Source organism: Polypterus senegalus, chromosome 9, assembly GCF_016835505.1.
Source record: "Polypterus senegalus isolate Bchr_013 chromosome 9, ASM1683550v1, whole genome shotgun sequence".
Taxonomy (NCBI): Eukaryota; Metazoa; Chordata; class Cladistia; order Polypteriformes; family Polypteridae; genus Polypterus; species Polypterus senegalus.
The window spans coordinates 102,112,950-102,257,128 of record NC_053162.1 but is presented as its reverse complement, the minus strand read 5'-3'; the positions used below and the strand labels follow the sequence as shown (position 1 = coordinate 102,257,128).

The following is a 144,179-nucleotide window of genomic DNA, read 5'->3' as shown; positions in this document are numbered from 1 at the left end:
ATTGAAAAATCTTCGTAATATGTGTTTAATTATTCCATCCGCCTATCCATCCAGTGTCTTGCCAGCCCCAACAAGCATACAGTGCGAGGCAGGAACAATCCCTTGACAGGGCACTAGCTCATTGCTACTGCTGCGCCACCTTGCCCACATATGTTTAATTATTAACAGTATACATTATTTAAATGAATTTTAAAATGTACAGTATATGTATAATGGTATATACTTTAATGCATTTCATCTTAAAATGGTATCAAAGTATACATTCAAGTATTCTAACAGCTCAGAGCTCCTAGAGGATAGCCCTTGGAAATCTAAATTGACTTAGAAGCCGGGATCATCATCTATAAATATGCACTTTCTTCTATTGAATTGAATTGAATTCTTTTATTTTTATTGTATGGTGCAATATGAAATTCAATATGTAACTCCTCCATAAAGTTATTTTCCTATAAAATGGTAAAATAATAATAATAATATGATAAAAAACAGTGAAAAATATACAATATGAAAGTATAAGTACAATATACATGCACAGATTGTGCAACTGGTTAATGTGTGGCTCAGGTTGTGCAATATTACAGCTGTAGTGTAAGTTTACAGTGAGGCAGAGGTGTAGCTAGGGTTTTCAGCGCCTGGGGACAACTGAAGTTTTCACGCCCCCGCCTGTTTGCCAACATGCAATGGGGAAGGGAAAGAAAATTTTAAAAAATGTATTTAAAATAATAGTATTTTAAGAAAAAAAATTCATATAAGTCTCCGAAAATGATAACGCTGCCTCGTGTTCTTTAAAATCTAAATCCGTCATTAGTTTTTGTAAGAAAAAATTTGTTTTCCGCATTTAAAAATGATTTTAAAGAAAGTATATAGCAAATTATAAAGCAAAATAATTATATATTTAAAAAAAACTGCATTACTTACAATTTATTCGTACTAAAATATGATGGGGAAACGTCTAGATTTTTGCAGTCATCTACTAGAATACTTCACCACAGCCCATTTAATTTTCTATCAAATACATAAACACAAATCACTTGGCACACAGAAATGGCATTTGCAACAACTTAGACAATGATACACTAATGCCTCATGTCAGTCGCACAACCTGTTTAATAACGCCAAAAATGTCTCTGGGTGGGAGTCAAGCATGTTAGAGTAGTGGAGGGGATAAATTATTGTCTGTTGGGTATATAGAACTAATACGTGCTTCGAAATCATAAAGAGACAAAAAACATAGGAAAAAGATATCCTCAAACTGATGGAGTGATGGACTGAGTAAGCGAATGTTTTTTATTTACATTTTAGTGCATTTAAGAATGGAAAACATTTCATTCTAAAATTTCGCAACATCAATTTGGCTCGGACAGGTGTCCCCCCTTGCAACCCCCCCCCCTAACCCCCCAGCTATGCCATTACAGTGAGGTAATTGTATTTGTAAGTACAAGCAGTTCTACCGGGAGAACTTGATGGACTGATTGAGTACATTTATAGTTCTTGGAATGAAACTGTTTCTGAACCTCAAGGTCCGCGCAGAAAATGCTCTGAAGGATTTGCCAGATGGGAAAAGTTCAAATAAACGGTGTGCCTGGCTGAGGCAGCATTTGTTATAAATGGCCTCCAGAGCTGGAAGCTGTATTCCGATAATCCTCTGTACTTTTGACACAACCCACCGTAGAGCTTTCCAATCAGCTGCTTTACAGGTGTGATTCCACACTCAGATACAATTGGTTAAAATACTCTGAGTGGTGCAATGAGAGTAACAATGCTGAAGCAGCTATGGTAGTTGGAATAGTCTGGCCATTCCATGCACTGTTATATTATTGCAGAATGATTACAATCAAGTGAATTAAATTTGTAAACGATATGCAGTTAACTTTGGTGTATTTGATAAATTCTGCGTCATTGATGCGAATATGAAAAAGAAAAGTAAATGACACAGAAACAGTAGCAGTGCTTTGACGCTTGGAGCTGCCAATATGCAAAACTGAGCAGAAATGTGCATATGGATGGAAGGGGCTACCATGAAACTGTTTGTGGCTTTAGGTCAAGTTTAGTTTTTATACATCTCATACATACTGTGCAAAGAAATGGGCATACACAACATGATACATTATACATGTGGCCGCTGGTTTGTAGAGGAAGGAAAAGAAGAGGTGTTAGAATACCGTGCCACTCTGTGGATAGGCAAGGAATTACCACCACCAGAGCCTATAAGCAATGCCCAAGGGTTGCAAGTGTGTGACAATGCACACCACATAAAGCTGCCCTATGTCTTGTCATAGGCCTGATATGGGAAGCAGCAATGAGACTATCTCAGAAAATGGTTTGAATATGATAATAATAATTATCATTGATTTGGCAGGCCAGGTTGTCTGAAAGTTTCTTTTTAATAAGCTATTAGGATTTTTTTGGAGACATTATTCTGAATTAATGAATTCTGTTTCAAAGCCTCTACCAGCAGCTTCCACTCCATGCAGCACACACACTGACTTTCTTAATCTCACTGTGGTATATGTCAGGTATTTGGACTATAGGAGAAAAACAGGCTGTTTCGTGGATGTCAATGTGAATATTATCCATCTATCCATTTTCTAACTCTTCTAAGGGCCAGAACATATTTCTTCAACATTAGTTGCAAGGTTGTAACCAATCTTGAGCATAACCCAAGTTCAGCGCAGAATATATTGAAGTGCAGTCATACTAGGAGTTTCAAGTTAACCTAAAACACATCTTTAGGATATGAAAAGAAAACGAGTGTACACTCATGGGGAGAGCATAATGTTTCCACACAGACTTGGCCAGGTGACGAACCCAGTAGATGTGAAAGAACAGTGCTAAATACACTCATACTGTGTCAACGTATTACCTGTATAAATTTAATTTTGTTATTATTTTGCTTCTCATATGAGATTTTTACTTTTGACATTGTAATTGTTTTTTATCATTTATTTTTCATGTTATCAATAAGCAATACTAAGAAGAATTCTTATAGCAGCCATCATTATTTTTCAGTTTTGTTTTTTTGTGGTTGCTGCAATATTGTTGTGGGCTTTTGAAAATTTTAGACCTATTTCTAATTTACCTTTCTTAAATAAAATTCTAGAGAAGGCAGTCATTATACAGCTTAATGATCACCTCAATAAACATGCCATTCTTGATAAGTTTCAGTCGGGTTTCAGAACAAATCACAGTACAGAAACTGCACTTGTTAAAGTAGTAAATGACTTGCAGGTAAATGCAGACAGAGGCTGTTTATCTGTTCTCATCCTCTTAGATCTGAGTGCCACATTTGATACCACAATATTCTTAGAAATCGCCTTAGTCAATGGGTGGGCCTCTCTGGCAGTGTCTTAAATTGGTTTGAATCCTACCTGGCAGGTACAAAATTCTTTTCTAGTTCTGGTAATTATACTTCAAAGATGCATGATATTCAATATGGTGTTCCACAAGGCTCTATCTTGGATCCACTGCTCTTTTCAATTTACATTCTCCCGTTAGGTCAGATTATCTCGGAGCATAACGTGAGCTACCACAGCTATGCCGATGACACACAGCTGTATTTATCAATAGCAACCGATGGCCCGACACTCTTGATTCACTGACACAATGTCTCCTTTGTGTTTTCGAATGGATGAGTAGTGATTTTCTAAACTAAATTAAGAGAAAACAGAAATTTTAGTGATTGGCAATAATGGATATAATGAGGTTATTAGAAATAAACTTGATGCATTAGGATTAAAGTCAAGACAAAGGTAAAGAATTTAGGGGTAACTATTGACTCTGACCTGAATTTTAAATCACATATTAATCAGATTACTAGGACAGCAGTTTTTCATTTAAGAAATATAGCAAAAGTTAGACCTCTTATAACATTGCAAGATGCTGAAAAATTAGTTCACGCTTTTGTTTTCAGTCGGCTAGATTACTGTAACACACTCCTCTCAGGACAACCCAAAAAAGACATCAATCAATTGCAACTAATACAGAATGCAGCTGCTAGAATCTTAACTCGGAAATGAAAATCCGAGCACATCACCCCAGTTTTGATGTCACTACACTGGCTACCTGTGTAATTTAGAATTGACTTTAAAATACTGCTTATGGTTTACAAAGCCTTAAATAATCTCGCTCCATCATGTCTTACACCCTTATACTCCAAATCATAACCTTAGATCTTCAAATGAGTGTCTGCTTAGAATTCCAAGAGCTAAACTTAAAAGAGGTGGTGAGCAGCCTTCTGCTGTTATGCACCTAAAATCTGGAATAGCTTGCCAATAGGAATTCGCCAGGCTAACACATTGGAGCACTTTAAAACACTGCTGAATAAACATTATTTTAACATGGATTTTTAATAGCTTCATTTTAGTTTAATCCTGATGCTCTGTATATTCAATTAATTATTATCATCATTCATGGTGGCTCCAAAATCCGTACTAACCCCTTATTTCTCTTCTGTTCTTTTTCCGGTTTTCTGTGGTGACGTTCTGCACCACCACCACCTAATCAAAGGATCGTCATGTCCCTACATTGTAAGATTAAAGCCCAGAAGTCCACATGATTATCATCATCAAATTCTTCCATGAGAACCCTGAATACAATGAGGACTGATTGTGAGGTCATTTATGTTAGGTAGAATGCCTAGAGGGGGCTGGGCAGTCTTGTGGCCTCGGAACCCCTGCAGATTTGATTTTTTTTTTCTCCAGCTGTCTGGAGTTTTTTATTTTTTTTTTTTTCTGTCCTCCTTGGCCATCGGATCTTACTTTTAGTCTATGTTAATTAGTGTTCCCTAATTTTAATTATTTGTTTTGTCTTTTTTTCTCTTTCTTCATCATGTAAAGCACTTTGACCTACATTGTTTGTATGAAAATGTGCTATATAAATAAATGCTGTTGTTGTTGTTGTTGTAGAACCAGTTGTTACCACTTAACTATTCGCACTTGTTCAGATTGGGGTAAAAACTTTCAGACTCATTTTAGATAGTTTAATGAAGAAAAAAACATACTCTAGAGAGTTATTTTTATCTTTTTCAGCTTTAATTCTTCGTTAGCATTGCATTATTAATAATCACTTATTTTGTCTTTCTGACATCTGACCTCACTGACTTCTCTCTTCTTATCATTTACTTTCCTCACCCATCTTTAAGAATTATTTTATGCCTTTTTGGTCAACCTCTTTCAACATTATCCATCTTAATAAAAGGATAAGTGTCTGTGTTTCTGTCTGTCTGTCAATCTAGTTGCTGTCTCGGTCATTCCAATAGATGGTGCATCTCAAACATTAGCACTGCTTTTACAAATTGCCTGCCAAATGGCATATAACAGAGACATATGCATTGCATGATGCACTGCAGACTTTAACAGTGAGGTCTGTACTGTGTGAAGGACAGCCGGGTCCCATTCCCGGCAGGGACGCCCCTGCTGCTTATGTTCCGGGAAAGCCGCCATGGGCAGTCCAATACCTTCCCAGGGACGCTTGGTGGCAGCCTTCCTGGCCGACGGTGATTCCCCAACCACCCACAAAGCTCCATGGGAGATGGAATCCTCCATAGCTTGTTTGGGGCCCGGGGTGGCTGCTGGGGGGGCTGTCTGCTTCCAACAGCCCGGCTGGACGAGTCTTCAGCCCAACCCAGAAGTGCAATCAGGATCAGGTGGTCAATCACCTGGAATGCTTCCAGGTGGGCTATAAAAGGGCCCAGCCACCACCACTCGAGGAGCCAGAGTTGGGAGGAAGGAAACGAAGCTTGAGGAGGAGTGGTGGTAAAGAAAGGGAGGAGAATTGTTTTGTGCTTGTGCTTTGGGACTGTGTTTGGGCTGTGTGGCACGGGGAAGACGTGTCCCACAGCTGGAAAGAAAAATAGTCTTTGTGCTTTTTATACATGCCACCGTGTCCATCTGTGTCGGGTCAGGCGCCTATATAGCGCCTTTGTTACAACTGATTATTTAGATTTCAACCCACCTTGGACGGGTTGCACAGTTAGTATACTGTATTATAATTCTTTTGCTTTGTTGATTCCTTTACTCAAGGAATTGATACATTCTCAGAAAGAACCAACTGAAATAGGCTTTGACACCAACAACCATTCTAGTATGTCACCCAGAAAATGATAGTTTATGTAAATAGTGTACTTTCTTTGCTTACTTGTTTCCTTGCATTTAAGCAAAATTCTTCACATATCCAACTACATCAGTAAAAGTCCTAAGTGTTTCTTTAATAAAAAGTAATGTATACTTTAGCTTTAAAGTACATTGTGTGGTAATCCATGGTTTCAAAATCACCAGAAAAGCAAGAGTACTTTTTGTGTTCAGTTAGCTGCTGAAATTATGAAGTATAAGTGGCAGGGTAATAATAAGGAATAATTAGGGTCTGGCTTTCGTCTGGTACAAAAGCTGCTCTTTAAAGCAGTATGTCATAGAAAAGCTTGCCAGATCTTAGTAATGTGTTAGGTTGATTAATTACAGAGTAATGTAAATGGGGTGTCATAAAAGGGCATTGAACATACATGTTTAGATCAATGGCTACAGTAGCCCTGAACATACAGCTGAGATCACACTGCAAGGGCTCCCTGTGTCTTGATTTTCTACTTGTAAGTCTATAGAAAAACAATTTGGACAAATTTCTGATCTTCTAATCTCAGGGGAGAAACATGTCTGTTATATTTTCTATTTAGTGACAACAATTTGAAAACATGGTCTAAGTAAACAGTAATGGAACACTGAGTAGTAATAAACCCAAATTTGTATATTTTAGTCTTTTTTCAAACAGTATCTAAGAAAGTAAGAATAAAGATTATATGATACTGGGCAGCTCTTCTTTCTTCTCACAACCACTGAGAAGCGATTGTACTAAATGTACAGTTACACTAGGCTTTTTTGTCTTCAGGGATGGATGGCTATATTAAGTTCACTCTCTGCATGAGATTAAAGACATGTGACATGAATGCAGAGTGAAGTCGGAAGGCATGTGATTATAGTCTGATAACTACAGATTTACCACAAATGTAGGAGGACCCAGAAGAGTCACAGCAGCCTCAGAATTTCTTTTCAACCAGTTTCTTAGTTGAACTAGAGGAAAATAATTAGAGTGAAATTAAAGAGCAGTAATGAAGGAAGAAGTACAGCTCTGCTTCAGTCCTCATTAACTTTGATGACATTCTCAGGAAAAATAAATTAACAAGTTTAGAAACACTTGACATGACATAGGAGGTAAACAAATCATTGAATTAAGTCATCAGCAAGAACTGATTAATAAACTGATTAGAGCAAAAACCTTCACCCACTACAGTCTCCCAGGGATTACATCTGGTAAAAAGGTTTCAAAATCGATGTATGACATGTTTCCAAAAGAAAAAGAGGCTGTAAGCCAAAAAGCAGAGTTATTACTAACTCTTTTATACACAAAAATAATGCATGATGTGGTGAAAAGAATAAAATATCTGCCCCATAGCAAAGTGGCCCCAATCGTCAAGTTTCTGCAGGTGATGTAAAGTCTGAGTAAGTGTGTTCTGTCCTCAGGTCATCTCCCTGGTCAAAAGACGCCTCCATTTGGGTTGTCATCCCTTTTATCGCCCCGGGAGCAAAAGGGACAGGGTTAATTACTCTCACCGGGTGTTTTCTCCAGACTGTGGAGTAATAACATGACAAGGCTGTTAGCGGCAGTGTCCCCTTTCAGCCTTTCAGCCCAAGGTAGTATTGCATACCGGGGCAGAGGTTGGATGGTGAACGTCTTATGCACATGCGTGACAACACAATACAACTTTGGGACAGAACAATTGCTGAGCAGATGTCAGATTATATGTCAAAGAGCCACAGGGATGAGAAATTACAGAACACACTCTCAACTTCTCAGCTCTTTCAGGTTTCCTCTTGTGAGATGAAAGTATCACGAAGTTGACACATTTTAGCAGCCACTCAAAGTGGAGCATCTTTTCCTCTTTCTCCACTCTTTGGCTACAACAAAGGCAGAATATTAATAGAGATTGTGACAATAAAAAAAGACCTTGACCTTGATTTGTTCTGGCTTCAATATTCCACTCATTTGTTTGCACATTCCAGAACATCCACTTTTTTTCATTTCTTGAGGCCATCTGATGGTAGTAGAGCCAGCACCGGGACCTTTGCGGGCTCTGGTGAGCCAGAAGAACCAGTAGTGGATACTATTTAACCAAATACAGTATAATATACGGTGGAGTTGAAAGGTGCAGTACTGAAAAATAAAAGTAACTTTTAAATGAATTCTCACAAGATGCTTACTGTAATACGTTATCTAACAAAAATCAGATTTTTAAATTGCATAAAATGCCTTCTTGCTGGCCTTTTCTTTAGTGGACTTGCTGCTCTTGCGGTTAGTTGACGGGCAGTTTCCATCTTGTGCACGAGTGACTACTTATCCACTTTATACTGCTAAATGTCGACAAGCAGCTGGTTTCGCAACAGGCAAGTGCAGCTAAACTGGAAAGGGGAGAGCAGTCACAGTGCTGGAGTGATAGAAGTTTTAACTAAGTTGTTCGTGGATTTTATATTTTTTGCTGTTTAAGGGTTTAGAAGTAATGCCCGGGGATGTGTGAATTGTATGCAAGTTAGTTTATAGGTAGGAGTGAAGTGGTTATAAGGGAATGGATCCCACTTTTTTCGGAATGGTATTAGTCTATTGCCTTTAGGCAAGTGTGGAGGAAATGGTTAAAAAGCCCCTGTACCATTAGATCGGGGTCAGTGATGAGGGTTGGTGTCGTTATTGTGCACATTGAAAAGTTTTATTTCCGTGCTTATGGCTGTTTTAAAGGTATATTTCAACCTTCTTAAGCCAAGGTTAGTGAGGGCTTTATTACTGGGGTGAGAGGTAGATTTTGACTGCTACAGAGCCATTGGATCATTTATCAGACCTTTTTCTTTCTATTATTATGTTTTTCTTATTTTTTAGCAGCTTTGGACTGTATGCATTTTCAGAGCCCTTGCCTGTAACTACACTGAATAAAATTAGTCTTTAATTATTAAAGTGGATTTGTCCTTTTTGTTTTTGCTTGATTGCTACATATTTTGATATCTTACATATCTTATTGAATTTGTTTCTTTTTCTCACCAACAAATACCAAATTATGACGCTTCCTACAATAAATATTTATGACTGTGGCTTTTAAGTACTTTGGGTTTTATCTGCTTTTTGGGGCATCTTCAATGCCTGTCTGGCTATGAACTACTAGCGGACACTGACATATGCCTCCTTTCTATTCTTCTTTATCTTAAAGACTTCACTGGGATCTTCTTGTTTGTGTCCATTGTACTTCAGACTTATTAGCTGTCAACTCTCACACACACATGAGCCCGCTATTACAGCTAGTGACAGAAATAACTATTCACAGTGTCACTGAGGATGTCACACCACACAACTGGCAGTCACAGGAAAGGCTGTGACTACACACGACTCCCTAGGATGATGCAAATGAAGCCTGTGACTGAAAATTGTTGAAATATTGTGATGGGGCTTAACAGTTTCTTCAATGGTGTATTCATCCTAGTAGTTAATGGTATGACACAAGTCAGCTCAACATTGTTTTAAATGCTGGATGCATGCTTGACCAACACACAATTAGCATAATAAATCAAAAATCCATAATAATAAGAAAAAATAAATAAATAATAAGATAAATAAATGTATATAGTACATTTCACAGATTTTATGCAGCTCAAAGGCTTTGTAATAAATATATAAAACTAGCAAAATACCCGTGCTTCGCAGCAGCGAAGTACTGCCTTAAAATTTTTATTAAGAAGAAAAATAAACCTTTTTAGACTGAGGGAAAATATACCAAGAATTATTTGTTAAGGATCTCTTTGTATGCCACGTTGTCAGTTCGGCCCTCCGGTGGTAATATGATCAAGCTGTGCGCTGAACTTACTCTTGAGCTTGCAACTTACAGTTGGCCATGTGAAAAGCAATCTTGCCTCAAATCTCACAGCTTGGATTACTGCTGTCATAATCGGTTTGAGTTTCATGGTTTGTTTCAATTATGTTAGTATTTACAGGACTTTTTGTGTTGAAGTGACATTCGGCATCTGTCAAGTGTTGTACGCATCCAGCTTTTGAGAGTTTAAACATTCATAAACATCAAAGTGTCCACTCATCAAATTGTCACCTGTGAATCTAAGATGTTTAAGACGCATTGGCGGTTGTCCAAAGGTGTAAAATATTTGGCCATTTTGGTACACTTGAAAGCGACAACTGAACAATTCAGCGGCAGCCATCAACTCACATGCAGAACCATAGGTGAAGGGCTTAAGCATTTCATTCTTATAGTGCTCCTGTGTAGTATAATTATCTCCTGTACTGTCATCAGTCCACACCTTGAACCTGTCCCAGTCATTCAATACATAAGACACAATGTTCCTCCGGATATCAAGAGTGAGCCTGATATGGCCGTGCAATATGTAACACAGAGAATGGAAAAGGCAGGCGCCATCTCTGGGCATGGAAACCACTCGGTAAGTGACAGTTCTTTGATCGATGGTGATCACATCGATAGACATGTTAATGGGTGTATATTTGGAACGATAAAGGAAATGGGTACCTGAACAATGTAAACTAAGTCTAAAATATCTATACAATAACTATAATCGTAATAAACAAACAATAAAACAGCGGCGAAGCCGTGGATTAAATAAAAAGGCTGTAGTTATCAGCATGGAGACATGAATACCGTGGCGGAGCAAGGAAGGGAATGAAGAGACCAGAGCGACGGACGGCCTTATATAGGCAGGCAGCCAACTACGCGGGAGGCGTTGGGATGGGGGACCCAACGCCGCCTCACATGGCGACCAAGCTGCAGGCTATGGAAATATATATGTACATAAGTAGTGTTAGGAGCCCTTGTACCAAATTTCTTGAAGATGGGCCCATAGGTAACAAAAACCATTGGAAAGTTCAATATGGCAGCCGACAGTGGCATCATACCACCAAAATAAGTGCGTACATCGGTTTCGGTTAGCGCAGGGAAGCCGCCTACCAAATTTCCAAATTTCGTGGGGCCATAAATAAGAAAGTTTAACATGGCGGACGTTGTCGACTGTTATGACCGTTACGCGTAGAATATCAAAATGAAATCTGCTTAACTTTTGCAAGTAAGCTGTAAGGAATGAGCCTGCCAAATTTCAGCCTTCTACCTACATGGGAAATTGGAGAATTAGTGATGAGTGAGTCAGTCAGTCAGTCAGTCAGTGAGGACTTTGCCTTTTATTAGTATAGATTATAATGCCAAAAACAGATAACCCAACCACAGGGGATGCACAAACCACTGTGTTTCTTCGTGCCGGAGCCAAGCCTGGTTAAATAGGGAGGGTTACATTAGGAAGGGCATCCGGTGTAAAATTTTGCCAAATCAATATGCGGACAACAAATTTCCATACCAGATCGATCGAGCCTCAGGTTAACAATGACCGCCACCAGTACTGTTAGTCAACAGGGTGCTGGCGGAAATTGGGCTACTGTGGGCCAAAGAAGGAGAAGAAGAGGGGGCAGATGTGTCCGGAGGCAGGAGGAGAGAAGGAAGGTAAAGGGAGTGGAACTGGGGGAAGGAATTTTGAAGGTTGGCAGTATGATTGGTAAGGGGAGAGAGTTAGCCGATATGATGGAGAGAAGGAAGGTTGATATATTGTGCAGGCAAGAGACTAAATGGAAGGGGAGTAAGACCAGGTGGATCAGAGGTGGATTCAAATTGTTCTATCATGGTGTGGATAGGAGAAGAAATGGAGTAGGTGTTATTCTGAAAGAACAGTATGTCAAGAGTGTTCTGGAGGTCAAAAGAGTGTCAGACAGAGTAATGATTATGAAGCTGGAAACTGGAGATGTGATGATGAATGTTGTTAGTGCATATGACCCACAAGTTGGGTGTGCAATGAATGAGAAAGAAGATTTTTGGAGTGAGTTGGATGAAGTGAACAGTGTACCCAAGGGACAAAAAGTGGTAATTGGAGCGGATTTCAATGGATACATTGGTGAAGGGAACAGAGGAGATGAGGAGGTGATGGGTAGGTATGGTGTCAAGGAGAAGAATGAAGAATGTCAGAGGATAGTGGATTTTGCCAAAAGGATGGACATGGCTGTGGTGAATATGTATTTTAAGAGGAGGGAGGAACATAGGGTGACATACAAGAGTGGAGGAAGATGCACACAGGTAGATTACATTCTATGCAAAGGGGTAAATTTAAAGGAGACTGAAGACTGCAAAGTAGTGGCAGGGGAAAGTGTAGTTAAGCAGCATAGGATGGTGGTCTTTAGGATGACATTGCAGATCAAGAAGAGGAAGAGAGTGAGGGCAGAGCCAAGGATCAAATGGTGGAAGTTGAAAAAGGAGGACTGCAAGGTTGAGTTTAGGGAGAAGGTGAGACAGGCACTGGGTGGTAGTGAAGAATTACCAGACAGTTGGGAAACTACATCAGATGTAGTAAGGGTGACAGCAAGAAGGGTGCTGGGTGTGACATCTGGACAGAGGAAGGAAAAGGAAACCTGGTGGTGGAATGGGAAAGTATAGGAGAGTATATAGAGAAAGAAGATGGCAAAGAAGAAGTGGGATAGTCAGAGAGATGCAAAAAGTAGACAAGAGTACAAAGAGATATGGCGCAAGGTGAAGAGATAGGTGGCGAAGGCTAAAGAAAAAGCGTATGATGAGTTGTATGAGAGGTTGGACACTAAGGAGTGAGAAAAGGACCTGTTCCGATTGGCTAGATGGAGGGACCGAGCTGGGAAAGATGTGCAGCAGGTTAGGCCAATAAAGGATAAAGATGGAAACGTACTCACAATCGAGGAGAGTGTGTTGATGGAAAGAGTACTTTGAGAGGCTTATGAATGAAGAGAACAACAGAGAGAAGAGGTTGGATGATGTGGAGATAGTGAATCAGGAAGTGCAATGGATTAGCAAGGAGGAAGTAAGGACAGCTATGAAGAGGATGAAGAATGGAAAAGCCATTTCTCCAGATGACATACCTGTGGAAGCATGGAGGTGCTTAGGAGAGATGGCATTGGAGTTTTTAACCAGATTGTTTAATGGAATATTGGAAAGTGAGACAATGCCTGAGGAGTGGAGAAGAAGTGTATTGGTGCCGATATTTAAGAATAAATGGGATGTGCAGGACTGTACAAACTACAAGGGGATAATATTGATGAGCCACAGCATGCAGTTATGGAAAGAGTAGTGGAAGCTAGCTTAAGAAGTCAGGTGATGATTAGTGAGCAGCAGTATGCTTTCATGTTGATAGAGAAGTATAGGGAAGGCCAGAAGGAGTTGCATTGTGTCTTTGTGGACCTGGAGAAATTGTACAGGATATGTACGAGGGAAGTATGACCGTGGTGAGGTCTGTAGTAGGAATGACGGATGCATTCAAGTTGGAGGTGGGATTACATCAGGGATCAGCTCTGAGCCCTTTCTTATTTGCAGTGGTGATGGACAGGTTGACAGATGAGATTAGACAGGAGTCCCCATGGACTATGATGTTTGCTGATGACATTGTGATCTGTAGCGATAGTAGGGAGCAGGTCAAGGAGACCCTGGAGAGGTGGAGATATGCTCTAGAGAAGAGAGGAATGAAGGTCAGTAGGAACAAGACAGAATACATGTGTGCAAATGAGAGGGAGGTCAGTGGAATGGTGAGGATGAAAGGAGTGGAGCAAAGGTGGATGAGTTTAAATACTTGGGATCAACAGTACAGAGTAATGGGGATTGTGAAAGAGAGGTTAAAAAGAGAGTGCAGGCAGGGTGGAATGGGTGGAGAAGAGTGTCAGGAGTGATTTGTGACAGACGGATATCAGCAAGAGTGGAAGGGAAGGTCTACAGGATGGTAGTGAGACGAGCTATGTTATATGGGTTGGAGACGGTGGCACTGACCAGAAAACAGAAGACAGAGCCGGAGGTGGCAGTGTTAAAGATGCTAAGGTTTGCATTGGGTGTGACGAAGATGGACAGGATTAGAAATGAGTACATTAGAGGGTCAGCTCAAGTTGGACGGTTGGGAGACAAAGTCAGAGAGGCGAGATTGCGTTGGTTTGGACATGTGCAGAGGAGAAATGCTGAGTATATTGGGAGAAGGATGCTAAGGATAGAGCTGCCAGGTAAGAGGAAAAGAGGAAGGCCTAAGAGAAGGTTTATGGATGTGGTGAGAGAGGACATGCAGGTGATGGGTGTAACAGAACAAGATGCAGAGGACAAAAAGATATGGAAGAAGATGATCCGCTGTGGCAACCCCTAATGGGAACAGCCGAAAGAAGAAGAAGAATAATGCTGAAAACAGATAGTGAAATATGTTATTGAAATTATTAATTACTAACCATGCTTCCTGTCAAAGACAGGTAATAGAATAATTTAAAAATATTTGCTATCTCTTGTCCTAAGTGCATTTTCCTCAGTATTTGCATGTGTGTGAACATTTCATCACAAGCCATTTCCTGTAAAGTCTGCTTCTCAGACATTGTTATTTTCAGGGTGGCTTTTTCGCTTCCTGTCCACTTTTATACTTGCCATCTTTGAAGGTGAATCTCTGCATGGCTCCCATGCTGTTTGTCCTTCCTCTTTCATTATGTCACCAAGGCCAAACTGACCAATCAGATTGCACAGAGGACCTGGACACACAGCCTTTAGTGTTTTATTATATAATAGATATAAGAGTAACATTAACATTGTCAAAGCAGCTTAATCCAGTTAAGGAATGTGAGTTTAATCCTCAATAAGCCTCACGAGGAAAAGCATTTTGAGAAGGTAAGCTGAGATATAATAATAAAATAATAAGGTTACACTTTATTAGGTATAGCAATAATACACTAGTCACATGCTGCTATGTAACAAGGCATTGATAAAGGTTTTTTTAGGTCTTAATAACACAAAGCATCACTAAAGTGGTTATTAACCTCTGTGCAATGTGGCATACTAACATAATTTAAGTAGGTGATAATTTGTCTCCCAATATTGCATACTTGTGACATATTAGACCAAAGATGGTCTCATATTCACAAGTAATTTATACTAGCATATCACAAACTCTTAATACTCCACACAGCAAAGAGATGAATGATCACATTACTTTCTACATGTTATTATGGCCAAACTAAGCATTTTTTGAGGTCTTATTACATAACATTTCGTAATATTAATGAATGGGATTCTACAGTACCTTAATATTTTTAGGTCAAAGTAATATTCAAGTAATGTTTTTAATACAATTTATTATAACAATGTAAATTTTGATTTACAGCCGAATGGACAATTAGCATGGTGTCAAAGTTGATAGCTGAGGCCGCCTTCCCGCTCCAAGGACCTGTTTTTGGCGAGTGCCCCAGTCACTGTCTTTGTAGGGCTGGCATGTTCTCCTTGTTTCTGTCTGGATATTCCCCAGATGCTGCAGTTTCTTCCTGCCTCCCAGACTTTATTTTGTGTTTTGGTGGCCTGGTATGTGTTTATCAAGGTCTGTGTGAGATTATAGGGGGAACTGAAGTGTTTATAGACAAAGCAATAAAAGAAAAGCAGAACAACTAAATACTGGGAGTAAAACTTCTGAAAGGCCAGTCTACAGACAGTTGTGTAAAAACCATTTAAGAAAATCTATCTAATCAGATTAGTAGGAGAGAACAAATGCGAAAAACAAAAATATTGGTATTGAAATAAGAGAGTGCAAGGAATTCATGATTGTACCATTAAAGAAAAGTCATGGACAGAAGCAACCATACAAAGTAGGCTGTTTTCCATCTTTAAACAGCATCCAGTCTTTGTAATTTTATTCTTGCCATTTATAAAAGCATCATGGTACAGCAGTAAGCACTATCTCAGGACACTAGGCTACATGGATCCCATGTACTCGGTTCGAAGCCTATGTCCAGTCATATTTAATGTGTTTGCACATTTGGTATATTTGGGTTTCTTGATACATACCAAAAACAAGCACTTTAGGTTAATTGCTGATTCTAAACTGGTCCGATACGGGTGACTGTAGATGTCCGGCACTCCATCAAGGGTGGGTTCTTGCCCTGTATCTGATGCAGTCAGTATAGGCTCTTTCCCCTTAACCCTAAACTGGATAAAGCTAGCCTAACAATGTTATTATACATTATTTATTTTTATATAGAATATATCTTTAACATTTATTGTAATATCTCATAAGATAAAACAAAGTGAATGAAAAGTAGACACTGCTTTGAAACGCAGATCTAGTTTTTGATGAACCACATGTTTTTTTGTATTTGAATTTTGTGATATCTTCAGTTTCACTTGGTTACATGACTGTGTTCATACCTGTTTTGATCTTTTGAGAAAATACTTTTTATTTGAATATAGAGCTTTAGAAATATTATGCATTTATGATCCATCATCCTGTATAAAGAAGGTTCTTTAAAGGAAAAACCCAGAAACAAGGTCTCTGATTGAAGTGACATTTACTGAAGTTTACTGAACTTCGTCCTTCTGGTTGTAACTTTTTAAATTCCCCCTGGCTCTCTGGTCATGGTGTAGGTATTGCTACTGTTTTTAAAAATAATTTTTCATCTCGGACTGTATCGTTTGATTTGTTGTCAAGCTTTAAACTACAGCTGTTCAAATTATCTGGACCTACACCTGTACGGTGCGCTGTAGTTCACAGACCACATAAACACAACACACATTTTATCATGGAGTTCTCTGCAGTTTTTACATCAAAATATGACATCTTGTTGTTATTAGGGAATTTAATATCTATGTCCGTTGTCCTGATAAGTTCAATGGTAAAGGATTTTTTAGATCTTATTTATTTTTTTCATCTTACACAAGCTCCCATGGTTTCCACACATGTACACAGTCACACATTGGACCTTGTTTTATTTTGGGGTTTTAATATTTGTAATCTTGAAATATATGATTTGCATTTCTCTGAGCACCTGCCTGTTCTAATGGACGTGTCTTTTACTTGTCACACAACTTCAAGAATTACTTCTCGTAGTCTTCGCATATTTAAACCTTCTACTGCCACACAATTTTCCAGTACATTTAGGCACATTGCACCCACATTAGAAAATTCATTCACCCTTCTAAGTGCAGATGTTAGTTACCGATTTTAATGCTTTTTGCGCTAAAATACTACATACAGTTGCCCCTGTCAAAATGTTTGATCCCAAACCTAAATCAAAGCTCTGGTTAAATGACACCAACCATGCTCTGAGACAGGTCTGTATTAGGGCTGGGCGAAAATGGAAGAAAGGCAACCTCCAGTTGTCTTTTGAAACTTTAATAAATAGTTTGTCCCATTACCAGAGGGCAGTTAAAGATCAAAATCAATGTACACTATTTCTCTGAGTTAATACCAAAACACCATCATAAACCATAAGTGCTATTTAATGCTATAAATGCTGCTATAAATCCTCCTACCCTTATTTGCTCTCAGTTGTCAGTCTCCATGTGTGAGAAGTTTTTAAATTTCTTTGTGGATAAAGTCAGTATTATCATATCTAGTTCTCCACCACTCTCTTATGATGAACTTAACTCCCCTAGCTGTTCTGTATTTTTGAATGCATTTGTACCTGACTCTGATCAGCTTTGTCCCAGTTGGACAGCCATCTCAAGTCCACAACCTGTCTCTCTGATATAATTCCTACATAATTGTTAAATTAGGTCTTTGAAACTCTTGGGCCTTTTATTATGAGTATTATTAATACCTCCCTCAAAACTGGTTCTGTCCTGGCCTATTTTAAACATGCTGTGGTGCATCCTCTCTTAAAAACACCAAACCTTGATCCAACTGACCAGTATCCCAGCTACCTTTTATATCTCTGATCCTGGAAAAGATTGTGCTTGATCAATTACAAATATCTTTAGAAGATAATTCCATGCATGACATTTTTCAAAGTGATTTTAAACATCACAGGACTGAATCGGCTCTTTTAAAAGTTCTTACCTGTTGTAGTTGCACTTTTAGATTTAACTGCAACTTTTGACACCATTGATCACAACATTTTACTGTATTGCCTAGAGAATGTTAATAACATTCGAGGTACTGCTCAAATTTGGTTTTGTTCGTATTTTTGTAAAAGTTCTTTTTCAGTTAGCTTGGGTGAATTGTCATTAATATATGAGAGCGCACAAGATTCTATACTTCAGCCATTTCTGTTTTCATTATACATACCACTACTTGGCTCTAATTTCCATAAGCGTAATGTATCTTTCCACTGTTTTGCAGATGACACCTAAATTTATCTACCGTTTAGAAACAACTCCCTGGTGTCTCTTTTGGCTTGCCTGGATGATGAAATTTGCTGGATGTCATTAAAATTTTCTTGACTTAAATCAAACTAAAACTGAGATTTAGCTGTTGAATCCATCCAGTGCATCTGGTACACCTGTCACTGACCTAGGTCCATTAGTGATACCTCACATGACATCTGTAAAACGCCTGGTTGATATCCTTGACATTAGTCTTAAATTGGATAAGCAGATGAACTCTGTTGTAAGAAGCTGCTTTTTCAAGTTACGAATCATTTCAAAAATCAAGCCTTTTCTTTGTTTTGCTGATTTGGAAAAAGTTCTTCATGCTCTTGTTTCATCCTGTCTTGTCTATTGTTACACATTTTATAGTGGTGTCAGTCAAACTCTTCTGTCTCGCCTGCAGTTGGTCCTAACGTCATCTGCGAGACTCTTAAGAGGAACACATAAGCGTGAGTACATCACTCCTATTATGGCTTTATTTCATTTGCTTCTCATTAGTCTTAGAATTAATTTTAAAATTTTATTGTATACTTTTAAACGTTTAAATGGTTTGGCCCCAGCTTAACTGTCTGACCTCATTGTCTCTTATGCTCCTTCTTGATCCCTAAGATCATCTGACCAGTTGCTACTAGCCTTACCATGATCAAGGCGAACATAAATGGCTAATCGTGTTTTTGTGATGAGTGCTCTTTATCTCTGAAACAGCCTGCTGCTTCAAATAACAGCAGCTACAAACCTGTTAATTTTTAAATCTTTGCTGATAACACATTTTCTCTTGCTGGATTTTAGTCACTCAGGCTGTGTTTTTATGTGTTACTAATTGTTATTTGTCAGTTGTTTGTTTTTATTTACTTCTTTTTTAACAATTTTTTATTTATCAGTTTTTAATTTTATTTCTCTGTTTTCATGTACAGCACTTTGGAAACCACTTTGGTGGCCTTAAATGTGCTCTATAAATAAATTTGGACTTGACTTGACTTTTATATACTATAGAAAACTCCAGGAATTTGAAGTTTCATGAAAAATATCTCATAATTGTAACATTGTGGAAAGGTGGACAATGATGCCGTATAACAATCATGTATACAAATCCCAGGCTGATCACCATTTGATTGCTATTTTTACATTCTCCATGGATCTGCATGAGATTTCTTAAGATGTATCAGTTTCCTGCCTCTTATGTTATTAAATTACCCTGTTTTAGTAAGTGGCCTTTACACCCCACCTAAGTTTGGTTTTTGCATTGCACCCCTGCTATGATGATTAGCTCTGGAACCCTGCGAGTGTGCAATAGAACACATGGGATCAGGAAATTAATAACTTAGTTGTTGAGTACCACTAGTATTGATAAGTAAATATGTGACCTGTACATCCAGTTCAAGTTTATTGTCATGTATATATAGTACAATGAAATTGTTACTGGCATTTCTAAGCTCTGTCTATCTATCTGTCTACTGGAGACATCTGACAATAGTACAATACTGTCAACATAATTACATACAGCCCCAGATGATCTGCATACAAGAAACATTCATGCAGTTGTCGGCTCTTCTTAATCTCTGTTTGCTTAAACTGTAAAGGTTCAACTCCTTCACTCACTCCTCATAACTTATACCTTTCAGTCCTGGAGTCAGCCTTGTTGCTCCTTCTTCTGCTCTAGACTTTCTCTAGTGCTGCTATGTCTTTTCTGGAATATGGAGACCAAAACTGAACACAGTTCTCCAGGTGATGCTTTACTAACGCATGATATACTTTAAGCATAACATCCCTTGATTTATATTCCACATATTGTGATGTATAACCTAACATACTAACACCTTTATTATCTCTTCTGTACATTGTCTTGATGTAGCTAGTGATGTGTCCACTATGACTAACAGGTCTTTCTCACAAGGTGTCAGGTTTCAGACTTCCCATTGTGTATTCACATCTAACAAGGAAGGAGAACACTGTCTGGGCACGATGGCTGAGATCTCCAATAACACTGCCTTTCTAAGGCAGTGTCTCTATATACGTACTAAACAGAAGGGTGTTGTCTACCAGTAGTACTTTGGACTGACTTCACTGCCCTTTTGAGTGCTTTGCAGTCCTGATCTGAGCAGTAGCTATACCAGGATATAAAGTAGTCAATGAAGATGGATTCCACTGTGCACATGCAGAAATTGGTGACCATAGATGGAGGCACCTTGGCTTTCCTGAAATAAGTGCTTTATGATATGAAAGCTTACCTCTCAGTTGATTCTGAGTCCAGATCAATGCAATGGTACACCTCACATTGTGGTCTTACAGCATTACAGCCTAAGTTTTTTCATGCTAGGGTGTCTTCTGGGGGTTCTGCATGGATGAACAAATGTGCTATTAAATCAATTGGCACTGTGTCTGTCTAGGAATGTTTTTTCTCCTTTGTTCTCATTATTGAGGTGTGGGCCCTGACATTACCTTGAACGGAAAAACGATACAAAAAATGTCTAGCTATTTGGAGCTGATTCTAATCTTAATGGTGCAGTAAGTCACTGGGGTTCGACAAAGAGGAAGAATTTATTAGTTCTTGGGCTGCATATCACTTATTAACTTGGACATCTCACATTGCACAAATTCAAAACACAATAGAAAGGAGCAAAATTACATAATACCATATAATCTATGCATACCACTTCTTTTCAGAAATTGTAATGGTATTTGTGCGGTTATTTTTGTGGTATATTTTTTAAAGCAATTACTAAAGGTGGCATGGTAACTGTTTCGAAAAACCTCTGGACAGGTAAGAACCAGCATGAAGAAGGGGAACAGGGAATCATAAATTTGCCAAGAGAAAAAACAGTTTCATTTATATGTCTTTTTGGTCTTCAATTTATTACTTGTTATGCGAACTCAATGATCTAAATTGTTTTCTGTGATTTATTTAAGAGAGAGGTGGCAGAGTGGCACACCGGCCTAGGATCCAATTTTCTGGATTCAAATGGAGCGCCCAGTCATTGTGTAGAGTTCACTCCATTTCCGTGTCTGTATACGTTTTCCTCCAGGTACTCTTATTTTTCCTACATCCCAAGAACATGTAAATTAAGTCAGTTGACTCCACATTAGGGGTACCAAAGTGTTGTTTTTGGCACTTTGTAGTGATCCTTGGTATATATCACTGGTCTGCACCAAAATCCTCCCATGTAAAAAAAAATCCACTGTATACATTTAGATGTGCTGAATCCATTCTGAAATTGGAATTTCTCTACTGCAAACTGTTTCCATGAGATATAGGAAGCAGTGAAAAATACCATTTGAAAAAGAATGGTTGATTTTTTTTCAAATAGGTTACATTTGTTTTATGACATAAGTATTTTTCATTCTCAGCATATTATTTGAAGTAAACTTAACGTTAGCTGTGGTAGAAAACAACCCAAAATCAAGTATTTTCTGTAAATGAGTATTTTTTTTTTCATCTTTACATATTCCTTCAAAACAGGCAGAAATGTATATGTATAAAGTTAGAAAGGTGCCCTTTTCTTGTCCAGAATAGAGGGAGTGTTTAAATGTTGTTTACAGAAATATGCAAGGTTTGGGTTGATCCATCCATTGTCTTGAACAGTGAGGGCATTATTGTGCCTGCGTTCCAAATACAAGTGCACCAAGAGAGTCCCAGGTTCAAAATATGTCTTCTTTTATTCATGGAAATTCCTTTTACAAGTTTCTCTCCAGTAAACACAATAATATACAGTTGAATTCTTGACACGTACTCTCTCCTCACCTCTGCCATGCAGTCTTCTTGTCCAACTCCTCCCGACTCAAACTCTCTTTCCTAGATGGAGCTGCTTCTTTTAAAGAGGACCCTGGAGTTCTTCTGGCATCATAGTATTGGACAACAGAAGCAATTCCGGGTCAGGTGGATGTCCCACAAAACAGAGAGATCTTTCCCTGACAGTGCCCCTAACAGAAATCCATTTATAATTATTGTTTTTACTCAGATATCTGGATTTGACTCCTGATATGACAAACTAGCTGTTTCTTTTTTCTCTTCCTTTTCTACTGTGCAGACCAATGAATGGAACAGCATTTCTGCAGTAGAAGCACATGGGTCAGAACACACCACCTTAGTTAAGTCCTTATTTCTACAAAGGAGAGGAAACAACATTATACATTAAGCAAAGACACTTTATTCCAAAAGCAATGCAGCATAAGTAGCCATTTGCTGACAACATAACCCCGTCTCTGCTTTATGAGTGCTCCAAAATAAGCACACCAGCACTCTTACATTAGAATTTACACATTTGTGTAAATTTGCATAGCAATTAACTTTCTGTTCTGACAATTAAAACTACCATTCCTGACATGGGCTGATGAAGAGGTTGTTAGAGATGTATGATGGGTGGATGTCCTTTTTATTATCTTCTAGGGATTTTGAGAAGGCTACCAATGCTTTTATCTTTTCTCACCTTGATTACTGCAACTTGTTGTATTCCTGGGATTAGCAAATCTCTGATACACAGGTTACAGTTGGACCAGAATGCTGCCACTCGCTTTCTGGTTGGGACAAGAAAGTATGATTCTGTTTCTCCAATATTAGCTTCCTTACACTGGCTGCCTGTCAGTTTTTGAATTGATTTTAAAATCTTGTTGCTAGTTTTTAAATCTTTGCATGGGCTTGCTCCTGTCTATTTATCTGAATTGTGTGCTTTACACCAGCCATCTAGAGTGCTTAAATCTTCTGGTCAGTTATCTCTTGTTGTCCCTCGTACCAAGTGTAAAACTAAGGGGGACAGGGCTTTTGCAGCTGCTGCTCCTCGCCTGTGGAATTCTGTACTTTATTATATAAAGGAGTCATCTACAATTGAACTGTTCAAAACAAGATTAAAGACTCATTTCCATTCACTTGCTTTCGGTGACCTTCAGTAATATTGATGGTTTCCTCATTGTGATTATGTAACATTACTTCTATTTATTATTTATTTTATTTATGTTCATTTATTTTATTTCTATTTATGTTATGTTAATTGTATGTTTTTTTCTTCTTTTATTGTAAAGCACTTTGGTCACAGCATTCCTATGTTGTTTTAAATGTGCTATATAAATAAATTGACGTTGTAAATGAAAAGGGAAAAAAACAGGCAGGAAATAGGGGTGGTCATCCAGGTAGGAACAGAGCACAGTGCCAACCAAACTCTTCTTCCCAAACAAACTAGTCGACATTAAAGCAAACCTACTGTCAGGAAGACATACAGTAAAAGCGTTTTTTCCTCGGTGTTACAGTATGTCCTATCAGCAGTAAAGTACAGCAGTTGTTGATGTCGCTTTACAGCAGGCATAGTCAGTGGGATGTTGAATAAAGTATAACACTGTAATGTATGCATCTCCTGCCCAAGTCTCCGTTGGTCCTTGCTTAACACTTCGAACATAAGAACGTATGAAATTTGACAAATGAGATGAGAGCATTCAGTCCATCAAGCCTGTTTGTTTAGCTAATAACTAAGCTGTCCCAATATCTCATCCAGATTCTTCTTAAAGGTGGTCCAGGATTGTGCTTCAACTACATGTCTTGTTAGCTTGTTTCAGATTCCCACAACTTTTTGACTAATGAAGTGCTTTGGTCTTAAATGCACTTCCTCTTCTTTCCACTGATGTCCTCAAGTGAACATGGTAAAACAAGATGTAACAATTGACAGAAAAGTAAACCAATTAAATTGCCACTAGGAAAAGAAACTCATTTGGAAAAAAATTAACAAACACAACAGTACAGGGCTGTCATTGCTTCTTTTTGTGTCGCAGAATCAAAATCGCAATAACTTCTGTTATGGATAGTATTTAAGTCTGTGGACTGGAAGAGGCATGGTTAGAGGCACGTTCATTGGCCTTCATCTGGGTTTTTGGCTTCGGACTCTCAGAGGGGAAGAGCACTATATATAAAATGGTCATCCATGCACCATTCAAATCAGTCCCTGGAAGAGACCCATCATTTCACCCATGTGTGAAAATTGGCTACTCTGCCATCCGTGTTGATGGTATCTCTACCTACCATATGGACCAGATTGAACCATCAGACAAAAGCAGATGAAGTGACATGTGTTTTATTATAAGCAACATGTGATGCACAGGTGTTAAAATTCTCACAAAAAAAGACAACACCATTGATCTGCAACATTTAATGATCTGGGGCCTCATGTATGAACGGTGTGTACGCACAGAAATGTTGCGTAAGAACTTTTTCATGTTCAAATTGCGATGTATAAAACTTACACTTGGCGTAAAACCACGCACTTTTCCAAGGTACCTCATACCTTGTCGTACGCAAGTTCGCCGCTCGGTTTTACAGACTGGCAGCACCCAGCGTCAAAGTAGTGCTACTGTTCCTGTGTGGTTACTCTTTTATTTTCCTGACGCGGCTTTATAAATACACTGAAACTAACCGCATATTGTTTATTAGTGTAATGCATCTGATTGTAATTAACTTGTAACAATATAATGGTCCAGGGAATAGCCATAGTATTCCAAATCACAGCAGCAGCTGATCGTAAAGAGAATTATCGGTATACAGTATCAAGCACATGCTGTCTCAGCCACAGCAAAACGTTTCAAAGCCTTTCCTGTACGGACCTCGCAGTTTAGAAACAGTTTCATCCCAAGAACTATAAACGCACTCAATCAATTGCTCCTTGTAGAACTGTTTGTACTTATAAGTACAATCACCCCACTGTAAACTTGCACTATAGTTATAATATTACACAACCTGAGCCACTTTATAAAGCGCTGTGACAGATAGGGGGTGCTATCGCTCCCTTGAACCCTTGTCCAAGAAGGCAGACACCAGATAAAAGTCCAATAATTTAATATGGAATATGGAGGTAAGAATTCCATCAGCATCCTGGGGTGGTTGGCAAACCATTGTCTGATTAGGTTGGAATGATGGAAACTCGCATTATCACAAATGATCACATACTGTGGCACATTTTCTTGACCAATCTCATCTTCAGGAATGAGATCCCTGTAAAGGGTGTTCAAGAAGGTCAGCAGATGTTGGGTGTTGTATGGCCCCACAAGAGGAATATGAGTGTGGACCCCATTGTCCGAAATAGCCGCACACATAGTGATGTTCCCACTCCGCTGGCCTGGCACGTCAGCAGTAGCTCTCTGTCCAATCAGATTACGCCCACGTCTTCTTCCTTTGGCCAAGCTGAAGCCAGCCTCATCCATGTATATGAAAATATGTGGTGGTTCACTTGATTCCAGGTCCATTATACGCTGTATCAAACAAGATACTACAGTAAGTTTGATGTAAAATGCATTTTCATTTTGGAGACAATATCGTCAAATCTAACATATTCATGTTGCTTTCACAGCGGTAGCAAATGTTTCAAGGTGAAATCAACTCTCCTGCATGTCGATATACAATGTTGGACTATTAGCTGTACAGTAGATTACAGTTACAGTATTACTGCTCATGTTCAGTCTTACCTGCACATACTGGTACCGACGTTCCTTCACTTCTTCACTATTCCTTTCAGATGTTACATAGTATAACTCCTTTATACTTGGTTTCTCCTCAGCACTCTGTCAATAGTTGAGATGCTGACAGACTGGACATTCTCAAACACATCGTTGTCAGCAATAATGGCAGTTTGTATTTCCTTGAGTCTTATGGCATTATTTGCTATGACCGTTGCACAAATAGCCTCTTCCTGTCGGAGTGCAAATAGGCCCCCTGCCACCTCTTCCAGGAAGTGTTGAAATCCTATGTGTCACAGTAAAAATACAACACTGAATGGACAACAGTAACATACATATTGTCTAGTGTGGACTATTGTAAATATATGACATACTGTAACATTATAAAGTGATACACACAAATACAGAGTAAAATCGTTGATTTACACACCTGTTCTCTCTGCGAAATGTCTGAACAATCGAGGATATGGTTGTTCTCCCCAAATTTGGCTGCAGCCTTTGACCTGCTTCAGCCATTGAAAGGCCATGATTTATAACATGGTCCACAATTGTGGCCCTTATTTAATCAGAAACTGACCTATGTGTTGAACCTCTTCTGTTTTGTCTCCTTACACCACACACCCCTTCTCTTCTTGGTCTGGGCTGTTGGCCCTGTTCATTTTCTTGCTGTTCTTCCATTTTCAGGTTGTCCTTCCTTGATGTGCTTCCACGCTGGATCGTGCCTTGTCTTTATATGCTTGCCAGCTGCAGGTTCAGGAGCAATTTTAGGGGACTGCTCAGTGATTAGTTGCTTGATTGATCTAAGATCTCACACCTGCCCCAAATAATGTGTCACCTGAGAGCAATTTAAGGTGGTGCAGGAATCATTAGTATTGTGAATACAAACCAAAAAAAGCTTTGTAGAAACCTATAAAATACACTTGACAGCCAATGATATCTTGTTGAACACTTTTGACTACAATGACTTACACAATGAACAAATGACAAGTTTGTCTGGAGTGTAAGACTATGCAAAAGAGGGCTACACAATGCATTTTGATCATCATGACATAAGCAACCGCTGATGCATGATATAGCTGAGAACTGCACATAAGCATCTGCCTGAGTGAGCTAAAGCAATTGCAAAATGACGAAAACACCCAGAAATTGCTGTTATGATGTGCACAACTGACTAAAGGTTGTGGGAATTGAATGAGCAGTTTTGAGAACTGCAATTCTGTTGTGAGAAATGCACCAAAGCAACTGAGAAAAACTGTAACAACAGTGCACAAAGCACCCTCCTCTCCACAATACTCATTAATCACTACAATAATTCTCAATAAACCAATCCTCCACTCACAGCTCAGCTCGCTGTCTGGGAGCTCCCACAATCCTTTTATTATCCCTGACCCAGAAGTGTTCCAATCCCCAGACCATGTGATCTCGTATCACTTCCAGGTCAGATCAAATGTCCTTTTCTTCACCCCGGAAGCACATCATTCCCCTTGTCCATGTGACGCGGACATACTTCTGGGGCGTAAGGCAAATAATCGTCTTTCCTCCCTGCAGCATCTCCTAGTGGCCCCCATGGTATACAGCAGGGCTGTGCATAAAGACTCCAATGTCCATGATGCCCTGCTGGTCTTCGGGGCACCTCCATACTGCAGGGAGGGCTCCAGCTGGCGGCCTGGGGTATTGGCCGGGATGAATGGCCGGCCATATTCCACAGCTCATATTTACATATGATGACGATATAATTTTTAAGATAAAATGCAGCAAAATATGTTTATTATATTATACAGATAAAACTTTAACTTCATTTAAATAATCTATATCTTCACTGGGACTGGCGTGAAGGATAAAATAATTAAACATGTACTATGAAGATATTTCAATGTTCCTTAAACGTTTTGAAAAATCAACGCTCTAAGCTTACAGATGGCTTAACTTCTATTACAGAGCTGATTGTGTGGCGATCGGTTACTTGGAGAAAGAAACGCAAGGACTGCAGGGGCGACCACACCAATATATATTGAATATAAAACAGAAAGAGAAAATAATGACACAGCTAAAACTGCAGCGGCAAATTTCGACAAAAGTTAAACGCTTGTGTCATGAGCACGAGGCAGCTATGCAGTGTCCGCAACAGACGTGGCCATCCACCGTGCATTAGATACCATATTGACACTGGCGGGCGAAGGGGCCACCGATTCTTTCTCTGCCCAGGGCCGCCACAAGCCTAGAGCTGCCCATGAGTACTGCTGCAATAAATAATTTCACCGAAGGTCGCGCACAATCACTTCGCCGTGAAACTAGGGGTGGGCGGTATGACCAAAATTCTATATCACGGTATTTTTCTAAATTATCCAGGTTTCGACGGTATTTTTTTCCCCATGCAAGAGTGGATGTTAACCACATTTTCCAGCAAATTACTGGCTAAGAATAATCTATTCCACTGTCAAGAGTATTGTACATTGTACAAAAAAAAAAACATTTTAATGTGCACACAAGTATTAATACAGTTTTGCATCGCCCCATAAAGTGATAGTTTTTACGGGATTGACACTAATGGAGAAGGTATCACATTGCATGACGGATGCAGTCAAAATATAGAACCTTTTTATTGAACAAATTTTGCAAAAACAAACTATAATTTTGACAACATATTTTCAACCATACAAAGAGGCATTTAGACTTAGTAAAATATCCAGAAGTGCTTGTCAAAAATTGTATTGCACCGAATATGTCTTATAAAAGGAATAAATAGTAAATATTTTTTGTAAATCAACTACACTTTCTGTTAATGTTAACAATCTTTGTCCACTGACACGTATAAGTGACTTCGTAAACAACTTTATCATCATTAAACTGCATAATATTTAAACTAATAAATAATAACAATAAAATAAATAATAGTATTATTACTGATAGTTGCACTATTACTTCAAGACTTCAAGCCCAGGTGCATTACACAGTATTCACCAAATTAAAATAAAATAAAACAAGTGCAACTTGGTGATGACATCTTTACCAACTGAACCATCATTTAGGCAAACTGCATTAATATGGACCTTGCTTCAAGCTAAGCTATACTGGGAAGAAAAAACAAACTATATGTCGAGAACAAAGTCAACATTTCCACTTTATTCTCGCCGTTTATGTTGAGATTAAAGTCGACATATCCACTTTATTCTCATAGTTTACTTCATAATTAAAGTAGAATGTCGTAACTAAACTTCTTCCTAAAATCAATGTTTAATCAATTACTTAATTTACCCCGTCATAAATTAATGCAGCACATCAAATGCTTTGTGTTACGTTCCCCGACCCAGTGGTTAATCACTACGCTTCTTAAACTGACTTCCTCCGCACTAAGAGAAGACAGCAATCACCATACAGAATCCATTCACTTCACGATATTCCTGCTTTCTGAAAATTTAGAATGCTAAGATAAACATTTGATATCATTTTCATGATGAAATTCATTAAAGCAGGTATTACACATGCACGGTAGTGAGGCGGTAGTGCTGCTCCCTCGCAGTAAGGGGTCCCCAGGTGTATGTTCAGTGTAGAGAACTTTATGGCAGGTGTGACAAGGCTCCAAAAAACTGGATGTATGAATAGCTATCACACAGGTTTAACTTAAATATTGTGACACAAACACAGAATTCAATGCATGTTCTTCTGAGCGGGCTATCTTTATTGCATGCATGCTGTCTCTATCTAATGTACCAAAACTCCAGTTCCTTTTTCCTTCCTTCCTTTTTCTTTCACCACATAACCAATCACCACACGATAAACGTCTTTGTGAAATTAAAACTAGTTATAAACTTAGCCCACGGAGTGTTCAGAACTTTAAAAATATCTTCGTTATACATGTTTAATTATGCCATCCATTCAGAGTTGCGCCCATCTCTGAACGAGTCGCCAGCACATCACAGGGTGAATACAAGCAAAACATACACTAGCAGGGTCAATATAGCACAAGAAAACCCCACATCCTACATGACTTTGAAAGGAAACTGAAGCACGCTGAGTAAACCCACCAGAAAAACATGCAAATGCAAGGCAGGCACGCTGTCGTGCCCCCATATGATTAATGCATGCCTTAATGCATTTCACCATAAAAATTATTTTAAGTATTTATCTTAGCATTCTAAATGTTCAGAGAGCAGGAAGATCATGAAGTGAATGTATTCTGTGCGGCAATCGCTGCCGGCGCCTCCTCTTAGTGCAAGAAGAAGTCAGTTTAAGAATCACTTAACACAAAGCATTTAATGTGCTATATAATTTATGACAGGGTTTGAGAAAATCTAGTAAATTAAATATTCATTTTACGATGAAGTTTAGTTTACGATGGTCTACTTTAATGACAAATTACGAGAATAAAGTCAACATGTTGTCACACTATTACACAGTACCCAGGTACATTACACTGTATTGGAAACAAATAAAACAAGTACAACTTGGCTTGCAGTATTATCCAGTAGTATAGAAACAGTATTTACACATCTGACCTTTTAAAACTAAAGTTATCTCCAGACGACGGACATGACTCCTTTTTTTCGGCAAAAGTTCTTCTGTTCATCATGTTCAACCTTACTTTTAGTTCAGTTTCGGAATGTTCTCTGTCCATTTTCACCGCGCGGCATACCTATGCTACCGCCCACTATTTGGTGGTGTAGCAGTGAAAATGGTCCCCACTTGAACAGTTTCCCGCTGTGCCACGTTCCGAACGTCGTTTATGGAATTTAAACCGGTGTTGCGGTATAAGAAAAATCCATATCATAAAAAAATAAAAAACGGTTTTCAGTATGAACCGGTATACCGCCCAGCACTACGTGAAACCCATGTTTAATAACGTGCTTTAACTCCTATCATCATGAAAATGATATCACGTATACATCTCAGTATTTTAGTTATTCAGAGAGCTGTAATATCACGAATGTAATGGATTCTGTGTCCAGTCGGAGGAAGAGAGCCAGTTTAAGAAGCAAGTAGTGATTCACACACATAGGCACAAAGAAGATCAAATACAAAACAAAGCATTTAACGTGCTACTTTAATTACGATGTGATTTGACAAACTGGTTAATTAAACGATTTTATGATGAAGTTTATGATGTTCTACTTTAATGACAAAATAAACTGCATGATTAAAGTGGAAAGTTCGAGATTGAAGTTGACATTTCGTGCTTTTTCCCCACTGTGTGCCTTTTTTTTCTCTGTACCCTACTAAGCTTTCATATGACACTCAGATGGTGGGCTACGACTAGCCTTTTCACGGCGACTTTGATATCTGACAACTTCTTTTTTACTTCTGGCACTGTGCGACTTTGTGAACGTGAGCTTTCAAGTTTCTCCAACACGCTATGTCACTCGATCAACTTCCTTTTGTTGATTATATCACGGTTTAAATAAACAAATAGTATGTTTTTCCTTTGCCTCCACTTGGTATTCGCTGAAATTCTTAGATTTTCCCCAATGCTTTTCCCATTGTCTTTTCACAGAAGGCTGAGCTTAAGGGCAATTTATATTCATTTGCATATTCAAAGAGGCATAATTCTGAGGGGAGTTGGGGCAGGACAGAAGGCGCGTGCACGAGGGTCACTTTTCACGCTGACCGGGATTTATGTAGCGGAAGAATGCGGAAGTTGGAGTATGCACAGATTCCAGCATCTGGATTTTTCTGTGCGTAAGCACATTTTGGCTTTTATGCTTTCGTCATGTTATAGTGCGAATTCTATGCACGGTGTTATATATGAGGCCCCAGGTGTCCCCTGCTTTCCCAGGCACACTGTGTGGCAGTCCAGTCGCTTGGGTTTTCACAGCATTAAGGGTCTGAGCTGCATGTGTGTCCACCTCTGTAGATGTCCCTGGTGGGCATGTGTCTGGCACCTACTACTATGAATGACTGTCCTAAATAATCTTCTACAAGAACATATTCTGCAACTGCGAACAAGTAGAACAAGAAAATGATGTCCTCTTTTACTTAGGAAAAATCCCTTGGAGTTCATAATCCCCAAAAAGACAGGACTTTTTCGTGGGATTTTCTGCCTTATTAGCCTCAGTTGCACATTAGTCTCTTTCAGTTTTGTCCATTGGTGAAACTAAGGACATGGAGCTCTACAGTGACAGCAGCCCAACAAAGGATTGGATCTGCATTAACAAACAGAAGGCACATGCCTGCAGTTAGCAGTGGCTGAGAAGACGTCTCCCACACTGATAGGTTGCTTTGCACTTTTATTTTTCATCTAAGTCAGATGTATTCAAAAATCCTAAGCCCTGCTGAAAACTTAAAAAAGGTGAATGGACATCCATTACTGTGTCAAGGTAGCCTCTGTGAAAGCTCATTCAAGGCACAAAAATGTAAAGGAGCCACAGCAGCCTGGACTCTTTCTGTTTATAAATTTGTTTTGTCATTTTGCCACATACAGTTTTCTCCTAGTCCCTCTGCTCACATGCTGCCTGGATTTCACCTTGTCCATCTTTGTACATTGCTCGCTGTTGTGTAGAAGGTTAGGGGTTGGCAAATTCTTAAAGTGCATACCTTTCAGTCTTCTAGTATCCGTGAAAGCCCACCATGTTCGTTCTTGTGTTTATAATATATCTTTAGAATTTTACATTTTGTCGTGTTTCAGTGGATTCCTTGAGTCTCATTAAGCTTTATGAGCCTGGGCTTTGACTTCCCACTTGATGGACCATGAGGGGGGCTTAGAACTGTCATCTGCTAACAGCTGTAGAGCAAACATGACTCGTGAGCAGTTCTCAGCAATGGGTATTTTCAGAAGTTTGTAAAGCTTTGCAGAGACTGAAAGTCGCTACTTATTAAACTGCAGTTACATTTATGGACAGAAAAGCTGAATCTTGTCCTATTCCAACTTTATTCATTTTTATTTTCTGTAAAGAAGCCATGCCCATTGGGCCAAATGCATGCAAATTTAGGTTTCATTCCATGTGGGGAGTGGCCATCTTAGCCAGCTGAGTCACCAGAGAACATAAGTGAGCTGTGTGTATTCATCTGATATAATAATCATAATATGCAGGAGGTTAGCTGATGGGGTGGCTTATCTCCACGGGAAGCTTGTCCTACTACATACTTCTGAAGGACCTTTTGATAATGAAAAACACGCTACCATACAAAAGATAAAGATTTTATTGTTCTTTTAATTCTAAAAAAAAATCTTGTTTTGCAGAATTTCAAAATTTTTAAACAATATCAAATTGGAAAAAAAAAGTTTCATCCTTATGGGGCTGCCAACTGAAAGTTCTGCCACGTTATTTCATTTTCACACCATTTTTCTAAGGTCTAAGCATAGTTTATCCTGCACATTGCTCTTTTAAATTTTGACAGCTCTTTGAAACCAATATAATATTGTAGCAACCTCTCAGGAGAACACTGAGTAAAGGGACACACACCAACACCCAGGGAAATAAAATTATTTACAGCCCAACCTATTTATAAGACTCTTGTGTCCACTCCTCCTTTGCCGAGCTGTGGGAGATGCTGTGCTTTCAGCCCCAGTGCAAGTCATTGGCAGCTTCTACTGTGCATTGGCCCCAGAAGATGCCATCCATCTTAAAGTGCTAGTGCTGCGACTAGAGATGCTACTCTTTTGGGTGTCGTCTGAACTGTTCTGGATTTTTGACTTCTATCCTGGAAAAAATTAATTCCGTTGTGGGACGCAAAATGTCCTGGAATCTGAACAGTTTCTTGTGTTGTGTGCCATTTTACTGCTTCTTAAAAGTGAATTTCTTTTAAAATGTTTTTAGTACCTAATATCATTTTTAGCTCAATGGAAACTATGACACAGCTGCTCCAGACTTTTTGTAAATGATTGTCAAAATAAATATTCTGGTTTTCCTTGCTTTTCCGAGTTCAAGATTTTAATAAAATTCTGACAAAAGTATGCACTTCATTGCCTTAGATAACACCTTCTACGTGGCAGCAATGACTATTGTATTATGGTGATGTTATTAACTAATGCAGTGGGCTAACTCAAACTGCGATGAAGTGATTTAAACCAGGGGTCTGCAAAGTTGGTCCTGAGGGCTGCAGTGACTGCACATGATTTGTTCCAACCTAATTTCTTAATGAGAAGTCAGTCATTGCTGATGAAGAACTTACTTCTCAAGCAGCATTTTTATGCTTCATTTTCATTGTCTCGCTTGTTAAAATTTTGAACCCTTGATTCCTTATCTTAGTCTTAAACAGCTGTATTCATTTTTTAACTGCTCCTTATTAGCAATAAGATACAAATGATAAAGGAAGGGGAAGTTTTCCATCTAGCTTGTCTCCATTTACACCTGTGTATATTCATCTGATATAATAAAACATTTGAAAAGAAACCAAAGATAAATATCAAAAGAACTGAGAATTTCTCCTTCACTTCAAGCTACAAATCATGTGAATGATATCCTTAGAAAGGAAAAAATCTGCGATATAGGAATGACTGGACGTGGCAGAGTAAAAACCCAGGCAAGCCGTAAAATTAAATAAGATCTGTTACTGGCAAGAGGTTTGGTTGTTTCTAAGTAGACAATTAGGTTGGAACAAAAACCTTCAGTCTCTCCAAGACCAGCTTTCCAAACCCCTTTTCTAAACCAACTAAAAGCATTCATGAAAGTGGGTCTCAAAACAGACAAGGCTGAAAATTGGTAGAGGCAAAATAAAAATTCAGTCAGAAGACCCAAAAGATTTCCATCATACAACAAGAATGGGAAAGCATAAGCGTTATGAATGGTGGAAGTCTACTCCAAATGGTCACAATGCAGCAATGTGCACAACTTGTAATTAGCATAAAATATGAAGGCAGAGGGGCAACTGAGACTTCCGTGAAAGGCAACAAGGACAAACATTTGAGAGTGGTCTTCTGCGGGAAGCAAGTAATAACAACAAGTACTCATGGATTTATTGAATTTTAATATACGCAGTAGTTTCTACATTAACAGGAAAGTTATAATACACCTATTTGCACTTTTTTAGTTCAGTACATTGTACTGTTCAGAGTAAGGCAAATGACTACTGCAGAATTTAAATAACTAAATTATTAAGCTACAGGTGAAATTATTTGGAAGCATGTTTAAAGTGTAGTTTGCATTTCATGTCTTTAGTGTGGGAATCCCACTAGATGTGAATGAGGCAGCAAATGAAGCAAGAGAGTCATTTTTGGAATGACTTAAGGAAATCCATAAGTTTATTTAAATACTTTTTTATTTTCATTTTTTGATAACGGCAGCAAAACTATTTTACTAATCTTAACCTTATTTCTTAAGGATAGATAGATAGATAGATAGATAGATAGATAGATAGATAGATAGATAGATAGATAGATAGATAGATAGATAGATAGATAGATAGATAGATAGATAGATAGATAGATAGATAGAAAGATATTATGAAAAACATGATGTGGCATCAATAACCATGCCAGCAGATGCTCCGGTCTCCAAGTCTGATACCCTTCGTATTTGAAATATGATTCCTATACATTTGCCTAGAAGGGACGGCCTTCTCCTTACTGACCAGATTCAGGAACTTGATTGGACGGCCTGTGTACCAGAGGCTCCACCCCCACTACCCAGAGCCATCTGCTTTGCAGCCCGCTCAGTCTCTCGGCACTGCAGTACTCCCTCATCTTCTGGGATGTATTGCCATCCCACAAATGACTGCTAAAGGTGCTACAGGAGCAGCTTCAGAGCTTCCACTTTCCACAGGGCTATAAAAATGCTTTCAAGTATCATTTTTTTTTTCCATACATTCTTCATCACCTAGTCATTAAAAATGTACTGGCTTATTACAAAAGCTGTCATCAGAGTTTTAGCCTAACTTGGCAGCACCGTGTCCTCGGCCCTCTTCTCTTCTGTATCTATATGCTTCCCCTTGGCCATATTATTTGTAGTTATAGACTAGGCTATCATTTATATGCAGATGATACTCAACTCTATTTCAATGTCAAAAGTGCAACTTTATCAGAGTTTTATCAGCTCACAACTTGCCTCAGTAAAATTAAAACCTGGATGGACTCTTTAAAATTAAATTGCAACAAAACTGAACTCCTGCAAATTGGGACTAAAATGCAACTTAATAAAATGAGCTCCTTCCCAGTCCATCTTGGCGGTGATCTCTTCAGACCTGCCTCTACTGCAAAGAATCTTGGTGTCATTTTTGATTCCTCCCTCTCTTATTCCGCCCACATAAATCAAATTAAGAAACTTTCTTACGTTCACCTCCGTAACATATCCCATGTTTGCTCCTTCCTCTCCTTTTCTAATGCTGAGAAACTTGTCCATGCTTTCATCACATCCCACATCAATTATTGTATCTCGCTGCTGGCAGGTGCCCCTTCTAATCTTATATCACAGCTCCAGTTTATTCAAAACTCTGCTGCAAGAGTCCTTACTTGAACCAGCAGCAGTGAGCACATCACACCCATCCTGCTCCGTCTTCACTGGCTCCCCGTGTCTTACAGACTCGAATATAAAATCCTACTAATAACCTACAAAGCCTTAAACAACCTGGCACCAAACTACATCAGTGACCTTCTCCATCACTATGTGCCTGCCTGCCCACTAAGTTCCTCTAAAGCTGGCAATCTTGTTGTGCCCCACACTAATCTACACTCCATGGGTGACAGGGCCTTCTGCTGTATAGCGCCCAGACTCTGGAATGACCTACCGAAGTTAATCAGATCAGCTGACTCCATGAATTCTTATAAAAAAAAAAAAATCTCAAAACTCATCTGTTCAGGAAGGCTTTTAGCTCTACTTGACTTTATTGCCCATCTCTCAGTTTACCTCTCTGTCAAGATGCTCATGTAACCTGTATGTGTGTGTGCTTACCATCAATTATGTTGTCCGTTAGGCTTTTCTCTGAATTCACTGTCATAATCTTCTTTATTTATTTATTTGGTTTGTACAAAGCTATATACTGTATACCCTGCCATTCTTTCTTATATTCTGTAAGTGCCTTTAGCATGGGAAAGGCGCTATATAAGTAAAATGTATTATTATTATTATTAAGGCTCATAGGACGGAGGTGTAAGCAGCAGTGAACCCTAATATCTCAATATCTCTTCTAACAAACTTTTTTTTATTGATTTTAAGTGGCTCTAATTTGCATTTTGTTGCATTTTAGATCAAATATTTGTATTTGTGGTTTTTGCTAAGAAACCAACAAAACTACCCATGGCATTAATATAATGAATTTGGGGATATGGTTTGTTCTATTCCTGTTTTTGTGCCTTTATATACTTTCTAATATTTTACGGAATTATTTCTGCTATTTTTCTCAGATACTTTGGAATTCTTTCAGGTTTGGTGGGCATTGTGTGCAAAGAAAAATCACATCTCTGCTGCTACAACATCATGCCATGAAGTTTCAAGTTGGGATGTCATCTTCCTGCAACTATTTAAAAAGCGACGCACTCCTCTCGATTTTCAAGATATTGGAATCATAACAGATTTCTTTTGTTGGTTGTTTTTGTCCTAAAATGGCTATAAGGTAGCGACTTTCTTTTGATACCTATTTATGATTAATATTTTGGGTTTTGGGTATTCAGTTCACTGGTTATCCTGGCTTTTGACCACAGCTGGTTTTTGAGTCTGCTTTTTTCAACTTCAATTGCAGCTAAATCAATTTTACTTCCTATTTCGTCTTAGCAATAAAATTACTGTGTTTAATTTATACAGTAAAACCTTGGCAGCGGGGCAGCACGGTGGCGCAGTGGTAGCGCTGCTGCCTCGCAGTTAGGAGACCCAGGTTCGCTTCCCGGGTCCTCCCTGCGTGGAGTTTGCATGTTCTCCCCATGTCTGCGTGGGTTTCCTCCGGGCGTTCCGGTTTCCTCCCACAATCCAAAGACATGCAGGTTAGGTGGATTGGCGTTTCTAAATTGGCCCGTGGGTGTGTTTGTGTGTGTCCTGCAGTGGGTTGGCACCCTGCCCTGGATTGGTTCCTGCCTTGTGCCCTGTGTTGGCTGGGATTGGCTCCAGCAGACGCCCGTGACCCTGTATTCGGATTCAGTGGGTTAGAAAATGGATGGATGAACCTTGGCAGCCCATTGCACGTGGACACACATGTCTATGTGATGCCACTGTCAATTAGCTTTACACACATAGTATACTCTGTTATTTAATAGGATGACCCTTAACTAACTTCTCAATAAGTCAATACATTAGAAACATGTAATAATGTGTTTACTTTTGGTTTTATTATGATATGTAAAATATTTAAAACGTTTTTAGCCTCACCCTTCAAAATAAGCAGATGAGCCTACATAGACTCTAAAAAGCTGGATGGTTTCCCATCCTTTAATCAGTCCGCTCATACTTCTCTGAAGAGCTCCTCCCAAGAACATTGTGTGACAAGATCTGCAACTTTGGTTTATGTTTTACCTTGGTAGGGTCATATAGTAACCCCATTTTCCCCTTCATACTCTTTAGTGTGTAGATCTCAACAAACTGTCTTAAATCCCATATTTTAACCGCATTGTGGCCAGGTACTTTAGCACTCCCTCCTCCCTTAATTTCTTTATTTATAATCTCAGTCAATTAGATGGAGTGAAAGAACAAGCGGGAATTAAAATAATTAATGTATTATAGATGATATTCCCAAAATTCTTCTTTTTCTTTCAGCTGCTCCTGTTAGGGGTCGCCACAGCAGATCATCATTTTCCATATCGTCCTGTCTTCTGCATCTTGTTCTGTTACACCCATCACTTGGATGTCTTCTCTCGCCACATCCATGAACCTTCTCTTAGGCCTTCCTCTTTTCCTCTTGCCTGCCAGCTCTATCCTTGGCTTCCTTTTCCCAATATACCCAGCATCTCTCCTCTGCACATGTCCAAACCAACACAATCTTGCCTCTCTGACTTTGTCTCCCAACCGTCCAACTTGAGCTGACCCTGTAATGTATTCATTTCTAATTCTGTCCATCCTCATCACACCCAATGCAAATCTTAGCATCTTTAACTCTGCCACCTCCAGCTCTGTCTCCTGCTTTCTGGTCAGTGCCACCGTCTCCAACCCATATAACATAGCTGGTCTCACTACTGGTCCTGTAAAAGCTTCTGTAAAAAGCCAAATTTCCTCCTAGGGGCAAAAAAGTTCTGTCTATTTATTAGAAGTATATACCTCAGACTACCTGCAGTTCTTTAAGATGGCTGGTGTCAACTGCCATTAACAAAGAATATAACAAATAATACTTATGATTTGTTTCTATTACATATTTTCATATGTTTGATGTTAGAGTTAACATTATTTAAAAGACAGTTACTTAACCAGAAATAACATGGACACTCATAGAGACAGGAAATAATTAGAAAGTGGAAAATACTTTCTGTAAACATGAGAAAACTGTATACCACTGAAGAGTAATTGGCCATTGATACAGTAAACTAAAAAAAATATGGACACAGTGAAGAAAAAAAAATCTAAATGTCGAGATTAAAGTCGGTATGTTGACTTTATTCTCGAAATTTCTGTAGTATATTGTAAGTCTGGACTTTTGGGGATTCCGTAGTAATAAGGAATTATGGGTATTGGGGAGTTATTAAGTAGTGGAGACTAATAATAAAGCTGTGTAACGTGTACTCTGGGAACGATCTTAGTAAAGGACCTGTTAGTTACTACTTTGAAACTGTCTCCGTCTTCTTCCTTTTATTATTACAATATTATTGCCCACAGATATAACAATGTCTACTTTATTCTCGCCATTTATGTCGAGATTAAAGTCGACATTTCCACTTTATTCTAGTAATTTATTTTGTCAGTAGAATGTCGCAAACTAAACTTCATCTTAAAATGAATGTTTAATTTACTAGATTTTGTCAAAATTTTGTCATAAATTAATGTAGCACATTAAATGCTTTATATTAAGTTTTTCCTGACCCAGTTGTTAATCGCTACGCTCTTCTTAAACTAACTTCCTTTTGCACTGAGAGGCTGCGGCAGCGATCACCGCACATTGACTTCATGATATTCCTGCTCTGTGAACATTCAGAATACTAAAATAAATAAATACTTGATATCTTTTTCATGATGAAATGCATTAAAGCATGTATTAAACATGGGTGGCGGGGGCACGGTGGCGTGGCTGTAGTGCTGCTCCCTCGCATTAAGGGGTCCCCAGGTCTACGTTCAGTGTAGAAAACTTTATGCTGTGACGAGGCTCCAAAAACCTGGATGTATGAATGGGTATCGCACAGGTTTGTGTAAATAAGGCCTTTCATTGCACTCTGCCTTATAATATGCTGAGCAGGCCAGCTGTAGGTAGCTTGGCCCTTTGTAAGAAATGGGCTGGGGCTCAGTTGTGTAGACACCTGGAGCCACTAGAGGCAGCATATATCATGATTTATGAAGTAGAAATGTTAGGCTTGAATACACAACAGGAGGTCTAAAAATCAAGAGTACACCTGATGAGAAGGATTTAGGAGTCATAGTGGACTCTAAGTTTTCAACTTCCCAACAGTGTTGAGAAGCCATTAAGAAGGCTAAGAGAATGTTAGGATATATAGCACGATGTGTGGAGTACAAGTCCAAGGAGGTTATACTCAACCTTTATAATGCACTGGTGAGGCCTCATCTGGAGTACTGTGTGCAGTTTTGGTCTCCAGGCTATAAAAGGACATAGCAGCACTAGAAAAGGTCCAGAGAAGAGTGATTAGGCTGATTTCATGGCTAAAGGGGATGAATTATGAAGAAAGATTAAAAAAGCTGAGCATTTTCAGTTTGAGCAAAAGAAGATTAAGAGGTGACATGATTGAAGTGTTTAAAATTATGAAGGGAATTAGTACAGTGGATTGAGACTGTTATTTTAAAATGAATTCATCAAGTATACAGGGACACAGATGGAAACTTGTGAAGGGTAAATTTCGCACAAACATTAGGAGGTTTTTCTTTACACAGAGCACAATAAGCACTTGGAATAAGCTACCAAGTAATGTGGTGGACAGTAGGACTTTTAAAACTAAACTTGATGTTTTTTAGAAGAATTAAATGGATAGGACTGGCGAGCTGTTGGGCTGAATGGCCTGTTCTTGTCTAGATTGTTCTAATGTTCTAATGATGGTCCCAGCCCTTCTAAAGCACAATCCTAACCTGAGACGTTGCAAAATGATTCAGTCCGCAACCAGGGCTTCAAAGAACCTCAGTGAACTTGTAGTTTGGAGGTGATTTGGACATCAGTTTGACTGGTGGGGGTAAAAGAACTCAGGGATTTTTTTAAAGACACATGGGTAGAAAAAGAGAGGTACTTGGGTAGTATTTTAGTGTGATCCCACTGTTTAGAGTGGGATCTGACCCAGCAAGTTGGAAGGTCGAGTGTTGCTGCATTAGTGTTGCTATTGTCTGATTGTTCTGTTTGCACTTTTTGGTAATTCCTTCCTTATTTATAATAAAAGCTTGCACTTTAATATGGGCTGACTTCTTTATTCAAGGTGTCTCACAAGATCTGGATATACTATCATTTTTTTTTCAGCCGGAGCCATATTCACATTAGGTGACTTGTTTAGGGTTACACAGTGATTCAAAGGCAGGAATTGTGATTTAGAGTCCAGTATCTTACCACTACACCAAACGTCTTGTGTTTCTGTCTCATTGCATTCACATGGAGCGTTGGGTCACCTGAAGACTGCACTCTAACTTCCAAAGCCGTGACTCTTAACATTAACTGTGTAACAGGAAGAGTTCTTAATTTTCAGATAATTATATTCCTATAAGCTTGAAATCCTGATCTGCAAACGGTGGTATGACTTTTGCATGACTGCAGGAAGAATTAAAAACTAAGACTGAGTGCTAGGAGATGTCCTTGACCCCTGCCAGTCACCGGTGATTTCTGTTTTTCAGCCAGTTACAGAGTTATCTTTGCATTTCCCCTGTACAAGCCCTTCTGGTTTCTCTGATAGCTTTTAACCAAACATCTTCTCAAAGTTCTTATCATGTAAATAAAGCCTCATGAGAGTGTGGCAAAGGGCTGGAATGAATGAATGAATGGGGGCTCATCCGGGTCTGGTTCCTTCTTTGCGTTCAGTGAACTGGGCAAACTGGTCTGAGAATGTTCTGCCTTCCTTTTCTCCCATCACCTTGTCAAAGAACTCAAACCAGGGTGATCTATTTTAAAGTCATACCATTTCTTTTCTAGGACTACTGTTGTCCATTTGATTTTGTAATTCTCTGTGCAGTCCTTAGGGTGGGCTATTTCACCTATAAAGATCCTGCCAGCCAAGTCTCACTTTGTTTGAAATGACTGTTAAAACACAGGGTGAGGTGAATTGGAATAACCGGATCTATAAATAGGAATTAAGCACACAACTACAAACAAAAAAGTAGGCAAATAAAACTGAAACATCAAGAAGGTTAGAAGTCACTGAGAAACAGAAAGCATCACAATTGAATGATGACTGAAATCCAAATGTTTCTTTAAAGAGCATTCCTAACTTCACCCTCATGGGAGCTCTCCCGCAGAATGTAAAAATGGGCCTTTTCTAAGTAAACGCAGCTCAGAGTGTCATGCCACACCTTGTAACACATTGACCCGTCTATAGCCATGCCTTGCATTTGTTATTTGTCATTAGTCATGATGGCCACTTGCAGACACACAGCAGTTACTAGAGGCCCATTTGAAATGATCTGCCTCATTTTTTAAACAGGCACCAGGCCTTTATCAGTCACAGACTTTTTAATATTCTAAGAGTGACAGCCTTGTCTTGTTTTAATATTCCTGAGTTTTTTGATATTAGCTGTGTTCTTTACCAATGTCTCTGCCTTTATGACTTGTTCTGTTTAGCCTGGCTCTGTGCCCCATCTTTTATATTTGATTCTTTGGACCAGTTGCTCTTGATATTTTTTTCAAAAACCAGGTCTCTTCATTCTGCCTCACAGATTAACATTCCAGTTGTATTGTAATTGCATATTACATGGCTTCTGACAAATTATTATTATTGTTATTGATTTAGCAAATGCCTTTATCCAAAGTGACTTACAAAGCAAGTTATAATACACATAAGAATTAAGGTACAAGCATCAAAGCCACATATAACAAGATGTAAAAGCTTGGAGGGGAAGAGAACTACTACATAATAATACCCGCAACTACACTGAGACAAAAAAACAGTATGTTAAACTCTTTGTCAGTGAAAAGGTGGCTACTTTGTTAATCCCTGAGGGGAAAATTGTATTTTCACATGACCCGTGGGGGTCAGATCACAAGGTCAGCCATTGTGCAGCGTCCCGGAGTAATTTTCAGGTTAAGGGCCTTGCCCAAGGGCTCAGCAGAGTAGAATCCCTTCTGAGAGTAACAGAATTTGAACTGCCAACCTTCCAGATACCAGTGCAGACCCTTAGCCACAGAGTTTGCCCTGTTCCATCTTTTAGCCAGTCTGAAATAGTGGGAGTCAGTGTCTATACTTATGTGTTATGAACTGGGGATAGTCACAAAAGGACAAAAAGCTCAAAAGCACCTTCAAAAGTGGCCCTTAATACTGTCAAGAATAGGCTTTGAAAAAATCTTTATAAAAGTAAAAAGGTTTATTTTCCAAAAAAGGTTATGCAATACACAAAGAACAAGGAATTGCCTGAAAAGTCAAGGCAATACAGCAAACAAAGTTCCAAAACAGAATACAGTAGCGGCATTCAAAACTGAGCTGAGGCTCAAAATATCAAATATCACAGTTCAAAACACAAAATCTAAAGTCAAAGTCAAAAACAGAGCACAAGGGTTGAAAATCTGGAACACACAAAATAATAGCAATAATACAAGAAACACTCCACTCTCTACTGCATTCACAATGAACTGCCAGAAACTATGGGAGGGACTCTCCATTAAATAGGGGGAAGGGCCATTCTTGGAGGTGATTGGCAGGTGGCCCCGCCTCTTGGGGAGCCACCCACAAAACACAAGGGTCATAACCAAGGCCACATTCATTTACAGACGAACACAAAGAAAAATCCATCCATCCATTATCCAACTCGCTATATCCTAACTACAGGATCACGGGGGTCTGCTGTAGCCAATCCCAGCCAACACAGGGCGCAAGGCAGGAAACAAACCCCGGACAGGGTGCCAGCCCACCACAGGGCACAAAGAAAAATGTACATAATAAACAAAATAAAACATGAATACAAATAACTTTTAAAAAGTAAAACAAAACCAACAAGAAACATCACTTTTGAACCCCAGCCAGGTAAGACATGCTGGCTGAAACATGACATTCTGGAAATAGACACAAGGTGGGAATCAGCCCTGAACAGAATGTCTATCTATCTATCTATCTATCTATCTATCTATCTATCTATCTATCTATCTATCTATCTATCTATCTATCTATCTATCTATCTATCACAAGACATACTTCTGCATAATTTAGAATCACCAGTTGTAATTCAAATTAAATAATGAATTAACATTGTTTGGAATAAACGTTCCAATCAATTATATGAATGCCACCATCTAACTTCAGCACCACAAGAACTCACCCATTTTCTAAGAATGAAAAAAATTACCACAGGCGTCATAATTCGCAGGCACACAAAGCTTGATTCGCCTGCTGTGCCTCAGTGTCTCCAACTTTGCTTCTCTTACCAGGCACAATTTCTTGTTAATTGTAACTAATATAAATATCTGCCAGGTCACACACTGCAACATCTCACATGTCATCAGATGAAACAGTCATTTTATTAGTGGCCACACCCTGCCTTTAAGCTTATGGCAGCATCTGCAAAATGTAGGACAGTGTCACCATTCAAAATGGAGTTACTTTGAAGGCTGCAAATAGCACTGTCATGGACGTCACTCCCCTGGACTGCCTAAGATGAGCACTTGGTTAAAAAGTGCCAATGGGAGAACCTGAAAAGTAGTAAAAAAAAAGCCATCCATGGTCAAAAAATGCAAACTACACAAAATCAAATCTAAAATAAAATAACCTGAATCTGTAATAGTAAAAAAGTATGATTTATGTACTTTGTAGAACCAAAGTCCTTTCATTGATACACTGATGCATTAAGGAAGGAGAAAACATTCAGTAAGCCAGCCAGCCAGACCCTTCTTATCATCTTGTTCATTGCAGTGCCCCGTCCATCTTTTGTGATTGCTCTTATGTTTCATTCAGATGAGATGCCAGCTGGCCATAGGGCGCTTCACATTCATGGATGCTGAGACAATGTCCATTCTCTGTTCTTGCAAGCAACACCTTTATACTTTTGAAGAAAACTCAAATCTCTGGTAAAATCCACACGAGAGTTAGAAGGACTTGTGAGTATGAGTGTGCATGTGTGTGGACCTTGTGATGGGCCGGCACCTTATTCAGGGCTGGTTAATGGCTTATGTATGATGCTGATGGGACAGGCTCTGCCTCTCTGTACCCCCAAATTGACTGAAGTGGGTTTGAATGTTTGTGTGTGTGTGTGTGTGTGTGTGTGTGTGTTTATGGCTGTATCCTGTGATGGACTTACCACCCAGTCCAGGGTTCACACTTGCCTTTATGATTAGACAAACTTTATTAATCGTAAGGGTACATTTAAATGCATACATCAGAAGAAACATGTAAAACAAATATACAGAATCACAGGACACATGATACAATCAATCAATGGATAGATAGATAAATAAATGTACAGTACATTGTGCAGAAATAGCATATTAGAGTGTTTAATAATGAATCTGGGGTATTGATAGGAAGTATTGAATTGCCCAACAGCAGCACTGCATGCAGAAAAGACCCCAGAGGGGCTTTGTAGCACACCATGGTGGAATGAGCCTCTGTCAACTGTAAAAGTGCCCCAATTTTGTCACCATTCTCCTTTCCACAACAGCTTAGCCCAGTGATGGAGCAGACCTTCCTGAGAAGTTTATTCAAGAATTTTGCATCGTTTGAATTCCAGCTGCTTCCCCGGTGCTCCTGAGATAGGCTCTGGCTGCTGGTGCTTTGGTACTGAAATAGGCAGGTTTATGAATATGGATGGATAGGTAGATGAAGAGTGAAGAATCATTAATCAGTTTAAGTAAATAATCTGCCAGGCGAAAGAAAACAAAACAACAAATGACATTTTGTATCTGTGGGTGTTGCACTTATTTGAGAGGAAACAAGTCCTGCTAAAAGACAAACAGACAGTGCACCATTCATTCGTTCTGAAGGCGCCAGCCACAGTGTTTGAAATGATTTACAGCCTGCATCACTGGGGAGGAGAAAATGACACAGAAATGGCTCTGTCCTTGAAACTGGGTTATTGTTTCCTTGGGAGTTTTTCTATACATTTTTTGTAACATTTTTATAACATTAGAAAATTTTTGATGAGAATAGGCCATTCAGGCCAACAATGTTCGCCAACCTCATCCACCTAATTTCTCCAAAATAACATCAAATTGAATTTTGAATGGCCCTAGATTCCTGTTTTCTGTTGGTATCATTACTCTAAGGGTCTATGGTTCTCCATGTGAAGAAAAAAATTTAAAGATTTGTGTGAAAATTACCCTTAACAAGCTTTCAAATGTTTCCCTGTGTTCTTGAAGATCCACTGTACTAATTTATGTCATAGTTTTTAAAACTTCAATCATTTCACCTCCTAAACTCAATCTGATTAAACTAAAAACGTTCAACTCCTTCAATTGTTACTCTTCTCTGGAATTTCTCTATGTCTTTATTTACAATTTAGAGACCAAAACAGCATACACTACTCCAGGTGAGGCCTCACTAGTTAGAATTAGAATTAGAATTAGAACAATCTAGACGAGAACAGGCCATTCAGCCCAACAAAGCTCGCCAGTCCTATCCACTTGCTTCCTCCAAGAAAACATCAAGTCGAGTTTTGAAAGTCCCTAACGTCTTAAGTGTGCTACATAAATTAAGGATAACCTCCCTTGACTTGTACTCCACATGTCAAGATATTTCAGCTGACTCCCTATTCACTTTCTTGATTGCCTCTGTACGCTGTCTGGATGTAGATAGTGATGAGTCCATAATGACTCCTAAGGCCTTCTAAGGTGCTTTCAAGTTTCAGACCTTTCACTGAATCCTAAAATCCAGCATTTCAACTTCCCATGAGGAATCACTTTAGGAATGAGAAATCAGGGACTGTCAGCCTGTGGAATAGTTTTTGTCCAGAGTGATAGACTTGTCAGTGATTCCCATTCATTACCTTTTCCCTCACAATATCTGACTTTGATAGCACATGCTGTTGGTCCAGCCAGTAATTTACTTTCTCTATTCACCTTTTGAATTCTGGTATCTGTATTATATTTGTTTTTTTATTATATGTTTCAGTCTCACGGTCTGATTCATAGTATTTGCACTATATATGCTTACTTTACATTGCTGTATTTCTTGTGGAAGTACAGTTAGGTCCATAAATATTTGGACAGAGACAACTTTTTCTAATTTTGGTTCTGTACATTACCAAAATGAATTTTAAATGAAACAACTCAGATGCAATTGAAGTGCAGACTTTCAGCTTTAATTCAGTGGGTTCAACAAAACGATTGCATAAAAATGTGAGGCAACTAAAGCATTTTTTTAACACAGTCCTTTTATTTCAGGGGCTCAAAAGTAATTGGACAATTGACTCAAAGGCTATTTCATGGGCAGGTGTGGGCAAGTCCGTCGTTATGTTATTATCAATTAAGCAGATAAAAGGCCTGGAGTTGATTTGAGGTGTGGTGCTTGCATGTGGAAGATTTTGCTGTGAACAGACAACATGCGGTCAAAGGAGCTCTCCATGCAGGTGAAAGAAGCCATCCTTCAGCTGCGAAAACAGAAAAAACCCATCCAAGAAATTGCTACAATATTACAAGTGGCAAAATCTACAGTTTGGTACATCCTGAGAAAGAAAGCAAGCACTGGTGAACTCAGCAACACAAAAAGACCTGGATGTCCACGGAAGACGACAGTGGTGGATGATTGCAGAATCATTTCCATGGTGAAGAGAAACCCCTTCACAACAGCCAACCAAGAGAACAACACTCTCCAGGGGGTAGGCGTATCGATATCCAAGTTTACCATAAAGAGAAGACTGCATGAAAGTAAATACAGAGGGTGCACTGCAAGGTGCAAGCCACTCACAAGTGTCAAGAATAGAAAGGCTAGATTGGACTTTGCTAAAGAACATCTAAAAAAGCCAGCACAGTTCTGTAAAAACATTCATTGGACAGATGAAACCAAGATCAACCTCTACCAGAATGATGGCAAGAAAAAAGTATGGAGAAGGCGTGGAACAGCTCATTATCCAAAGTATACCACATCATCTGTAAAACACGGTGGAGGTAGTGTGATGGCTTGGGCGTGCATGGCTGCCAGTGGCACGGGGACACAAGTGTTTATTGATGATGTGACACAGGACAGAAGCAGCTGAATGAATTTTGAGGTGTTCAGAGACATACTGTCTGCTCAAATCCAGCTAAATGCAGTCAAATTGATTGGGTGGCATTTCATGATACAGATGGACAATGACCCAAAAGATACAGCCAAAGCAACCCAGGAGTTTATTAAAGCAAAGAAGTGGAAAATTCTTGAATGGCCAAGTCAGTCTCCTGATCTTAACCCAAATGAGGTTGCATTTCACTTGTTGAAGACTAAACTTCAGACAGAAAGGCCCACAAACAAACAGCAACTGAAAGCCGCTGCAGTAAAGGCCTGGCAGAGCATTAAAAAGGAGGAAACCCAACATCTGGTGATGTCCATGAGTTCAAGACTTCAGGCTGTCATTGCCAGCAAAGGGTTTTCAACCAAGTATTAGAAATGAACATTTTATTTCCAGTTGAAGCTGAAAGTCTGCACTTCAACTGCATCTGAGTTGTTTCATTTACAATTCATTGTGGTAAGGAAGGAACCAAAATTAGAAAAACGTCTCTATCCAAATATTTATGGACCTAACTGTATGTTTTTTCTTATTTATTGTCTATACATTAATTGTATTGTCTTGTATTTAATTTGTGTATATTGGTGGCCAGCAGGGCATAGAGGCTAAAGTTTTCATTATACAGTGTGACTTACTATTTTCTGCACATATGACAATAAATTCTCAACTCGATATTTACTGACATTAAATTTCATCTGCAACAGATCTGCTCAAGCCTGTATGCTGTCCAAGTCCCTGTGTAATGATTTAACACATTTCTAGATTACACATTACATTTAGATATGCATTTCTTATTTATTTTGATGTCATGATGGCAGATGAGTTTTTGGGATTTTGTAGATTCCAATTTTGTGCTTATTTTGTGAATTATTTCATTTTAAAATCATTATCGATTTTGTTTTTCTAATCACCATGATTTTGGTTTTATCATGCTGCCATTTTGTTTGTCTTTTCAACTGAGCTGCCATTTTAAGTTGCCACAGCTATTGTCATCTACCATGTGCTACTGGAAGTTTGGAAAATGGTGGTGTACTAGCCATGGTGTTGAAATTTCTGAATTTTTCTTTGTTATTTCAAATTGATTTAAGGAATGGGGCCTTTTTACGGGGTTTTTTAAATTTTGATTTTTGGCATTTTGCATTGAACTCTCAAGTCTGTTTTTCCTTTTACCCCTTTTGTGTTTAGTTTAGACCAGGGATCCCCAACTCTGTTCCAGGAGGGCCCCCGTGGATGCAGGTTTTCATTCTAACCCATTTCTTAATTAGTGACCTGATTTTTCTGCTAATTAACTTCTTTTATATTCATTTTAATTGACTTGTTTTTTTAAGATTTGTTCCCCTGAATTTCTTCATCGTTCCTCTGAATTGCTTCATTTCTTTCTTTCCTTAAATGGCACCCAAACAGAAATGAAATGTGAATTGAGTGATCTAATGGAAGACCAACTAAGTCAGGGCCTCAAACTCCAACCAATTTCACTCTAACCAGTTGCTTAATTAGGCTCTGATTCTTGTTGTTAATTAAACCTGTTCTTTAATTCCATGGCTTGTTGCTGCTCTCATTGTGCAATAGCAGACATTTCTGAAATTGTTGCTTTTCTCTTTTCTAAAATGTTTTGGGGACCTGGGCAGATCAACATTCCTGAGACCTTCATCTTTCTTTATTTTCAGATGTTATATGATGGTCATAGTTTGCTGGTCATGTTTTGCTTCATTTTCTTTCTCCTTATTGTTTGGCTGCTAATTAAGGAAAAAGAAACAATTAAGGGGTCTGAGTCTTCAAGAGCAAGTCAAATAAAATGAATTCAAAAGAATCAAGAGTTAATTAGGACCAAAAACAGGTCACTAATTAAGAAAAGGGTTAGAATAAAAACCTGGAGCTACTGAGACTCTTCAGGACTGGAGTTGGGGACCCCTGGTTTAGAGACATTCAAATACTTGTGGGCCTCTAATACCTAAGTGTGAACATTTTAGGTCTGCCATTCCGTTTTTCTTCAGGTAGAACAAACGCAGCAGCATTTTGTGCTCAGTGTTTCTTGTGGCCACAACCATTTTTTGTGTGCTGTACGGTTTCCAGCCAGTTCCTGACCTTGTGTTGTCATCACACCCACACTATTTAAGATGGTAATGTGTGGCAGCTGATGTGGTTGTGTTGGATCATTCCTGTGAAAACAAAATTTTTAAAAAATTTGATTGAATTTATAAAAATCAAACAGCAATCCATACAAGCAAGTCAAATTTACAAAACTAGGTTAAAATCAAGTCAACCCCCACCCATGAGAAACAGAGCTAGGCCAACATAGTGAAACTTTAATAGTAGAAAAGATAAGTAACTAAATAAATAAGATAAAAAGGGGAAGAAAATCCTCAATTTAATAGCTTATTCTAAAATATTATTAATTAGATCCTGCCAGGTTTTTAAAAAGTTTTGCACAGACCCTCTAAGTGAATATATATTTTTTTCCAATTTCAAGTAGTGTATAACATCGGTTACCCAATGACTGAAAAGAGGGAAGTTTGGATTCTTCCAGTTGAGTAAGATAAGTCTACATGCCAATAGTGTAGTTAATGCAATCACAGTTTGTTTGTCCTTCTCCACTTTAAGCCCATCTAAGAGAACACCAAACACGGCTGTTAGGAGATATTGGGACACACATGCTGTCTGATAGGCATTTAAAGATTTTGGTCCAAAATGATGTTTGGTGCAGGCCCAAATCATGTGACCCAGTGAGACTGGGACTCGATTGCAATGTTCACAGGTTGGATCTTCCCCTGGAAACATTTTGGACAATTTTTATCAAGACAGATGTGCTCAATAGATGATTTTAAGTTGTATGCTTTGTGCATATGGAGCTACAGTTAATTCTGTGCATTCCTACCTTCCACTCCTTTTCCGAAATGTTGAGTGAGAGATCCTTTTCCCACTGTACTCTAGGATCTTTGAAAGGAAAGCACTTCAAAATGTTTTTATATGTTAAAGAAATGCTGTCTGAGTCCCAAGATTGAGCAATATTTTTTCCGGAGTAGAAGTAGGTGGTAGGTGAGGAAAATTAGGCAGGTTTTGTTTAACAAAGTTTCTAATTTGAAGGTATTGAAAGAAATGTGTTGTTCGTAGGATACGAAGACGATGTCTATGTATAGATCTCTAAATGATTTAATCCCAAATGTTTTCCAGACATTAAAAGCTGCGTACGTCTTGGCTTTTACTGCTCTTCTTTTCCACCTTATAGTTAGGTTGTTCCCTCAGGTGTTTCTATCTTTTGCTCGCCGTCAGACAAGAAATTTACGTTTCCTCTTAAACTGTGTCTGCCTTCTTCCAGTTAATAACCCTCAAGCTAAATTACTTACTGAAATTCCCTCCACCCTCCCTCCTGTTTGTAAATGCCTGTCATTTCCTGATAGACCACTTATGTGCCTAAACCTGTTTTAATACTGTCACTAAAATGTAGCTTGAAATTAAATAACATAGGAGATCAAGAAATCTTTAATTAAAGTGTAAAAGGGTTTGGTTTAAATAGCACAATGTAATCTGTTTGAAGAAAAGGTCGCAATTTTGGCCTAGTGTTTGCACAGAAGCATTAATGACCTCTCAGCTAAGCAACCCATTATTAACTTTACCTTAAACTTTGCCCCAAATCAGTGTTATGTTTATTTTATATGTAAATTCCACAGGTTTTTCCTCATCCCACATGTTGTACAGTGAAGTATTGCTTTTTGATGCTTTTTTTTCCAATGACACCAGGGGTGGGCTACTTGCATCTTAATTGAGGAGTTAAATATGCTACCTATGCACTGATTTGGTTTTATCAGACCTCACTCTCTTTTACTGAATTTATCTTCTTTTTATAGGTATTGTAAGTTAATGTTTTTGTCGGCTCCTGTTATGTTATTTTCATATAAGGTGTTTTGGTTTTCAAATTATGTCATTATTAAGAAACTTAATTTAGTTTGTTACTTACCTTCTCTGTGGTACGTTGGCCTAAGGGGGCAGGGCCACTAACATAGCAGCTATGGTGAGGAGTTTGGGCCTTTGTAAAGGCCAGAGAGGCCCCAGTCCAGTGCAGAGGTTTTAGCTCTTGAATATGGTGCTCAGCTTGCGTCTTTTGTCAGATTTAGTTTTTCATTTTTCTACTTTTCAACTCCTTTTTCTGATTTTGCTTCAGGATTTCACTTGTAATTTGTTTGGACTTGGATTTCTTTTTGAAAGCTTTATTTTATTACCTTTTTTTGTACATTTTTTGTTTGTATTGTTTTTAGTATTTGTTCTGTTCATTTGTGCTGGGTATTATCTCTCTTTTTTCAGACATATAAACCTGGTCCATTTTTGTGTGGACATGTACTAGCTAGAATAAAAAGGTATAATTTTTATGAAAAGGGAAAAAGGTTTGTCCAAAAATAAATAAATAAAAATAAGAACAGGTCTATACCGGTTGCAAGCCATTAAAGTCAACCAAAAATCATAGACTTAAATGAAAATCACGTTAACGCTAAGTTAACGCAAAACAAGCAACAGAATTGAATTAGTTGTGTTCAGAAACTCCTAAAACAATGAATGCATTTACTTGCACATTAATAAGCCAGTTATTCACACAGCCCTGGTTTCACGAATGCCATGTAAACCCTTAACTGGGTGGTAGTTAAGGAATGCGTAGTCTGTGCATGTGCATTGCACTCTGTTAGCTTGTGCATATCCATGGCCAGTTATGTCCGACCATCACATCGATCAACTTACTGCACAATTTTACAAATGCACTTCTTGCTGTCCTCAAGATTTTTTTCCTCCGTTCATTGTCGTTACATTCTTTCAAAAGAGATCTGTCCCAAAACTCTTTGCTTTGCAAATGCATCTACCAGCCACGAATAGAAAACGTTGGAAGCACCCTCAAAGATAAATATCCTGAAAAATCGTATTATTCCTATGTCAAGATTACAGAAAACGGTTAATTTATGCTGATGAGATGAACTTAGAATGCTATGCTCAACAGCACAATTTTAGAAGGACACAGGCTTCATTTTTTAGCACATTTTTTGACATAAGTGCGTTTTGCCAAGGGAGAACTCCGTAAGTGGACTCATGAATGTAAAGAAACAAGGCTTCTGCCTTAACTGTGTTAGACACCTTTTCCATGTTTTTGTGTGTGCATGTAAACAGACTGAATGTGATTTAGAATTGTATGTAAAAAAGTTCATAATAACATAAGCCATAAGCCTGCTTCTTGAGCTTCAGGGTGAGGCCTGTTTTCTATTTAGAGATCTCTTTCGAGTTTTGAGGCCTATGTTTTTAAGCCTTTAAGTTTCATGAGCCCTTCAGATTACAGCAAGAGCTAAAGCAAGACGTCGGTTGCATGAGAGCTCATCTCACTGCTGGAGGCTTACAGTGCCCATCAAGTCAGCTGATGGTACTAGCTGCAGATGAACCTATAAAGGCCATGCCCAAAGTAAAATCCATACAAAAGAAATAAGTGACTGATTATGCACATGTGGTCTTCGTGCTATAACAGCCATTACCACATGCTTTTTGTAGGCTGTAAAAAACACATTTCTTATGCCAAACTCAGCCAAAGGCATGAACCAGATGTTTGTTGTGTGATTCTCTGCCAATGAATGAACGTTACAAATCCTACCTTTGCTCAGGCTGAGTAATCTGATTCCAGAAAGAGTTAATCTTTAATTGTCAAACTGTGGATTTTTTGGGGTTGATTCATCTCACCTAATTCTTATTAAGCTTACTTTCATGTGTGATGTAACTCACCATTCAGTTGTCGTTATAAGTTATACAATAGGTGTAGCAGGAAAAAAGTAATGCAAAATAATAACAAATGATAATGTTGAAACATAAACAGAGAAACATAATATTGCTAAAAATTATATATGTACCAAGGAATTGGAGTTAAACAGATGTCAACAGCAGGAGGCAGGCAGAAATACGAAAACTCTTTGTCATTTGCTACACACTGCTATATACCAAGGCAGTGTTAGTCCTTAACGTTATTACACAATTCTAAACACTGAAGTCAAAAGAACTAATAATAATATGCAGTATTTTTCTTTTTTTAATTTAAGACCTTTGATGCCAGGATTAGCATAATGATGATTTAATGATGATGCAACAAATAATAACAAATGCTGGTAATCTAAGAGTTTTATTCCTTACTATTGATCATTTGCTAAACCCAGGTCACTTAACTCCAAAAAAACTTCCAGTGAAAATTGTGAGGCTTTTGCTATATTTCTTAATCATAAAATCAATGATATTAGAAATAATATAGTATATAGTAATACTAATCCTATTAAACCCTGGTACTGTATTCAATTTTAAGCAAATTAAATTCTTTCACCAGGGTAGATTTACCCGATCTATGTGAATAATTTCTCAACTGAAACCCTCCAACTGTGTCCTTGACCCAACACCAACAATTTTTTCAAAGAAGTTTCTGGCATGCTAATTGATAGTATTCTTGATATAGTAAATTCATCATTAGATATGGGGGTCTTTCTAGACTGTCTCAAGACTGCTGTTGTTAAAGAAAAATAATATCAAAACCTCTGTTTTTGAAAATTTTAGACCTATTTCTAACCTGCCTTTCTTAAGTAAAATCCTAGAAAAGGAAGTCATTACGCAGCTAAATGATCACTTGAATAAACATTCTGTTCTTGACAAGTTTCAGTCAAGTTTTAGAACAATTGACAGTACAGAAACTGCACTCATTAAAGTAGTAAATGACTTGCAGGTAAATGCAGAGAGAGGCTGTTTATCTGTTCTCATTCTTTTAGATCTGAGTGTCACGTTTGATACCATTGATCACAATATTCTTAGAAATCACCTTAGTCAATGGATGGGCCTCTCTGGCTGTGTCTTAAATTGGTTTGAGTCTTACTTAACAGGTAGAAAATTCTTTGTTAGTTGTGGTAATTATACTTCAAAGACACATGATATTCTATATGGTGTTCCACAAGGCTCTATCCTGGGTCCGCTGTTCTATTCGATTTACATGCTTCCATTAGGTCAGATTATCTCAAGGCATAACGTGAGCTACCACAGCTATGCTGATGACACACAACTATATTTATCAATAGCGCCTGATGACCCCAACGCTCTTGGTTCACTGACACAATGTCTTACTTCTGTTTCTGAATGGATGAGTAGTAATTTTCTCAAACTAAGTAAGGAGAAAACAGAAATCTTAGTGACTGGCAAACATGGATATAATGAGGATATTAAAAATAAACTCGATCCATTAGGCTTAAAAGTCAAGTCAGAGGTAAAGAACTTAGGAGTAATTATTGACTTATTTAAACCACATATTAATCAGATTACTAGGGCAGCATTTTTCAATATAGCAAAAATTAGATCCCTTATAACTTTGCAAGATGCTGAAAAATTACTTCACGCTTTTGTTTTTAGTCGACTAGTTTACTGTAGTACACTCCTCTCAGGACTACCCAAAAAAAGACATCAATCGATTGCAACTAGTGCAGAATGCAGCTGCCAGAAACTTAGCTAGGAAAAGAAAATCTGAGCACATCTCTCCAGTTTTGATGTCACTACACTGGTTACCTGTGTCATTTAGAATTGACTTCAAAAAAACTTCTTATGGTTTACAAAGCCTTAAATAATCTGATTCCATCCTAGATTTCAGAATGCCTCTCTCCTTACACTCCAAATTGTACCCTTAGATCTTCAAATTAGTGTCTGCTTATAATTCTAAGAGCTGAACTTAAAGGAAATTGTGAGGCAGCCTTCTGCAGTTATGCACCTAAAATCTGGAATAACTTATCAATAGAAATTCACCAGGCTAATACGATGGAGCACTTTAAAAATTGCTAAAAACCTACTATTTTAACATGGCTTTCTTATAGCTTCATTTTAGTGTAACCCTGATGTTCTGTATATGCATTTAATTATCGTTTTTATCATGGCTCTGCAATCTGTATGAACACCTACTCTGCTGTTCTTCTTCCAGTTTTCTGTGGTGCTGATCTGCATCACCACCACCTGATCAAAGCACCATACAGAACCGCGAGGACTGACTGAGATCATTTATGTTGGGTAGAATGCCTACTGGGGACTAGACCGTCTCTTGGCCTTGGAACCCCTGCAGATTTTGGGTTTTTTTTCTTCAGCCCATCTGGAGTTTTTTTTTTCTATTCTCCTGTCCATCTGACCTTATTTTATTCTTTGATACTTAGTATTGTCTAATCTTATTTTTGCTTTATATAAACTTTTCTTTCTTCATCTTGTGAACACTTTGAGCTAAATCATTTGTATGAAAACGTGCTATAGAAATAAATGTTGTAGTTGTTGTCATTGATGTCCTGCTGTGTATCTGCAAGCTAATGACTTTGAAGAAAACCAAGAACAAAAATTTTAACCACAATCTGTCAAAATCTAAAATTCTGGCACATGCGCTTGAAAGCAAGACGCAAATTGATGACAATGACATCATGAAAATATCATGAACAATACAGTATGGCGCTATAGCTGTAGCTGCCTGTTACAGCAGCTCTATCATGTGTTCTTGTTTTAGTTACTTTTTTGTGTGTTTTTATTTATTGAAGTAATATTACTGGCAAAACTTCAGTATTGGGACTATATATACTACAACATGTTTAAAGAATAGTTGCAGACTCTATTCTCCGTTGTAAATAAACCACTGCCGCACAGCATTATTTACATTCTGGCTCAGCTGCTTGCACTTTAGAGAGTGTCTGTGTCCCCAGACCAGAGGCCAGTCCCTATTCAGGGGTAGCAGAGCTGGAGCAAAGTGATGGGGAAAGAAGAGACAGTACAAAAACCTCCAGTGCCATCTGTAGTAATGGTTAATGTAAGATCGCTCAGGAACAAAAAAGGATAAATTAACAGCGTTAACAAAGAGTCAGAAGGAATATCGGGAAAGTAGTTTTATGTGCCTCATAGGGATGTGGTTGCATGAATTGATTCCTAATGCTAATGTTGACATTGAGGGCTTCCATTTGTTTGGAGCTGAACAAAACAACAGAGACAGTGGGAAAAAAGGAAGGGGAGTCTGTAATTCTTTATGAACTGTACTGTAAGTGGTGTCACCCGAATCATGTTACTTTAAGGGAGCATCTGTGCAATCCAGACATTGATCTATTAGCAGTCAGGATGCAGCCGTAGTATCTGTCCAGAGAGTTTTCTCATATTGTTGTTATAGTAGAAGCACGTTCCACCATCAGCTGCCGCTGTCTCTGCATGCAAAACAATTCACAGTGTGGTGGGAAGACTCCTGACTGGCCACCTACAAGCCCTATTTGTAATTTCTAGGGACTTTAATCATGCCAACCTCTTGGGTGTTCTGCCAGTTTTTAGGCAGTATGTCAGCTATCCTATCAGGAATAAAAAGACAATGGACTTACTGTATAATAATGTCAGGGATGCATGTTGCTCTACAGCATTACCCACACTTGGAAAATCACAACATGGTTCACTTGAGGCCTCTGTATAAGTCATTGGTACTGAGGCAACCTGTTGTCATCAAATCAGTAAAGAAGTGGTGTATGGAGGCTGTGAATGAGCTGAAAGATTGTTTTGGAGCAACTGACTGGGATATTCTCAGTAAACCCCATGCTGAGGATATTGACAATGTCAGGGACTGTGTAATTGAAATTTTTGTGTGGACAATATTGTGCCATCTAAAACTATGTGTTGTTTCACAAACAACAAACCCTGGGTCACAGGCCTAAAGGCCCTGTTGAACAAAAAGAAGAGGACCTTTAAAGGTAGTGATAGTTACTGTCTGAGGAGCATGCAGAGGGGACAGAAGGTGAGAATTAAGTAGGGTAAACAGTACTACAGAAGGAAAATGGAGAACAATCCTCAGAAGGCTAAGGTTAAAGAGGTATGGAATGGGATGAGGATGGTGACTGGGTATAGACTGTCCCACTGTCAGCAAAATGAAGTAAGTTGGAGGAGGACAAATGAGCTGAACACTTTCTTTAACAGGCCTGATGGTGGGCCAATTCCAAATACATCTCCCAGGAGACTTTCACAAAATGTAGCGGGGCTACATAATAATAATGTATTCGATGTGTGTGCTGAGTGCGTCTTATTTCCATCGTCCCACTGACAGCCTCCTATGTGGGTGAACACCATCAGGATTGGGATAAATGGCTCCCTGAGCTCCGGTTTGCCCTGAACACCGCTGTGCATGAAGCCACAGGTGAGACGCCTGCTTGGGTTGCGATGGGCAGACATCTGAAGGGCCCGCTTGACTGACTCCTTCCCAGAGCCCCTTGTCCAGAAACCAACATCTACAATAATCTATTTAAGTTCGAGGAAATGTGGCGGAGAATCCAACAGAGGTTGGTGAGTTCGACATCTAGACACGCCAAGTTGTATAATACCCGGTATAAGGAAGCACACTTTCAGCCGGATGATTTGGTCTGGATTAGAGCTCACCATCTCTAGGATGCCTGCAAAAGGTTCTCCGCCCTGCAAAAGGTTCTCCGCCAAGCTAGCGCCTAAATGGTTAGGTCCAGCCCAAATGTAGCAGGAATACATAGTAATAATGTATTCGATGTGTGTGCTGAATGCATGTTATTTGCATCATCCTGTTTACTGTTCGATTTGTGTACGTCAGTGAATGTTGCAGAGGGGACGGATGAGGGAGAGAGACCGCAGCCCCAGGATGGAAAGCACCTGTTCACATTCAGTTACATCTAGCTCTTTACTATTTAAACGATCAGGAGGAAAAGAAAAAAAAAAGAAAAGAAGAGAGGAAGGAAAAAGATGGAGATTTAATTTAACAACAATGAACCATCATTTCCTGCTATTTTTCACATTGCACTTTATATCCAGTTTCTTTCTCATTCCGCCAGATTCACTTTAGCTCAATCATCGCCAGAAACCCTGGGGTTGGACTTCATTATCCACCATACACTGAGGAAACACAGTGAGATTGTTCCATTTATTCGGGAGATTCAAACATATCCATTTTTTCTTGATCAGTCATCCATATTCAGGACAGTAATATACCCGGACTCAAGTTCACGTTCATTTTCATTTCAGTATTCATTCATTATTGTTATTTGTGTTTTGTGTTTGTTATACGTTACAAGGGCAATGGAGAGTTTGTTATTGTATATATGGTGTTTTCACGTTGCTGCTTTGGTGGAGGGATATACATATGGTAAATGGTAAATGGCCAGTATTTGATATAGTGCCTAACTAGAGTTCAAGAACCCCCCTAGGCGCTTTACAACACAACAGTCATTCACCCATTCACACACACTATATATATATTTTCTACGTGTGGAATTTGCATTTTTTGTTATTGTGTTTCATTTAATATATTTATACACCTTTTTTACATATCTGCTTTTGTGTGCTTGTGTTTAAACTGTCGAGTGAGGGGAAAATATTATTTCTTAGAGGTACGGCTTGGTATATGTAGGTTCACCTCAGTAATTCATCCAGGCCACAGGTCTTGGTAGTGAAGCTGCCGGGTGGATAAGGGGTCAGCCGTTGCAGCCTTTCCCTGTCAATCACAATTGCATTCAGGAAAAGTGTCAGGTCCTGATGGAGTCAGTGCAAAAGTACCAAAGGCCTGTGCTGATGAGCTGTGTGGTGTCTTGAAGCACATATACAATCTCAGCCTGAGACTAGAAGGTTCTGGTGCTTTGGAAGACCTCATGGATTGGCCCAGTGCCAAAGATCAAGAATCCCAAAGAAGTGAATGATTATAGGCCTGTGGCACTGACTTCACACCTGTTGAAATCAATGGAGAGGCTGGTTCTTGTTCATTTTAAAACACAGGTGGGTGCAGGGTTGGACCCTTTACAGTTTTCAGATCATCAACATGTGGGGGTAGAAGATGCTGTAATTTATCTGTTGCACAGAGTCTCCTCTCACCTGGAGAGGACTGGGAGTATGGTGGGCGGTGTGTTTTTTGACTTTTCTAGCTCCTTTAATACCATCCAGCCTTTCTTATTGAGGGCCAAGTTGTGTGTGGCACAGGGTAACACTGCCCTGATTTCCTGGATTTTCGACTAACAGGCTGCAGTACGTGAGATTAGGGAACTGTGTGTCGGTTCCCGATTAGCGGCACGGGTGCTCCACAGGGGACTGTCCCTGTTCTGTTCATTTTCACTTTTTACACCACAGATTTCAAGTCTGATTCCATGACATGTCACCTTCAAAAGTTCTCGGATTACATTGTTATTGTAGGATGCATTAATGAAGGAAAGGAGGAAGAATACAGAGGCCTAGTGGGTAGCTTTGTGTTGTTGTCACAACCGTCTCCAATTTAACCTCTAGAAAACAAAGAAGTCTTCTCTAGCTCCTGTCATTATCCAGGGGGAGGAAATCGAGATTGTTAAAACCTACAAGTACCTGAATGATACGCGAGAATGTGAGGCAGAATGTGGAACTTTTGCACAAGAAGGGCCAAAGACAACTCTGTTTTTTGAAAAGGCTGAGTTTATTCAGTCTGAGAGACCTGTTGCTGACAATTTTCTGCGAGTCTGTGGTGTTGAGTGCCATCCTTTATGCTGTGGTGTGTTGGGGCAGCAGTATCACAGCCAAGGATACTAACAGACTGAACAAAATCACCAGAAAAGCCAGTTCAGTCCTTGGGGTACAATTGGACACAGACAGTAGGATGCTGGCAAAGGTATGTTTAATTATGAAGACTCCCACCCATCCGCTTCATAAATTGCTACAAAAAGAGTGCAATGAGTAGCAGACTTCTCCTTCCCTACTGCAAAATGGCACATTTTCACAGGCTTTTTCATCCTGCTGCTATCAGACTATGCAACTCTGGGCTTTAATTCATGTATCATTTACTGGATTATTTCATGTAGTGTACATGTGGGATGCCAGACTCTGTAATCACTAGTACTTTATTCATCACTAGACACTTTATCTGTGTACTGCATGTATCATATTATTATTATTGATACTGCACAGTATTTATTCCTAGTGATTTTAGAGAAAAGCCAAGCAAAATGACACCTTTTATTGGCTAACTAAAAAGATTACAATATGCAAGCTTTTGAGGCAACTCGGGACCCTTCTTCATGCAAGATGTAATACCCTATAATTACATACATATATATATATATATATATATATATATATATATCACTATTATTGGTATTGTATGTTTATGCATCTTATGTTTCATCTTATGCATTTATTAGGTGGTTAGTTATTCATTCTATATATATACATGTTTCATTTTGCTGTGAGCTGTTGGAACACCCAGATTTCCCTTGCGGGATTAAAAAATATTATTAAAAAACAAAATAAACATACAAAATAATAGCAGAAGTCATGTTTACACTGTGCCAGAGAAGGAGTGGTCACGGTATGAATCATCTTTATATATAGCCAGAACATTCAATGAAATAAAAAAGCTAAGCAAGAATCTTTGTTGTAAATGAAGAGAAAAGTCTTTTACTGAAAGAAGATATGTACACTAAAACTTGAAGATTAACTTTCTTTTTAGAATTTGTTCACTAGGCTTGTTCATAGAAATACAAGCCCCGATGCATTAAATCGTTACAGGCAGAGGACTGGTTGCACTTGTGGAGAATAATGTGCAAACTATGAAAATGGTGACAATAGTAAACAAAAATGTCAAAACATCGCAAAATGATTTAGTCTTAATGATTTAGTAATAAAATAGGTCAAAAAGTGCAAACCATGCATGATTTGGACCTAAATTAAGTATTCAAACTACCTAAAAGTTATGAAAATGTTCAGAGGTACAAAAAAACAATGATCATAACAGGAAATTTGGGGCTATGACTTATGACTGGAAGGCAGGATGTAGTGGTCCCCATTTTTTAAAAAAAGGGGAAGAAGAAGATGTGACAAACACTTCACCAGAAAATTGAACTGAACCTCAGATCCAGGAGGAGTAATCCACAGCCATGACAGAATGTGGAATAGTGGAAATATTTAAAGGGGCATGGGAATGATTCAGTCCTGTCTACATGCACTTTGTAGTAAAAGCCAATAACCATGTATCCCATAGTGTCTTGCGGATAATGCTTGAAGAATCTGACATTCAGGTGCCTCTGGTGTGTGTCTTTTGCACCTTGTTCTTGCACAGCCAAAGTTGTGTCCACATACTTCTGTTAAGCAAGTTCCTTATGAGCACTTTGCCTCAAGAGTGCATTTTGCCACCACACCTGTTTGTAATGTTTAGGGACAGTATTTTAATATGCAGCCAAAGCCTGGGAGAGAATTCAATTTGGAAACCCATGAGTTAAACCACTATTGTTTGCAAATTATGATGTCCTCTTGGCTTCAGACTGTGATCTCCAGGACATACTACACTTGCCAAGGTGGAAACTGGCTACCAGAGGCACTCATAACTTTATGAGTCCAACTGGAAAACAAAACGCCATCAGAAAAATAGACAAGGTCATTAGAAGGAGGACTGAAAAGACTAGCAATGAAAACCTAAGACACTAAAACCAAACTCAAAGTAAAATAATGCCAAGTTAAAAACCCTCAATTGGGAAAAAAAAAGTCAGACACAATATAAATCACAACATTTTGTTTTAGATTTGCACAGATCGAACATGGAGTTGCAACAAAAAGGCTGACCAAGACAGAAAAGTCTTTAAACAGATATTCTTCCCTCCTTAAATTTACAAGTAAACCAGACTTTTCCACTACTTTCTTTAAAAGTAATTTATTTTACTTGAGGTTAAAACAAAAAGAAAAAAGCAACAGTTCTAAACAATCAGAAAAAATAGCAAAGTGTTAGGTATTGCATTTGGTCATTTATCAAGTAACAATAAACAGTTTTACTAAAATATTTTAGAGAGACACTTTTAAGGAGAACATAAAAAAATACATCAGTTAAAAATGATAATTCAACTTAATGTCCCATAGAACTCACCAAAATAGAATACACAAACAGGGTTCTGCAAATTTGATACACGACATACATTTGGGCAGTGGCATGGAGGACACCTGTTCATTTTATTGTAATGACAAAACAAAAGCAATACATTCTCCCAGAAATTATAGACATAGGAATATTCAGACAGACACAGTTGAATGTTCCTTTTCTCTAATAGCCACAATTTTGATTCTTAAAGGGCACTTTCCATGGTCATGCACGGGATCAGAAGACTAAAGAGGTGTGTATGATGTGCTCCTGTTCTGCCAAGCCAAGGAAAACCTATTTTCTTACACTCTGTAATGCACCTGCATCTGAACAGCAAAGAAAGGGCAGGCAGAATGATACAAGAACTGAAAAATATCACTCAACTGCAAGGTACGTGTTTCAACTTTGGCAATGGACTAATTTATCTGCAAGTCACAAATATGAAGCAGGCCTTAAATATTCACTTTTTCATTCCTGACGCTGTCACAATAGTGGCATGCTGGGCTTCAAATCACAAAAATGCAGAAAGTATATAAAATATAAAGTATATAAAATGTATTTTATATAACTAGTATATACTGCTTGATCATCAAAAAAAATCTTATTCCTAAAGGTCTCAGAAAACTAAAAATCCTCTCATTTTGAACTTAATATTACCTCTTTTAAAAGATTGTGCAGTATGACACATTAGCCAGAAAACCAAGAACATCCCACACACAGTCCAGGATTACTCAATTAGAAAGAACAAAAATGTGACATAATTTCTGATATCTGCTTTTATTTTATCACAGAATACCCTTTCGATTCACTCCCAAGTTTCTCGGGAATCGAGAGGCGTGCAGGCATGCACCTAGGGATGGCGTTTTCTGGCAAAGGTGATTTATAAAATAAAAGATGGTTTTGGCTTTTCCAGAGTGTGCCTTTGTAAGTTGGACATGGTTCCACACTCTGCAGGCTAATATGCCATTACTACATTACTTTACATTCTGTTAATGAGTTAAGAGCATGAGTTGCAATATTTTTTCTTACCATTATTATTTAAATTATTAACAAAAAACAAAGTTAAATAAAAAAAGCAAATTCTTTTTGTAAGGATCAGATGCACTGGACACAGACTAGTGGACTGCCACTGTACACAATATTGCTACCGAGACTGGCATATTTAATGCATGCCTATTCACCCTCCTCCAGGTAACCAGCTGCAAGGAACCAATCATTTGCAGTTGTGTTTCATTCCAAAGGTTTTGGACAAGTTACAAGCCATAAGGAGGCTTAACTGTGTGTTCTTCTTTGTAATTATTCAGAAGCCCTAGTTACTCATTATACTCTACAGACTGTTGCTTACACCCTTAAAACCCTTGAATATATAGGAATATGTTTCCATAGTGTGAAAAAAAAAAAAATAAAGTACAATAAAAGTGAATCTCTTCTAACAATGTCAGTAACAGCACAAAAACAATTTCCTTTATATAAGAAAAAAGAAAAAGGAAAAAAAAAAAACCTGCCTAATCCTCTGCTACCAAGTGGGCTGAGAGGATCAAAGGCCTTACTCTTGACAGTGGACCTCTAGAGAAATGCACGGTGTGTGGCTCATTATATGATAAGAACCTTAGGAGTGTTTAAAATCCAAAACCAGAAGTTTTTAACAAGGTTCAAGAGCTAATCTCCAATATATTGTGCGCACTTATTTGAACTACAATGTCACCGTGGAGTAAACAAATTAAATTTTTTTTATAACATAAAAAACACATAAAATGATTCTTCAGACTCCGCAGTCTTCAGTAACTGTACAGATCACTGTCATACAGAAAAAAGTCATTTAAGACAGTAGCCTTTAAGAATAAAACCTATAATAAATATTTCCATCTACACCATTTTAAGTTAGTAAATATAAGTTAACAAGAAATATGCTGCAGACTAAATATATTAAACCACATATACTTGACTTCAAAAACTTAGTTTAAGTGCCTTTGCTGACAAACTTACAGCAACACTCGAGTTCCACCAGAATTTATAAACTCTGCCTCTACTTCAGGCCCTAGGTCTAGTCACACTTTATTAGGATCAGAATTTAGCAAAATTAAAAAAAAGTTAGAAACTTGTAAAATATAAAAAACATTTTTCTAAAAAGCCATCATTTACCAGGCTTTTAACATATACTTAAACAGAAGTTAGTCATAGCATAATACTGTATTTATCAACTAAAAAAAAATAAGAAAAATAGCATGTGGTCATAAAAGAATGGTGTGTCATGTGTTTGCAAGCAATGTGTTGGGTGACTTTAGCATTTAATATTAACCAGATTAGCTGAGTGAGGACTCCTACTGAAGTTCTAAAGACAACTTGTCAGTTGATGTGAGAAAGAAAGGCTCAGGCAGGTGGAAGCATTCATGGAGAGCCAAAAACTACATGTATATACATTTTACAGTGTTTAAAAAGAGGGAGGTAAATAATTTTAACATGACTGTAAACACATTAAAGGAACTACAGTATGTACTTATACAATCACTTTCCATGTAACATGATTAACGTACTTTGAATTTTTTCAAAAACTCAGCAAAGCCACTGAAATACTTAAAATGTGCTGAGCTTCTCAGGAAACATTAACAACTGTTATACTTTTATTACAGTTAAGAGTAACATAAAAATCTCAATCTGGCTTTATAGCTAAATTATTTAAAACACTTGTCTAAAGTGACCTATCAAATTCATCGTGGTTTAATTTTTCATTGTGCATGATTTGTATCCACTCTTGCCACTTCCCACTTAAACAATGAGGGATGGAATAGAAAATTCTCATATCTTACTCTGAATTTCCCAGTATTCTACCATGAAAACTTTATGAAATATTTTCTTAAGCAAGCTAAAAGAAATGAAAGCTTCTGGACCACCTTATACACATCTATGAAGCTTTTTGTAAGTAGTTAGTCTAAGTTTTGTCTGACCCTCTGAAGACAAACTAAGATTCCACCACATAGCAGAAGCAAGTCATTTCATTTGTCTGCAGTGACAAGAATGAAGAGGTGGTGTTGTTACCTTATGGTGTTAAAGCCTCACTATTTTAATTTTTGTAAAGAGAATGTTCCTTCCTACTATGCCATACTAAAAACTAACATCAGTATCCATGCTTCATGGATATATTTTCTTGACAATAACATTTTCAGATAACAATATTACTCCCACTGAGCATATTTAACATTCAAAAAGTAGTGTGACTTCTTTTTTCAAAAGCAGATATTTAGGGCTATCTTTCCCTAACAAATTAATTTATTAATTTATTAGAAATCAAAGGGTTTGCAAAATATCCAACAAGATTACTACAGTTATTTACTACATAAAGTCTTAGAAGCTTTAAAATGGAATGAGAAATGACTACTGTAAATAATGTAACCTAAAAAAGCAGAGGCACATTACAATGTACAGTGCATGGATACAGCACGAAATGCACTAAGGCTGCCTCAGTATTTGACTTTATTAGCAATTGTATGCCTCATTCTCATGTTTTTACCACAAAGGTCTTCTCTAAGTGACTAAAGGAACGCAACAAAATGACAAGAGTACAGATGTGGCATGCTTCCTTTTGCCTAAATCTACTGTGGCCTCCTTAGGCCCCAGATATGACAATACAGTACATACCGAGGCTCATCTGTATCTTTATCAGGTGTATATTTGAAGGCTACACTCACACCTGTAACATATTGTATGCATCATTTTTTATTTTATATATAAAGTATTATACAGCGGGAAAACAATAAAAATGCTTTGGAGCCATTTTTATCTGCTTTGCGTTTGGATTCTTTCTTGTACAGTAGAGCTGAGAATATGTGAACTTGACAACACATTCACCTTCTCTGAAGGATGTTATAATAATACACACATTTCTAATAATGTTCACAAATACAATGACTGATAATTAGAGATCTGGACCATATAAACTGGATACCGGGGACTCCGGGTTTAAAACATCTCATCAGTTACATTTTGTTTTCCCTCAGTTATGAAAAATTGGCACAACCCCCTGATGACTTTAATCAAATCTTTCTGAAGGTCAAGTGTAATCTATAGTTGCTATTTAATAATTTTATTGTAGAAATGGGGTTTACAGGATGCATCTCTGTTACAGATAGTATAGCAGTACACACCAGACATGTACCTTTAAGTGCCAGTTACTTGCTTCTTGAAGAACTGTAATGTGCACGTCTGTTTTGGAATGTTTCCTCACACAACATCATATGGTTACTTTATCAGAAGATTGCAGGAATGCTCCAAAGCCCAAACCTTTCTCAACCCAACCCCCACATTCCCACTGAGCAAAGCACAACTTCGTAACTGCCCTATAAAATGCCCTTATGTAAGTTAGTTTGTTGTTTGCTCAGAAAGAAAGCTCTTTTTTCCTATCATTCGCATTTCATAATAAGCCTAAATTAGGCCTTCACATGAAGCAAAAGATTGTCTGTATATCAAACTGTATTTGAGTCTTTTCACATTGATTTGGAATAGGCCCACCTCTAGCACAGGTTGAAATTCAACAATATTTTTTGCTCTATTCTGAATATTTTATGCCAAAAATCAAATATCTAAATGAAGATTAAAAATACCACAACATTAACTTCTTCATAGATTTACCTCCTAAAATGTTCAAGTCCCAGTTGCATGAAGAACAACTACCGAGGTCCGCTAATCCTCCCATTAAGCCTTGTGAACAGAGTATTCTCTTGCACAAGAAAATATTTTACCCTACAACCACCACACAAACACACATACTCTCACTCACACAACATTCAGTGGTCTTATCCAGGTGATATTTCCACATGTTATTTGTTCCAGTGTTACCAGCATGAGACAGTAAGTTATCCAATAAGTGCTGAGTCTTTGTGCATGCTTCGATACAAGATGACCAGGCTGTTTCAGGACTCCTGAGGAACCACCTCAAGGATCTTCTGGAAAAAAACTGTTGAAGAATCTAGAGAAGGACAAGAAGGAAATAGTCATTTGATGAAGTTCAGGTAACAGAAAAATGAACTGAAAGTTTATCTTCAATTGTTATTGAAAACACAGTGTACTTCATTCTGAACCAGTGTTCCGAGTCCCAAAAAGAAGTGGGCTCAGTTTTTCATAGACCTCTTCTTTTCTCAGTTAAGCTGCAACTTTTAAATGAGATTTGCAATGTTATCACTCGGGAGTATGAAGGCATAAATCTAACATTCTTTCAAATTCATAATCCTCATTACAAAAGAGATGGCAATTCATTTCTAGAAGCAGAAAGAAACAAAAGCTCTCACTTGGCAGCTTCCTTTAGAAGTACATTACTGGAAGACGCTGCATTTTTCAAGCCCTGTATAATATTTCAAGCAGATTCATATTGAATACAGAACCACATTCAAATAAACATTATATTGGATGTCCTGAGTCTGGCATTAGAAAGCTGTGCAGTCCTGTGTATAGTCAAAATACAGGATTTATGCAATCTAGCTATCAAAATACATGGCACTGTTTTAATGAACAGAACAGAAGCACAGGCCTGGTGTGTGTCTTTTGGTCCTAAAATAAACCATTTTCCATCTCTGTGTTTTGCACAATACAGAAGTGTGGCCCAAGACTTCCCTTTAGCTGCAACATTGTTGACTAGCACATATTTTTTGTCTTTTAAAAAGTTAGGGAATACAGATATTTAATTACATTTTAGATTTTAAATAGAGAAAATTATTTAGAGGATAAATGACAGTATTTGATTAATGATTTTAAATAGAGAAAATTATTTAGAGGATAAATGACAGTATTTGATTAATGAATGTTTATATATTTCATAATATCTACATTTTAACTGAAAAAATGTGCTGCTTACAAACTTTCAGAAATTTAAATCATCTAACCCCTCCCAAGTTCATCCAAAAGAGTCCCAAAACAGTTAGAGCGAAAAAATAACTTTTACTCAAATTCAAAGACACAAAGAACAACCTTTTAACACTTCCTTAAATAGCACATTACACTTTAGAGTAAGTCAACAGAACTATTCATTTTTTCCCAATTGGTTTCTTCTATATTTTCTACAAGCAAAAAGAAGTTGTACTATTTCTGGCTGGTTACTAATGTACAAAGTACAGCAAAATTTAAAGTTTTATAATTAAACTCAAAGACATGAAGTGTGATGCGGGCATCAGAGTTGTAAGCAGCTTTTGTAGACTCAGCAAGGTGGAGACTGAAACTGGAAAAAAATTTTTTTCACTTGGTTATTAACAGCAAATTTTGCTAAAAGCGTACTTCTCGTAGCACATGCAGCAATGATTTACAGGTTTAAAACATATGCTGATGTGTCTTTCTTCCACCAACGTCTGAAGTGATCTAATGGTACTGAAATAAAAATATATCATTGTTGTTTATAATAAGATGCATCACTTGCTGCCCCTCAGTACAGGACTCTTCTCCATGGCATGCACAGGTTTTTAGTAAATTTATAGAGATTTCCTTTACATATACTGTACTCCTTTCCATAAACAATTCCAAGACATGAGTGTTAAGTGAAGTAGTGACTGTAAATTGCTTGATATATGTGTAATTGTGTGTAAGTGTGCTCAGCAACTGCTGTCCTTCCATGGTTAGTTCCTGTTTAACACATACTTATTTCTGGGATACTGTAGAATGATCAAATTGCTTGTGTAAAGCATGTCCCATCGATATCAGTATCAGACAAATAACTCACTACTTTAGTCTAGAATAACCCTGAATGTCCTGATCAAACGCTTTGGATTAGACTGGTCATACTGCAGATGTGTTTCTCAGTTATTTTCTCAAAAATAAATCCTTGGCAATCATTATGACTGTTACTGACCATTCTCTAGTCTATTTCACTTCTCTTCTATGTATACTTCTGTGGCACATTCTGTGATATAATTAGTTCAAGAACATCAAATTGTGACTGATACACCAATGTGTAGTGAAACAAGACACTCTGTTCACTTCATTTTCCTGTTGCCTAGAGTCGCTAAAATGGAAATAACAAAAAAGTCTGTGGTCAGTTTTCATACCAAGCTTGCGCTTTAAAAAGTCCAGAGTATTGCATAAGAAACGGCTTACATACATTTCCGAGGCTAAGCATGTTTTATACATGAGGCCTCTGCTCGCAGCTGGTGTTCCAATTCATCTCAAAGGTGTTCAATAAGGTCAGGGCTTTGTGTACACGCATAATCATTCTGGAACAGAAAAGGGTTCTTGGCATTAACAGAACCCTTCACTGAAACCGAGGGGCCTAGCCTAAACCCTGAAAAGCAGTCCCAAACCATAATCCCTCCACCACCAAACATTATAGTAGGCACTATGCAGTCTGGAAGATTGCACGCTCCTGGCATCTGGCAAAACCAGATTAACTCATCAGACTGCCAGGTAGTTACATGATTCACAACTCCATAGAACACATTTCTATTGGTTCAGAGTCCAATGGCAGTATGCCTTAGGCTCGTTTGCAGCTATTTGGCCAAGTAAATCCATTTTATGAAGCTCCTGACAAGGTTCTTGTGTTAATGTTGCTTTTAGAGGCAGGTTGGAACTCCATTGTGAGTGACAGAACAGATAATAGGCAATTTTTACATGCTATGTGCTTCAGCACTCTGGTGGCCCCACACTGTGAGTTTGTGTGATTTATCACTTCACAGCTGAGCTGGTGTTGCTTCCAGTATTTCTCCACATCACAATAATAACATTTACAGTTGGATGGGACAGATTTTGCAGAGCAGAAGTTTTATGTACTGACTTGTGGCAAAGTTTGCATCCTATGACAATGCCAAATTTAAAGTAACAGAGCTCTTCAGTACAACCCACTCTACTGACAGTGGTTGTCAATGGAGATTGCTTTGCTATGTTCTCGATTTTAGGCATCTGTTAATAGCAGGTTCATCTGACACACCTGAACTCAATAATTTGGAGTACACATAATTCTGGCCCTGCATGTATAAGGAAGCAAAGTAAAACAGTAGATAAGTGGGATTGAAAGATACAAAAGGTAAGAGACACATTTGGAAGTGAGCTGCAGAATGAGGAAGAAAAGAAAAAGGATTATTTTGGGATTTGAAAACAGATGTCAAAAAGAGACAAGCTATAGTGGGTGTGAACTGCTTAAAAATGATGAATAAGACGTTGTGATTGATACTAGTGGAATTAACGATACCTGGAAGATGTACCTGGAAAAACGTGCTGAATAAAGGGAATGAAAAAAATAATGCGGACTGAGAAAAGAGAAGGACCAAGCTGTAGAAGAAGGTCACAAAAGCTCTAAGATTATGTCAGGTAAAGCAGCAGGCCTTGCTGGAGTAGTGTTGGAACATTAAAGGCAGCAGAGAAGGAGAATTAAGGAGCAAGTTACTGAAATTTAGTTTTGTTTTCATGCCTACGAAGGGAACAACAGGTGCATCTTTGTTGTTGAATAAATGGAGGAAAAGCATCAGATGAAGAGAATGAATCTGGAAAAGACATTTGATAGGGTACAATGAGATGTGGAGAGGAGGATATTGAGAAAATTAGGTGTGGATGAATGATTAGTGTTTGCACCAATATTAATAAACTATTAAGCATTAACAGTGGTCAAGACAATAGATGGGGATAGCAAGTATGAGGTGAATCTGAACCAGGGATCCTTTCAGAGGGTGTTGTTTTTTGTAACAGTGATGGAGGGTGATGATCAAAAAAGTTACAGATTGCCATAGAAGTACACCAAGATGACAAAATGTGAAGCAGAATTCAAAGCAATGACACTGAAATGGAAAACAAGTTTGAAAGCTAAAAGCCTCAAACCAAATACAGGAAAAATTAAGGCGATTGTGTGAGGTGTGGAAGAAGTGGGTGTATGGCCGTGAAGCAAGTTTGGTACAGATGTTGAGAAAAACTAAACCCAATACACAGGTTACTGGAAGTGGGTGTATAAAAAATGAGTAGTCTGCAAGTAGCAAGTGTAACCTTTGTAGAACAGGCACAAAAGGGTTGCAGAATGATGATATAGTAAATGTAAGACATCAGCAATGACATTGTTTTGTGGAAACTAGGAAAGCTGCATTACTTAGGTAAAATGTTAAGTGCAGACACTGCTGTTGGCAAAGCAATGACAGTGAGTGTGAGCGGTGGAAAGAATACATTTCACATGCTGTGCTCCATTCTGAACTCTAAAGGAGCCTGAAGGGAAACATTTATGAAGTTTTATACGAGAAGTATGCTCTGTGGGAGTGAGACATTGCCAAAGAAGGTGTAACATAAGACAATGCTGGAAAGAACAGATAAGATGGGATAGGCAGAGGGTCATGGAAGCAGAGGATCATAACTGCAGAGTTATGTCAAAAGCTTGGCATGAAGACAATAGGTGCTGTGCAGAGATGAAAGCAACTAAGATGGTTTGGTTATATGGAGTAAAAAGCAGAGGATGATTAGGTGAGGAGGTGCATGCAACTGAGGAGGTGGAGATGAGGATTAGAGGGAGAAAGAAGAAGTAGATTTGAGGTGGTTTCAGGCAATATTAAAAGTATGAGTCTCACCCCAAATGATGCCCAGTAATGTGGTAGAGTAAAAGAAGAATGTGAAGGATTAACCAGCTAACCTGGATAACCTGAAAATTGCCATGATGGCGATGATATCTAGATAAAGTTTATTTAGTAGAATAAAAAGTAAGAAGACACATTAAATTCAAGGCAAATAACAAAATAAGACCTATGAAATTCAAGGCAAATAGTATGAAGGTGGTAAGAGATGCACTATAGTTAAACATAGCTTCAGAAGATATTTCTAAAATATTTTAATTTTACAGGCTTTAATCAAAAACTACTTACATATAATCTTCAAAACCCATTTTGGCTTGTTTCTCCACTTAACTCCAAACAGGTAAACAGGAATGCCAGTGAGGATGATAACCATGCCTATCAAACACTCTATTGGCGTCTTCCAGATTGAAACCACAATCAAAAATATGCAAGCAAGGACAAAAATGACTGGAAGAAGGATATTGACCTGGGAGGGATGGGAGAGAAAGAAAAACAAAATCTGATTAAATCATCCAGGAGGCACTTTCATTTGTCTAAGAAGTAGCCTGTATATTATTACAGCATTTTCCAATTGGGTGGATAGTTAATTAAATGAAGAAAGTATAGTATTACAGCTTGCACTCTATGGCTTGGGAATTCAAACTCTCTCAATGCAATACAGACACCACTTTTTTATTTTATTAAAAAAAAACATGCTAGCGACAAATCTTGAGGAAACATACTACATATAATATTAGTAAAACTTAATTTGCTATGTTTTTCATTGCTAAAGTTTTCATGATTCTATGATAAAGGTTTCAAAGGAATGTTAGAAATACTTGCCAAGGAAACAAAGTACAGTATAATATTCAGATAAGTGAATAGGCTAATTTTTGTGCTGCGTTATATGGTTTCTGATTCTGTGTGATAGGTGGCAAACGGATAAATGAGATTCAGACATGCACTAGCGGCTTTGGTAGCCATTTTACAACTCTGAAGCAATTATTGTACATTTAAACATACAGTACATGGATCCATATTCATTCACAGGGTGCTTTGTGACTTTTTAATTGAACATAAACTATTGGTTTTAGTGGGCACAAGTAGTCGATTACATGGATAACCATCCAGGGAGCCAATATTTGAATACTTATATCCCTAGTTCAATATTATGTATACTTATTACACTGATGGAAGTCAGGGAGAAAATATACGGTCAAAAAAGAAAAATCAGCTCTGCTAACATTTCGACACAGAACGAAATGCTGTTGTTGTGCACAAAATATATGATACCAAAATTACTATAACAGCTCCACAGCTCAATGATGAATCACATAAGTCAAGCATCCTACATATCCAAAGACGGCAGAATGCAAGCAAACTTCACTACTTCACTACCCCAGTTTGGAAACACAATTCAGGCAGAGCAGAAATATTAAAATTGACCATAAAAATATCATCATGGTACATGCTTCCTCTAAGAGTTTTAGAAGAAAATAAGAAAACTATTGAGTTATGTTGAGCCAGAGTATGAAGTGTCCTACTAAAAAAACATCACAAAGAGGAGTGAACAGTGATACAAAAAAAGTGCTAAAGCCACAAAAATTAAACTCCAAATGGCAATTTAGTGACACCAGTTAATGGAGATGCCAGACTGATAGTCCAGTTTGAATGTACTATTAAAAAAAAAACTAAAAAAAAAAAAACTGAACGCATCTTAACACATTGTTCTCTTTACTCTGCCAGTGGCCTTATAATCGAATACATTTTTCCCATGAAACGGTTTGCCTGAATTCACACAACAGTAATTCTGCTTTAAGAAGTAATAGTAATAACTAGCAGTTAAAAATAGCTCATTTCACCAGGCCTTTAATATCAGAGTTAACTATTTTTTCCCAAACTATATAAAAGTAATTATAGGCTAACGTCTATTACTAGACAAAAATCCAAAATGTCCTTAAACAAAACCTTTACAGTACCAGCGTAATGTAACAAAAAAGAGGTGGTCTTCATGGGTGAAAAGCCATTTTGTTCTCTCTCTCTCTCTTCTCAGATCCTCAGTTAGTCAGAATTTCCAAAGTAATAAAGCAAAAACAGTTCTTACCTTAATGGGTCTTTCTAGTTCTGGTTTCTTGTATCTCAGCCACATCATGCCGACAATTGCCATGGCAATGCAAAGCCAGTTGAAAAAGCTGAAGAAGTTGATGACTGAAAAGATGTCATTTGAGAATGCATAAAGTATAGTCATTAAACACTGAAAAAAAGCAGAAAGAATAGAAGGCAGGTCATGAACACACAGCTATTTCACTTACATGAGAGAGAAGACAAATCACAATCATATTATTTGCAATAGTTAATTTTTGTACAGCACATCTAAACGATATTCAGAACTAAAGGCTGCCTTCTTTGTTGAAAAGGTCAAAGGTAACATCAGCAGGTACAATATACAGTTACACAAAGGTTAGGAATTTACCACAATTTCAGGTATGTGATACAGTCTGAAAGTTACTGAAAATGTCACCATTTTATGTTATAAATTGCAAATTTTATACTTTATCTTATGCAACATTCAGAACCTGAAGTTTTAAGTTTTAAACAATAATTCTGACAGAATGCATGTCATAACAAAACACAATAGGTTCACTTTATACAATTTCCATGGGTATGTGTGACAACCTTTTAACGGTGTGAAAAAAATTCAATGTATTGTACATCATTCAAAGCGTGCAGGCTCCACAAAAGCATAAACACAGTTAGTTTACAATTGCCAGCACTTATAATAATAACAAAATAACCAAAGAAGTAAATTTAACAACATTTTAAATAGTTGCTTAGATTAATGAATTTGCAGACATGAGATGTATGCCATGTATATACTTTTATAATATGTATGCAAACTGGATTACCAAAATTAAGTTAAATAACATGAAGCAGTTTCTTTGTTTAGTTGGTATTGAGACTACTGCTAACGTATATTGGGATAGTTTGCTCTTCAAAGTGTCTTGGGATATTGTATGCTGTAAAGGGCACTAAATAAAATAAAGAATGACAGATTTTCATAATAGTAAAACATAGCTAAGAAAGAATGAAAATATATTAATTATATATATATCTCCAAACTGTGGGCTTTGCTGTTTTTGTGCAGGGATTTACCAGTGTCTAAGGGATTACCAATAGCACAGCATGACATGCCCTGAAATATTAAAACAGTAAAAATAATATGAATTCAGGGCACTGAGTATTACAAGGGCATTCTATGAATATGCAAACCCAATTTCACTATTGTTGCTTTAAAATACTGGCAATGTTTTTACAATTTTTGCCTGGCTATGGCTACAAGCTAAACTTTTTATTCATTTCAAAATGTTGTTAACAAAGTTTCACATCAGTTAGTATGATTTCTGTTAGCCTTATTTACTGAATCTAGAGAAAACAGAATTATAATAAAAATGTTATGTCAATCATTAAGTTACTGTATTTCCCCCAAAAAACAACTATTTGATATTGAATCGTTTTCAGACCCCTTTGTTATAATATTTCCACTGTTTTTCTCAGGAGATCTCGTCTCTTCTCTATCTATATAGCAAAAATAAGTGAACATTTTGATTGCACTTGCACATAATTTGTTCTTCTGCTAGGGTTATGACACACATGTGTTCTGAGAAAAGTTTCGAGGTAGGTTAGTTCTACTCACTAATTATGGCACCAGAGCATGGTGATGTATTGATTACCAGATGGGAGTAATAATTTCACAATGCTTTGTACATGTGACCCAATAAACCTTTATATTAACACTGTGGCATAAAGCATAAATATTCTGAAGTATGGCATTTTCTCTAATCTCTAGTGTAGTTGATATTTTTAGCAGAGCTAACAAAGTGATCTTTGTTAGGCCTTGCACATATGACTGTGTTTGATAACTGGAAATACTTGAACCAGCTACCATACTCACTGAAGGGTTCTAATGGCTTGCAATATTGTAAACCACAGTCCTTGCTTGCATCTCGGCTAACAAATGAATACACAGCTGTGAGATGGATTGTGAATTATGTGTGCCATTACTTAAACAGCTTTAAACAGTTTTCAAAACTTTTTTTATAACTAAGGGTAGATTCATTTTAATTTTGCCATACACATCACACCATGGGTGGCACGGTGGCGCAGTGGTAGCACTGCTGCCTCACAGTAAAGAGACCTGGTTTCGCTTCCCGGGTCCTCCCTGCGTGGAGTTTGCATGTTCTCCCCGCATCTGTGTGGATTTCCTCCGGGTGATCCGATTTCCTCCCACAGTCCAAAGACATGCAGGTTAGGTGCATTGGCGATCCTAAATTGTCCCTAGTGTGTGCTTGGTGTGTGGGTGTGTGTGCCCTGCTGTGTGCTGGTGCCCTGCCCGGGATTTGTTCCTGCCTTGTGCCCTGTGCTGACTGGGGATTGGCTCCAGCAGACCCCCGTGACCCTGTGTTATGATATAGTGGGTTGGAAAATGACTGACTGACTGACACATCACACCCTGAGGCAACACTAGTACAATCAAAATTGAAACCAGCTCATAAAATCTATAACATTTTTACTAATGCAAAATAAGGCAGGATTTACCAGTTACATAGAATGCTCCATACAGTGAGGCAGAAGAAGAGCTTTTACTGCTAACTTAAAAAAAATAATAGGGTCTTTACTTTTGTTACATTAGCATACAAGGCACATTAGATTTGAGTAATACATACAGTGAACACCAGAGAAGGTACTGGTGTAAGAAGCCCAGGATGAATCATAGACAGTAAGCTTGGAAGATGCCCCTCTCGTGAACCAACAAAAAATAGCCTAGGACAGAATGGTACATGACAGGTTCATATGGTCTCAGCCATTAATATCATTTTGCTACTAATGTTTAAAGAAAAAAAAAAAATATATATATATATATATATATATATATATATATATATATATATATATATATATATATATATATATATATAAAAACACTGAGAAAGTAAACACTGACTAAATTCCTAGAAGGCAATGACATCAGTACAAGCACTGTCAGAATAATTAAATACTAATGGTCACATTGAGATTAAGCAGTAAAGGCTGATGTTTACTGTTTAAGGTCTAATACCTTAATTACTAGACTCCACTTCTTACACAATACAGTATACAGAAATAAAAATGTAGATTACTGTTGATGGCTTGAGTCTTTATATATATCTGAACCGATAAAGATAGTATACAGCACTGCAGTGAACATTACAGAATGTGATATGTTAGTGATATCTGTCTGTTATTACTTACCTAGATGATGTGAAGAGTGATCCATTCACAGATCCAAAACATGACAACCCAACAAAAACAGGAATAATCCAAGCCATGACCCCTAAATGGTAATTTCCAAAATCCTAAAAAGAATTAAAAATACAATTTATTTTTAGGTTTTTAATGTATTTTTTCTGTAATATTCAAATTTTTACATCATTAACATCTGTTTGAAAAAAACTATGAGGTCAATCACAAGAAAAACATCTTTTCACCAATTAGGAGGTCATTACATTATCAAAATCAGGGATATGTGAGCCATTTTATTGTAATACTTAAATATATTTTTATTTATTTTGTTGTATTGATTGTGGTAGCTACATATGGATGTAATGCTACTGGACTGAACTCTCAATTTTCTAATTTAAAATTTATGGAATTGTATTAAGTATATTTGAAAAATGGTATCTTACAGTGGTACAGAATCTTTAATCATTAAATTGGAAAATAAGGATTTATTCAGTTTCAAGGATAAAGCCAGTTAAGTTTTATTAGACATCCATGGCAGAGTTAATAGAGGCTTTGGCCTCAAATTTGGATCCTGTAAAGCCACAATGGCTGCAGATGATCACTCTAGTCAATTTCCTAATTAGTAACCATTAACTGCTTCTAATGTATTGCACTTTTGCCTTTATATTAACTGACCTGCTTTTTAAGAACCCTTAACAGTTTTTTTTTTAATCAATAGCCAAAACATGATGGGATAAAAAGCAAGCAAAATGGTGACCAGGTAACTTCATACCATATATACCTACATGTTCATCAAACAATACATTTTTATGTAAACATTTTGAAAATAACATAGGGGATTTCTGAGAAATATAGATTTATTCTCATCCACAAAACATTTGGATGTTGCTCAAGGAAAAAAAAATACACATTTTGGAAATCTCTTGCCTTATGGAATTAGACCACTAAGAAGCAACAAAATAAACGTGTTTCATTAATAGCAAGAATTTGCTTCTAATTAAGAAATTGGTTGGAGCAAAAATTGTGTAACTCCATGAACTAAGACTGAAATTCCAGAGTTAGCTGGTAATCTGTTGGATCACTTTACATCTAAATATTTTTTGGCTGTTGGTTTAGGAGAAAAAACTCCCTCTTTAGTTTGCCAGTTTAAAACACCCACTCTCCCCATTTCCTTTTGACTTCACTGTATGGATTATACTTCTGACTCCCACACACACACACACACACACACACAAGCCAACCCCTTACAATTTAAGACAAACTAACTGCTTTGATTGGGTTGCAGGGACTTTCAGATGGTCGTAGGCACAGGCATGAACATAAGCATGAACCAGAGCCTAAGCCATAGCTGCCCATGATTGACTAAGGTTACAGGTATGCACTACTTAATTTCAAAGATACATTTTGTGAAACAGGGTGTTATGCGATTTGAATTTTGTTCAAACACCATATTATATACAGTTTTTAGCAAAGCTGTATGTAAATAAATAAAACATACATAAATACATATAAACATTTATAAGGAAAACCAATCCTATAGAATAATGAAATTCTGTCAGAAGTGCTGAAAACATGAAATAATGTACAGTAGTTATAATTCAACTATGAACTAATATGTATCAAAAATTAACTAATTTGCTTCTCCTTCTGCTGAATTTCAAATTGTGTACCTTTCCGGTCAACTAAGCTTTTTTAAAGCTATTTATTATTACTTACTACTGTTATTTGTTAAAATTAATGATGGGAAAATTTTGTACTATTTTTGCCTTGGGATTTTCAGATCGGTTCCTGTTTATTTCCTTAACCTTTCCAAAGTTTTTCAATCCTTAATTGTTAAGTCTTTATATTCCTTCTGATGCATAGTCAGTTTTCTCATTTAATTTCCATATAGTGATCTGTTTTGTCTCATGTTTTTAGCAATGCCTTCAATATTTTGTTTATTTTCATAATGTTTGGTTTATTAATGAGAAACTCCAAAAGTTATGTGAAACAACAATTTCGCCTCAGGAAATAGTAAAGTATATCAAATCAAAACAGCAACTACTGTTTGCAGAATAAATATTCACACTTGCTCATTCTGCTTGTTCTTGGTTTAAAATTGCCAAAAGGTCTAAAAATATTTATTCTATTTAAATTTGGGTATTTTTGAAGCTTATTCATTCTACAATTATCACTATTGTGCTGTGTCTCAATCACTTCCCATTCTTTTACTCTACTCTAGTTGTATGAACTGGTGGCTAGACTAAGAAAGGAAGCAGTTGTGAACACAGAAATGTAATATTACAATTATCTATGTTGAATGGCAATTGCCTCACTGAATGTTAAAAGCTGAAATAATATAGGATCTTACCTTCTTTGTTTAATTTTAATAAAGCAATTATTAAAATATGAGAAATTGATGTAAAACATACTCTATTTTACTATTTTTCTATATTACTGAATTTCCTCTTTATAAAATGAACCTACATTAATTCACACATTACTGTTTATTCTCTACTGACTAAGGGAGAGTTCCAACATTGTTTTTAACACAGAGTATGCCACAGCTTTTCCTTTCATGATTTGTATAACCTCTAATATTACTTTGTTTTGGATCATTTTCATTAACACAATATTCACAAATCCAAATAACATTTTCCTATGAACTTTTCAAATGTCTCACAGTGTAACATTTGCTTCAAGAACCTTTATGTGTGCAAGTTGCCTCACCACTCACCCATTCATTAAAGGATCTGGCTGCCTTTAATGAGATTGTACCAGAAACATATTGTCATACCTCCTGCTCCTCCCAACACTCATAATGAAAATATTGTGGCATAAAAGGTATGGATAACTGGTAAAGGATAAGTAACCATATATTCATTGTTCATAATTATTTAATTTGCTTTGCTACATGAAGAATTCTTTTCACGAAGGTCTAAATTCTCCTAGAGTTTGTGTTTTACAGATGGAAAAAAAAGTTGCCACAACAGCTAAAGATAAAAAAAGAAAACTTTACATACCACAGCAACAGCTTCAGAATCCAGCATTTCCTGAGGTGAGAGGGTTGTGAAGTAAGCCAGATTAGTAAGCACATATACAGATGTAACAATGGGTAACGAGATGATGATAGCTCGGGGCAAATTTCTGAAATTTTAATAAAAAAGAAAAATTATGACCTAACATGATACATTCTGAATCTGTTTACTTCAGCATATTGGGGTGTAACTCTTGTCCTAAACTAATTTAATGTGTAAAATTAAATGTACAACTAGCCAAATCAAAAAAATAACCTATGTGAGAGACGAAGCCTTTGACAAATAGACATACGTTTCTGACTTAGCAGTATATATATTGAGGGTGAGAGAATGATCCCCAAATTCAAAAGCCGAAGCACTGATGTGCAATTGGGTGGGAGGAATTCAACATGAACATTAACTAAATGTGGAAGCATATTGTGGGCAGCATCATCCTTTTCTTCATTTTCAATATTGTGAGGTTTCTGAACTCTTTTGGGATCCCCCAACCCCTTCCCCTCACCCCCACCCAATTGGGATTGTCACGCTGGAGTGCGTCCCGAAGCACAACTGCTGTGTCTGTGTAAGATTGTTTGTCCGTTGCCGGGAGGGGCAACAGCAGGCTCGCAGCAGTGCAGTGAGGCACCACAGAAGCAAATCCTAAAAGATTAGGGTCACGCCATAAGTCTCTGTCTTACTCCCCAAAACATGAGGCTGAGTCTCAGTACTTTAGCAAAACCAGCTTTATTCAGCTTGAAACAGGAATAGCACAGGTATTTATTGTAGCAGGACCTGCCACTCTCCTATAAACAGACAAAAGCAGTCAGGCAGGATCGTGGAAAAGTTAATGGCCAAGTAATCCTGTTCCCTGCATTACCCATCGAGTTTGCTTTGACGTAGAGACGCAGCAGATCTGTGAGCCTGCTGTTGCCCCGACAACACATAAATAGTCTTCCACAGACACGGTGATCGCACTTCGGGACGCTCTTTGGCGTGTTGTCCAGTTGTGGGAGGTCTTGAGAGTTTAGAAACCTCACATTTTCTTGAATGAGTGCCGCATTGATAGGAATGTTTCTTGAATGAGCATCACTGAACCACATAAAAACTGCTTTTTCGACATCTTCAAATGCAGCAGTTCACACACATTTGCAACCCGAGATTTTTCTTTTTTTTATTCCCCTTCTTTCAAGAAAGTTGACAGTGTCGATGGCGAAATTCCGAATTCACTGGCAACACCTTTTTTCTTTTTGCCGCAATCAAGAGCTGCAAAAATGTATTTTTTTTAATATGAACTGTTAGCATTTTTTCATGTCTTCTGTTACTATAGGAGGGTGACAATGAGTTAAATTCCAATGGATGTTTTCAAATGTTGACTATATATATATATATATATATATATATATATATATATATATATATATATAAGCAGTATATTTCTTTTCAGACGGGCCACAAGATTTTGGGATCATCACATTGAAGAAGAACTCAGTTTTTTAATTCACAAGTACGCAAAACAAAATCAGGTGGAAACATTATTAACGGTAGTAGTAGTAGCACAGAGTTTAGCCAAATACAAAACTAATGAAAAAAATGTCAGAGGCCTCTACTTGTTAAACCATTCCTGTTTTAGGGGTTGTCTCATTGTTGCCCCTCTAGTGCATCTGTTGTTAATTTTTTTTAACACCAAAACAGCTGAAACTGATTAACAACCCCTTCTGCTACTTAACTGACCATATCAATATCCCAGACGTTTCATTGACTTGATACTATACTCTGATTAAAAGTATTCCTTTAATTTTTTTAAAAGTGTATATATAAAAACATCTGGGGTTGTCAAAGCTCTACCCACATAATAAAGTAAGTGTGTTAACCAAAAATAATGCAATAAAACTATACATCTGCAGAAGAAGCAAATGAAGAGTCTTCAACCATTTTCATGACAATTAAATTTCTAGATTAAATGCACACACATAAAAAACACTGCTTACTAGAAACAGAGCAAATCTTACCTGAAAGGGTCAATCATCTCTTCAGTAACAAAGTTCAGATAATTCCTGAAAAAAAGACATCAAAAAGTGAAATGAAATTTACTTCACAGTCAAAGAAACTCAGAGTGAAATAAAACCACCGCTTTAAACTCTGTTTTGCATCAGTCCCAGCCAAGAATTCAAACAGGCCTTGTACAAAGCATTCCTGAATCTTTGTAAACAACACTGTTTTGGCGAAAAAGGACTAAATAAAACAAGTAATGCTGCCAAAGGCAACAGAAAACACCTACAGCTGTATATATTCAAAGACCTCATGGACTTCCTCGAAGGTATTGAAAACGAAGAAAAGGAAAAGAAACAACTGTTGATTTACATCAAAGGTTGACCAGCTTCTTAATGGTTTATATTCCATCTCAGGCAGCACCTCAAAGCAGAGGCTGAGACTATGACAGCCAGGCTTTCCCATACTCTTCAATATAGTCTACCCAGCTTACAAGATTCACTAAAGATTTCTAAAGTGCCAGACAACTCAAGAGTAGAGCATAACCTCTAATAGCCCTAATAAAAAAAAAACAATTTTAAGAACAGAATTGACCTTAAATTCCTAATGTTTGTTCTTGAAAGCTGACATAAAACTGGGATGTTTAACTACCTGAAAAATTTCTTACCTGTATGCCAAGAAAAAAGTACACAAATAAACTTTTCTTTATGCACATGCACTGGTAGACTAATATATGTCTACTTTTGTTCTACCAAAATTGGAGACTTGCTTGTGATGGCACGAGATATATAGAAAACCAGCAACAAACAACAAGTTCAAAGTAATTCTTTAGGCTCTGCTGCAAAGAAATGTGAAAACCTAAAACCTAAACAACAAACAGGCAGCCAAAATGAGAATGACATTAACATATTGATGATACAGGCCAGCACAAGGACCATTAAGAGCAAGCAGTAGAAGGTCTGTTTAATTCTATTTAAATGAAAATAGACCTAAATACTAAAATGTATTGTGTGGATTTTGCTGTAGACCATTATGAAAGAACCACTATCTGCATCTAATATATTTCAGATATCATCTAAGGAAATAAAACATTAATTCCCTCTGTGTATCTTTTGAATTTTTTAGCTTTGTTTGACATCATTTGACTATTTTACGCAAAAAATGACTTCATTACAACCCTCAGATCTCATCTGTCTGTTTGTTTTCTCACCGATCATGCAAAAATGATTGAATCATCCATCCATCATCCAATTCTCTATATCCTAACTACAGGGTCACAGGGATCTGCTGGAGCCAATCCCAGCCAACACAGGACGCAAGGCAGGAAACAAACCCCGGGCAGGGCACACACACACACCCCAAGCACACACTAGGGACAATTTAGAATCGCCAATGCAGTCTTTGGACTGTGGGAGGAAACTGGAGTACCCAGAGGAAACCCACACAGACACGGGGAGAACAGGCAAACTCCACACAGGGAGGACCCGGGAAGCAAACCTGGGTCTCCTAACTGTGAGGCAGCGGTTACCACTGTGCCACCGTACTGCCCTGGTTGAATCATCTTTCTTTTTTTTTTATTATTTTTATTCATTTTATTGCAATCCATACAAATCAATCAAGTTTTTACAAAAAGAAAAATTAAGTTAAGGACAAATCGATCCCCACCCCTGAGAGAGAGAGCAAGGCAAACGGCGTGAAATTTAAGGCTTGTAAACATACCTAAATTAATAAATTCTCTGTGCTTTATGAGCTTATTTTAAAATATTACTGATTAGATCCTGACATGTTTTGAAAAAAGTCTGTATGTATCCTCTAACTGAGTATATGATTTTTTCCAATTTCAAATAGTATAACACACCAGTTTCCCACTGACTTAAAAGAGGAGAGTTAGGATTCTTCCAGTTTATCAGACTCAGTCTGTGTGCCAAAAGTGTAGTGAATGCGATCACAATTTGTTTGTCTTTCTCCACTTTAAACCCATCTGGAAGAACCCCAAAACACAGCTGTTAATGGGTTAGGAGGGATTGTGAGTCCAAGGCTGTCTGAAAGGTAATTAAAATTTTTTGTCCAGAATAATGTTAATTTGGTGCAGGTCCAGAACATGTGACCCAGTGAGGCTGGGACTTGATTGCAGCATTCGCAGGTTGGATCATGCCCTGGAAACATTTTGGAGAGTTTTAGTTGAGACAGATGTGCTCGATATATAATTTTGAGTTGTATAATTGTATGCTTTTTGCATATGGAGCTCGAGTGAATTCTCTGCATTGCTACTTTCCACTCCTTTTCTGATATATTAATTGAGAGATCTTTTTCCCAGTGTCCTCTTGGATCTTTGAAAGGGAGGGATTGTAAAATGATTTTATATATTGTAGAGATGGTGTCTAAGTCCTTGAGATTGAGCAATATTTTTCCAGCATGGATGAGGGTGCAAGATGAGTTCCTGATTTGAAAAAAAAAGTTCCTGATTTGAAGATAGTGAAAGAAATGTGTAGCTGGAATGTTAAATTTGGAATATAATTGTTCATAGGATGCAAAGACGTTGTCTATATAAAGATCTCTAAGCAGGTTAATTCAACATTTTTTCCAGATATTAAAAACTGCATATGTTTGCAAAGGTTGAAAGTGGTGGGGGTTGAATCATCTTTCACAAAATTTTGCATGTAGGTTGCTGTTGGTCCCCCTCAAAATATTAGCTATATGGTGATAGAAAAATTTTATTGAGGGGGAGGGTTGTAATAGGAAATGCCAAAACTGGGTATTCTTCAAAAATGACTGAGTTAATCTAAACAAAACTTTGCATGTATATTAATGCTGAACTAAATTAAAATCCAGGGTGCATACCATTCCATATAATGAATCAGGAATGAATCAGCTTGGGGAAAAATGCATTGCTCTAAAATGGCTGAATCTAAGTTCATGAAATTTTGCAGACTGTCGATACAAGTTAAAATCTAGACTTCAATGCATTTCAAAAGTTCCATGGAGAATTGGAGTGGCAATAGAGTGGGGTGCAAAATTCCACGTAAGTGATTCAGTGGAGATAGATAAGGTTTTTAAGACCAAAGTAAGACCAGCAATGCTGTACGAAGCAAAGACATGGGAATCAAAGGGGTGCAAGGAAAAGAAGTTGGATGTGGCAAAAATGAGAATGTTGACATTTTTGTATTTAGTTATAATAAAAAGACAGAATAAGAAATGAGACAATCAAAAGGTACAACAAAATTGGAAGAGATTTCGAAAAAAGTGCAGGTTGGTATGTACAAGTGATGAGGGAGGCAAAAGCTGGAATCATAAACTAAAAACACTTGCTCTGCTAGAGAGCTAGTAAACAGTGAATTTTCAGACATCAGTCAGGTGTTTTTCCTCATGACAATAACCGACTCACCTGCCCAGAGCAACCTGCATGGACCATTTCGAGCAGCTGGGTGCCACCCTTGAAAGCTCTCTTGCCCATAATTACACTATTCTAGTGGAGGTGCAATTTCTCTCTATGCTTGGGTTTCATCCAACAGGCACCATTAGGAAAAAAACTTACAGACAGGTCGGGAGCATCTCAGCCTTCTCTTCTGCTTCCTTGCTTAAATTTGGTTGTGATAAGAGAGGTTAGTGGTGTTGTGCTTTTTTTAAAATAAATACAAACTTTTGAGGTGCTTGGTTTATCGCACATTTATGTAGGAATGAGCAGGTTAGTGAAGTTTTTTGTTCACACCTCTGAGGCATTGATTACAGCACCTGTGCCCAACCATAGCTTAAAAGAGGCCCTGGTCAAGAGAACGGAATGAGAAAATAAAGAGATGAAAGTGAGAATGAGAGGCAGGATTGCTGTGAAGAATGGAGGCAGGTGGTCAGAAGTGAGCCCCAGATTCAGGAGCATGTGGTCAGTGCTTGACAGGGCTGAAGAGGGCACTCCTACTGAGTAATGCTAGGGAGTAGAAGCATTGTGGCACCCCATGGACGCCGAAGGACCTGAGCCAATTTTAAAGGCTAATAAAAAGCAGTGGAAAGACCAGAAAGTAGAAAGAAACATTTTAAACTCCACTGATTTACTTTTACTGAGGATTATTTCTCTATTTATTAAAGGAAGTTCTGCACTGTTGGAACCTTTGTTTGAATTTCCTTGTATAATACCGCTGCTGACTATTTGTGTCCTTTGGCTCATCCTGGTCATTTTGTCAACAGTTCTGGGTTCATGCTGCTGGGGAGTGTGGAGCCAACCACTATTTACTGTTATTTTCCAGTAAACCTAGTGCTAATGGTGCTACATAAAACGTTTACTCTGGCCTCTGTCATTAGAACATCTATCTCATTAGATGGGATATTTTTCTTTTGGCTGTAAACTTGCCATTCATTAGCCATTTTAACAGAGTTAATTATGTGTGACTTCTTGTTATTAGGTGGCATTGTATCCTATCATATGAGCATATTTTAGGACAATTGCTACGTGGAGTGGACATACTCGTACAGTACATATGTGCAAAATTGTAAGATAATTTGTGATTCACACACAAGAACATTTTGTCATGTACATGGATATTCTATAATTTGTTCATAAGAATTTCAGAAAATAACTGTGTTGTCATTTGTTCAATATAGGATCATTCTATGAATCTTTTTAAATATGAGGTTCCTTGGATTTACATTTCATGTTTACATTTCTTAAGAGAAAAATTCCACCCAAAACAAGTGCAGACAGCACATGGTCATTAGGTGGCAGCAGTTAAATTCTGTTTGATTGCGGTGTTCAAAGCAATCTTATGGGAAGCATTATATAAAGGATGGTGAAGGTGAACAAAAGGCTCACCACGGAGCACAGAAGGAACATTTGAGGGGGGTGTTTATACCATATACACTCACCTAAAGGATTATTAGGAACACCATACTAATACGGTGTTTGACCCCCTTTCGCCTTCAGAACTGCCTTAATTCTATGTGGCATTGATTCAACAAGGTGCTGAAAGCATTCTTTAGAAATGTTGGCCCATATTGATAGGATAGCATCTTGCAGTTGATGGAGATTTGTGGGATGCACATCCAGGGCACGAAGCTCCCGTTCCACCACATCCCAAAGATGCTCTATTGGGTTGAGATATGGTGACTGTGGGGGCCATTTTAGTACAGTGAACTCATTGTCATGTTCAAGAAACCAATTTGAAATGATTCAAGCTTTGTGACATGGTGCATTATCCTGCTGGAAGTAGCCATCAGAGGATGGGTACATGGTGGTCATGAAGGGATGGACATGGTCAGAAACAATGCTCAGGTAGCCCGTGGCATTTAAACGATGCCCAATTGGCACTAAGGGGCCTAAAGTGTGCCAAGAAAACATCCCTCACACCATTACACCACCACCACCAGCCTGCACAGTGGTAACAAGGCATGATGGATCCATGTTCTCATTCGGTTTACGCCAAATTCTTACTCTACCATTTGAATGTCTCAACAGAAATCGAGACTCATCAGACCAGGCAACATTTTTCCAGTCTTCAACTGTCCAATTGTGATGAACTTGTGCAAATTGTAGCCTCTTTTTCCTATTTGTAGTGGAGATGAGTGGTACCCAGTGGGGTCTTCTGCTGTTGTAGCCCATCCGCCTCAAGGTTGTGCGTGTTGTGGCTTCACAAATGCTTTGCTGCATACCTCGGTTGTAACGAGTGGTTATTTCAGTCAAAGTTGCTCTTCTATCAGCTTGAATCAGTCGGCCCATTCTCCTCTGACCTCTAGCATCAACAAGGCATTTTCGCCCACAGGACTGCTGCATACTGGATGTTTTTCCCTTTTCACACCATTCTTTGTAAACCCTAGAAATGGCTGTGCGTGAAAATCCCAGTAACTGAGCAGATTATGAAATACTCAGACCGGCCCGTCTGGCACCAACAACCATGCCACGCTCAAAATTGCTTAAATCACCTTTCTTTCCCATTCTGACATTCAGTTTGGAGTTCAGGAGATTGTCTTGACCAGGAACACACCCCTAAATACATTGAAGCAACTGCCATGTGATTGGTTGATTAGATAATTGCATTAATGAGAAATTGAACAGGTGTCCCTAATAATCCTTTAGGTGAGTGAATAGTGACTGAACATATTATTACAGTCCATTGTGTGCCTGAAAGAAAATATAATTTCGAAAGCTGAGCATAAAGCAATTCTGCTATTTTACAGTGGCTTTTATTTAGAAAATAACTGATTCTGCTCACATAAATTTTATATGTATGACTACAAAGGGGATATGATAAAACATACTGTATGTATCTCAAATATGGGTCCCAAGAAGGACAGAAAAGGAGAAAGGCATTAACAGGAAGGAAGGTCCTAGAGATAAGACAGAGATTTAAAAATTAAAAAGATAAAATTGTGCCTCACCATCCACCATAAGCAAATAATCCACTGTACAAAGCTAAGCCAATCCTTCCCATATCTGCTGAAGAGTCTTTGAATGAATTTTCCAGTCTTAAGTTTTCTATATCACCTGCAAGAAGAAATTGAAATATCTTAAAATAAGTTAACCAGAGTAAATTAAAATTAGGTCAAACTAGGTGCATTTATTAATCGTGAACTACTATGTAACAAGATTTTATTTAATATGTGGTTTGGTTTTAATAAGACTTAAGACAGTGCTACAAAATAGAGTCTACCTAAAATATGTCTATCAGTTACATATTGCATATAACACAAGTAAAGCATTAGTTAGGTTTTTGTTATGTTGCAGTAACAGTCGTACTACAGCATGCTCCTAAAGTTGTAATCATAAAAATGCCACCATTACAGATTCAGGCTTCTAATTTGCCTATTGAATGACAACAGTCAAAATACTAACCATAGGTCTAACAATAGTTGGCCCCATGGAGTTAGCTTTGCAACTTGTTGCACTATTTACTACAAAACCTGATAACAACCGGGATATCTGAGAACTTGTGATACAGCTTTTAGTACAGCATACCTTCCTCTACATTGATTAGGAGAAAATGGTCTTTAACATTCACAGTAAACACATGAGGAGATGAACAACATCAAATTTGAATGTGAATATCCATACAATTAAGTCTACAAAAAGCTGTAAAAATTGCAAACTGTTAAATGATATATCATTATTAACACAGCATTGCGGAAGGTATACAAGGTAAAAAAGAACTGTCTATGCCTGAAATGAAGCATGTACATTGCTATTATGCTTGAGGAGATGCCAACCATAACACTGTAAGTATAAAAATGTAAGTATAGTTTTTGGTATGATAACTTAACCCTCTAAGGCATGCCGTGTGCCTCAGATCAGGCTGTCACGCATAGTGGAAATCCTTCTTCACTATCACAGAACTGATCAGCTCTGGCTGTGTAGAACACAGAAAATGTGACAATTCACATGTGTGCTTTCTATAGATAGAATCTACCTTTCAAAGTCAAGTGTAAAGAAATCAATAAAGAAAGTGTAAAAAGAAACTGTAATCAGGTTTAACATTTAAAAAGCAGAGTCATGGTCAGAAAACAGGAAAATGACCTTATACATTAGCAGAATTGCAGAATTCCAGAACCAAAAAAAGAACATAAAATGGACATCTTTTTCATGCTTGTCTCACTCTTTAAGTCAAATGAAAAAGATGAGTGGGTAAGGCAGGGGAAAATAAATGTTCAAAAAGACAGAAATAATTAGAAAATACAACAGAACTCGGTAATGAATTTCCACACACACATCATGCAGAGGGTGACACAAAGTTCACCAATGGCTTGGCACTCATTCAACCCCACAAAAAGAGAAAGAAAGGCTACAAAGGCAAGCATCTTCTTGAGTTCAGTCCTAACATAATGTAATGAGAAGGGAGTAAATATTTTACTTTATTTCTTAAACAGAGATTAAGCAACTTGTACTTCTGGCACTTTATATCCATTTCTTTTAACAGTTTCTAGTGTTTTTTTTCAAGTTAGGATAACAACTGCAAAGCAGTATGAAGTGAACCTTCAGGGATGGAAGAATGATGCCAACTTGATTGTTTAGCCTTACTTGGCAAAGGAGACAAAGTGGTCACTATTGAATTTGCAAAATCATGTATATAAAAAATTATAAATTCATGAAATGGTCTTGTTAAAATATGATAAATTAAGAATCACTTTTCCTTATTTTAGAAGACTCCACTATATCAAAATTGTATTTATGGATAGGTATGCATTACAGATGGCACTGTGTTGCCTCAAGTTTTTATGACTTCAGCCTTCTATAAGAACTTTGTACTGTATGTTCTCTATATGATTACAGTATTTGAATCACTGGAATAGTGTGACTGAGTGTGCATGTCAATGAAGTGGTGTCTCATACAAAACTGGTCCTTGCCTCATTCCATTTCTTCTCAAATTACATTTAACTCCCTGTAATCCTGGAGTGACACCCATGTTGACTTGGTACTAAAACAAGTAATGTATCCAGTAAACCACAAATGCTCAAAATTGGTAGTTCACATATTTTAGTACACAGGATCTAGTCTCTAGTCACTTTTAAAATTAGCACAGAATACTCCATTCAGGCTCAAAACTCTTTGATCACCCCTCATATATATACACTCGTGTGTTTATGTGTGATTGGGTGGATAGGTGTATATTCTGTAGCAGCAATATCCCTCAGTAAATAGAGCTAGTGTAATTAAAAAATTTCACTCTAGCATAAATATACTCTTGGCCTAAAAAACAAATTAAATTAGAGATACTGTACATCTGGAATCATCAGATGAACATGCAACCTCTAGCTAGCATCACCTTGGTTTAAGGCAGCTATCAGATTTAATTTACCTAATCTCCAAAATTAACTTTATAAGATTATTGTAAAAGATTTAAGATGTTTGGGTTCTATATTAATTGTGTACATTCCCTTCTTAAAACGGGGGTTGAAAAAAGACCAAGAAACACGCTTGAAATTGAAATTCCAAAGCAGCCACATCAAGTACATTGGGCAACGAGGAAAAAATGCACATGGACTCTAGGATTAAAGCTTGATTAAGTGCAATGAATGTTATTTTTAAACCAACAGAGTTTGCCTTTTCTCCAAGTGTCAGCATGAGAGTTTCTCCAGGTACTCTGGCTTTGCATCCACATGCTTGGGCAAGTCTAATTGACCCAGTGTTTGTTAGTGTGCTCACAGATAACTTAGAACCTTGTCCGGGTTTGGTTCTTGTTTTTTGTCCAAAACTGCCAGGACAGTCTCTGGCTCCTGCAACATTGTACTGAATTGAGTGGGCTGAAGGGATAGATACATGGGTGGATATCTTAATTATTAGTGTGTAAAAATGAATATCATTTTTGAAATAAGCCAGTCCGTTTACTTTTTCAGGTTAAATACGCATTCCTTACTATGATTATAAGAAAGTTCAAACTGGAGCTTATTAATATTAAAATAAATATGAGGTGATTGCCCAACACAATTTTTTTGACACATACACATTTTTACCTGTAATAAAACAGGCTGATCATAATTCCAGGTGCTCCCAAATATGAGACAACCTTAAAAGATTAATATAAATTTAATATAAAAAAAAAAATTAAAAATAAAAAGCAGAATGTTCTTAGTGGGGTAGAACACTTATGTATTTATTATTCCACTTTTTAATAATAATAATTATATCATTTTAAAAATATCTGTGTATCAAAAGAATTATTCAACAGAAGACAGCCAATTTCAATTTTCCTATTAGCTTTGTTTAAATTTGCTGAAAATGGCATTAGCACAATTCAAGTCAAGGATTTGATTCATTCCAGTTCATATTCACTGTTATGACTAAATAAAACAACCTTTTCACTGGGACTTGGTAAAAACACCACTTTCTTGTTAATCAATTGTGATGGACAAGCTGAGCCCAGCACAGATCCTTGAGCCTTAGAACTGAATAAACAGGTTTAAAAATTGGATGCATGGATGGACAATTAATTTGCAATTTGGTGTTTGTTTGTGCAAAATGCTGTTATTTTTGAGGTTGATTCATTTTGTTATTCTGGTATTGCCACTCTATTACTGTTTTGTGACTCTTTTAATAGATGCACTAACATTTTCTGCTTCTGGTCCTTCTGCTACTGTGTAGTTGCTTTCATGCCATTTGACACATGACATCATGGTGGCCATGATATGATATAAAACATGTACCCAAACATTGAAATAAAAAGGTTTGTCAAAGTCCATTATTTTGAAGGTGTTGTAGTGATTAAGGCGTTGGATTTCAAACCCTAAGCTTGTGGGCTCAAATCCTGCTACTGATACTGTGTGACTGTGAAATGTCATTTCACTTTTCTGTGCTACAACTGGAAAACCAAAAAAAAAAAAAAATGCAAGTTGCCACGGATAAAGGTGTCATCCAAATAAGTAATTATCACATATGTGCAATGTGAATCTGCAACAATACTGCGAATATGCCAAGATCTTACTGCATTTTAAAAATGTAATAAAAATTTAGCACCAGCCCACCTCATACACAGATCAAAGAACTTCAGAGAGCTGGGTGGTAGGGCATCCCTGTTCATAGTAAGCACACACCCACATAAATGTAAGTGGGTGGGGATGGGGATGTCCCTTTTGAAGTCTGTAGATGTGGACATATATTACAATAGAGTAGCTTTTGAGGGGGCCCATTAAGTTTAAACTGATGCCATTGGTCCAGGGTCTTTGCTCCCTCTGTCATTGTCATGTGCAGTCTTACATGTCTATACAAACTGAACAGCAAAGGGGCTGGGGGAGTTTCCTTGGGCTTTCATGAATATTCATATAATATTGCTACATATGACGGAAAAAATTATCAGGGGCTTACCGCTATTTTCATGTACATAATCAAAAAATAAAAGATCAGGAGCCAAATGCAATAAATCAGGGATGTCAACTTCTGAAGTCCCTACCACCCTCCAGACACAACTGCGTCACTCTTGGATCAGAGGACCCCAATTATGCTTCTACTTCTCTGTCACTCCCTTTTTGCTTCTCGTGAAGCAACACCTACTTATAACCACAGCACCGGACACTGGCTTTTGAGGTTTATAGCACAAATGCTAACTTCTATCCTTCACATCTTCCTTGAAGTTTCTCCTTCCATTTCACACCTGGCTATAGATACCAAATATATGCTGCTCCTGTATTTTTTTTGGCCTGCCAGACCTGGGTTTAACAGCAACTGTGCCTGTGGCCTTCAATTTCCTGATTACATTCCTTACAGTTGAACCTGACAGTTTCAATCTCTGAGATAGCTTTTTGTAGCCTTCCCCTAAACCATGATACTGAGCAATCTTTATTTTCAGATCTTTTGGGAGTTGCTTAGAGGATCCCAGGCTGTCACTATTCAGAGGAGAGTCAAAGGGAAACACAACTTGAAACTGACCACCTTAAATACCTTTTCTCATGATTGGACACACATGTCTATGAAATTCAAGGCTTAACAAGCTAATCCAACCAATTTGGTGTTGCAAGTAATCAGTCCTGGCCAGGGCTCCACCCCTTCTTCAGTCATTCATCCACCCTATTGGTTAGTGCTAGCGTTTGGCTCAATTTCTCCATTCTTCGTTTGCATAAAGTACACTCTTATCGCAGCATAAAGTATGTAAGTTAGCATAATATTAATAAATATTGACATACCAAATAAAAAACATAGGTTAACTAATTTTCTTTTTTCTATAACATCAACAATTTTCAATTAAATCCATCAATTTTAGAGATTTTTGGGGTGTTTAGTTTAACCCCAAATATTGATAGATCGAAATGTTCTTACTTAACAGATACCTATTGCCCTGAATGTACCATCCTGCCAAATTTCAGCTAAATGGGAAAAAGTGCTTTCATTGATGAGTGAGACATGCTAGTCAACTTTGCATTTCTTATAAACACAAATAGATTAGCATTCCTTTTCCTGTTAGAGTATTTCTGTCAGTTATGTTCATCTAACCGTCATAGTCTCTTTTGTGACCTGCAGAGGGTGCTCCAGCCCCCCATACCTGACACAGACAGACACCGGGCACAAGTTTAACACACAACACAAGACGTTATTTACCATGGGGATGCTTTACATTCATTCTCTTTATCCTCACAGGATACAGCACCACAAGGCACAAAGCACCACAGTACTTTATCCTTCTTCTCCTTTACTTTTTCTCTCTCTCTTTCTCTTCACTGCCACTCCTCCTCTGGCAAGCTTCAACCACCTCCTCCTGACTCTGGCTCAGGTACGTGGTAGTACTACTGGGTAACACAGAAGCCCAAAGAAGTTGGGCTCCTTAGCCCCTGCAGCACACCCGGAGTCCAAAGGGCTGTCCTGAAATCCAACTCCCATGAAGCGGGAATCCATGGCACCATAGCAACCCCAGGGGGCTGCCACCTAGTGAACCAGGGGAGATAATGCCCTGTGCACTATAAGCGCGTTCCGGCCAAGTAGGGCTCCTGGCCTTCCAAGACACTTTATATTATATATGTTGTGAAGCTTGGGTCACAAAGTTGCACAGGAGAATTCAGCAGGTTTTCCAAGGAGTATAAACTTTATTGCTGTTTTGCCAGTTACAAACAAAAGCCCCTTACAGAGGCGATCTGACCTCACAAGGAACAGCTGGCAAACTTAACGCATTGACCCCAACTCCTGCTTAAAAGAAAACAAAGTCTTCTTCATCAAGGGGATCCAGTGGGCTGGTAGCAGCAGCCAGAGTGGATGGAGTCTGGGGGAAGAGAGACAGGAGAGTGAGAGCCCTCAGTTTCGCAGCGGCTCAATCTTTTAAATTTTCGAAGCCCTGCACGACGCAAGCCAGCAGCTGCTCTCGCAAAGAGGTACTGTAAGAGTGTTTCTTTTTCGTTGAAAAACTGTTTAAAAAGGGGGGTTTCTGAAGGAGTGGTCATAATACAATATATACATACACATACTAGCTATGCTACCCATCTGAGATGGGCTGAAATCTAATTAAATCAGCAGAGACCTCCACACTAACATATGCAGTGCACCATCTATTAGAATGAATTTTATAATGTATGGAGTAATAAAATGCATTGCATTTGTCATTCCAACAGATGGCACATCACAAACACAATGCATTTTATTACTACAAATGTTTGTGATGCAACATCTGTTGAAATGACAGAGACATAGCAACCAGATGGACCCTTGTCCTTATATTAAGGTGATTATTCTAGCTGACTTCACCTGGAAAATATTCCTAAAACAATGGACCTCTGTTACAGTGCTGTCAGTTAATCAGATATATCAGAAGTACTAGGTAAAGAAATACATCTTTGTATACAATATTTATTCATTTATTTTAATAAACCGGGGCTAATACTATGAGTTTACTGGAGTTCCTTTACTCTTGAACATGCTACATACAATCAGTCATGAGTAAAACAAATCTTTGTTTTATGTACTTTTTGTCCATTTTCGATTCTTTTGTTTGCATTAATATCGCTTGTCTTTATTATTTGTATTGTTCATTTTTCATTTTGTCTATTTATCAGTGCCTTAGTTATGTCCAATGTGTTTTGTAGGAGGTCCCCCCAAGAGGCAGAACCACCTGCCAATCACCGCAAGGAACCGTGCTCCGCCCTATAAATTCAAAGACTCTCCCGGAAGTTCATTCAAATGCATTCGAGAATTTTGACGAGTTTCTGGGTTTCTGTTTTTTGATCTTCTGTCCTGTGTTTTGACCTCACTTTGGAATTGTAGGTATTGTGACTGCCTCATTGCCTACGCAAATCTTTTATGCCTCTTGTGCTCTGTGGATCTTCACCCTTTTTGACAGTGAATTTTAGTGAACATAAAACCTTTTTATTTTTACAAAGTTCTGTATTTACTTGTTATACCAGTGCTTTTTGGGACTTACATGTTTTGGGACTCCTGGATGAGGGTCAACACTTTTTGAGGCGATGGAAGGTAAGCAAGTAGGTCATGCTCCTGCAAATGGTGTCAAAAGGTGTGCAAGGACATCCACTGATGTGTGGCAGACCACAAGTTTAGGGCAAGTATCTGTAATATGGCTGGTCAGCCTATCACTACCATGTACTTGATATGTTTGTCCTCCTGTTCATTGTGCATCATGGAGCTTGACACCCTTCACTTAGGGGTGTGTGACACTCCTTAGCCTACTAATGCCAAATTCATCACTGTGCTTGCATTCTATCTGACACGAGCTTCAATGCCTTGTAAGGATAATCTGCCATTTCATATTCCCTCAGTTCCCCTCCTCGCTAAAAGTATGCGCTTCACAAGTGCATGTTTAGTTCCAAAGAGTACACTACCAGAATGAGGTTCCTTTTTCAGACGCAATTTATATCCCACTGTGGGAAAGACAAAAGGGTGTAACTCACACTTCATATGGATATGTGCTGTGCATGTCAGCATTTTCAATTTACCGTGACCTACTGTATCCATCCCACCTGTCCTATGACATGTTTAGCCCCAGGGTTGCAATTTTGTATATTACTCCAAAATGTTCTTACTGTAAATGTGTGTAAATATAAATGTTAAATAAGCTGTTTCTCTGCCATTAAAGTGCAATTTAAGGGTAAATGCAACTGATTGCTTCTTCTGTGAATTACTTGTTGTTAATAACACAATAGTTCTACCATTTTTTTTTTTAGAACTAACCTTACTATCTTCTGCAGCACACCTCTTTTTTGAAGAGTATGGTGGGTTAGGTATGGCAAAAATGGTCACCGCTGTCCCTTTCAATATATGGCACAGTAAATCCACTTAGCAGTAGATCAGGGATTTCTAAATGGTTCTCTCACTGCTGAAGTTGGAGATATTAATTCAATACCTCATGTTATATATGCTACTGTACATTTTAGATGAAACTTTTGCCATTTTGGCAAATCATTTCCAGTGTATTACACTAGGCTGTGTCTGACTCTTATCTGGTTTCATGCTAAAAACTTACTTGGCATCTCTGCCACTAGCATTCCACCACATAAAAGTCATAATTATGGCATTGTTAAAATCCAGGATATAATCATATCATCCAAGTAAATCACAGCAATTAAACTAATGAAAATGAACTAAGTCGTTATCACACATTGTCTGATAAGAGTAGGAACAGTAAAATGGATCAATCTATTGACTAAAAGAACAGATTTCTCTTATTTTCTCCTAGGCATTTAGTTTAAAATTAGTCTGACTTGAGATGTCCTTTAGGAACACAAAATTAAAATATGTATAAAAGCTTCAATTATCCTTGAATTCATGCTAGATTCAATCCAATTTAGCACACCTAAACTGAAAACAGATATAAAACATGAATCATGAAAGTGTGGCATTTATGGAGCTTTTTTAAAGCCCTCTCTTAGTGCCTGTCCTCTGAGTGCTGTCTGGCAAACAATGAAAGTCAAATATGAACAATCTGACCAGGATGTAGTGTGTTACCACAAACAATCAGATGAATCAGAATGGTGTAAACATTTAAAAATAACATACAGCTGTTAAAATATAAAGGGATGATTTATTTGCTATAGAGGATTTACCTGGTGACACACAATGTGTTCAAAGCCAATATTCCATCTGCCCCAATACTGACAAAATGTCAAGCTGCCTCCCTCAGATTGCCCTTGGATTAAAAGGTATGAAGACATCAGTGAGCAGTTCTGTCATTACTTAATGGCAGCAATTCCAAGTTGAAGTTTATTTTCTTTAAAGACAGCATATTCATAAATACATAAAAGTACAAACACAAAAAGCATGGAAGCTTCTTATTGACACTTGAAGAAAAAAATGATTGCATTATTTCATGAAAGCATTGCATTATTTTACAAAGACATTGCATGCTGCTGCCAGTGACAGTTACTAAGAGTAGGATTAAGCACACACATAGCTTGCAAACAAATGACAGGAACAGAGTACAAGTTATAGATATACATTTAGTTGTAATCAGGTTAAAGCAAAGTAAGTTTACTATAGATGCTTTAATATACAAAGAGTGGTACTGCAGAGCAAGGATTCCTGCCTCTTAGCAACACAGTCTGCTTCAAAATATCTATAGTAAATAAATTAAAACTAAACACATACTCTAGGTTTCTGTTACTGGATTGCATGTTGCATTGACTGTGTAATTCAGCTCTGTAAAGGACAGATGTAATGTCCAGTAAGTTTGCTTCTTGTCTTACACCAAGTGTTGGTGCAATAATCACTGGCTCTTTGTGTCTCTAAACTAGGCAGATTAAAGTTACTCCTTGCTACATGCAACACCAAATACATACTGTACCTATAACTTCTGCTCAATGCTTGCCACTTGATTGCCCACCATACAGGTATATGTGCTTCACCTCTTCTTTACTAGCTGTTACTAGACAAGCAGAATCTACGCATACACTATTATCCCAACTACAGCGGGCAAAATCTTTGTGAAAGAATGCTCTACTCTGTAAATAAGTATTTATTTCAACTTAATGCATTTTCAAAATAAAATGCCTTTTTATTGTATTAATTTTAATTAAACGCAAATAACAATCCATACAATCAAATCATACTTGACAAACTCCGGGTTTGCGTGAACGCTGGCGGGACTGGTCGCCACTGCTCGCCGGTAACTAGACTATTGATTTTAGCTATGACTGGTGATTTTGATGGTGATATTGCCATTATTGCTGATATCTATGTGTGGCTGTGTATGCATTAGCTTCAGCCTAACCCCGTTTCAAGACTTATTCTCTGGATGCCTGAGCTGCTTGTGGCATCACCTACAATGTGGACTGGTAGGATATTCACCTGGTTTATGTTTGTTTGGTGTCTTCTGTCACTCGCTATCCAACCTGTAACGGGCCTCCTCCAGTACTTAGCTGCTGAGCTTCTTCGACTGTGTCTCCACCAGCCTGTGCTGCATTTCGACCCGGACGTCATATTTCTCCCTCGTCGGAGATACATCCATCGTGGGTCCTGCCGGAGATTTTGAATGGACGCCTCAAAAAGGAATTCACTCCTTCTGGTCTAGCTCTCGGCACGCTCCACATAACACAGATAGGAATGCGGACCACAGTGTGTTGGCCAGCCTAGCTCGTCGGCTACCACCACTGCCAAATGCCACAGCAACATTGTCAGTTTCTGTCTACTGAACATCTGCTCACTCACGAGCAAGAGGCATCTCATTCAGGATCTCCTCATTGACCGTAAGTTTGACTTTCTCCGTTTAACTTGGCAGCACAACCTCAAGACTTTTCTCAATTTAATGAATCCGCTAACACCAAGGGGGGTTTGTTTACATTTGTCAACCCTGTGCCTCTGGCCGAGGTGTAGGTATCGCAATAATTTATCGCGAGAAGTAGAAAGTACTGCCGTTGCCTGCTCCTGCCGTTAGCTCTTTTGAATCAACTGTGTGTCAATTGTCTGGGCCTATTACTACTATCATTGCAACTGTCTACCACTCCCCCTAAATCAATGATTTTTTGAATGATCTTGCTACCATTCTTACCCATTTATCTACAATTACTTCAAACATAATTCTGTTGGGGGATTTTAATATACATTTGGACAACATCAATATCCCTCTCACTAGAGACTTTTCATCTTGCCTTGAGAGTTTTGGATACCAGCAGTACACCCAACCATTGTAAAGGACATATCTTGGACCTGATCTGCTGCTCTGGTGTTGTCCCTCTCGATCTTACAACAGATGAACTCACTATAACTGATCATTTTCTCCTCTCATTTAATGCTAAAACTTACTTTCTCTATTACTAAGCTCTCCTGTCTCATATCTTTTTGTAATGTTAAGAATATTCATTTGAATTTTCTGTCTTCTAGAATAATTCCCAAATGAACTTTTATAATTTATCCATTCCTGAAGAATTGGTCTCATATTATAACACTGGTCTCAATGGTATTCTTAATTCTCTTGCTGCACTAAAAAACAGATCTGTTTCTTTTTCTGCCCTCTGGTTTATGCCTGAACTTCAGCTTCTGTAAGCTAAGGGCAGGCAACTTGAACGGATACATAAAAAACTGGACTCTGTCTACAAAGAGATGCATAAAAATCATGTACTTTATTACAAGGACTGTATAGCCCAAACAAAATCTAACTATTACACTCAGTTAATTTCTCGTAATAAAGGTAACACCAAGTCTTTGATTTCACTACTTAGTAATGTTACACAACCTCCAGACTCTTTACCATCTCAGCCTTACTCGACTGCTTTCTGTAATTCTCTTATGTCCTTTTTTTAATGAGAAAATCCAGAGGATACATCAGCACCTCGATCGAGATTCTATCTGTATTTCTTTTGAACTACACTCATTTATTCACTCTTTTAATTCTTTCCAGCTTCCCACTTCCTCAGAAATCTCAGATCTCCTCAGCAAATCTAAGTCATCTACTTGTCTGCTGGACCCCTTCCCTACAGTTCTGGTTAAAGCCTGCCTCCGCTCTTTGGTCCCTCTCATTTCTGCCATAATTCACTCCTCTCTCACTACTGGTACTGTTCCTTCATCTTTTAAAACTGCTGCAATAACCCAGATACTGAAAAAACCTGGTGCTGATCCTACGGACTTCAATAATTTTCACCCGATTTCTAATTTGCGCATTATCTCCAAAATTCTTGAACAAATAGTAGCTAGTAGCTATTCAACTTCATTCCCACTTATCTCATAATAATCTATGTGAAAAGTTCCAATCTGGTTTTCGCCCCCTTCACAGTACAGAAATGGCACTTGTTATAATTACCAATGACCTTCTTAGGGCTGCTGACTCTGGTTTAAGTACTATTCTCATCCTCCTTGATCTGAGAGCGGCCTTTGATATTATTTGTCATACCACTCTCCTTAATAGATTATCTTTGATTGGAATTACCCACACTCCACTTGATTGGTTCAGATCCTACCTCTCAGGCCGCACTCAGTTCATTCAGTTTAAAAAACTTTCACAGTTCAACCCACCGCTGAGCCCTGGGGCCTCTTCTTTTTATTATTTACCTTCTTCCCTCTTTCATAAACATAACATTAATGCTCACTGTTATGCTGAGGACACCCAGCTCTAACTTGCTAGTAAACCCACCTGTTCTTTTCCACCATCTTCGCTTATTGACTGCATTGCTGAAATTAAATCCTGGTTCTCTTCAAATTTTCTTAAATTAAACAGTGACAAAACTGAGGTTCTCCTCATAGGCTCAAAATCATCATTATCCAAAGCCGATAATTTTTCTCTTGTTATTGATAACTCCATTGTTTCCCCATCACCTCAGGTCAAGAGTCTGGGTGTCATCCTCGACAGTACTCTATCTTCTGTGAGAGACGGCCGGAAGTTTATCCCGGCCAGCGCCCCCAGGCCGCTAGATGGAGTTCTCCCTGCAACATGGAGGTGCCCCGAAGTCCCGCAGGGCATTATGGACAATGGAGTTCAGCTTCACAGCCCTGGTGGATACCGTGGGGACCGCCAGGGGATGCTGCAGGGAGGCACAATTGTTTCTATTATAGCCCGGAAGTACAAAAATCCCTCGCTATATCGCTCTTTGACTTTCGCGGCTTCACTCTATCACAGATTTTATATGTAAGCATATCTAAATATATAATGCAGATTTTTCGCTGCTTCGCAGGTTTCTGTGGACAATGGGTCTTTTTACTTCTGGTACATGCTTCCTCAGTTGGTTTGCCCAGTTGATTTCATACAAGGGACACTATTGGTGAATGGCTGAGAAGCTACGCAATCAGAACACACAGTTAAGTTCCTGTGTGCTGATTGGCTCAGTGACGGAGCGCCAAAATCGATTGCACTGCGTTAACCAGGAAGTCTCGTCTCACTCATTCAGCATCAACGTGTTTCACTGTGTAAAGAGTTAACTTTTGTGCTCTTTTGTGTTTCTTTGTACATAGTCAAGCCCTTCGTTATGGCTCCAAAATGATCTGTCTATTGTAACGGCTGTAACATATGTGATATCGGAGACGCTCGATATCTTTAAAATAATATTTAGGTTTTACTGTATATAAACAATGTGTTTACATGTATAATTTCAAAGTATCTTACCTAATATCTAAGAGAATACAAAGGGTTTATGCTGTATAACTGTGCGGGAAAGGTTTATAAGAGTGTGGGAGAGTTTATAAGGGCTTAGAATATATAAAAATAACCATATGAACATATGGTTTTTACTTTGCGGATTTTCACCTTTTGCGGAGGATTCTGGAACGCAACCCCCGCGATAAAGGAGGGATCACTGTACTCCCTAGTCACGAGAACAGAAGAAATTAAGTACTTTCAGGCTGAAGGATTCACATGGCCTAAAGGACAGAAGCACTTCCGGGTCATGAACTATATAAAGGACGATGGAAAACCCAGCAGGCGGAGCCGGAGTTGGGAGGGAGTGTGACAGAGAGGCTGGGTGGAGAGGAGGATTTATTGTATTATTGATATATTGTTGGGATTATTGCTATTGTGTATAGTGGAGGTGCTTTGTGCACAATATTGAAGAAATATAAACATAATTTCTGATACTTTTACTTGGTGTCTGAACGTGTTGTCTGTGGGTTTGGAGGCGTGACAGCGCCCCCTACTGTCACACTTCCCAATCTCACATTAATAACATCACCCGGTCTGCTTACATCCACCTATGTAATATAAATCGCATCCACCCCTCCCTCACTGCCCATAAAACTGCCATTCTTGTTCATAGTCTTGTTACTTCTCGTCTGGACTATTGCTATTCAATCCTCTTTGGTCTCTCTAATAAATCTCTCCATAAACTTCAGCTAGTCCAGAATTTTGCAGCTTGCATCATTACTCGAACCCCATCTATTCACCATATTACTCCGGTCTTGCAAGAGCTTCATTGGCTCCCGATTAAGTTTCAAATTGATTCTGCTATTTTTAAGGTTATCCTGCATTTAAGGCCATTCATTGCCTCGCCCCTCCATATCTGTCCAACCTTCTTCATGTTGCCATTCCCTCTCATCCGTCTAACCTCCATGGGGAGCAGAGCATTCAGCTGTTCTGTTCCCAAGCTATGGAACTCACTACCTACTGAGCTTAGAAATATCAAATCATTTGCAACCTTCAAATGTAAACTTAAAACGTATCTGTTTAAAATGACTTTTTCTTTAGAATTACAGTGGCTTTGTTTGGTTTCAAGTTGTATATTTTCTGTATTTTCTGATGTTTTAAGTTGTTTATAATGTGTTATTTATTTATTTATTTAATTTATTGAATTTTCCGTGTCCTTGATATGGGCACTTATTCTAAAATGTTATTGATTAGATTCTCCCATATTTAAAAACGTTTTTGAGTAGATCCTCTGAATAAGAATTAGATTTTTTTTTAATTTCAAATAGTATAGGACATCAGTTACCCACCTACTCAAAAGGGGTGGGTTGGGATTCTTCCAGTTGACCATGATAAGTCTACATGCTAGTAGCGAGGTAAAGGCAATTACAATTTGTTTGATCTTTTCCACATTAAGCCCATCTGGGAGTACACCAAACACCACTGTTAATGGGTAAGGAGTGATTGTGACACTAAGGCTTTGTGATAGGCATTCAAAGATTTTTGTCCAAACTTACATTAATTTGGTGCATGCCCAACACATTTGGCCCAGTAAGGCTGGAGCTAGATTGCACAGTTCATAGGTGGAATCTTGCCCTGGAAACATTTTAGATGTGGTCAATAGAATATTTTAAGTTGAATAAATGAGTGCTTTACACATACGGAGCTAGAGTATACTGCCTTCCACTTCTTTTCTGAAATATTAAGATACTTTCCGTAATGTATCCTAGGATCTTTGAAAGGAAGGTATTTTAAAATGTTTTCATAAATTGTACAGATGCTATTGGAGACTTCAAGACTAATAAATACGTCTTCTGGACAATAAACAGGTGGAAGATGAAGAAAATTGGGCAGGTTCATTTTAGCAAAGTTTCTAGCTTGACAGCAGTGGAAAAGCTTTGTTAATGGGATGTAAATTGATTGTAGGATGCAAAGACATCTATGTACAAGTATCTAAATGTTTCAATCCCGGACATTTTCCAAACATTAAATACTTTGTATGTTTGAGAGGATAGAAAAAAGTGTTTGCTATGTACAGGAGTAACAGGTAAGAACTTCTCTGTCTTAAAGTGTTTCCTACATTGGTTCCATATTCTAAGTGAATGAAGGGAAATTGGATTATTAGTGTATTGAAGACAGTTTACATTTACTGGAGCACAGAGAAGGGAATATAAAGATGTACTGCAAGATTTTCATTCTATTGTAGGCCATGCTTGTGTATGTAAATCAATTTCTGTTGACATTCAGGTCTTTATGGTCTGTATATTTGCCATCTAGTAATAAAATTGAAAGTCAGGTATTGCCATGGTCCCTTCTGCTTTAGGTTGTTGTAAAGTTGCCCTTTGGAGGTATAGATGTTTTGAATTCCAAAACAAATGAGGTTATGATTGAAAGATTTGTTAATGTGGGGAAGCTTTGAAACAGAAGAAGAAAAAGCAGCTTAGGAAGAATCTTCATCTTAACAGCAAAATTTTGTTGAAAAACAGCTTTAATGTTTATTTGCAATATTTACCCTTAGATATTTAAATTGATCTGCTAAGATAAATGGGAAGGTGTCTAGTCTAATATTGTGTGCTAGAGATTTCAATGGAAAAAAATGCACTTTTATTCAAATTCATGTTGAGTCCAGATATGTTTTGAAAATCTGCTAGTTCTTTTAGGTCTACTGGCATGGAATTTTGTTTGTCAGATATATAAAGTACCATTCCATCTGCGTATAGCAATATTTTCAGTTCAAGTCCTCCTCTGAAAATCCCCTTTATCCCTGATGCATTTCGAAATTGAACACCCAAAGGCTCATTGGCGATTGCAAAAAGCAATGGTGATAAGGGGACATTCTCGTCGAGTACTGCGTTCTAGTTTGAAGTAGTCTGAAATAATGTTAATACGAATTAAGGCTTATGGAGTAGCATAGAGTAGTTTGATCCATGTACATATGTTTGGGCCGAACCCAAATTTGTACAATGTAGTGAATAGGTAGCCCAAGATATGGAAGAAGATGATTTGCTGTGGTAATCCCTAACGGGAGTAGTCGAAAGAAGAAGAAGTGAATAGGTAGCTCCATTCAACTATATCAAATGCTTTTTCTGCATCCAAATATAGTAAGATCTCTGGGGTGTTAAATATTATATTAAACAAACATTGAAAATTAGAAGCTAAGTGTCTGCCTTTAATAAATCTGGTTTGGTCTTGCGACATTACAGAAGGAGGCACTTTCTCAATCCTTCTAGCTATAATGTTGGAGAGTTAGCATCATTACTCAGGAGTGAGATTGGTCTATATGATGCAAATTGTAGTAAGTCCTTATTTTTCTTAGGAAAGATGCACATTAATGCTTGGCGAAAAGTTTAAAGTGGAATTTGTTTTTGTTTTTAGTTTCTATAAATATTGCTAATAACAGTTGAGCTATCTAAAAATTTTTTTTTATAAAATTCTACTGGGTTTTAATCAGGGATGGCTGCTTTGAAGCAAATTTATAGTAATTATGAGAGTGCCAGATGTTCATCCGTTTCCACAGCACTAACAGTATTTAGCTGTGTTATCTACAGTATAATGAGTCAAAAAACTCATTAGATTGTGTCTTATCTTCTTTGGACTGAGTAGAATATAAGGACTTATAGTACTCTCTAAATGTGTGGGTTATATTATTATGGTCAATGACTTTATATACATCTGTGTTGGTAATTGCTGTTACTGCATTGTGGACTTCCTGCTTGTGGATTTGTTGGGGTAATATCTTATTAAAATGTATCTCCATGTTCAAAATAATTATGCTATGATTTAAAGATCAGCTGTTCCGTTTCTTTAGTAGTCAAGAGAATAAATTGTGATTGCAAACCCTGTCTTATCCTATAAAGTGCCTCATTTGGAGATCTGCCGTATTCTTCATCAATTCTGGTAATTTTGTCAATTAACTCGGATGCCTTTTTATTTATTTTTATGAGAAAAATCTGAAATAATCTGTCTTTCTAAAAAAACTTTCAGAGTTTCCCCAGAGTATTCCTGCAGAGACCTCTGAGGATGCATTTCATCTCCAGAAAATTATCAATTTGCTTGGATATGAATTCTGTGCAATTCTCATCAGATAATGAGAGGGGGTTAAGAAGCCAACTACGAGATAAGTGTGTAGGGCACAGTGATTTAAGCTCCACGATCAGAGGGGCATGGTTGGATACAAGAATAGCATTATATGTACAAGGACATTATATTTTCATTTATGAGTGTTCTGTATGAGCGACACGGTTTAATTTAGTAGTATGCAGTGCGTTTAGCAGCTGTTGCAGGGGAGAAATCTGTGAGAAAGTTTGAATGCGGTTATTTTCAAATATAATCTCCTCTTTCAGTCTGAAAAGTTTTCCTTAGCCTGTAGTTTGTCGAAACGGATAATCAGGCTTATCAGTTTTGATGCATTCGACCCACATATACAGTAGGCTGCGGAGATCTCTGTATCCAATTTGAAGTCCACTTCTGTTATTTTAGAGAACAGTTCAGCAGTGAATTTCACTGGGCTTGGACTTTCATGTTTTTCAGGGACACCTTTGATGTTGTGCCTTCTATATCTGTCTTCCAGTACAGTCAGTCTGCCAACAAGCACTTTGCATTCTGATTTTGCAGCTGTTGCTTTTTCATCAGCAGTGGATGTCAATTGTTCAACAATTTCAATAGAAGTCGTAAACATTTGCTTAACATGTTCTAACTTTACTCTCTAACTTGTTCATATTTCCCTGTACTATTTCATCATTTTTTTCTAGAATTTCTGTAAAGGCTGTAGTGAACTTAGTACCTAAACATTTCTCCAGGTCTTTTATATCCTGATGTTGTTTCTCATTTTTCTTGCTTCGGTCCTTTCTTTCTTTATAACCCTTATATCCTTCTTTGTATCACTCTTTATATCATTTATGTTCCCCCCCAAGCAATATGGCAATAGTTTCCTTCAGCTTGGAAAGTACGTTTCACTCTTCTCCATGCTCTGTAGGCAGAGTTGTGAGTCTGGTTGGAGTTGATGCGGCGGACTCATGGGGGGTATTAACTGCAGTTGACAACGGAGATAAAAGGGCCATGCTCAGTTCCAATAATCCTCCTGAATCTCTACTTTCTTGCAGTTTCACTCCCACCTTTTGCTTTCGCAGCATCAGGTCCCGGAAGATCTGTTGCTTTGCCCGTCTGTTCCAGGTCAGTCTCTGATCAGTACCATGATATTGAGGCTGGTTTTGACTTTGGTTAAAGTTTAGCTGCCTTATCCTTATTCTTTTCTTTCTGAACTCTATGTTTGCTGCTCATGCTTATTTATACTCATGTATAATGTAAATACAGAGTACCTTGGGATGATCGTTAAAAAATAAATAACACCGCTGTTAATGGCGTACAGCTCTAGAAGTCCATCTCACACGATGGACAAGACCAAAATAACACACTTTTTTGAGTGACAGGGATAAGACATTTTATCCAAAGCACCTTAATTATAATTAGTAGTAAAATGGTTATCATGTTTGACAGACAAAGACAATGGTGGACTGAACAGGCCATTTTGTGGTTTACTGTCCATTTCCTTAATTTCATAGTTCACACTGTCCCACCAAGAAAGGAATGAATCTTGAACTAGTGCCCACTTTGAAATACCACTGATGTGCAGCATTTTGAGAACAAATCTTATTTAACTAGTCATGCTTCCATCCATTTCCTTAGCCACTTATGCATTATAAAACTGAGAGGGGTTTGGGGGATGGGGGGGTACAGAGACTATCCTGGAAGCAGAATGCTGGAGTCTCACACCCTCTCACACCATGCTATTTTGTAGCGACAAATAAGTGGTTTAAATTTTTGGATTCACAAAAAAAAATCTCTTGTCAAAGCCCTTTGTCACCATGCTATGTTATGAAAGGTGCTATATAAAAACTGTGTGTTTATACCCTGCTCTCCTTTAAACATTTACTCATTATACATCTGTTATATGTATATGCTATAAATTGATATTCACTTTAAAGCAGGGCAGCACAGTGGCAAAGTTGTCTCGCTGCTGCCTCACATTAAAGAGTCCCGGGTCCTCACTGTGTGGAATTTGCATGTTCTCTAAATGTCTTTGTGGGTTTCCTCCACTATTTCAAAGACATGCGGTTTAAGTGAAATGGTGATCCTAAATTGGGCCCATTGTGTAGGTTGGGGTGGATGGGTGTGTGCGCCTGTGTTCTCCCAGTGAAGGACTGGTGTCCTGTTCAGGGTTTATTCCTGCCTTGTTCCCTATGCTAGCTGGCACAAGCTCCAGCACACCCATGTGACCCTGTTCAGGACAAAGTGGGTTAGAAAATGACTGACTGAAAGGTGCAATGTACAGCCAATTACTTAAGGAGATTTGATGTGCTCTTTTTCCATTGAATTACACCTATTGTGAGTTATAAATAATAAGAAGGACCAAAGTTCTGTTGAACAGCAGGTTATACCTACCTATACAGTTTAAGTCAGAAGTTTACATACACTTAGGGTGAATTCTTTAAAACTCGCTTTATAATCCCTCCACAGATTTTATACTAACAAAGTATAAATTTGGCATATTGTTCAAAACATCTGCTTTATGCAGGGCAAACATTTTTCCAATAATATTCACAGACAGATTATTTTACATTTTACTGACTCACAATTCCAGTGGGTCACAAGTTTACATACACTTTGTTAATATACAGTATCCTACCCATACTATAAGTGTATGTAAACAATGGAAGTGTTCACCAAATTAAACTAAGGTGACTCATTTAGCAACCCGAAACCTACAAAACATACGTGTCACTACATTCTCATCTTGAGAAACATTAATACAAGAAAGATAATAATTAAACTTGGTTTTGGCTGCCAGATGTCACTTTAAAGAATCCAGGTATAAATATGAGAAAAGCCACAACAACATGCACTCAAATGTGCAAAGGGCAATGTTTGACACTATATACTGGGCTGTCAAATATTCCGTTATGAAACCCTTAAATGTAGGCCAGAATGTTACTATACAGTAATATTCAATTATGAGGCCCAGATTATTGAGATCAGAAAGTTAAGAACCATCTAGCCATCTAATTTTGGACCCACTTATTTGAATTAAAGGCATCTTGGGAATATTGGATGCAAGATGGAAACAAATCCTGGCCAGAATCCCAGGCCATCTCAGAAAACATTCATACTCACCACAATGCTCAATCAAAATTTAGTGTCACTGGTCTTTAGTATATGCAAGGAAACCAGGGTAACTTGGGAAAAAACAATTAAGTCATGGAGAAATTGTTTAAGCTCATACCCAAAGTGAAAAGGCTGGGATTCAAACCCAGTTTCCAGGAGCTGTGCAGCTGTGCCAACCACTATACCAACGTAACACCCCAACAAAGAACTGGATGAAGCTTCATTTTTTCCACAGTCAGCATACCTTGCCATAAACTGGCTTCCCACCCAGGGCTGGTTTGTGTCTCAAGCATGATACTAGGCAGATTCAGAAAATTGACAATCGATACTTCAGCAAAATATATATATTCTTCTACGAGACCTATTAATCCAGTGCTCCGGGAGTCTCCGCCCTTCTTCTTGAACCTTTACAGGCTTTTTAGGTGTAAAGAAAATGTTCAAAGGGTTCATGGAATGATTTAACAAGCAGAGAAATAATGGAGTGCATCTGTGACATCAAAGAACTATAGCTTTTAAAAAGAAAACATATGGCTTTCTAAAATGCACATTGTCAAAAACCGAGTACTACAAGAGGGAAAAAAAAACAAAAAAAAAAAACTCTGTAGCAACTGCAGCAACTGTGAAAACTAAAGGCAAGCTCTGACTGAGGTCATTTCTAACTGTGGATACACTATAGAACAGCCAAAGCACAACTACAGAAAGTAAACAGAGACTGGAGAAAGACTTCTCAGAGATGAGAGTATGGACTCATTTTCACACTGTAATCCCAAAGTTTAGGTTTGAGTATTTCAGGATGAGAGTAAATGTTTGCAGTTAAGGGATTATTATACATTTAAAAATAGTAAAAGTGTAAATTGACTAGAAAGCTAAAATTAAATGGGACATCCAGTAAACAGAAAAAAATGTTGTGAATGGTATAAATTATGAAAGGAAAAAGGCTAAGACAGCAGAGAGCCAAATATGGGTAAAATTTTTGCTAGATTTTACAGCTAGGTGTTTATAGTGTTGCTTTGTTTTGATGAAGTTATAGAGTAAGGAAAGTATAAAATTAAAAAAAGTAATACTCAGCAGCAATTGAAACCAGAGCTTCAAGAGTGCAGCCCCAAAAAATACTTATTGGAAACAAATCCATGAAAGACTGTGAAACAAAATGGCTAATGCTACAAAGCTTGGAGTTTATGTTCAACTTCATGTACACATTATTATGCTAATAATACAATTATTTCATATAGTATAAACATCCATATATAAATGCACTGCTTATTACTGTATGCATACTTGAAATACTACAAAGTTACTACATTTGCACCTTTTGCTGCAGATGTAGTAACTGTTGATGCAAATTAAAGGCGCACAAGAAGACCAGAAAAACCTGCAATAAAGGCACCATTGTATATTTATTATTCACAGGGATTATCATAATAAAGAACGATTTTAATATATTAAATGCATTTATACAAAGACCCACACTTTCAGTTTAAACTGCTGTGTACAAAAATCTTTCAACTTGTTTTCATGGCATTTTCAATAGTTTGCCTAGTAAGCATAACTCAGTTGAAGTTGTCTATCCACAGCATAAAAGGTCATGAGAATGGTCAGCCTTCACATGCCCAAGCCCCTGAGTTAGCAAGATTACTAAAAACATTTGAAAGCTTGTGATTATATCACCAACAATAGTCCTCTCAGAAATATCCATACTCTCTTTTCCCTTTTCTTTTGTTTCCACTACAGTGGACATGAACCAATAGCTGGGGGCTTTGGATTGTACATCCTCAAATCTGCACATGACAATCACAAAGTGAGGTCTTAAATAGATTCCCCTGAACCAAGCTGAATGCCATATAAGTAAATATGCAGTTTAAAAAATATAAAAATATTAGACTAAGACAACCTTTAAGAAGATCTTTATTTAATTAAAAGACAGCAGCCGAAGAGAGCTCACAGAAGTGAATTTACACAATTGGTCACACGCTCTCTACAGGGTCACTTTGCTAATTAAAGAATATATATTGCAATTGAACCATTGAAACCATTATTTTGTGCTTGTAAGCAATAATTATTGGCAGTAACCATGCAAAACTCACACAATTTGAATGCTGTTGGGGAATCAAGTAGTATTTCAAAACAAAATCAGTGACTTAAGAAAATGATTATGGATAGGCAACTATAAAAATGGTTGGTCTCCAAATGCCTTGAGCCATGGGATACTTTTGTTATTGACAGTTCAAGTGTACGTTTATCAGATCTGCAGAAGTATAGCAGTTTTACCAAAACTCCCCATTTTCCCTTAAATTGACATATATCACATCCCCCACGCTCTAAAAAGTACACTCACTATTATTTCTCGTACTCAAAAACGTGGTAATCAATCAGACATTCAGGTACACACTAACTCACACACATACCAGTCCTGTTTAGAGTTTGTATTGCTCCCAACAGGTTGAATGGTGGGAGGAAACCAACAAAAATGCACAATGGGAAAACAAAATTCACATAGTACCAATCCCAACTGATTTGAACCTGGTTAGAAGTGATGTAACAATAGTAAAAATGGAAGAATCAAAAAATGGAAGAACATGAAGACTGAGGTGAATACATTTTAGGTTTGGGATAAAGTTTTAAATATGCCTTTAAAAAGTGGTAGGTACTGTTTATACCATACTAATGATATATTATTGTACTGCTTTGTTATATGAAAGCTGAATAAAAAGATGTAAACAATTTGCTTTCTCACCATAATAACCTTCCTGGATAGGTTATTTCACATTAAGCTAGTATTGGCACTGCTTGGGGGTACTTTGTAATTTATTTATTTATTTAGCATTTAGAAAACAGCAAAGCATTAAGCCAAGAAATAAATCTGAACACAGCTTACAAAAGAGGACTGTGAGAACTGACAAAAGAAAACATGATCGCTTTCTTCACCAAGACTTAACAAGACAACCAAAAGAACAGTGCTTAATGCATTTTATCTATTTTAAACAACAGTAGTTTCATTCTACAACAGAACAGCAGATTAACTGATATAAAAAAAAATTTGGATTGAACTATATAAAGGACTTAAAAGTTAGATCAATAAACTAGGTAATTCGAAAAAGAATAAATGGTAGAATAAATGGACAAAAGTTGACTCAGTGAATGCTTTGGAATCACAACAGAATATATAAATCTCACCTTTGCCTATTTGAATGAAGCCAGTGATGATGATGAGACCGAGGGCAAGAAGCTTAGCTGCAGCAAAGAAATCCTGAACTCGAGTGGCAGCTTTTACGCTGTAGCAATTCACAGTGGTCAGCAATACTGAAAAGGAAGAAAAAAAAAGGTATAAAGTATATTAAATCAGACTTTCAGACCAAGATAGCATGGCAAAAATTAAAACACCAAAGGGCCAGCTAAGACATTCAAAAACAATTGTTTTGTCATCTGATACACATGCAATAACTTATCATCAAGATAAGAGAAGGCTTGCCGAAGGGACATTATTAAGCTAGGTTTGCATTTATGTTTCAGAAGCCCCTTAATATTGAAAGGGAATAACATGCATTACTAGCGGCTGTTGCCTAATTAAGCATAAAACATAGCCTTTAGTTATCACATATGCACTTGAAGGAATCTGAATGAGTGTTCTGCGCAGCCTGATACATGGTGAGAATCACAAGACACAGTCAGCCATTAACCAAATGCTGAAGGGGGAAAAGAACTTTAACTAAGAATAGAAACCATTTAACGATTGTGCCAGTATATTTCTTAATGAAGTTGAGTTTTTTCACCTTTTCAAACTGGAGGTAGACATTATTTGACAAAGAATTTGTATAGTGAATATGGCACACAAAACACACACTCACAGGACTGGGAAGATGCCAAGGACAACACACTGCTTAATGCAATCAAAGAACATAATTTTTAAAGACTGTCTATTATAAGTTGCTTGAAACATCCAACTGTTGCTTGGTTTTGCTTTCCTAGGAAACCATGACATATCCAACAAGCTATTTAACCCACTGAATCCAACATTACAGTTGTGGGGAGCAGGAGTCTATCCTGGTAGCACAGGCTGTAATGAGATTATACCCTTCAAAACATACACAGTAACAAAAGACTTTACAAAAATGGGAGTGAGGTAATGTATATCCAGTAATTTGCTAAATAGTCTACTAGGGATTTGGCCACACTACGGTTAGATAGTAGTTTCTTTGCAGTCAGTCATTTAAAACACTAAATAAAGATTTAATAAATGGTTTGTACCGAGAGTGAGAGTTTAACCTGAACCCTAGTCATTTGACATTAAAAAAAAAATTGTGGTAAAAGTAAAATTTTTCTATGTAAAGCAATTTACCGGTTTTCTAAAATATTGTGAGCCGCACACACAAAAACAAAAATACACAAAAAAGCCTGGCTTACCTTCCTACAGTTTTGATTAAAATGAGAGAAGAAGCAGTACTTGGTCATTTTTCTTATTCTTAAAGTATTTACTCATTTGTAATGTTTTAATACACATTTAAAAAAATATTTTAAATTGAAAGGCTAAAAAGTACTCTAAAAGTATGTTTAACTGATAAATGACTATTTATCATAGGTCTTATCAATTTCAAATTATCACTTGTTGATTCATCTCCAAATTGAAGTTGAATTTATTTTTAAGATGATGCATAATGTAATTGTGTAAAATATATTTGTGCGAGTTTGTAAAAGGTTTCTAAGGGCAATGGCACCATTGGAAAGGCCTCTGGATCAGAGTTATTTCAATGCTGGCAAGAGACAACAACAACAACAACATTTATTTATATAGCACATTTTCATACAAACAGTAGCTCAAAGTGCTTTACATATTAAAGAATAGAAAAATGAAAGACACAATTATAAAACAAAATAAATCAACATTAACATCGAATAAGAGTAAGGTTCAATGGCCAGGGGGGACAGAAAAAAAAACTCCAGACGGCTGGAGAAAAAAATAAATAATAAAATAAATAAAGACATCCTGGCTTGCGTCAGTGTTGGAAAACAAGTGGCACTAAGGTACAGTAACATTGCAGCCAGTATTAGTTGCACTGGCACTAGTATACTGAAGCCAATCTGCAGTCAGGATGAAAACCTCTTATATTACCTTGGACAGCAGTAGGGCAAGAAGGTTCCAGAGACTGTTGCTCCACTATTTAGAGTGTGTAAAGACATAAAACGCAAGTAAGAGGCCTCAAAACATCCTGGTTCACTTGATAGCATGCTTATTTGCTAGGACCAAGTTGTCAATTCAAGGCTGATTTCAGTGAGCCCTAGCTGGCGACCAGTACTTTCCTGCCCTTCAGCTAGCTGACTTGGTGGAGAGGGAATGTATTGCTTCCATTAGGGAAAGGGCAGCCTTGAAGCGGTCTGAAAAACCCTGCCCTGGTAAGGCTGAAAAACCAAGAGACAATTAACGTAGTTCTAGCTTGGGGCCCGCAGAGCAAAAGATACTTGTTGTCCACTTCTGGGGCTTTGTGGGGGTTCAAAACTGTGTAATGACATATATCTGATTGAACCTGAAGGTGGAGAGAAGAATTTGTGAAGAAGGCTCACTGTTATTCACTCTACCTGATAGATAGGATTTAAGACCTAGGGAAGGAGGCCCAGAGAGGAATCAAGTTTTATAACTTGGTCTATTAGTTTGTACTGCATATTCTTAATTTTTCTGAGACTGTCACTTCAGTGATTTATTTTCAATAAACACACCATTTGTTTCATACTTTGTGCTTTCTCTGTATCATTCTGAGTTTGGAGAGCCATCATAAGGGTCCTTCTTTTCTGTAAGCCTGGCAGTGACTCCTTTATTCCATACTAACCCATGACTGAATTTTGGAAATTACAGCAGCAGCAATTATTTGAAGGTTCTTGTTATGATGCCAAATGATTCTACTGTAGTTATTCTTTTTGTTTTTGAACAGTGAAAAACTATATGTTGGGATCACTGTAAGAGGGAACGGAAACTTGGGTTTCAATGGTTACTTAAACAACACAAGACGACCTTATTTTAGTTCAGTGTCTAGATTTCAGCATGTCCTGATACTGTAGAGTATCTAGGAGGAGGAATACAGCCAGATGGCCTACTGTAGAAACTTGGAGATTCGATTTCCCCTGGAATGCTTTCTTGGTTTCTTTGTCAATTTGCCATATCTCAGTAACTACAGTATGTTAACCAAACTTTAGATCACTATGATTTTTGTATTTTTTTCCCAATTTTACAGTAGATAGTACATACAGAAATTATTCTGTTTGCGCCAAGAGGATATTTAGCTTTTCACAGACAAACAACTCCACTCAAATGCACTCAAGAAAAAAAAAAAACACAACTAAAGGTAGGACAGCAGCCACAGTGAGGCATTATAAAGACATACTGCCTTAGGTGTAAAGTATGTGTACTTGGGTATGCAAATGTTGTAAAGATTATTACTGTTGTACTGTAGTTGTAGATTTGGGCAAGTTCTTAAAGCTGGTCTCAGTAAAAAGTGCTACACTGAATTAACCATGATGGGTATTATTGCATCTTATTTGATCTTGGGGTGTGTGTTTGTACCCATGCTCCTCCTGCTGTATTAGTTACAGTATTATGTTTTGCACTTGTGAATCAAGGGGGGGAAAGCTGAAGACTTTTTAAATGGTTTGGACTGAGGTTATTATAATTATCTGACATGGAGACCTTAACTTTGAGCTGTCATCTTAATAATAAGGCATAAGCTAGGAGTCTCCCAATTGAAAGTGCTAATTATCTTTCATGGTCTTTTAAACTTATATTTCCACTTTTCCTGTAGTTTAAGCTTCACTTGCTTTATTGCCATTTGTCCATAAAGAAAAATGTGGTGCAACTTATGAAAAACTAAAATTACTGTATATAATTATAGAACTATTTTTTCTGTAGCTGTCTTGTTCATTCACATATGTGAACAAGTACATGGTAAATGTTCATTGTATCTTTCCTTTATTTTTATTATACCTTTTTACACATTTCAAACTTGGACAGGCAAGTAATTTGATTATTGAAAAAAGAAGCTTCAGAGCAATTGGTGTATTTTGGTATATTCAGTAGGCCAGGTATTGACCATGCAGTATATGAGGTCAGGTCAGGATGGGGTGCATGCACTGGTACAGTGCTTCATCACACCCACCACACGACAAAAAACAGCTCAGGATCCCAGTTATGCAACCCCTCCCCAGGCAGACACGTTGTCTATTCCCAACCTCCAGAAATGACCCATCTATCTGCCACAACCAGGTGTTACATGGGCATGATCTTGGCCTGGTCCAGGCACTTGGGTCCTCAATAATGAGGATTCTGCGAGGCAGTTCACCCTTTGGGAATCGTGCCACATGGCCATAGTGCTGTAACTGACACTTCCTCACAATGCAGGTAATGTGCATCATTTAGGACTCCGTGAGCAACCATTCGTTTGACACAAAGTCAAATCAGCGGTATCCAGGGATTCTCCAAAGAGATACAGTACCGAAGGAGTCCACTCTTCATCTCACGTCACTAGATAGCGTTGATGTCTCGTAACCATATAGCAAAACAGGAAGCACCAGGACTCTAAAGACTTTAGAGTATATATGTAGTCAGGGATATAAATGATCCTTTCTTTGTTATTGTTCGTTTTGGCTTTTTTATCATTTTGGACTGTTTGATATGTAATCTGTAACTTTTGTAAGGCTTTCTGAATATCCACAGTAAAACACAAGGACTTGAAATTAGGGCAACATCCATTGTGTTGTATTTAATCACAGCTCATGAGCAAATATAAGCTGCTATTAATCAACAGTAAGTGTGTGAGGATGCAAATATTTTTGAAATCAGATTACTAGAGCAGAAAAATACCATATAAGTCCTTCCTCAAGTTTCTGAGCTTCCTTGGTGCTTAGTAAATTATGAATTGAACACCATATCCCTCTTCATTTTGTCTATTGCCAAGTATACTTCAGACTCCAGTGATAGGAGACACTGGGCTTTGTTTGGAAGCTACTGTCTTAAATTAGAACCTGGTGCCGTTTCATCTTTCCATATGAATAAGTCTGTGGAAAAATTGCTCGCTTATTGAAATGCATACAGCAAACAATATTGGTAATTAAAAATATAAAATATAAAAATGTGTGTTGATTTAGATTGGGGGGGTGTCAGTATAATTAGATCATGCATATCGTCTTTTGTCTTCTTAGTGATTAGGCCAGCCATTTTTATAGCTAAACAATTAAATAGATTTTTCAGTAATATTGCATTTAATTTCTTTTTAGAAGGCCAGAGGCAATCAATTTTACCACCTTATTTAAAAAAAAAATATTTCTCAACTTTGATTCTAGCTTCCCCAGAGATGGTTTCTCATTTATACTCCTGAACAAGACAGTGGCAATGGATTTTATTATTGCAACTAAGTTCTTAATCAGTCTTGTTCTTTAATTTCTTACATATCATAATTTCCTTATTATCCACCAGAGGACCGAGATATGCAGTAGTGTAGCTGTTATATCTGCTGCCTCAGAGCTCAAGAGTCTTGGGTTTAAATACTGTGTTTGCTTACTGTATGGAGTTTTTCCATTCTCTTTATCTCTTGCATGTTTTTTTTTCTCCTCTCTCAGTGTTCTAATTTTTATCTCACACTCCACAGAAGTTCATGGTAGTTTTAATTGTTAACTTTAAATTGTATTAATATGTTTGTGTGTTTTTGCAAATTTACTCCTCATTGAAATGCCTCCTTGTCCAGAATGGTTTCATGCCTTGCATCCAGTGCATCTGGGATGGGCATGGCTCCCACTGAACGTCTGTAAGTAGTTGCAGAAAAATCTAATTATGAAAGATGCTGTTCTGTGAGCTTGTCTGGCAAACAAGTGGACAAAAAGCAGGAAATTAATTGGTATTCAGATTGTGTACAAACTCAAAATATCTTGAAAATGCATCGGACCTTAATAAATTCAAGAGATTCATTAAATATCTGCACAACTGGTTCAGTTGGGTGTTAGGGTTAACCACACTAGTATAGGGTTCCATTTATTACAATATATTTATAAAGTTATTATTATTATTATTATTATAATGCATATATAATAATAAAAGCTACACAATGTTGAGAATTTTTCTTTAAAAAACACTTCCTTGTTAGGTTTTTAATTTACCGGTAATTTCACTTAAGAAACATAGCTAAAGTTAGACCTCTTATATCATTGAAAGATGCTGAGAAATTAATTCACGCTTTTGTTTTCAGTAGACTAGATTACTGTAACGCACTCCTCTCAGGACTACCCAAAAAAGACATAAATCATTTGCAACGAGTGCAGAATGCAGCTGCTAGAATCCTAACTGGGAAAAGAAAATCCGAACACATTTCTCCAGTTTTGATGTCACTACACTGGTTGCCTGTGTCATTCAGGATTGACTTTAAAATACTGCTTATGGTTTATAAAGCCTTAAATAATCTCGCTCCATCTTATATATCGGAATGCCTGACACGTTATATTCCAAATCGTAACCTTAGATCTTCAAATGAGTGTCTCCTTATAATTCCAAAAGCTAAACTTAAAAGAAGTGGTGAGGCGGCCTTCTGCTGTTATGCACCCAAAATCTGGAATAGCCTGCCAATAGGAATTCGCCAGGCAAATACAGTAGAGCACTTTAAAACAATGCTGAAAACACATTACTTTAACATGGCCTTCTCATAACTTCACTTTAACTTAATCCTGATACTCTGTATGTACAATTCTTCATAATAACTATTCCTAGTGGCTCTAAAATCCGTACTGACCCCTACTCTCTCTTCTGCTTCTTTTTCCGGTTTCTTTGTGGTGGCGGCCTGCGCCACCACCACCTACTCAAAGCATCATGATGCACCAACATTGATGGACGGAAAGCCAGAAGTCTACGTGACCATCATCATCAGGTCCTTCGATGAAAACGCTAAATACAAAGAGGACTGTTTGACTTATGTTAGGTAGATTGCCCAGAGGGGACTGGGCGGTCTCTTGGTCTGGAACCCCTACAGATTTTATTTTTTTTCTCCAGCCTTTGGAGTTTTTTGTTTTTCTGTCCACCCTGGCCATCGGACCTTACTCTTATTCTATGTTAATTAATGTTGACTTATGTTTATCTTTTATTGTGTCTTCTATTTCTCTATTCATTTTGTAAAGCACTTTGAGCTACATTTTTTTGTATGAATATGTGCTATATAAATAAATGTTGATTGATTGATTGATTTGGTGTTTCTCAATAAAAAATGCCATCATACTAGTCTCCTTTTTGGTCCTAATGTACAAGTGATTCAGCAAAGTTTACATTTTCATACAATACATTTTTTGTTCAAAGTTGTTTGTGACTCAGGTGGGACATATATAGGAAGCAATAAAAAAATACAGTAAAATGCCTTGCCCATCCTATTGGTTTCTATCCAGCACGGGTGCAATATGCCTTGACAATCCCTGGAGCGAATGTATTAATATTTATGCCACAGTTCCATTCTCTTTAGCATGTGTTTGTTTGTTCAGAACTCAGTCCACCAAATAAAGAGCCCTGCCTCAAATGTTTCCTTTTCTGAAACATTACTAACTTAACTCTTACCATGTTACACTATCCACAATGACTGCGCTAAAGTGATCCTAAAAATTCAAAAGGAGGACATTTCTGTTTTCTCTACACAGGTCATGTGCCATGAGTAAGTCTGACTACAGTAATTATACAGCATTGAAAAGAACACCACATTTCATATATCAATGTTCAAATCTATTTCAGTTATAAGGTTGTAAGGACTGGAGCCTCATCTGAAAGAAAAGCCAAACAAACAAGTTTCTTTTCACAAGACGACAAGTTTAAAGTCATCAAATAGCCTAACCTAAAACAGACATATTTGGGATATGGAAGGAAAGCCCTCATGTCAATAAAAATGTGTAAATGCCAAACATGTAGCAATGAGGGACAGGATTCACACCCAGTATTCTGTTGTTCAGTATTCTGTTGTACTTATTTTAAGTAAAACAATTTTAAGGAAAATATCAGTCCAAAAGTGGCTTTTGCAGTGTTGTAAATCTCTGCTTATGAGGTTATATTTGACATCATTAATGACATTTAGCCTTCCGTCAAGTGTGCACTTAATTTTTCTGTGTACACCACAGGGAAAAATAAATCTCAAATGCACACTGAGTTATAGTTTTGAATTAACCAAACGTTTGGCCTTTAACTGAACAGTTCGAATCAACAACATTAACCACTTTTTTAATCAAGCAAAATGCAAACGTAAGTTATAAAAAAACAAACAAACAAACAAATGACACTGCAATTATGGGGTGGAGCTAAATAAACCACAATGGAATAGAGTGAACTTCAATTTTTTTTCTACAGTTCATGGAGATGCTGTTATTTAGAATGTAAAACATAAGAAGGAGAAGTAATAACTATTTTTTTTGTGTTGGTAGACATTTATTAAAATCCTTTGTATAGTAAGTCTATGCTAATTTTCGGTTTTCATCCCAACTTTTTTATGACCATTTTTTCTCTGAATCAGTCAATTGCCTTTACAACATTATCAAATACTTCTACTTGCGATTTTCTCTGCTACCCACACCCCATGAACATGACTACGTATTCAAAACCCAGATTCAAAATTTACCTTTATGTTAGTGGCCCTTTCCATACCCTTTTATTTGAAGACCATACATCTGTGTGTTCCACTAGCTTATAAATATTCTTACCAGAGTAGGATGCTTTTGTGGCTTTCTGACACTTATCAAGGATACACTGTGTGTGTGTGTGTGTGTGTGTGTGTGTGTGTGTGTGTGTGTGTGTGTGTGTGTGTGTATATATATATATATATATAGATATATATATATATATATATATATATATATATATATAGATAGATAGTTAATTTGCAGGAGCAATTTATTGGCGCTAATCTGAGACACAAGCTGCAGGCCATGGCGAGGGGGAAGCATGATGTCAGGAGCGGGTAGCCAAGCAGGGCCCTCCTCACTGTCCTGTTTCACTATTACGAGGGCAGAGCCGCAGGGGACAGCTAATATAAATATATAAAACAGACATCAGACAGGCCACCCTCCCATTTACATCGGAGGGAATGCTTTTGAAAGGATCAGCAGTCACGACCGCCAACAACCTAATGTGAACACTACACATCACAGCTATAATCAAGAAGCCTTCTGAAGGCCTTTACTTCTTCAAATGTTTAAGAAATGCCAAGGTAATTTCACCTATGCATACCAACTAATACAGACACACTAGAATTTGTCCTCTGTGGCTGAGTAGCATCTTACGGCAACTGCTCTGTTCACAAACACAAAGCACTAAAGAGAGTGTAATTGACAGAGATAAAAAAAACTCACTGTTGATATGACATTAATAAAACACGCTGGTGCAGAAAGGCAAACAGTATTAATAAAAGACCTCTGAAATTCTTGACAGTCACTGTTTTCCCTCATACTGATAACTTGTATATCATTTGAGGCTGCTCTCAATATATGATGCTTTATTCATGGACTGTATGGTAGTCACTGCTTGTAGCTAATACCACTGTCGCTAGTGGCTGAACTTTAGCATAGTATTCCCGAATTATCTACAGCTACCACTGAAAACAAAACATCATTGTAACTTACCTCATGTTCTCTAATCAAAGATGTGCCGTAGAATTTCTAGAGACATTATTTTGGCTCTGTATGAATGAGTAAAGTAGGCCCTGCAATGGAATGTGTCATGTCCAGATCTGGACCCTGCCTGCTGCCTTGTGGTGTTGGACCCGCTTTGGAAAATCATCTATCCATTGACCTCATTAATGCAAAACCAATGTGAAAATGCTCCTGTTCTATACCTACACCCTCACACGTGACAGTCAATGACTTGGCAGTGGATAATCACTGTTGTAATGAGTACACGTATTAAGTGATAGTTTCATTCAAGGTGCCAAAAATCCTTAATACAGAAAATGAATAAACAATACTACATTCACACTTTGTTACAGTTCACCGAAATAGGCATTTCCAGGATACTTTTCTTCATATGCTTTTGGTGAAATAATAAATGAATGCCCACAAAAATGATTAAAAAGTAAACCAATCAATGTGGGGCAAGATGATATGGCAACATATGGCAAACATCTTTACAAGTGCAACTGTAGATAGGTGTCTGTTAATCAAACAGATTAAATGGGTTATGGAAAAAATTAAAGATTAAGAAAAGCAAAGGCATACTGCATACAATATTTTACAGCTGTACCAGGAGAGTGCATTTTCTCTCAAAACAAAAAAACAATGACTCTCTGTCAAATGGACTCCAACTTCTAACAAGATTCATCAGTTGAAAGCTGTAACTGAAATACAAAAATATTGATACTGTGAATAAGAGGAGTCTTTGGCTACTTTAAATAAAGTGTGAATAGCCTGGTGTAGTTTTACTCAATACTAAGATTTAATTTTCGTTTATAAGTAATGTCTTCACTATTGCATCAGGTGCCCAGCAAGTGTGAAGAGGTGTTTACTGGGGTAGATCTTGGGTTTTGTAAAAACTTGCTAGTAATCAAGGAAAAACTTCTTGGAATAATGCCTATATGTAACTGCAACTTCCTTCTGAGCCTACACTCAGTGCACAGTACAATAAAAAAATAAAGTTGATTGAACTGAATAAAATATTTTTGGCAATAAAAAATGTATTCTAGTTTGATTTTACTCTTGACACCTTTAGCTACATCATATTTGCACATAAGGTACTGTACACTGAACATCCTACTCTTGTGCCATGGAGAACTACGCTAGGTCCTGGCAGACCCTTGCTGTGTTAAGAGTGACAGCTGAAATAGGAAACTTTTACCTTGTTATATAACAGGGAGCCACATACTACTAAGTGAGCAAAGCTGTGGATACACCAACAGTCCATAGAATTAATGTAGCTATTGAGACAATTTCATTAGCAGAACCACTTCGCTTTTTTGTCACTATTTGCTCTTCCTAGTCCAGCATGGGCATCACCCTGATAACACAAAGTAAGCAAGAAAAATATTTACTACATAAATTTAAGTCCTGTTCACTGCTAGTGGTAAGACCTTTTGTTCAATACATTCACAGAGTCCATTAAAAGATATCAACTTTTTGCACCCCATGGGCTATGAAGCAACTGCAGTTTGTAATCTTTGAACAGAAAACAATTTGGCTGTATTCTAAATGGGATGTATTCTCCTTCTTTATTTAGATAAAAATAAAACACACCCACTTAGGCAACCACCGCCTCCAAAGCGTCTGTTGCAAGTGATAACTACTGAATGACTTATTTAAGTCCACAGACAGGCAGGCGGCTTCAGGCAACACTGTGATCAAAAGATCCAGGAAGGCAAATCTGACCTCAGAATACTAAATAATCTATAAACATTCTACAATGACTGTGGACAGAACAGACAACCAGGAACAATATGTCTATTTTTACTTCCTACAAACTCCGTATCCCATTCCTTTTCCTGCCACCCAGATGAACAATTCCCTTTGGAATATAAAGACTGATAAACTGTTAAGACAGATGGGCCAGTTTATTTTAGTAAACAGCACTTCAAACATTTATTTCTCTTACCATTTTAGTGTCCTGATAATAAAGTTCATATCCCAAGTAGGCAAATTCATGTTTAAAGATGTTTATGGGAAGCAGCTCAGTTGGAGAAACTCGCTGCCAAGCAGACTTCCCTGAAAACCAGACATGGATTACAACTAATATTAGGACTATCGCAGGAATCAAAGCTAATAATGGACCTTGGCTCCCAGATTTGGAAATAATGGATCATGAAGCATATCTTTGAAAATTTTCAATAGGCACAAAAAGAAGGATGCTGAATACTGTATATAAAAATGCTATCAAAAAACTTGAAATAATTTTAATTAAAAAAAGAAAAAAATGTGACAGTAATACATTTGGAATTTGTGGAGCGACGATATGGTTGCTAGCACTTTCAGCTTAAACCTTTAGGGAACTTCAGAGAGTTCTCTTCCCGGAACAGCCACTGTCAATGCCAAGTTTGCAATTCTTCCTACATGGGAGCAAATTTCCTGCCATATCCCAAAGACATGTAGGTAAAACTAAATAGGATTCAAAGTGTGCATAAATGTGCCATATGTTGGACTTACATCGATTCCATTGATCAAATAGATTAACTGGTAGTGTTAATTTAAAAAAGCAAAGAACATAAATTGCAATACATAACTTAAGTCCTTAAATCTCTGTATTGCCTCCCTGTTAAGTTTATAGACAATTTTGAAATCCTCCTTTTGACATGTATTACATATGTATGCATATACTGTACCACTGTATCACCTTGTGGTCTTCCAAGGATAGACAAAACTATGATAGGATACAAAGCATTTAACTATGGGAACTCTAGTTTAACTACTTTTATAAGAGGTGACTTATTTATGCACCAAAAACAAAAGCAAGGATTATTTTAGACCCATTTAGGGCTGCTAGTATGTCACTTTTAGTAAATATGGTTATTATTGTGACTGACATTAATTTTTTCTTTTTGACATTCTCTTACTCTGTGTCCTGTAGAACAACTTGACGTCAACACCACTTTGATGGAGTTCACTCCACACACTTTGGTATGCAACTTCAGTGTAGATGAGAGACACTGCCATCATTAAAGACATCCAGTATCACACTTTCTTCCTATTCCACCAAAATCCTGATAAATATGCTATCCTGAAAACAGATGGTGCAAAAACCTAAACAAACCTGGACAGGGCACCTGTACACTGCATAACCCATTCACACACATGCTCACTGGGACAATTTCGAAGTGTCAGCTAACCTAATCTGTATATCTTTGGGAACACTGGAGGAATCACACATTGACATAAGGAGAGCAGCCAAAATATACATGTGAAATTATGGGCTATTTAATATTATTACCATTACTTTGTCAAGCAATATGCACTTAATGGAATGTCATATTATGTCAAATCTAAAGCATACAGTTACTTTGGATTTTAAAAAGCCAATGGGGAGTTCGACATTAAGAACCCTATATGTAAAATTAAATATGGAAAAATAAGGTATTATGAAAAGACCACTAATTTACTTGTGCATCTCACTTCACCATCAGGAGTTACACTGAGACAAATCAAAACCTGAGGTAAAGTCAACTATAACATTTATTTATTTGGCATATTTTCATACAAATGGTGTAGCTCAAAGTGCTTTACAAGATGAAGAAAAAAAGTTTATATGAAACAAAAATATGGTCTCTTAAATCACATTTAAGTTGATTTCCCTCATTTTCAATTTTCAAAAACTATATTTTTATGCACACACACACACATAAACACATTTTCTGAATTTACTTTAGTTCAATACTAAATTATAAAAGTTTCTGGATTCCATCCTTAAAGCGAAGAGTACAAGGCAGTACTCAGCTCTAGTCAGGACACCAGTCCATCACAGGAAATACTCCAATTGCCATACTCAGTGACACCAGGACAATTGATATTCACCATTTAATCCAACACATGTCTTTGCAATATGGGAGGAAACTGAAAAATTTGGTTCACAGGGTAAACATGCAAACTTAGCACAGACAGTGCCTGGGCTGACAATCAAAAAATCAGATCAGCCTTCATTCTCTTTTACAAATATACCTGACAAAATGATTTCAGAAATAATTTTGATGTGGCAATTTTCTACGGCCTTATACCAAGCCTTGTGTCTCCACGGTACAACATAATGAAAATATGCAACATTACATAATGTACAACATTTGACTGTGTTTAAATCTCCTATATCTAGAATAATGTGAAACTGAGCATACAATCCCACAACAAATACATACTGAGAAACCTTTTGAGAGTTAAAATTGAGCACCGAGAGTTTCAGGCAAACAACTTTATAAATGTTGGCTCTTTTTTTCTTTTCTTCCTGAATAATTTTGTGTACTGAAAATTACTTAAAATGCCAGTTTGATTGTTAGTATTAAATAATCTTGTAAGCTATTCATTTTACTGGTTTGTATTATACCCATGTTTGCATCTAGAAACAAGTGGCGATATTGCTCACTGTGAAAGACACTACACCAAGTAAAAACCAACCAACCATTTTCTAACCCGCTGAATCCGAACACAGGGTCACGGGGGTCTGCTGGAGCCAATCCCAGCCAACACAGGGCACAAGGCAGGAACCAATCCTGGGCAGGGTGCCAACCCACCGCAGACACCAAGTAAAAATTAACCGATTATCTGTGCTTTTTTGGAGACTGCTTATTAATTGATAAACCCAAAAATTATACATGTATCTCATAACTCTTAGTAATGTGTGTTATGTAAGGTACACAGTTTGAACTGACTAGGCTAAACACTCAGAATGTAATTACCCGTACTCCCCCCTTTAAATCTCAAAATTATGCGTTAGGTAAAATGAAATTCGAGGAGGGATTACCACACCCTTTGTGCCTGACAGCAAACTAATTCTTATGCTAATTTCTGCAGATCTCACATGTTTGATGTCTTAAGTCTAAAATCAAAGTGCACTTTTGTAGTACTAGAAAGTGAAATACACATATATAGGTTAGTGGGGCATGACAGACAGATTTAAATGTGCATGCGGCAGTTCACAATGTCAACATGACAACCCACCAGCACTTCTGATGCAAAATCTGCTTTCTTAACTACGCTAGCAACTAATCTCTCCAGCCACCTCCCTCCCATGCAATACAACAAAACTGTTGCATCATCCATGGGCAGAGTGTCACTGCCCCTAGCATCTAGCGGGAAAGAGATTCAGGCACACGCACTGAATCAAGATAAAGCAGATGGCAGATTAGAGAAATAAGGCCTAAACAGATATGCTTTGTTACAGTATTCAATAACTATAGCTTCCAAAATTTGCAAGCTGCCTTGTTGAGTAATTTCAAGCACATTTCCAATACAAACAACAAATACGAATCCTTCTAGTTTAGAGAACACAAGCACAAATACCCCATTCTATCTACAAGATTGAAAAACATCCAAATTAAAATAGTGTACACTGATTACTACCAGCTACTGAGAAACCTGTCTTTTGAAGCTCACTAAAGATGTAAAGCTCAATGGTTAGCAAGCACTGTTTTTTGCTATCAACTACCAATTGTTGACTACATTTGTGTATATAATGTTCAAGAGTAAGTATCCAAAGAGGAAAAACCCGCTGCGAGGGAAAGGGATCGAGTGCATATTCTGCCAGGTTAAATGGACAACACAAATAACAAATAAAAAAAAAAACAAAACCATAAAGGACTATGTTGATTACTTAGATTTCAACCTGTTTTAAGAGTAGCATAGCTGTACAAAAATAAAAGAATAACATTTATTAATGAAAGCAAGAAATTTATTACAGAAGTCTTTTACAGATCGATTAAAAAAAAATCACCTCAGTCACAAGCCCACAGAATGAAAAGAGGGATGTGTGTGGATGACATAGCTTTGACTGTGTGGTGATACTGAGAATCCTCAAGTTGTTTTTTCGTTTTGACATTTTCCTGGAAATCCCTGGGATGAAATTTGGCTGGCCCTTTGCCACTGCTGGATTTCCCACATGGTCCATGTTTGTGATGGCACTCAGATATTCATCATGGCAACTGAGAAGTATGAATGTTGACTTTCAGCATGATTCTGTGTCTCATTATCGCAGTAAAGAATTTTTGTACTTTTTTTATGGAGTCAACAGTTCTCTGCAATTATTTCCTTTTAAATTTCTCATGACAGGCTCCCAGAAGTTTCTAAGCATATTTTTGGACTAATTTTGTCACTGCCGACTAATTCAGTGCCACTTAATCCCAAAATCCACCTACTTACAACTCAAACCCGCTCCAACAACTCTTCTGTTGTCCTATATGTTATTGCTAGTCTCATTTCTCATTTTATTAGTACATCTGTAGCTTCTTACTATGTTCCTTCTCTCAAAACTGTTTCTGCCTTACCTATTCTTAAGAAATCTGGTCTTCACCATGACAGCTTCAGGCCCATACCCAACCTCCCACTTCTAGTAAAAGTGCTGAAGTGGGTTGTCATTGAGCAACTTCAGACCTATTCGGCTTAAAAGCTCCTTAGGAACCTCTTCATTCTAGTTTTAAATGGAACACAACACAGAGACTGTTCTCTTGAAAGTAGTAAATGATCTTCTTTAATTTTCTGATGCTGGGATATGCAACATTTCATCTCCTTTCATTTCAGTGTGGCCTTTTAACACATTAAATCATAACATGCTTCTATCTCAACTTTTTTTAATTGACAATTTGGGCACAGGTCTCTGTTAGTTTAAAGATAGATAGATAGATAGATAGATAGATAGATAGATAGATAGATAGATAGATAGATAGATAGATAGATAGATAGATAGATAGATAGATAGATAGATAGATAGATAGATAGATAGATAGATAGATAGATAGATAGATAGATAGATATGATACTTTATTAATCCCAGGGGGAAATTCACATACTCCAGCAGCAGCATACTGATAAAGAACAATATTACATTAAAGAGTGATAACACAGAAGGTATAACAGACAGACAATTTTTTATAATATTAATGTTTACCCCCCAAGGTGGAATTGAAGAGTCGCATGGAGTGGGGGAGGAACGATCTCCTCTGTCTGTCAGTGGAGCAGGACAGTAACAGCAGTCTGTCACTGAAGCTGCTCCTCTGTCTGGAGATGATCCTGTTCAGTGGATTTTCCATCATTGACAGGAGCCTACTCAGTGCCCGTCGCTCTGCCACGGATGTCTAAGTGTCCATACATTATAATTGCATTTCCATGAATGTTCACCATTGCTGAACTCATGACTCTCTGGTATATGCAGCAGAAAAGATGTTCTTGCAAAATATGTATTTTATAAACTACTCTCTTTCCACCTTTCTTTTCCTGAAGCAATTTTGACAAGTGAATTAAAGCAGCTCAGTGCACATGTTGCACACAAACAAAATATAAGAAATGCTACAGTCATGGAATATTTAGTCTGTTTAATTTCTACTCAATTCAGCTGTTGTCCTTTATGCTAAAGTCAGTGAAGTCTAACAATAAAAACTACATGTGAATGTCAGGGACGGATAGCAATCCAATAAGGACAAGCTACTCCAGTTACCTAAATTTGAACCTACAAGCAGCAGAGCACATGCTGCATAATGTGTGACCTACAGCAAAGGGAACACTGGGTGACCAACTGCTTTCCGGTTTAAAGTTCACAGAGAGTTTGTTTCTTCAGAAAGATTTCTTAAAGGCACCAGAGGAAAGACCATAGACACTGTGTAGCCAAAATATCAGGAAAGTAAACCTTTCATTGTTCCTGCCAAAAAAAGCCTATCATTTTAACTCAACCAAAATAAGTGTGCTGTAAACTGTTCTTGTAAAAAGACAAGCAAACAGACTATTCAGTATGCAATGATGAAAGAAACTTTGGTCTAACAAACTAACCTCCTGTTTTCATGAGACCAATAGCACTAGAACAATTCTTTTTAATCATTGGTTTCATAACTTGATTATAATTAAAGGAGGAGTAGTGTTTCACAGTAAACAAGAGCAGAAGCAAAGGATAACATTTTGAGCTAAGGAAATGAACAAAAAAATACAGAACTATCAGTGACTTAACATCCGGAAGCTTAGTCCAGGTGCCTCATAACATAATGCACTATACATTTTATTTGATAACCATCTGTGTTTTTTGGAATCTAATATATTTGGCAAGTTACTGCTCTAATCAAGCAGCAGCTAGACATCACAGTAATTAATGAGTTTTATAATTTATTTTGATTCTATTGTGATGAAAATCTGTAAAATATAACTACTATTTATGAATATTTATGAAGATTGGAAGTGAAAGAAGATAAAACTTTGATAGGAAAGATTATGATCCTGACAGGATTCAGCTAAAAATAGGGTTAATTTTGAACAAGCATGAGGTATTCATGCTCTGTTATTGAAGACAGCAAAATGCAAGTAAATTCTTAAAATTAATCTATTTAGTTTATTATGGTCTATCCCAATGGCTCAGAACTGTGGACACCGGTGGTCAAGTCCACATATCTCAAGGACAAATTGCAGCAGGCTTGTCCTTACCCATCCTAAGCCCACAAATATGTAAACACCTCTTTGAATACTAGTTTAATCTTTTTTAAGGCCGACTATGCCCTTAAGGGCTGGGAAGCCAGCCAGACCAGTAATTTCAGTGAGGACCTTGAAAATCCAAGTGATTTACTTTCTACAAAGCTTGCATCACACTGACTTCTGTTGTCATCTCCTCCGCCAAAGTTGTAGCAACCATTTTACATAAGAGAAATGTAGTGGCCAAGGCACTGAACATTAAAACACATGACTACCAAGTCATCGTCCACCACCAGCTATCTATTGGACCTGAAATAAATCATTTAATCCAGCTGTAATTCAATTGTACTAACTTTATAAGTCAACTTAAAGGCATTGGCCAAATAAATAATAAAAAATAACAATAATAATTTTACTCATAAATCACTATATTAACATTCCTGACATTTGTTGTATGATATGTCTATGGATTGTGGAAGAAAGCCAGAGTCACCAAAGGAAACTCACATTAAAATACCAACATGCAGACTCTACACAGAAGATAACTCGATAATTCTATCATGAACTGTAAAATAAGTCCAAGCACAGAAGATAGTACCCCTTAACTCTGAGAACCACAATGATGTCAATATATGCTCTGAATTCAAATTAAAAATACAGAATTTCGGGGGACTTTTTACTGGATATGCAAGTTTTCCATCCTAAATTCCAAAGATGTGTGTGAAATTACTGCAGGTACTTTTGTCAGTGTGAATATGTAACATGTTTAAAACAGCCAATAGGTAATAAAAATGTTAATGGAGCACATGAGACCATACAAATTATGTCAAGCAAGAGAACAGCACTTAGTGGTTAGTTTGTTTTGGAAATTGATCCCAAATGTCTCACCTAGGCACTTTAAATGTAAATGAGGAAGGCCACACACTTTTAAAAATGCATGCCAAGATTAAGAACCCCTATAATTAATAGGAAAAAAAAAACAATGGTGGCAAAATGAAATTTTAAAATAGTCAAACTATTAAATTGTCAAGAAAAAATAAACACAAACTGGAAAAAAGAGCAGCATGGCACTAGAGCATTGGGTAGTGTTTCTATCATACAGTCCGGCACTGTCAACACAGCTAAATTAATTTTTATTGAGCACTACATTCATTGAGCTTGTACTGGAGTGAGTGTTTTCAATACAGTACTTTACATTTAAGGGAGAAAACCAACATCTCCAATAGAAAATGGACATACTACATGCAAATGCTGAACTATTCATTCATGTGTCTCCCTAAGAAATACAGTATTCCAAAAATCTATTAATCAGCCATTTTTGTGCACAAGTTTAAAAACACTTCATTATTGAAGCTTATTTAAAATGATGCCTGGATTATTTTTTCATCCGGTACTCTTTTAAAGTCATTATGCATACTAGCAAATATCCTCTGTGACAGTAGATAAAAAGATCACATCAGCTACCTCCTGAGCTGAAGGGTCATTTGCCAGATTTAGCAGACTAATGCAGTGTTGTGACAGAGATGCAGAAGTGAGGTGGGAAACCAGACAAATGATTTGGCTCAGGATTTTCATCTTGGATTAAGCCAATTAAATCATTGCTTGTCTAAATCCAGGTTGGCACCGTGGCTCAGTAATTAGCACTGCAACCTCACAGCTTCAGACGCTTAGGTTAAAATTCCAAGTCAAGCCTTTTGTCTTTGAGGGCTTTCTTTCAGCATACCTGCTTCCCTCCCACATTCTGAAGACATGCATGTTAGGTTAACAGGCAACTGTAAATTTACCCTATTTGTGTGAATGTGTGCTATGATGAACTGGGTGGTCCTCTACCCGGCAACATCATCATCTGGCTCATGTTTGGAAACTTAAAATACTATTTATGGACTCAGTGTTTATACTAATTGATGTAACTGTGTATGAATATATTTTGTTTGTTATTTACTCACTAGTATTCTTATCAAATATGTATTACTGTATTTTTCTTGTAACTATTTCTTTGACATCTTGTAATGCACTTTTTCATAAATGGGATGCTGCTCAATGTGCTACAGAAAGAAAACTTTGTTGTTGGTATTGCTGGGAATGCAACTGGCACCCCCAGACCTGACTAGACTTATCTTTTCACATAAAGATTAACACAAATGGTTTGAGAAACTCATGCAAATTAAAACAAGTTACTGTATGCCTGGAAATAAACAACAGGTGTACTTCTTATGCTGAATCAGAACGGTTTACCTTCTTTTGTTTGGTTATTCATTTTCCTAATATTGTGCAGTGTTAATTTGACTCTTTTAAAATTAGATGATAATGGCAAACCTTGAATCAGGCAAAACAGTCTTCAATATAAAAATTAATATTTTAATTGTTAAATTAACTGTGGAGAAAAACACATTTAACAGTAAGAAATACAACAGCAACAAACAGTTCCAGGGTTTAAGGAGTGCATACTGGCACTAACACTGTCCGTGATGAGTTTTTTTTTTTTTTTAATTCTGCATGTGTAGCACAGTTATTCCTTTCAAAACTCAAAGCCATACCTTTTAAGACAAATGTCTGCTGTAAAAGGATCCCGTGGACATGTCCACTGAGCTCCCATACTAAGTATGTCCAGGGTCACAGTGAAATCAATACACAAGTTACATACTACAAGTTCACCGTTATTATTCCTGCGTTGCGCCCTTTGGTTGCAGGGCTCGGCTCCAGCGGCACTGCGACTCTGCCTCCGGTAAGCGGTTTTGGGAGATTGGATTGATGAATGGACCGTACACAGTTGATGCGGGGTTAAACTAGCCTGGAGGTGGCCGTCCGTTGGCGTGGGCTGCTGATCAGAATAAAGACAGGTGTATCCAGAACGCAGTTTTATGACTGCGAACAGGCGTGCTGTCTGTGGGTGTGAGCGCGGCCGTGTGCTTTACAGCGTATAGATGTTCACTACGTAGATGGGCACAGTATTTCCACAGCTCTGAATCCACAACACACTCAAATTCCAGAGTACATTCCAAATAAACAAACAATGAGGTAAACGACATTAAGAAGTCTTTTCAAGTAAATGCCACAATCGAGGTTCAGCAAAGAAAAGACCTGTGCACTTCTAAACGTTTAATGCCTTCTGACAGAGATTATTTAAAACTCGGGACTGCCCAATTAAGTTGTAGACTTTAGAAGAAACGGCTATGCATAGTACAAGTATTCCAGTAAAAAAAAAAAATGTATGTATGCTCTTTTGTATTCCTTAACAGAACATAGCTCTTCAGATTTACCGCTGTGTTTGCCGCCGCCCGGCAGCATTAAGCACGTCAAATCAGGTCAGAGCAGACGCACGACCACATCACGCGCTCAAAATCTAGACAGTCGTCGCGCTCGTAGTGCTGCACGACGGGTGAGCTTTTCCAGCTGGCTGGATATGCCTAAGCAGCTTAAAGTCTGCTACCCGCCTTCTCAATACAAAAAAAAAACCACTACAGGACCATTCGTAGCATCCACGCGGTCACTTCATAAAAATGGCTACAGCTGGGAACGAAATCTACGACTGTACTCGTTTCGGGAGCTCCCTCAAGATTAACACAGTGCTTTCTCATATTTAAAAGCATTTTTGTACGGGTCCATTTTAATGAAAAAACCTTATGGCCCGTATAATTTTGCAGCGTACCAATCCTCTTCATAAATTGCACCAAATAAGGCTTATCACAAGGTTTACTTTGAAATAATTTATTACAGCCGCCATCCTTAGTTTAAGTTTATCGCATTAAAATGTGGACTAATTTAGACGTCTCCTGGAGATGCATGATCATACCATCCAATTTTCATATGTAAATACGTTTTTCAAAGTCGCAAATGTGTCATTTGCTTTAACATGAACACTTTATTTTTTCCAAAATTGGGTCCTTCAAAACTGACAAGCTAGTGAATATAACTTTATACAGTTTGCTTTTATACCTTTGGGCTTACCACTTTTTATTTTATATTTGCAAAATGAGGATAAAAAAAACAACTATTCTAGTTTTTGATCTCCATCAATCCATTTTCAAATTAGAGGGCCAGAGCTCATCCTAAAACTATTGGTAAACAAAACAGAAAATGGACTTTAACAGGCCACTTTGACATACACTGCCACACTCATATCGTGCCAATTTAAAGTGTCTAATTAATCTAACATTCACATCAATGGGATGTGGGAAAAATGGATGGACCAGCAGGAGGAAAAACACAGACATGAAAACTCTACAGAGACAAATACTCTCTAAAATCATAGCTAGAAGGATGGAGAAAGTGCTCCCCTCGGTAATATCACAAGACCAAACTGGATTTATTAGGGGCCGACACTTATCTTCAAATCTTCGATGCCTGTTTAATGTAATATACTCACCAACTAAATCAAACACCCCAGAAATATTATTATCATTGGATGCAGAAAAAGCATTCGACATGATTGAATGGAAATACCTTTTACTATATTGGAGAAGTTTGGGTTTGGCCTGAACATTTGTGCATGGATTAAATTACTGTATACTAACCCAGAAGCTTCAGTTTGCATCAATAACATTTGCTCAGACTACTTTAAACTAGAACGTGGCACTAGACAAGGATGCCCCTTGTCACCACTGCTGTTTGCGATCGCCATTGAACCACTGGCAATACATTGTCGAAATACTGATCAGATAAAGGGGATTAGCAGAGAAGGACTGGAACAGAAAATCTCATTATATGCAGATGACATGGTACTGTATATATCGGACCCAGAAAATTCTGTGCCTGCAGTCTTAGCAGCACTCACAGAATTTCAAAAGCTCTCTGGTCTCAGAATTAATCTGAATAAAAGTGTACTCTTTCCAGTGAATTCTCAAGCATATAATATTAGATTAGATACCCTACCTTTTATCATTGCAGAACTGTTTAAATACCTCTGGGTAAACATCACAAGTAAACATAAAGCTCTTTATCAACAAAATTTCGTCGTCTGCATGGAAAAAATTAAACAAGATTTGCATAGATGGTCAACCCTTCATCTCACACTAGCTGGAAGAATTAACACTGTTAAGATGAATATTCTTCCTAAGCTCCTTTTTTTATTTCAAAACATCCCAATATACATTAATAAATAATTCTTTAAGCAATTAGATTCAAAAATAACCTTATTTATTTGGAATTCAAAACATCCACGCATCAAAAGAGGCAATAAGAACCTGGACACAAATAGAAGAACATACACAGGCTTGGACCGCAATAGAAGTAAAATCCTGCAGTACTTCTTTGTATTCCCTGCTCTGTGCTCCAATAAACAAAGGTTATCGGCAATACACTAATAACCCAATTGTGCTCCACTCACTTAAAATCTGGAACCAATGTAGAAAGCATTTTAAGATGGAGAAGCTTCTATCTGTGGCACCCCTGCAAGAGAACCACCTCTTTCAATCTTCACAAACATATACAGTTTTTAATATCTGGAAAAAAATTGGAATTAACTTGCTTAGAGATCTTTATATATACAACGTCTTTGCATCCTATGAAAACTCTACAGAGACAATACGGTGGAGGCTGCATTTTGAACCCAGTCTCCAGGATTTATGAAGCAACAGTGCTAGTCTCTTATATTTTTATTGTCATATTTATTTGAATAATTAGTGAGTTATAATCATGTAGTAGACAGACAAACCTAAACTGTCCAAGGTTTATATGTCAAGCAGGCAATACAGCTATAGAGTAGGAATGTAAACCACAAGATTGCCAATAAAATTCCTAATATGCCCTTGACTCATGACTTGGAGTAAGTCAAATAAGCTACCAGTGCTCCATTTACAAAGGAAAATGTAAACTGTTTTGTAATGATCTAGGATAGTGCCTTGTGAAGGTGTTCACAATGGAAATCACTATGCAAAGTAAAAGGTGTACAGACTACCTAAAATTGTATAATTAAAAATAGTAGTTATGCGTAAGTGGCTCCTTCAGGCATATGATGGCTGTACCATCTTCCTAATGCAAAGTGAGAAATAAATGTGTCTTTGTCAATCAAATATATTCTGCATGCAAGTTCAAAAAAGGTTTAATAAAAAGACTAACATATTTACATGTAACATAGATAATTAAGAGATTGACTTAAAACAATAGATGGTGAATACATATTTATGTATTCCGCCCACCCCCACCCCCCAGGGGTAATCTGCTGCAGGTGTCCTTTCTAACAACTTATTAAGCAGTAGGTAAATACTTGTAGTTTTTTCTGCATGCTAAAATGATGTTATCATGCATCACTACTTTCAATGTGTATAACGAGAAAGTAGATTGTCTCAGACATACTGTATGTCTGTCAGTTCAGAGGTTAAGCATTCAAAAACAACATCAACAAGTTAAATCTTCCACTTTACCTCAGTGAAAAGGAGATTGTAAGTAAAATGTAGCACAATTTGCTCTGTTATTCTAGGCTGCCCAGCCAGAAGCAGTAAATTAATTTTAACTTACTAACATTTTGGAAATCCTCAATAAGATAAAGTGGAGCCATGCCGGCAGAATGGTTAGTGATGCGGTCTCATCGACCCATAATCCTATGCAACTGCACATGTGGAGTTTGCAAGTTTCCTTAAGGCCTATGCAAGCTCCAGCTAGATAATCTGGAATTTTTTCTCATGCCATAGTGACATACACTGACACTGGTTTTGGAAGGGCTGGAGCCTCTAATCGCAACATACAAAAGAAATTAGAATACAGTAATAGGTAGAAGTGTCTATGCGTCTGGGGGCACCTCATCTTCATTCACTTATACCTGGCCAATTTAGAGTCTTTCATGAACCTGACACCTGAGTGACTGAGATTTAAGAAGAAAACTGGAACATTCCAAGGAGGCACACACAGACCTGGAGAAATGGGGAAACTTCAGACACTAACAAGGCCGGCACAAATCATCCTTCTCCCTCTGGCACTACATTCCTGCCAAAGATCAACAATCTTTTTGGCTAAATATATACTTAAAAAAATAAATACAGTATTTATTATAGTAGAAATATATTGAGAAGCACAGAATAATGTGATCCTCAGCAGCAGTTAACATAGTGATTACTACAGTGAACTACAACAGTTTGCAGCAAATACAATCAAAATGTCTGCCTAACAATGGGAATCATTATTGCCATTATATTTAATCACGACCAAACAAATCTTTTTTGTTGTGAATTTAGCTTGTAACATATAAGAAGGTAAACATGTGTGCAACAATAGAATATCATTCCCAACCAGGTGTAACAAGATATTCAGTTGCGCAAAAAATTGTGTGTCTTTTAAAAGTAATGGATTGAAGTTATTTCTAAGTGTAAGTAAATACCAATTCATTTTTAAACTTTGAATAGATTCACATTCTGGTAGTCTCAAATTTGATAAAAAGCCCCGCAAGGTTACCATATGGTTTTCTCTGTTGCTTTTCTTTTGTTTCCTTTGGTTTGATTTTGAAGCACATTGTTGTATCTGTTATATAATTCTTATTTGTTTGAATGAGCTGTGTGCTGCTATAATACTTAGTTTTTTTTTTTATTAAAAAATTAGAAAAGGATTATTATTACTGTCATATTTAACTATAATTATTATAGTTTAGGGGATGTGTGATGCTGCTACATGATGTTTTACCATTTTGAGACCACTTTGAGTCTCAAAGAACTGCTATAATAATGGTAGGTACAAGCACTTTTACACCACTGATGTGCGTGTAGGATATACTTTAGTGTCACTTGTGATAGACTGATACCACATTAAAAAAATTTGTTCCTAGTCTGCTCCTGGTGCTGATGGAATAGACCCAGGACCCCTAAAAAATTAAAACTTTAATTAAAAAGAGTTAGACAAAATGGATGGATAGAACAATATTGTACTTTTATGAGAATACAGTTACAACATTTAAGTTCCAATTAAAAAAAAAAAAAAAAACGTGCTTGTACAGCCAAAGAAAAGAATCTGAAAGACCACTTCATCTAATGTGGACACTAATTTTGAATGAATTCTTAAAGAATGAATTCATTCATAAAAAATATTTAACAAAACTGCAGGGTTACAGTAAGGAAGAGACCAAATCAAGCATGTTTTATCCATCCACCCAGTCATTTTCTTACCCATTTATATAGTTTAGAGTTGCATGAAGTGCATGCTGACTTTGGCAGCTTGGGCACAAGGCAGGACCAGTCCTGGAGAGGGCATCAATCCATCACAGGGCACTGTCACTCATATTAATGGGGCCAACAGAGAGTCACCAAAAAACCTATAGTACGGTTTCTATGAGTACCTTACCAAGACTACGTATAATATGAACCCATAGTACAACTGTTTACATAAATATACATGTCCCACAACTAAAGCACAGGCAAAAGGCGATTAAATTAGTAACCTTCAGTTGAACTGTTCATTTTCTTAATCACAATACCACTCTGCTTGCCTACACTGTTCAAAGCTTTCTTTGTCTTGCCTCTAAATCATCAACAGAACTAACTCAAAACCTTTTGTTGGGCCATTTCCACAAATATATATACAGCAGTATATAAGGGAAAGAATATATGTCAGAAATAACCCAACAGCCAGTCGTAACTGCTGTTTTTAACTCTTCAGTTTATACATCTTTATGGCAAGATGGTGGTGCAGCACTTAGGATTGTAGCCACATACAGTATCTCCAGGGGTGCCCACTCTCTGTGTGGAATTAACACCTTCCATATCTGTTAATGTGAATATTTTAGTTTCACCTAAACACCTGGATTATAAACTGGTTATGTCAGTGTGCCCTCATTGGGCTCATGTCATTCTTCACTATTGGCTTCTGCCGTTGCCCTGAAAACAGCTGTCATATCACCAAGTGGCTGTCATATCTCTGTCATATAACCAAGTTTAAGAATGAAGTTAGGCTGTAGGAATGCAACTCTTTAAAGCAATACACTTTGTCAAATTTTAGAATGAAAAAGAAATTATACTACATGCACTAGTGTTTGTCCCTCCTTAAATACCTTGTTAGGACTGAATTTTACTGCTTTAATTGTAAATATATCTAGATGTGTGTGCATGTAATAAATAATCTTGTTCCGGAAGGCGCCTTGTATTCGCTAGACAACGGAAAGAATTCTCAAATAACCAAGACATTCTTTATTTGCAAACAGCATCAATTCATCAACTCCTTCCAAGCTTTGTTAATGCCGCCTAAATTAGGAGGGTTACGGTAAACATGCATCGCGTTCTTTGGGCTGTAGCAGATGATGAAATAACGTTATGTGTTTCACCAGTTTCCCCCGAATTATTCATTGCCATTTCCTTGTTTCTGTTACGCCTCATAGTAGCACATGGTTGCCATGCTTTTGTATGCACTACTCCCTTCTTAATTATGAATGGGAAAAATCCGGTTCCAGATTCTCAGGTCGATCCAGACGATACTGGTCAACATCACCTGTCTCCGTAGTACATTGGTCACGCCCTCGCAATATACACGTGCTCGCACCTACCCTTAGAAAGGCCGCAAGTTTTTGTTTTTTATATTAAAAGCTAGTAAAGATACTTACGTATACAGAGACATGCTACCAGTTTGGCTCCGCTGTCCGGTACTGGACAGTCAGGGAAAACGGGTTTCAGGAGGTAGGTAGCAAACACATAAGCCACGATGTACTGCGAGGACGGTCTGATGATTAGCAGCTCGATCCAGAGTTTGAGGAAGGCCGGTAGGGATCCGTATACTTCTAGGATGTAGGCATAGTCCCCGCCAGATTTTGTGATAGTGGTCCCCAACTCAGCATAGCAGAGCGCGCCAACAGTGGAGAATACCCCGCAGATGGCCCAGATGATGAGGGACAATCCCACCGACCCGGCTTCTTTGATTACGCCAGTGGGGGTGACGAAGATGCCGGATCCGATTATCGTGCCTACAATAATAGCCACGCCGTTCAATAGCGTGATATTCCTTTTAAGATTCACCTCTCCTTTCTCGGCTGTATCACGATCCGAGGTAGGCAGAGCAGGATCCCCGGACGCCAGCATCTTCTCCATCGCTTGTTTATCCTCCTCGCTCCGCTCCGCAGACGTGCTCGAGTTACGTTTCGTTAAGTTTGACATGATGATGAGAAGCGGATGACGAATCCCGTATTCAGTCAAAAACTCCTCAACTGAACACCCTGACGAAAATACAGGGGCCCGTACTCGCTCTCTGCCTTCTTTGAGTCAGTCTGATCGCTACATTTTCTTGCTCCCCCTTTTAAGCCACATGGCTTTGATGGCTCTGGCGCCACCTTTTGTCTTACCTGAGAGAGCGCTGTTGACTTAAAGCCAAAGATAACCCAGGGCTGAGGAGATTTAGAAGCATAGTTCGGATATATGAGACCTATGTAACATGCAAGATATTTATACTTATCAGAAATAAAGGATATTGTATAATATACTGATCGACCGATTCATAGTAAATACACGAATAAAATAACGAATAATTTTTACAACCCATGAAAAAGCAACGTTTGCACTCTCAACATTTTCTACAGACCTTGTTTATCACCCTTACTCTGGTCCGTTACCTTCATATTAACTGATTCCTTACCAAACAGCCATAGTTATTTTTATATAACTGTAAAATCAGTGGCAGCATTCACACACATACACTTCTGGGAGTTGGACCCGCTGCAGATGTCTGCTCAGAGACAAGGAGACACAATAATTCCTCCAGGGTAACCAGTTTATTTGATTACCAACTTGTCCACAATTTATGAAACTGGAAAAGAAATTGCTTTCACCTTTACATGCAAGTTACATAAAATATGTTTATGGTTTTGTTTAATATTTATGCACACTGCAAGGATATACACCCTAAACACATTAGTGTCCAGCTCACTGTATTGCAAAATAGCATCCTGGCTTGTTGCCTCTTAAACAGGAGAAAAAAAGAAAGAATTCTGGAAGAGTCAAAGTAATGATGCACACCCTTTTTTTTAACAAATTGGAACATCAGCCTTCTTAAAAATTATTATTAATAGTAGTAGTGTTTTTTGTATATATTGTAGATGCCCAAGAGGATGAGTGGATATTCTGCTGGGATGATGTAACAGAAGGAATAAGTGGGGTCAATACACCCTATGCTATGGCATAGCAATGGATTGTTCAGACTGTGCAAAGCACAATGGTCTACGAGCTTGGGGGGGCCTACTAAGGGCTGTATAGCTTTAAAAAAAATGTACTTAAATCACTTGCACGGTTCATTGTATTCAAAATTCACAGTTTCAGTGGCATGTTTGCACCATCACCAGGCAACTCCAATCCACGATGATATTACATATTTGGCAGGCCTACAGTTTACTAGAATGTTGACATTGAGAGTTCGGAGTCTAGGGGCCTAACTGGAGGCACAACATATCCAAATCCGCCTAACAGAGAAGGGCACATTCCCAAATTTGGCAACCTTTGGCATGCCATAGCAGACATGAACAGAAAAGGTTTTGAAGGATGACACATGAATAATGTACATATACATTATCATAAATAATTGTTACTTTTGTACTTTGATTTGATGTCAGCAGTTTTCAAAGTTCAAACTCATAAATGGTAAATCATAGCAATTCTGTTTTTAATTTATGGTCGCCGTTAGTCAGTAAACCTTGAATATCTGAACTATTTGACGCTTTTTATACTCTCGCCATACGACTCCATGTTAGCCAGTAGAGGTGGATCCGTTAAACATAAGAGTGGTGCTGCTAAGTGTAAGGCACGCTTGCAACAGGAACTGAAGTACACTAAGCTCAGCAAGATTTCTACCTTTCTCAAAACTAAGCAAGGGCCAGCGGTGGTAACTGAGAATACTGATGCTGGTGAATCATCACAATGGCCACAAGCAGGTTATACAGACAGTGCAGTGAGTGAAATGGTTGCAACTACCAAGTGTTAGAAGTAGGTGCTATCAGCTGAAACCGTTCAAAATGGATAAACTACTACTAGACAAATAAGCAATATACATGACAAAGAAATTTCCTACTGACAAGGCAGATTTCTTGGAGCCATTGACACCACATTTTATAAAGTCCATTTTCTCAGACCTTCTGTAAAACAGGTCCATTGTGTAGTTGTATCTTGTCAGCCAGTGTTGTTTTAATTTGTTCCAAGTTGAAATTGCTTTATTTTATAGCACAGAACAGTTTCTACTTTCTAGCATACATTACATTGTAATTGGAAGAAGAGCTGGAGAGGTGCTTGGGAAAGTAATAAAAAATCCTTATTTTTATCCTATCAACATGTGATGGTTTACTGTGTTTATGGTTTGGGGCTCGCTAGCACCCCCTTGTGGTCACAATATATACATAGTACTGTACTATTAGGGCGGCACAGTGGCGCAGTGGTAGCGCTGCTGCCTTGCAGTTAGGGGACCTGGGTTCGCTTCCCGGGTCTTCCCTGCGTGGAGTTTGCATGTTCTCCCCGTGTCTGCGTGGGTTTCCTCCCACAGTCCAAAGACATGCCGGTTAGGTGGATTGGCGATTCTAAATTGGCCCTAGTGTGTGCTTGGTGTGTGGGTGTGTTTGTGTGTGTCCTGTGGTGGGCTGGCACCCTGCCCAGGATTGGTTCCTGTGTTGGCTGGGATTGGCTCCAGAAGACCCCCATGACCCTGTGTTCAGATTCAGCGGGTTGGAAAATGGATGGATGGATGTACTATTAGTAAGTAGTAGTAGTAGCATTAAAGTTGCTGTTTCTGTTCTTATTGTGTCACATGTTACAAGTGATAATGTTGGCTATATCAAGTAACAAAGAGTAACAGCAAATTTATACCCTGGACCATTATTATTATTTTTATTATTATTATTATTACAAGTTAGGCCTTCATTTATAGAGAGACAAATCAATTGGTATATCGTTGCCATTAAATACTACTGAAGTCCAAATCTGTGGATTCCCCATGAGATTGCAGCAACTCTCCTAGTTACACTTGCATGTGATGAGGGAAGTTTTTAAAATGTAAGCTCATCAAGACATATTTGAAGTCATCCATGGCACAAGGATGTAAAAGCACCTTGCACAGAAGCTGTCGTATGGTGACCTAATAGATGACTCTCCAGAAAACATGGGTGTGTGTTGTGGTGATATACAACAAAAAGACTGAAGAAACCCCTAAACATTCATATTCAAGTTTTGATTGTTAAAATTAAGTATTTTTTTTTGACATTAACAAGTTATATTTAAGTTTGTGATGTGTGCTTCTTTGTTTATTTATTATATATTTATTATTTAAATTAAAGCTGCTTTAAGAAATTTTAATGTAATGGATTTAGGAAAGGGAAGGTTCGGTAGTTTGCTGTGTGGGGGCAAGAAGGAGATCCTGCTTAGTGCTCCATTTTATCTAGGGGCAGCATTTATTAGTAGGTCAGAAAAGTGCATGTTGATAGATATATCCCAAAGTGGACTATCATGCTTTTCATAGACGAGTAAGGATTTGTGTCCAATGCAGCCGGCATATTATTCATCT

General features: G+C 37.6%; 1 protein-coding gene across 1 annotated transcript; it reads right to left on the bottom strand.

Annotated features, from left to right (window-relative positions):
* Window positions 1–64,203: 64,203 nt before the first annotated feature.
* On the bottom strand, window positions 64,204–140,922 carry slc7a5 (solute carrier family 7 member 5). The gene is made up of 10 exons (XM_039763529.1): window positions 140,254–140,922; window positions 112,854–112,979; window positions 88,938–89,043; window positions 82,595–82,639; window positions 80,592–80,715; window positions 77,599–77,702; window positions 77,034–77,130; window positions 74,414–74,563; window positions 72,619–72,796; window positions 64,204–67,775 (listed from the first exon to the last, which is right to left on the bottom strand). The coding sequence occupies exons 1-10, from the start codon at window positions 140,798–140,800 to the stop codon at window positions 67,720–67,722; spliced, it is 1,533 nt and encodes a 510-aa protein (XP_039619463.1). The 5' UTR covers window positions 140,801–140,922; the 3' UTR covers window positions 64,204–67,719.
* Between the last annotated feature and the right edge of the window lie 3,257 nt (window positions 140,923–144,179).

What these genes read in the sequence shown, in the direction of transcription:
- slc7a5 (XM_039763529.1), bottom strand. Translation starts at nt 140,800, where the DNA reads ATGTCAAACTTAACGAAACGTAACTCGAGCACGTCTGCGGAGCGGAGC. An exon ending in GGTAGCATGTCTCTGTATAC is followed by an intron (nt 112,980 to 140,253) that starts GTAAGTATCTTT and finishes CTTCCTTTTCAG; the next exon opens with TATTGCTGACCACTGTGAAT. An exon ending in ATTCTGAAGCTGTTGCTGTG is followed by an intron (nt 77,703 to 80,591) that starts GTATGTAAAGTT and finishes AATTCTTTTTAG; the next exon opens with GATTTTGGAAATTACCATTT.